Source organism: Haemaphysalis longicornis, unplaced genomic scaffold, assembly GCF_048455015.1.
Source record: "Haemaphysalis longicornis isolate Haplotype H1 unplaced genomic scaffold, Haemaphysalis longicornis Haplotype H1 scaffold_7, whole genome shotgun sequence".
Classification (NCBI taxonomy): Eukaryota; Metazoa; Arthropoda; class Arachnida; order Ixodida; family Ixodidae; genus Haemaphysalis; species Haemaphysalis longicornis.
The window spans coordinates 42162594-42305505 of NW_027526422.1; the positions used below are offsets into that span (position 1 = coordinate 42162594).

The window sequence follows — 142912 nt, forward strand, 5'->3', positions numbered from 1 at the left end:
TCTTGGGAATTGGAGAGGTCTTGATACAGTGTCTTTGAGCGGGTGTTCAATCGACCATACTATTAATGAAGCCACGAAATCCGATGCTCGTACCGTCCACTTGTTGTGTAGCTTAGACAACATATGTCCTGCCTCCCCTTTTTTCCTGTTGACTTGTCCATCTCTATGTATGGTGGTGGCCACAAAATATTCTTGAAACCAGTTTCACATAAAATCAAAGAACAATACTTTCTGGAATACGCTGGATTAAGGACAAGTCCCAAGCGGTGCAATCAAAATACAGAAAAAAATGGCAGGATCTGTACAGGCCAGAGCTGAAAGGAGGGATCGCCTAGCTCATCGGATCGTTGAGATCCTGTCGTGTTCTAGGGGAAATTTCTGCTTCCCCGTCACTTAGAAAATTTAAATTGATTTAAAGACAGACAAAATGGACGTTTAGAATAAGGCATTCTATTTCAGTAGTGGTAGTTATAATGACGATGTAAAAGACGACGTCATTTATAAAGGTGCCACTGTGTATATCTGCAACATAGTTCCCGCCGCGTTTTTTAAACGATAACTTGTACGACGAGCGAGCCAGCTGTTACGAGTCGACTCTGGTGTATGTGCTGACGCGGCGCTCAGGCTTTGACAGCGCACAAAGCGACTCCCCAATAGGGCTTCCCTGCTGATATTCAAAGATCTGTTGTGAAGACCACTTATAGGACTGAATGAGGCGCGACCACAACCATCTTGCGCATGCACGGGCTTGCCGCTGCGGCTGTTCTTGAGTCATCGCGTCTCCGACTCTACGACAGTGCTTTTGCTCGTGTGTGTTTGACTACTCTGCTTCGAACGGGTCGGCGCTTGTTTTGACCGTTGCAGTGGGTACTATTAATAGGCTCTGTCTCTCTTACTAGCCCTAGTACATACTGGGCCTCCACGTAGAACGTTACTCTGCCCGTTCGAGTTGTCATGTTTTAAGCACGCCATCGTGCGGCTTCCTGTATCATCGCTGCTATTTACTCGATATGCATTACACAAGTTAAGTTTGCCTCTTGGCTCTCCATCGTCGGAACGGCGGGGACTCCCCTGAAAGCCGCTCGCCCACCACACTACCGCTACATGACGGAGGTCCGTACTCGTATGCCTTCGCCCCTGTAACAACACACAGTGGAAGAAAAGGAGGATTTGTCTGCTTGCTTGTGGTGATATATAACGACGTAACAGGCGTCGGCTCTCCACTCACGGCCGTCTCCTGGTGACGCGGTCATAGTAGACGCCTCCATTTCGCCCGCGACCCCGGCGGGAATGGCGCTCCGGGGGATCGGCCTGGGGCAGGTCACCGGAGTGCTCGATCTGGTCCCTCTCGGAGACTTGGCGCATCGCTTCCTGTATCAGCTGCATGTCGAACACGTAGAAGATGGCGTCCGAGTAGGTGGATGTGTCGCTGATGCGGCTGTTGGCCCTTAGCGCCTGGCCCTTAGACACCATGCTGCGAACAGTCTGTGCCGGCGGGGGAGGACGCCGCGTATGGCACTCCTGTAGGTATTTGTACCGCAGAGCATGCACACTAGTACATTCAGTGCAGCCAAGCTGCTGTTGCGGGAAGCCCCACTGCGGGAACTGCCGTAAACATATGAATGCCATTCAGAACATATGGGCTTTATGGGATGCTATCTCGCATCAAAATAATTGGTTGTGCTTTTCGAAGGCTGGCGTTTCTGTAAGTAAGAGCGAAAATGCCTGAAATACATACGTTATGGGTATTCACGCTTTGCCTGCACTGCTTTCTGAAAACTTACAGCAGTGAATAATCGTGCAGTTTTTAAGAATTTTCTGGTTCGACACAGCCCAACTCTTCAAGGGCAAACTTGCGGCAATGTAGAGTGACAGTTAACAAAAAATTACAAATGTCGATGTCGACGCGACAGGGTGAATGTCACTTGTTTGGGCTGCTTGCGGATCTCTCAGCGGCACCTAATAAAAACTGTCCAGACCACAAGGTACATCTAGGCGGACGAAGAATGTATTTGAGCTTCTTCTCATCGGAATGATATCTTTGTGGTTGAATAATTTCATGGCTGTGAATAAAAAAAATATCGCTCTCTCATATAGTGGATGTTCTTAAATAGCTAATTTTTCTTCGATGTTTTGCTATACCGGTGTTCTAATGCGCATACATAAATGAAAGAAACATTCGTCATGCTTTGCGAAGGCACAAGCAACCCCGTTTTACCCTCTATGTTGCACACACCCCACAACTTCGTTTCTACTCGCTTCCTCTGTCGGTTGCTTCTACCAACCATTGGATATCGGCCTGAGGACATTCTTCAGCTGTAAGAAGACCCTCTCTTCAGATTGTCCGCAAAGTGGATATGGTGGACGTGTTCTTGTATAAGCTATGCTTCCGAAATTGTTATCAGTTACCCAAACCTCCCTCCCTAACCCTGACACGCCTCTTTCCTTCTTAATTGAAGTGGAAAAGCGAGGCTGGAAGCCAGTAAAAAACTGTGGTTGATTCCTCTGTCATAGGAATCGGTAAAACACGGAAGTGAAATGTGCAGCGAAATCTGCAGCTGAGCATGATTTGCCGGTCGGCGGCTGTCTCGTGGGCGTGCTTGGCTAGCGACGTCCTGCTGGCGGGTCGCTTCGGCAGAGGAGCACTGGCGTCATTTCCATGACGGATATGACATCACTGAAATATTCATGCGTCCCGGAATAAAACACTTTCGTGTTAAAATGTAAAACCCGAAAACGAACAACCCAAAGTATAACGTACTTTTTAGTACTAAAGGTTGCTTCCCCGCAAGAAGACCCTGTGTGCGGAGGTGCACCCTTTACAGGCCGCTTACTTCGTTATACTGGCGTCATTTCTGTGACGGATATGACGTCACTGAAATATTCGTGTATCCCGGAATAAAACCCTTTCGTGTTAAAATGTCCTGTTACTGTTTGCCGCTGAAGACCTCTGCGACGCGTGCATTAAATGTATACGCACGTCGTCGACCCTTTCGATCGCAGTGTCACCCAGGTCCTCTCTGTAGGGGAGCGCGAACTTGATGGCCTCGAGTAGCCGGTGGTAGGTGAGCGGTCCCTGGCGAAGCACGTCACCCCTGCTGGGCCGGAACATGTCCATGGTGGCCAGCGTGAAGGCCAGCAGCGCACCAGCCGCTGGAGGCGGCGGGGCGTACAGCCGCACCCCGCCCAGGGCCGCGCTTCGCAAGGGCGACTTCCACAGGGGCCGGTAGAACGTCATGTCCCCGCGGGACACCAGAGACCCTGCGTCGAACGGGAAAGGAGGAAACGATCAAATGAAGTCAGTTTCTTGAGCTGCGGTGTTGGCGTAACTGAGAGAAGGCTTGGAGCACAGGGAAGGGTGAGAGAGGACGAACGCGGAACTCGGCAGGGGACGAATGACGTTGATGGCGAAGAGAGCGCGAGGAGGAAAGCGGAGGAGGGTACAACAGAAGAATAAGGAGGAAAAGGGAAGAAATTGCGATTGAGTGAGGAAAAAAGAGGAGGAGGAGCGTACGGTTACTTGTAAATTCTGTCCTGCTCGTTATATAGCGGAGCTGATTCAAGGCTGTAACTATGGTTTCTAATAGAGCGCGGTCTGCCGAAGTAGGCTGTGGGGAGGGGGTTATCGTTCCAGTAGCGTAAACTGTGAAAGCGGCTCAGCGCCGCGAAGAAAGCATCGATGGTATGCGTGAGCGCCGTAGAACCATAGCCCCCCGGGGAAGCAGGAATTGGTGGGTTCAAAAGAGAGTTCGAGAAGCGGTGACAAGGCAATCGAAACAAGGCAAGGTTTCGATTTTTGTTCTGATTTTCTTTGGTTCCAGGTTTATTTGAAGCTTCGTATAATCGCCATACAAGGTAATATCATCGTAATAAAAAAATATTAACAGCTGCGCTCAAATTTTGCGTTACAGAGAGCGTAACCGTCGGCCAATTTTGCATGTTTTTACGATTATCGATAAAGCAGGACGTGTACGAGGACACGAATATCAGGTCAAGCTACTCATTATTCCTTCTGCTGAAGTTCTTGGGGTACCGGAAAACATTAGCGGTGTTAGACTAAATTTGAGGAGGCGTCGTTGCAGCTTCTGTTGCGGTTCATGACACTGTTGTCACCTGCGTTGAAAATTTTGGGGGACACTGATGGACGCGGGAACAGACTCAGATAACACGTGGCAGCACGTACAAAAATCACGGGGATCCTTTGTCATCCCTCAAGAGTGCTTGAAATTCGATTAGAATCACGCACGATTCTTGTTTCCTTTAATACAGCAAGTTTGCCGGCGGGAAAGAAAGTGCGAAAATGCAAACATTGCGACTCTTAAATCTTCCATTACAGATTATTCCCGTCGGTACCGCTTGCATGCAGCATCTATAGCCCTTATTTTGCCGGCGGGCGAAGTTCTCCCGCCTCCTTTAAGAATATGCCGAGCAGGCACGTACAGTAAAGAGCAAATGAAACGCGAACACGAAAATATGAACCGGAACACACACATAGCGCAATTTATTTCCGCACAAGTGCAATTGTCGCTTAGCGTTATGACAGTAACAAAGTTAGGAAAAGTGACTTTCCAAATATACCACAACTGCGCCTACAAAAGAGTTCCGCGAAATCTCTTCTTAGATTTTGTGCGTTCGCATTCATATTTACGTGTTCGCATTCATTTGTTCATGACTGTACGTGCCTTGTATTTTCGCGCAGTACAAGTCTATACCGAGCCAGAAGGTACAAGTGGCACGGGCGTTACAGCCCAAAAGCCACAAGTGACGTCATCACCAATAATAGCACGGGTGCTACGTAGCAAAGTATGGAATAACAGCCCTTGCATTTTTGTGGTCATCGGTGTCAAGAAAGCAAACGCGAAGATGCAGCCGTAGGAATATGCAGTCAGCGTTTAGTCTACAGTACATACTGGTCCCATATTCAGAAAAAAAAACAGATTACTATCGCCCATATGGTCATTGTTTTATAGTCGCCGATAAGATACGACGTAAACAAGGCAGCACTAGTCGTTCTCTACTGTCGTCCTTTCTACGTCCCTTTGTAAGGGATCATTGCATGAAAGAGTATCAGTGATCTCAAGTTGAGGCGAGTGACTAAGCGCGACCACGACGTTCACCTGCGTTCACTTTATCTCGGCAACGGCCCAAAAAATTAGCAGTGGATTAGCTCGCCTATGCCAGGATATACGTAGCGTGAGCTGAGGTTCAGCTGGTTATTCTTAGCTTTTCCGGTTGTCTAGGTTGATTATCATGCTTACTGCTGCTTCAATGACACACACACGGTATACGCATTATGTGACATGTATATTTATCAAGCGGCTCCGGCGCAGCGTCACCAATCGCCCCAGAGCTAAGCTGGTTCCACAGACGCACGCCGGTGTTGCTGCGACGCACGGGCCATCGGTTCCACACCCGGCCACCCCTCGCATGATCATCAAGTGGACCGTGCTGCCACGTGCGGAACGGAGGTCGGCGAAGACGCTGGGCGCGTGGGGTGTGTGAGAGACGCCGGGCAGCGAGCAACGTCCTGTGCGCCGTGTGACGTCACTGCTCTTCGCGCATGCGCAGCACGGCTCTCCAGGAGCCACGCAAAACTGCTCAACCTCGGCCAGTGTAGCTCACGCTACAAAATGCTGTAGGAACGCATGCTGTCACTCCCCCGGAAATGTTAGTGCATAACGGTTTCAGCTCGTTCCCGAACGTTCCCCGTATGGCCTACCGTGCTGTGAGAGATCGGCGAGAAACTGTGGTGCGAGGCTGCCCAGGCTGAGAGCCTTGGCCCCCTCGCGGGACACCGCGGTGAGCGTGCGGGCCAGCTCCGGCTGCCGCAGGGTCTCGTTCTCACGGTACACCGCTTTAGTGTCGCGGTTCCAGAAGATCTGCCTGCGCCCACCAACACAGCGAGTGACGTCATGAGTCAAATGCATGCATTACTTTCATGACTGGTTTCCTGCAGAATCCTCCATGCCGGCCAGTACGAAAGGCAAGAACTTGATTTGTTTTCAATGTCACATTTAGGTGATAGTTCTTCCAGGTTGCAGCCAGAGTAGCTGCTGCGCAACTCTATCGGTCGCAACTTTCGGCGGCTAAAAATACCAAAACCCTAGAAATCCCTGCAAAGTTGGGTTTCCGAGTCAACATAAAAATAACAGGGGTGCTGTACGCAAAATATAGCCTTTTCAGAGAACTCAATGTCCAGCAATGTTGATAATGGCACATGTAAAGAAGCATGGACTGTTACCACGCTCAGATCGAGCGAACTGGTTCGCTGGGTAATGCGTTACGCTGGTATCGAGGTCACGTATTTAATTTTTGGCCCGTGTGACTGCTTCTTTCATAGAGGTTCGCCGAATGTTGAGGATTTCTGGGTGTCAATTTGTGGCCCTACATTTCAACCCTTGACACGGGGTAGCTTCGGTGCGTGAAGCACAAGCTTCAGATTTTTATTTCCACGCTCGGAGAAACAGGGTCCGGAAAATAATGAATTGAAGCTGTGAGCTGCTGCCGATCGACGGCCTATGAAACCACAGTAGGCGAGGATGGTTGGGTTCGTACCTTGTTAGCTCACCTTACTAGCGTTATTAACGCGTACTCACGCGTGCGAAGCCAATTCAGAGATACCGTAGTTTTGGACAAGACAGAGTAGTGAGGCATTGCTTCTTATTCGTCAGGTGGTCAAAATTAATCCGTAGCCCTCCACTACGGCGCGCCTCATCGCCTGCGTTGCGTCGGCGCGTTAAACACTACAATCAATCAAGCTTCTTATTCGCCGTGAGACCAAAGGTACTCTTGCGGGGCCTCTTTGTAGGTGAATGATTAGTTTATTTATTTATTTATTTATTTATTTATTTATTTATTTATTTATTTATTTATTTATTTATTTATTTATTTATTTATTTATTTATTTATTTATTTATTTATTTATTTATTTATTTATTTATTTATTTATTTATTTATTTATTTATTTATTTATTTATTTATTTATTTATTTAACCCTCAGTGCCTACAAGCATTGTAGAGGGGAGGGGCTCACATAAAAGAGCAAAAAACGTGTCAAAAGCACGCAAGAAGTGTTCAATGGTTGTACACACAAAAATATGCAATAATGCTCTAAAAAAAACGTGGAAAAGCAAATGCCCAAAACGCGGCCATACACAGTGGTTGAAGGCAGCCGCTCATCTGTGTTTGACCTGCTCTCTGTCCTGGTTTCCTTAGCGCTGGCAGCATGTTTCGCAGCGCACGTTCTATGTTGGCGCTGCACACGTGAATGGAAATAAAATCAAGGCTTAATAATTTTGCCTTTACTGACTATTCCTCGCTGCGTGCTCTCCACAAACTTCCAAGGGCGCACTCCGGTACAGGAAGCCCTAGAACGCGAATATTCCACAAGTTCACACTCAAGCATTGCAGCTCCGCAGAGCTCTTGACAGGCGAAAACAATTCACTGAAACAATTCATTGGAATTCCGCACTAGAACAGCCTATGCTTTCCGTGGAGACGGGGTCACCCATATTTAACCCTGTAATGCCCAACGTATCATATAAGGTACGCCGTCTTTCGTATTTTTTTACTCGCACCTGGGCCTTTCGACCACCAAGAAATGCCCGCTGTATCATTTCTGATACCTCCTAACCGTGTTTTTTAAAAAAACTGTAGCTCGATAACTGGCCGCATTGAGTCCCAAATACCGTTCGAAAGATGGATTTCTCCATCGTGAGCGCGCCTGGCGGGTCTGCACCTACTTTCAATGGGTTTATGATACACTTTTTACCGGGTATATGATATTATATACCTACTTATGTAGGTATACATATATTTACATGTAAATGGGTATATGCTACATTACGTACCTGCATTGTATATTGCACTGCGTCGTCTTCGGCATCGTGACAATATGTAGGTTTATATATTTTTACTTTTTATGCATTTATGATCCATTATGTAATTTTATAACCCTGGGAGAAAAAAAAATTCTTCGCGTTTCTTTATTGTTTGAGTCACAAACTATAATGTAAAAAGCATTAGAATTTCCATCTATTGTCTTCATTGTTTGGGCATTACAGGGTTGAAGGCGGCTAAAATGATGTTTCATTTTTTTTCATCCAATCGGAGAAAATCGGGTAGGTGTAACTTTTCAGTGTTTGCACATACATACCAAAAAAAGAAAAACACGGAAACCTGTCACGAACTGCGGGCTGCGTGGCGGTTGCTACAGGGTTCTCCACAATCTTCCAACCAAACGCCTGTAACTCACCGGGATAAGATAAGAGACAATGAGGCGCTTGGACGCTTGCGGCTCCACCTGCATTCTGTGGGGCCAGAAACGTCCTTCCAAGCCCCAACACCTGTCGCCTCTTCTTCAGCCGGCACCATAGAATGCCGCGGTGAGTAGGCGCGTTCAGTGGGTGTATTGCAAATAAAACCGCGTGTAGCATCCACCGTGAGGCACGCAGCTTGTGAAGTGAACGTTTGTTGCACTGCGTGAGACGGAACCAATGCACCGGGCTCGTCCACTTTTGGAAAGGGTGCTTCACCGCAGGGACAGTAGCACTGAGGGGAAGCATTGTTCGAGCGTGCGCCCGTTAGGTTCAGCCGCATGACAAAAAAGGCGCTCACTTGAGAGATCGTCTGCGGCTGATAGCTGTGCGGAAGCGATCCAAGATGGCGGCCAGCTCGGCGTAGACAGGGAAGCCGGACCTGGCCAGCAAGATGGCGTCCTCGAAGAGGGACGACCACGGCAGCCGACCGAAGCGACCGTGGAGCTGTTCGAGTCCCGGCAGGTAGCCAGGAGTAGCCACCGATTTGCCGCCGAGGTGGAATGCTGCAGCGGCTGGAAAAATAAATCGACTAATATGAGGTGAACGATCCACGCACGCAGTTAGAATACACTATATTTTCGCTGTTGTGCTACCACGAGACAAAAAAGAAGCATTGACTACTTTCTGTGACATTTATCACAGCATAGCCATGTGTCGACCCAGTCGCGAACGGGGTCTAGCATTATGAACGCTGATTTTTGGCTCATCATTACTGAAGAAGTATCGAGTGTGAGGCACGGTTGCGCGAGTATGTTCGTTTCGAAGAAGAAGCTATTCCATGGACGAATCATGACATTCACAGAGTGGTTCGTTGCGATCACCTGTGTCTACGACTGATTCGTACGTGATTTGAAGGACATGGCGCATATTGTAGCGCGAGCTACACGGCCGAGGTTGAGAAGTTTCGCGTGGCTCCTGGAGAGCCGTGCTGCGCATGCGCGAGTAGCAGTGACGTCTCATGGTGCACAGCAACTTTCTAGGTGGCTTTGGCCGGAGCCGCCACCGCCGCTATTGGATTGTATTGAATTTGATTAAATTGTATTGTAATGGATTGGAAATCGTTTTAGCAGCAGTAAGCATGACAATCAGCTAATCCAACCAGGAAACCTAAGGATAACCAGCTGAACCTTAGCTCACGCTACGTATATCCTGGCATAACCGAGCTAAGCCACTGCTAATTTTTTAAAATTTTGTAGGCTTGCGCCACCTGACGAGAAATAAAAAAGGAAGCTGATTCTGTAGCTGTAAAGCGGTGTAATTGAGAGGAAAACATCTTAAAGTAAGAAGCTGGGTGTGCTTACAATCATTCCCGCATTTGCTTGTAATATGGTAAGGAATCGGGCTAGTTGGTTTTGCATGTTAAAAAACTGCGCTTGAGGTTACTAAGGGCACACGTTTTTAAGGAATACAAGCGAACGACGTGGACAGCACGAGTGCAAACTAACATCCCTTAAGGAATACTCTTGTGTTCCTTAAAAAAGTGTGTCCTTAGTAACCTCAAGCGCAGTTTTCGAACTTGCTTGTAGTAATTAAGCTTGCGCCGATATCTGAAATCCCTCGAGGACTCGCGGCAGTGTTTCATGTGCTCCAGATGGTACACGTGTTTTCAACAAACTGCATGGCTTCTGTCATCGTAAAATCGATACCCTGTCTCGACGTAACACTCCGGTTTTCTCACCGCTTGAGTCGTTGGAATCTGGGCCCTCTGAGCCGATGTCTGTCGGTGCCGACGGGTGTGCATCGAGAACAACAACCTGCTTGGACTCCCTGCGTATACACGACACGTACGCGCACGTGCTGTTGTGAAAAACTACAACATTACGCGACGATCAGCTTTCCTTATAACGATTACTTCATTTCAGTGAATTCATACGAACTAACTTGAGTATCCGTGCATTAATGAGCTGGTTGAGGACATAAAATTGTACAGCTAATGTTAAATTTGTGTGTACAGCGCCGTGCACTTGCATTCAAGATGACGATTCTCAACAGAGGGCCTCAAAGGCTAGGAGATGCCATCACCCCGCTACAAAGGGGAAACCAATAGCAATCATCAATCATCATCAATCATGTTTGGGAAATAACAAGAGTGCCGTATTTATTCTATCCTAAGCCGGTCACGATTATAAGGCGTGGTGCAGTTTGGGGAGTGATCAAATCGCCATATATATACAGTAGAATCTCGATAAACGGAAATCGCTTAAACGGAATTGCCGCTTAAACGGAACAATAGCCGGTAAGTTGGTTGGTTTTGTATTCAGATAACGTAAAAAAAAACTTCCAGTTATCGGAACTAAAATTTCTGCATCACCGTGTAAACGGAAATAGAATCGGAACTTTTTGTGATACCCCTCGGCATGAGAATCAGCTTTTTACGGTTCCGGCTGTTTCGTTTTTGTTTTTTCTTCCTCCGTGTTTTTTTTAGCCTCGTTGGCCTCGTAAGCCTCGTCTCGTAAGTGGTTAGCCGTGTTAGCGCAACGATTGCAACATCGCAGTTCTTGTTCCAGTCGTTCGGTCTCGATTCAAGACGCCGAGGTTACAGGGCTCAGCTCCTGCCGCCTCGTTCGTGCCATCGTGGTGCTATTCGCGCTTCATTACGACGTTGCCGTCTTCTAAATTCGGTGGCTCGTAAGCACTCGCGAAGTTCCGGCCTCTAGCCTTCGTGAAAATGCAGTTGCAAGGACTCAAACAAAAAATAATTGATGCATTTTTTAGTGCACAGTGACTCATTGTTGCCAAATCAACTTTGTGAATGCTCCGCCTAAGCCTCTAGTAGTTTTCTTGCTTTCTGAAAAACTACCAGCTACATTCACCTGCTAGTGCTTAGAGTTCCATGAAATGCCATTAAGAGTGCGTACGCACATAAATTTGCAACTTTGCACATGACTCTCAGTAAACGGAACTCCTGTTAAACGGAACTAATTTTTTCGGTCCCTTGAAGTTCCGTTTATCGAGAGTCTACTGTACTGAGCTTCGAATATAAGGCGGGATATGACTGTGAGACTATGGATTTTGGAAAGAAACCTCGCATTATACCCGAATAAATACGGTAACCAAGCACAGGGGTTCATGCGGGGCCTGTTTGATTTGCAAGACGAGGAGAATCAACTGAATCCATTCTACTTCGTCCCCTCAGCAACATTTCTATGACTCAGCTTCTAACATGCCGAAATGGCGATATGGATCATTTCAAAACCAATGAATGTTAGCCCCTTCTCTTGTCCGTCATTACTTGACCTATTGTTTGAATGGATGGTTTACCCTTTCTCTACATAACTATTCAGTTCAACCATTCATCCCTTTGTCGTGTTAGAGTAATGTATTGTACACATTGTTATGTGGCGCGGCAAGGCAAGTAAAAGAAACCATGAGTGACGGTGAAGCGATGTATTTACAAGATGTTGGCGACGAGAGCGCCCAACCAGGCTTCAGGCCATACAGCTTTGTTTCCCTCGGACATTGGGACACAGCACCACGTTTCCCTCCCACCATGGTCTTCTTGTGACAATACTGTCTCGTGTGCATCGGCGCCTTCGTGACATAGCCGCTATTCCCGTGTGGGCATGTGCATAGCCTGTGGCGCGCGGTGTAAAAACGGACCACCGAAGACGACGGCGAAGAAGCGCGTGTGCTTGTGCTTTGGTCGCCATATTGGACACGCCTTCGATTCTCGCTCGTCCTGACCTCACCATTTAGGCGTATCGCCCATTAAAGTACTCCTTTCTGTGGGCGGACAACGTTCGTCTCCATTTGGAAGGACGCTTGCGCATTGGCGCTTTCGCGACAATATACATAAATGCCAGCAGCCAAGAACGCCACGGAAGGCAAAGGGGAAGGAATTCATCCACTTTTTGTGTTGAAGTACGTTTATTTTTTGGAATGAAAGAGGAGAAAAACATGCTCCCCTTGTGAGTTCCGAACCCACGACCTTATGCCACGGTCTTATGCCATACCAGCTGGGTTAAGGGGTATACGCTGTGATCCTCTCCACTTTGTCTGATGTTTACGTGGATGTAATTGCACCGTATACGCGTACGCTTAGCTGACCCCGCTCCGACATATCGGAATGAAGGGGTTTTAGGTGTATCGCTGTGGCGTTTCGCGGCGCGGACACCACGACCTGTGCCGTGAGGGGCGTACGTCGTACTAGGCTTTATGCGTGCAGGCGGAATACCTGAGGTAGAGGGTAGCGAAGAATCCTCCCGCCAGCCCGACGCGGTGCGGAGCCACCACGGCCATGCAGAGAGCGAAGGCCACCGCGCAGTCGGCGGCCGTGCCACGCCGACGGTAGATCTTCCTGTGGGGCCACAAGAGTAAAGTGGGTCCGCGCGCACAATATAGTGCCGCACTTGTTCACTGGTCAGGGTGCTGCGCTCTTGAGGGCCTCTGGCACCTCTGAATCCCATTTTTGTTCCGTACTAGATACTACTGGCCCTCGCCTCTCATTAATGGCGTACGTCTGCCTTCAGAGGTGGGCAGAAATTCGGGCTTGTTGGTGTTCGACATGGTAAAGAGCGCAACAAGCCGGGGACACGAAGAGGGTCACTGGCACAGGACGAGCGCTAATCGGTTATCCCGACCCCGGGTAGCGCTCTTCCTGTGTCCCTCCTTGTTTACCCCTGTTGTCGCACTTTTTTACCATGCCGAAGTAATCGTTCCACAATGTTCGGTTTAATTCGTGCATGTTGTTGTCTCTATTTTTAATGAGTTGGGTTCGTGTTTGCAAAGGCGGGGTTGATTACCAATCGTTTCACGAGGGCCGTTAATCCGTGCGTGCTGTTTACTGCAAAAATTCAAGCGAACGATCCCTGATGTTTCCATTACTCAATATATCTGGACACTGAAAACGAAAACGCTGCTTCCAGGCTTCCTGCTCGAGCATGGAGCAACGTATAATTGTTGTGGGAAGGAGTTCCTGGAAGCCAGACTGAATCATCCAACAAATATTTCCGCTGGTCCACAGAGTGCGCTTAATGCTCATAACAAACTCTCCGCACAGACAGCAGTTACTTTTTTCGAAAACACCTGCGGTAGAATCAGTCACGTGTTCAGTTCCGTTCGACGCCCAAAATGCGACACTGTTGTACGCCGCTTTCTCGGTCTGTTTCACTCAGAGAATTTAAAACCAAATAAGAACTATGGTCGCGCAGAAGTTGTGTTAGCTTAAACCACAGTTAGTATGCTGCGTTTTACCGCATCGAGTAATGGAGGGAGAAAGCGAACTTTCAGTTCTAAATAACGAAGCAGAATTACAGTGGCTAGACACAACCTGCACATGTATCTGAAAAAAAAAAAAAGCACATTTCGAGGTTCTAGAATTTTTCGCTTCGCAGATAACCGTTAGGTGGGATCACATTGTAGTGGAATGGTAAGTTCGACCGCTGAGTACGACCCGTGCAAAATAAGCGGGAACATCATCTTCCACTGTTCTCACCGAAGGGGACATTCATGGTGAGCGCAACAGCGAATGTATGTCTACCCCAATCGAAGAACATTTTGCTGCGAACTGGCGACCACGCGTACTTCAAGTTTTGTTCTGTGAAAGTGCTCTCACAACTCGTAGGCTGTCTAAAAGTGATGGACATACAGATACGGGTAAGAGCCCTGCACATCGGCTCCGCATTCTCCGCTTACCTGGGTATACCAGCGCACAGGTCCGGCACGTCGGCCACCGTGGTGTGGTTGGTGTACGGCGCGGGCATGCAGGGTCTCCGAGGCATCCCGAAGGCGACGCCCTGACCGGCCGCGCCGTTGCCGAAACGTCGCACGTAGACCACGGCTAGGATGAGGCTCAGGTTGACCGCTCCGGCGGCGCCCAGCGACACGAGCACGAGCCATCTCCCGCAGCCGATCCCCGCGCAACGCTGCCTATGAACGTTACACTCCAGTTAGGCGCCTAACCCTGGCAGCCGCAAAGCTACCCCAAAATGCTTCACATTACGCAACTTCACGGTTTACAAAAAAAAAAAAAAAAGGCTCCAATCAACGCTGTGAAGGTGGTTGGAAAGCAAAGCTGTGAACGACCCCATGGTGCACAACAATTGGCCATGCGACGTCACTTGAATTCACACACGTGGCTCTACAAAGAGTGAAAGGAGAGATTCTGCCAGCCTTACCTGGGGTTCGCGAGAAAAAAGCGCCCTCCACCTCCCCAGCCGCTGAATCAAAAACACAACCGAATTGGTATTCACCAATTCAGAAAATGGAGTCCCATTCGTGGCAAGCAGCGCGCAAAAGGTAGCGTTTCTTTAGCGGACAGATGTCTGTATGTGGTCTCTACATTTTGTTTACCCGCCCTGCAAACAAATCCTTAACGTATCTTTGCCGTACGACCACTTAATTACGTTGGGTGCGGGTTACCCAGGAGGTGCTGTCGAATAAGTTAATCAAGCCATGCGAAGGAAGCGCGCAATGAACGCGAAGCTGCGCCAAAACAGGCCCAAAAACAACCGTCGCTAAAGCAGACGACAAAGCCGTTCCGCTGACGCCACTGGCCGACGCGCCCGCCGGCGAGCAGGCACTTCCGCGCGGGGAACGCTGGGTAAATTCGCCTCGCCATCTACAGTGTGCTCCCCCTCCCACGCCGCCTCCGCCACGTTGGGAGTTTATTGTCCCGCACGCCCCGAAAGAACCGTTGGCTGTTAGAGGTAGAAAGCTCGGCTTTAAAATTGGCGCATAGGTGGGAATTGACGTAACGCGAAGCTGTAATTCTGGCATGCACGGGTTGAAGTGAACTTGCCGCAAGCGTGGCATTGTTGAAAAGCGTTATTGTGCTGGGCGCAGTTGCTGATTTTTCCCGACGCTGTCAAGGCGTGCAAAAAGTCACTTGTGTTTGGCCCCTCAAAATGAGTAATTGTGATGCTGCTCTCCCCACTGGCTGAACAGCAAAATCGCATGCGGAACTACTTCTCAACTTTGTTTGAAAAAATCTTCTAGCTTGACACCCTGGTTTCGAGCTTCAACTCAGCACCTGTGGCTATTTCATGTATCAGTTCCAAATGTGACCTTAAAATGATAGCAATGACAAGGGCAGAGAAGAAGAAGAAAATGTTTAGTACAAAGTGCGTTTGCACTCCGTAATGTTTCTGAACCAAAGCACCAAAAACACCAAGACCGTTCCTTCCCATATACTGCATGCGCAAGGCTTGGCTGCTTTCTCGCATTCACTTCACTCCCGTGATGATATCGGCTGAGAAAAGCGGCGAATTGCACTCTTACCCTTCGTTGGCTGATTGACGCACTTGGTAGTCACCTTCACCCAACAGGCGTATCCTTCAACGTGCGGTGATGACGCAGCAGTGATGAAGCAGAGGTATGCGGTGCGTGAGAACGTAAGAATTGAGTAACTGTGCAACGTTGACGCAGTGAGAAGCGCTCGATGTATATAGCATGCTTTGCTCGCGTTCGACACAAATTCCAAACAATAGAAACAGATGAAATAGCACCCAAGTTGCATTACAAGACCTGTTTAAAGAGACCCTGCAACGCTTTAGATAATTGCTTTCACTCTTTCCTTCGCGTCTGTAACCGCTGCGATAGCTATCGCCAGCACGGAGCGGCACTGCATGATTTGCTCGTCGCAGCTGATACGCCTTCCGTTTCTGCTTTGTTTTTGTAGCTTTATTTTTAAAGTTGCCATCGAAAAGCGTTCATTGCTGAAACTGAAGGAAAACCGGCCAACAGCCGCTACATGACCTTAGTGACGTAATTCGAGCCGTCGAAGAACGTCAATACCGGGAAATAGTGAAAAATAGTTTGAGCGAGTTTACAAGTTATCTGAAGGGCATAGAGCAGTAATTTTTGGCTGACGTACTTTGTGACCCCCTAACTGGGTTTGTTGGGTGACTACGTTCTGCAAGCATTTGTTGAAAAAAGTGTTGCAGGGTCCCTTTAAGTGCCACGCAAATCTCCTTACAGTGCGCTGAGCATGCTGAAACGCATGCACCCGCCGCGGTGGCTCAGTGGCTAAGGCGTTGTTCTGCTGAGCCCAAGGACGCGGGTTCGATCCGGCCGCGGTGGTTGCTTTTCAGAAGGAGGCGAAAAGAGAGAAAAAAAAAACCGTGTGCCGAGATTTAGGCGTGCGTGAAAGATCCCCAGAGTGGTCAAAATTAATCCGGAGCTCTCCACTACGGCGCTCCCTATAGCCCGGGTGCACATAGCTTGGGCGCGTTAACCCCACAATCAATTGACGCGCATGCAATCGAGGTGCATGTCCCAGTAAATCGCGCCGTTAAACAAAATTCATTCTCAGGCAGTATAAAGGGCGTGCAGGGGCTGAAACGAGATAAGTTGGACTACTCACTCCGCCATCTCACTTCGCCGGCTGCTGTGGGTAACCGTTAAGAGGAGAGGTTTCACTTTGCCAAGGTGGCAAGCCTCGGCGAAGAGATGTTCTTCGTCTTCTTCATCCCTCGGCTTCCGCCTTAACAGAAATGTGGTGAAATTAACACAAGGCCTTAGCGGTGCGTTCGTGTTTTTCTTTGTTTTGGGGGAGTGGGATTGATGTTAGGGCCTCCAATCCGTGAGAGGCATCTTATTCCAAGATTCCTTGGTGCTGACTGGCCGTCCGGGCCCGTTCCCCCAGTAGTCGTTGGTCCGAGAGCTCGGAGCTGGTCAGCTGCTTCGCCCAGTGCTCATAGGTAGGGTTGGGATTAGTGGCAAGAGTAGGGGTCCGTTGGCAATCCCGTACCACGTGGTATAAGGTTACAGCAACAGGGTTGACGTGACAGGTGGCGAGGTATTGGGTGGGGTGCGTAGCGTGTAGTAGGGTGTTATGGGATACGAATTGGTTTGTAGGCGCCTGAAAGTGGTTCGGACGTCACGTGTCTGTTGTGGATGGGGTGGTGGGAAGCGACGGCGGTCGTTTTTGTAGTGGGCTAAAGTTTCGGTGGTTGTATGGGGTGTTGCCGGACTTGAAATGACCGGGCATGAAGTTGTTCTCAGAAGAAATTGAAATATATTGAAAGTACGTTATAGAAGCGGTCGGTTGATCCTGTCTTCTCGACCAACCGCACGTGGGAAGAGCAGATATGATTTTTCGCATGCTGCTCGGCTTTGCCATGAGCCCAACACAGAGTGTTTGCAATGAATTCCGAATGTTCAGCTCAATGTTTCGTGACGCTACGAGGGTTCAACGCCCTGGTCGACAGGGATATAGAGCTGCGCTTCCGCGGTTCCACCGTCCGAACTAACTTAGCCTGGCCAGGAATAAAACGCGTCTCTCTCTCTCTCTCTCTCTCTCTCTCTCTCTCTCTCTCTCTCTCTCTCTCTCTCTCTCTCTCTCTCTCTCTCTCTCTCTCTCTCTCTCTCTCTCTCTCTCTCTCTCTCTCTCTCTCTCTCTCTCTCTCTCGTGACGCTACCGCGTAGCCAGGGCATGTTACCATATCGAAAGGTGGCCCGAAAGCCTTCGTTGTTGTTTGTGTCTTACTCTGCTTCGCCCACCTAGCAAGTCAGGCAGCTAGCCTACCGGGCTGGCCTCGTCAGTACAATAAAACTCTCTCTCTCTCTCTCTCTCTCTCTCTCTCTCTCTCTTAGTTTGCTTTAGCGTCTGGGCGCTCGTTTGAAACTAATACCGCTGGTGGTACTCTAAATCCACTGAAATGTAAAAATGTCTTTTAGGCCACCCTTGCAAGGGCTGGCAATTACGGATTCCAGGTGCAGTGAAAATAGGGGCAGGGAAAAATGTTTCCTTTTATGAGTAGTGTCGTTAACAGAGAGAATAGGTTGAGCTTTGCGTGATGCGAAATGTAGGAGAACGGTACACTACGTGCATAAACATTACTGCACAGAAACGAAGTGCAGAGAATTTTTTTCTATGTACTACTTGGATTCAAGAAATGAAAATTGTCCGCTTGCTCACTCCGCAAGTAAAACACATACTTGGAACTGCGGTTTATTGAATTGTAAGAAATTGTTTTTAAAAAATGAAATTTCTTTACTGCATTTTTTATTCTATTCTTCATTTTAAAAGAAGAGGAAGAGGAAACAACTTTACTCAAACGCAACATTAGGCGTTGAGAATGTCCCGGGCCAAGTTCACCAACGCCTGCTGGTTCGTGAGCAGGTCCGAGGCTAACCAAGTCCGCCACGTTGAAGGAGGGGGTGGGGAAAATGTGGGGATTGAATTGCAATGGGGCAGGAAAAAAGAATTCCTTGCAATTTAATAATATGTAGCAGTGCATGTACAAGTCGTTAATAAGTATCTCCAGGCTTTCGCCTTCAATGCAACACCAAGTGCGAGACGTTGGTTCCGTGAAGTGGTCTTCGAGATTCTAGTTACTCATAAGGGTTACTTGAATTTTGTACAGTTGAGGCAAGTGCATAATAGCAGTCGTGATTGAAGGCAAACGTTCAATTTCGCTTGATAAACATCCGCCAAATCCAGCCGTAATTGATTCGATGAGATGGCGTTAAACGATCTGACAACGAAGACCTCCAACTCGAGGCCGTCCAGCGGGTCATCGTGGCGTTGGCCAGGCAGGAGTCTTCGCAGCCCGGTAACGGGCGAGGGGCCTCTAACCCTGGTGGCGACAGCGAGGACGACACTGGCCAAGTCTGAAGTCTTAACATGGACTTCAACTGCAGGCACAATAAATGTTTTTCCAATCGAATCGCAGCTGTAAGGACCTAACCCATGCCTCCTTTGGCAAGTGTAATGTACAGTCTAGCTGCGGGATTTCATGGAGGGACGAGACGTTTCACGCATACCACGTGTGAACAGTGAGTGTAATGTACAGTCTAGCTGCGGGGCTCATGGATGATAGGGACAAGACGTTTCAGGCATACCACGCGTGAACTGCAGATTGAAATACAAGGACCCGAGAAGGCGTAGGTGCTGTACGAACGCCTCAACAAACGAACCCGGCTCCCCAAGCTCGCTCCTTCTGACACGGAGTACGACCAAACGCGACCTCGCCCTTTTTCACGTGCGCCGCTACGGAACGGTGAGCGCGGCGTACGGCACAACTTCGGCGTCGCCCTGGCGTGTGCGTCGATCGTGTACCACGTCGACCATGCCCATACGGACGGACAGCCGCAGAGCGAGTCGGCATTCTCCGTGCCATTGTTGTCCCAGCGTGGCGGGCTGCGTCTTTGTCTGGCGTCTGCGATGCGCGCTGCCCTTTCGTCGTCGTCGTCGCAAGACGAGGCCCACCGCTGAGTGCCTGGGCTCCGAGGCACGTCTCGTCGGCCCAGCAGCGCCAGCCGCCTGTGACCGTGACGCCTCCAGAGGTCAGTGCACGGGCCGCATCGGACAGATGCCCCCTGCTGCTCCAGCGTGGTCCCCTCACCTCGTTGCCTCCGCCCACACGGTCGCCCACGAATCGCGTCCTCGCGCACGTGCTACACGGACTCTCGAGCGACGCGCAGAAATTGATAGCGTCCAGCTGCTCAGGAAGACGGATGGAAGGGACAGTGGGCACTACGAAGAAACCTGGTGAATCAGGAAAAAAGGTGTCATTTAGCGCGTTAGGAAGTTGAAGTTATGGCATCAATCTCTGGCACTTTGCTACCCGATCGAGACGTTTCGATGAACTGGCCGCGCGGTTGGACTTCGACGAGAAAGAATGAATGACGCCGCACCCGTGACTGCAGTATACTTCTCCGTGGATGTTTGAGCGAGGCACGTGTGGAGTTTCGGGGCATTGCAGGGCTTCGGTGGGAAGAACACTGCCTGCGCAAAGATGCTCAAGCGTCGTCTTCTGGGATAGCGATTGGCTGAGGTAAGCGAGTTTACAATTGTGAAGCCGCGTTTACACCGAGATCAGGTAAGATAACTGTTGGAGGACGTACACAGCGTTTCAGCTTCGCGCATGAAGCTAGATGGTGCACGCATATTTTATAGCGTTCCTTACTCGTCACGCCATAACACAAGGTGTTCCACAAGGCGGTGTCCTTAGTACCCACCTTGTTCGTCTCCTGAAAGTATTGCCTTCTGGAATCACCACCTAACAGTAAAGATTTGGATCTGGTACTTGAGAAGAAGCCGCCGAAACATTCGAGCAAATTTGCAAGTGGGCAATTCGAAAACTACTACAGCAGCTTGGCGACTGATTTATTTCTCTCACCTGAAAAGTGTGCCGCGATTGCATTTATAAGGCGCTTATATGCTCTGCGTTTTGTATGCCCCTATGCCTTCACTATAAAAGGTTGCAACGTCCAATTGCTGCGAAGTCATCATTTCATTTGTGCGGCGACATCGAGTCTCTAGCGTTATCTTCGACAGGTCAGTCTCGTGGACCCAACATATCCGGCGCCTGAAAAAAAGCTGCAGTCATTTGGGCTCATCCTACAACATGTTTTCAGACATCGATTGAGGTTTCCCAGTTCATTTGCTCTGCAACCAAAACTACTTCGTTCAACACTACAAGGCGGTATAGTTATAGCCCGGCTGCACTCGGCGCACTCTCAAATGTCAACCCCAAGCAGAGGCTTTGAAGGCTCAAGCACTTCGATTTTGCGTGGAACTCCCCAAGTACGTACACCTCGTTCGTTGGTGCGCTTTGTGAAGCGAGATGGCTCTTAGTCACTGTGATATAGGCTCGAGAAAGTGTTCTGGCTTGCCCTGACCCGTCACGTTAGCTGCTTGTTTGCCCATGCCCCGGTACCTCGCTCCTCTTGCCGAGTGTAAGTACAGGGGTTCCTGCCGTTACATTAAACGTCCATTTATATTTGAGGTACCGCCATTGCCGTTCCCTACAGGGTCGATAGTAATGACAATGATGGTAACTGGCAAAAAGTCAGCAATGGCTCTACCTGCCATGGCCCACTTCACTCTTCAGGCCATATCTCAGTGCTATGGCGAGTATTGGCGGTGAGATGTTTGAGTGGCGCCCCCTGGCTTCGACGTCAGCTTAGGGATTCGCGCCGCTGTCGTCTGCTACACTAAGCTTGTGAGTGCAGCAGTGCCTGTGCTAGAAATCGCCCGCTTTCATGAATTCGTGCATGAAAACCGCATTTCCAGTGATTCAGTTATTTTTGCCAGCTTCTGACACCTCTGAATAATTTCAAGCTGTATCCTACACAAGTTTAAAGCGGCTGTCTTCTATTTCTTTTGTTGTTGTTGACTTGTATCAGATAAATGTTTTTTTTTCTGTTGCATTAATTTCTTTGCACCGTCCCAAACGTCTTCCTAGGAGGTTCGGGGATGTTTGGGAGGCTCTCAAAGATAGTGTGGATATTTTCTTCGGGCAGTAAGGCATACATTCCTTTCTTCACAAAGTGGCTTTTATGGCTGTGACCAAGAAAGGGCTTATGCTCAGCGTGCGCTCTTTATTCACATGCAAATGCGATGAGAAGGTTTGTGCTACGCCCCCGCGATCGCGCCTCAGACAACGTAGTCCGAGTACTCGAAGGCGGCTTTTGTGCTCTGAATTTGTATCGTAACCATCGTTATCATAACGAACTGACTCTCAATTTGAACGGTTATGACATGATTATGGTGTTTAAGGTTTGATATACTCGGTAACTAACGAAATAAATAGTTTACGTGCCGGTTTCCAGTATAACAGGAATCGAAACCCACGAATATTTCTAAGCAGCTCTTTACTGTTTCCAACCCTTCCGATCCAGGCGTAAAGAGCAAATCCTGGTCTGTTCGGGATGGCGTTCTATGAATTGAAGAAAATTACTCTTATTACTGGGCCGGGCCTGCACTGAGGACCCGGCCCACTAATCAGCTCGATTTTACTGTTAAATAAAGTTTTCTCCTCCTCCTCCTCCTCCTGAGCGCTGTTTTACTATAACGCATATCTGAATATTGGGAAAATATGGCCGTGGGAAATCTACCAAAATATCTCCCCAGGTCTGCACGAACATAGTGTCACGGTATTTTCGCCGCAGACGTGACTCGTTCTGCCCAATAAACTTCCATACTGCTAAGAAGCCTGGTATAAAACCAGCACGCGCCTATACATACAGTAGGTTAGGTTATTTGGAATTTAACCTACAGTTTTTGCGGCCCATAGTGAATGTCGGCATACTTTCATGCCATGACAACGTAAAGTGATGTGATACAATACGTTCGAGCGTTCGGCAAGGTTGCAAAAACTGTTTTACCTTGCATACGATTACCAGGGATCGCGATGCCTTCTGCCAAAGCCGACAGCCCCGAGTGCCTGGAATTTGTTTTGGTCTTGCATTTTCGCTGTTGTCGGTTATAAGTAGCTGGCTGTTCCCTTTGTTCGAAAGACTGCTATATACAGAAGCTGACGCCTAGCTCCGACTCTTCGCGCTCCGCACAGGACGGGCTTCGCAATGAATGGGGCGACGCCGGCAATGTTTCTTCCGCAGCGGTGTACCCAAAACTATACTTTAAATCACACCTTGAGCTAGTGTATGCTATTGTAAGTCTATTATTATGATAAAAAGTCACGCCCACGCAAAATCTGGCGCGGACAAGCATCAGACATTAACCGAGCGCAAAAAAAAATATCAGGGAGAGCGAGCCTGAGTGAAGCAGACGACAAATGCGAGAATCCCTAAGCCGACGTCACGGAGGCGCACTCCGCAGCGCCGCCTGTGGTCGAGCTCACCGCCAATACCTACGTTTACGCTGCATAGTGAGCCAGTTGTTTCTTACATTTTACCATAAGTGTATGTGTTCTGCCAACTGAAATTTCTGTGAACCGGAGGTTCAGCTACAGAACGTAGACCACAACAACCAAGCTTGTGGAAAAGACAGCTGTCACGCAGTTCTTCAGCGACTGCTTCAAAGGCTATGGGTTGTTTTCCTACACGAGAAGCAAAGGTGTCACCAAGATTTATTTGTTCAATGAATTAACGTTCTGTCTAGTAAGGCAATGCGGGATTATTATGCTATTTCGTTGCAGTCATCGGAATGACATTGCTACGCAAGGAACAATGTGATCCTCGCCAACTCGTCCGTGAGCACCGGTCCGTGCGCTCCATTGAACAAATGATATTCTTCAAGGAAATCGTCAGTGGACTTGTCAGTATGGTGTGGTGCTCGAAGCAAAATCCGGACGTGCTTCATACTCCTTTTTATGCTGTCGACCACAATCCTTGCTCCGCATTCGGCGAGGTCTACCCGACACGTCCAGGGTATAATGTGCAGCCTGCGCATCAACGTTGCTTCCACAGAAGGTTTCTACTTGATATCAAACAGATGTAGTCCTCTTAGTGTCTTGTTTGAGGTGTTCGAAGGGCACTCATCTTGGTGTATCTGAGATTCTCGTCGGTAGTGAACGTTGCAGTGTGTCAGGTATGATTGTGCGAACAACTTTTACGCCCTGGGACGCAAATGGCTGTGCGATGCGGATACTACTAGAGTTCTGCTGGGTTTTATAAAATTCTCTTGTCCTGACGCCATCTTTCAAATTTCTTTTGTGCTCATACTCTTTTAACAGCGGAGCTGTTGTAGCTGGCCGTAATGTGGGGCGCCTAACGCGTAACGCGTTAAAAATACCAAGAAAATGCCGAGCGTTCTCGCGAGCGCGTGCCTCGCAGCGACCGCCGATCGTCTCCTGCTCGCGTAGTGACTTTAGCAAAAAAAAAAAAAAATCTGGCAAAATCCTCGAGAAGCCCCTTGCATTACCTAGCAGCTAAAAGTGCCACAGCTGGCGCAACAGCTGCTCCACGGAACCTCGACGTGACTGCAGGAACGCCGCGCATGCGTCGTGCGCGTATACGTGCCACCGCTGCGCTCCAGCTGTCGTCAAGCTCTACCGCGCATGTAATGCTTGGCATGAGGAACCCGACGATATCGATGCTGTGACGATGTCTATACTACTAGCACAGTGCAAAGCGACGACGGAACATGTAAATAAACAATTTCATACTTGTACAAATGCGGGGTATGTGCCCTTCGGTGCTCACGTAGAAAGAAATCTTGCAGCTTCGGAAAGGTTCAAGCCTTGCTCGACTTAGTGCATGCTTCGCCAGTTCTTTTTTTTAAGTACGTGTATGTGCAGTCTTTTCCTTTCTCATTTCGAATTTAATATGCACGCTTCTTTTAACAATCACCTGAAGTTTCCAACCGAGCATTGTGCAGGGCTGACCAGTTTAGTACAATTTAAAAATCCCCTCACGCTCTCTTAAGCTGCGAGTTGATAGTTTGCTTGACCTAAACTATGTTACAAAATAAACAGTTTGTTCCATAAAGCCCCTTAGTTCTTCCGACATAGCCTTTACTGAACCGCGCAGGCAATTTTACATGATCTCAATATATTTGCAGCAACTCTTTTTCAACCAGCAGAGCGATTAAAATTAAACTTGCACATTTGATTACGCATATGGATCAGATCAGTGACAGCGGCAAGCTATTTGAGTTCGCCTGTTGCGCAACGAAGTGTTCCCAAATCTCTGCAGAAGATTACACTTTATACGCGGCCCATAACTCCGCTTTTCACCAGCTAACGTGCGCAAAATACCATCTCGTGCGCTGCTGCGGGGGTGAAACAAGCCGGCATGTGCTTGGAGCAACTGTTCGTGAGCAACCCTAAGGAAAAAATTCCGCAGAAATTCAGAGAATTATCTACTATTGCGTAGCATTCTTATGCCGCCTGTCCTGACAGTGAGTTATCTCCACCCAAATCTTTTTTTTTTTAAATCCTGTCGGTCCAATTATGTACAATTACGCTATTATAACGATTGAAGGTGAACCTTTTGCGAAATCTTCATTATTGTGGAAATGCAGGGTGTTACACTGTTCGCCATTTTCCGTAATTATATTATATTTTTATTATTTCTGTAGTTTTTCAAAATTTAATTCGACCAATTATCGCCATTTACGTTACTAGAACGATTACACATGGAACTTTCGCGAAATCTGCGTTATTGTGAAAATGCAGGGCGTTACCCATTTCGCTATTTTCCGTTAGCAGGTTATATTTCTCTTATTTTTTTAGTTTTTCAAAATTTCGTTCGACCAATAATGCCAATTACGCTATTATAACGACTACAGGTGGGACTTTTGCAAAATCTGCATTATTGCGGAAATGGCATGCGGTATTCGTTTTGGCATTCTCCGTATTTCTAAAATATTTTTCTCATTTTTTAGTTTTTCAAAATTTCGTTCGGCCAAGTAACTCAATTTACGTTATTACAACGATTGCATTTGGAACATTCGCGAAATCTGCATTATTGTGATATGCAGGGCGTTGCACGGTTAGCCACTTTTCGTACGTATTTTATATTTCTCTTATTTTTTATTTTTTCAAAATTTTGTGCGACCGGTTATCTCCATTTACGCCATTATAGTGATTACAGGTGGAACTTCCGAGATTTCTGCATTTTTGTGGAAACGCAGGGTGTTACACCGTCCTGGCTGTGGGGGTACTCGGCAAAGAATGCTACGCCTGGCTCAGCTAACCCTGGGTATGCAAAGTGATAAACATGGCTTAGCCTGAATAAGTCTTGGTTCCACTTGTTTAATCTGTGATTATCTGTATTTATATGGCTTAGCCTGAATAAGTCTTGGTTCCACTTGTTTAATCTGTGATTATCTGTATTTATTATTCTATTTGTCCAAGTCCTAAATTTGTCTACGGTTGGAGTTCCACTTTCGGCGTTTCCGGAGCCGAACGGCTCGCCGGGCGATACGCGCGGGGTGGTCAGACGCCGCACGCCGACGACGGCTGAAAGTCTCCAGCTCCCGCGCAACGCTCAGAGGGGACAACTCAGCCTCGCTCTCATTCATGGCAAAGCTCGCATGCACGCGGCGAGTCACGTGGTCAGGCGCGAACCTGCTGCAGAGAGCGCATGCGCCAAGCCGGCAGCGGCGGCGGCGGCTGGTAACGCCACCGTCGGCGGATTCGGCCCGGCGATTCACGTGATGCGCTGCCAAGGGTACGGCGCAGCTGCGCTGAAATGAAGGTCAAACTTACCGCGAGAACGAAACCTAAAGCTTTATTTTAAAAGTGGCCATGATGGAATTCATCACCATGTCTCTCACTCCAGATGAGGTCATGTGAGGCGGGCTCTCGCTCCAGGTGAGGCGATAAGAGTAGCCGATACAGGCTTGCTCAACCCTCCTTCCAAGTAATATGTAGATGGTAAGAGTAGATGGCTAGCTAACTGCATTAATCCACCATGGTGATGGATTCTATTACGGTTACTTTACTGATAGGGTTTTGCCTTAACATGTCCCGCGACGCGAGCAGGATCGGCGAAGACTCGATACGAAACGACGATTTCAAGACGCCGGCAAGGGCAGCACGCTTCCCCGAGGCACGTGATGCACAGCTAACGTAACAATCCCAGGTAACCACTGACCACTGATTCGAAATGACCACGGATCATTATCGCTCTTTTCGACGGCAGACATGCTTCCAGTCATGATACCTTCTTACCAGTCAGGATATGATTTATTTATGTATTAGTACAGCTGCAACCTTCATTTGATGGTCACTGCATGAAATTAAGCCCATAACGTCTTGTCTCTGCAGAAAACCCGCTGCGGTGGCTTTGTGGCTGAAGCCCGTTCTACACGGTGCGCATTTTTTAGCGAATTCGCCGACTGCGGCGCCGCGCGTGCGGCAAAACGATCAATTTTTGTTGCTACAGTAGTAAATTGCCAAATGTTTAAAACGGCCGAACAACCCCTGTGAACGCCGCTTGGCATGTGAAAATTTGCCGCAACAAGAAAAATAATAGTTTTGCCACACGAGCGGCGCCGCAGCAACGAATTCGCAGTTAAATTTGCACCATGTAGAACAAGGTTAAAGTCCATTCTACATGGTGCTAATTAATCACCCGCGAATTCGCTGCTGCGGCACCGCTCGTGCGGCAGAACTGTCATTTTTGTTGCTGCGGCAATAGATCGTTTTGCCGCACGAACGGCGCCGCACCAGCGAATTCGCGGGTAAATTCGCACCACGTAGAACAGGCTTAAGGCGTTGTTCTGCTAAGCATAAAGCCACGGGTTCGATTTCCGGCCGCGGTGGCTGCTTTTCCGATGGAGGCGGAAAGCGAAAACCCCCGTGTGTCTAGATTTCTGCGCACCTTAAAGATACAAAGGTAGACAAATAAACCCGAGCCCTCCACTACGGCGCGCCTCTTAGCCCAGGTACAGCTTTGGTGCGTTGAACATAAAATTTTGTACAGTCGCTGCAGAAAGAAATAATTTATCGTGACTGCTGCTGTCCCTGGGCGACCGTGTGCCGTGGCCCCATCAAGATAACAACCATCACCGTTCCAAAGCTTCTTCAGTCGGCTTGCATACCGTTAATGAAAGTCACGGGGTGGTTCTCTTGGTCTTCGTTTGCTGCTCATGAAGTTCCTGTTGGGCAGGGACGATTTGCTCAAATGAGTCTCTTAAATTTTGCTCTCGTCTTGCTAGCAGGAATGGATTTGTTGCAAGACATAAGACGCACCAACTGCTACAGCGGTAGCTTAGAAAAACTTGCTGGTGGGCGAATTGGTGCATCTTGTTGAATAAACACGGGCTTTGCTCGTCCCGTCCTTCCTGTATGAGTTGTCTTTTTCGCATAAAGCTCGTGCTTATTCATCTACATTAGCACTTTTCGCATTTCGTGCAGAATCTCCTAGGTATTACGGATGTGAACTTCAAAAATGTGTGAACTTTTAAATAACATTATTGTTTAGTTCAGTGCAAGCCAAGGAGATGTAGTCAGCGTGCTTCGGCTGGCACCTGAGGGTGACGGCGTCGGTTTATCGCTGCTTTTGCGCATTAGGACGGACGTAAAGCTATTTTAGTACTTTGTTATGTTTTATCTTTAGAGCAAAGTGTTGCGCGAGCTTGTACTGATAAACGGTCAAGAGCAGCAATTACTTCGGTTTTCCTATCTGCTCGTAACGCTTCGCTGAGTGCGCATGAAGAAAACACGTGAAACCCGGACGGGTGCGACATGACATCCCGTGCCTTTTATAGGTTGCTTCTTCATACACTTTATCCTCCTTATCTCGCCGTGCTAGAGTTTGTCGTTTCGGTTCCTGAATGCTTCTTTTGACAGTGGCCAGGACACCCGTCCTTAGTAAGGTTCGGCTCAGCTTATCAAGGCAGCTTTCCTGAACATCAGTTACCGTATAGTCATTCGCTGACGCTGTCGCGGACCCGTCCCCAACTCTGAGGACGTGATCCTCTACTCTTGATTACTCAAAAGCCATTTTAGCAGCGGAGCTGTTGCAGATCAAGCCTTTTCGTAAGCTTGCTGTAGGCCTGCGTCACGCAGGAGGTTCCCAGACCTATACCGATAGTGGTCTCAGTGGCGGCGCCACTGGCGGCCTCACCAAAACCCGTTACCAGACCCATCGATAGACGGCGCAGTGGTCTCGCAAGGGCGGGTTCGCTTTCTGCGAAGGAAAGTTTGACACCCCCAAGCCGTACGGCTGCATTGAGGTGGATGTCAAACTTTCCTTCGCAGAAACTTACTCCCCCTTGGAGATTTCCCCTAAATCTGGTTGATTGGCACCTATCCATCACTTCTAATTGTTGATTAATTTGCTCTCGCGCTACCAACGACTAGCCTCCTGGTTAGCTCTGCTGGTAGAGCGACTGCTCCGGTTAAGCGGTGGTCCTGGGCTCGAATCCTGGGCCAGGACGACAATTTCTTCAACTGCGAAGTTTCTGAGAAAGTTGTACAGCTTTCTTTTGCAGCCGAAGGCCTGCATTGAGGTGGATGTCAAACTTTCCTTCGCAGAAACTTACTCCCCCTTGGGGATTTCCCTTAAATCTGGTCGATTAATCTCATAGTACGAAACATCTGTATTCAGCTCAAACGGCAGATTCAAGCCGGATAAGACGAGTACCGAAAGCAAAATAGGTGGTACATACCAGTTTATCTGTTGCGCAAGGTCACACTCATAGGACCAAGCAAACGGAACACTTCATTTGTCAGTTCCGCGAGACACTTTGTCTTTCTGGCGACATAGTTTGTGAAAGCACGGAAGTGGAAAGCCGGCCGTAGTGAGACACGAAGGGTGTGTGAGTCGTGTGGCTTTGTGACGTGAGATATTCTTGAAAGCGAAACAGGAAAGCCAACTTAACACAATGGGAGGGCACGTGATGATGATGATGAAGCGCGAAGCTTTGAAAAAAAAGAAAAGCGATTCCCGGTGGTCGGAATCCTTGGGTCCGTCGCGTCATGAGGCCGACGTCTCTTCGATTGCGCCATTCCGACACGGTCGAAGCAGTTCGGATTTCTGACTTCGACTTTGACTCAGCTTGCATCGGAGAAAGCTTCACATTTTAACCATCGTTCTTTAAAAAAATGGGCTTTGATTTTAGGGGCGAAGCCCCTTTAGGCTGAGGCTTGTCCGTCCGGCGTCCGGCGTCCGTGCTCACGGCACAGCACCGTGTAAATCGAAACATCTGTGAACAAAAGGTTTACAAAAGGTTAACCAGAACAAAATAAAAGGTTCACAAAATCTTAGAGAGAGAGAGAGAGAGAGAGAGAGAGAGAGAGAGAGAGAGTGCTCCTGGAGAGCCATGCCGCGCATGCGCGAGGAGCATTGGATTGGATTGGATTGAATTGTATTTGGATTGGATCTGATTGGATTTAAATGAATTGGATTGGATTGGATTGAAAATTGTTTTAGCAGCAGTAAGCACCCTCACGGGTGATTTACAGTAAGAACGATACCCAGTGCTTCGCCCACTCGTCATGATTCACTTCGTGGAGATGTGTGAATTTTTTTTAACTACGATCCCCAGTGCTTCGCCCACTCGTCATAATTACCTTTGTGGAGATGTGTGAATTTTTTTAACTACTCTTGTCTTCTGTTCTTTGGGGCTTCACCGAAAACATTTTCGAGGAAAACCACTACTTGCTGAAAAATCTCCATTTTCTTTAGTTGATCTTTAAAGAGGCTTTTGTCAAGGCCTGGAGTACTTTGTCTAAGAGTTCGGAGCGATCTTCTTCCGTCCTAGACTAAACAAGGATGTCACCTATGGAGACGGCGCAAAATACTCTCCAAAGAGCTCGTCATTGCACTTTCAACGCTGGGGACCCTTCTGCCAAGTGATTTTGAAGTGATTACTTTGCACACTGCAAAAACAGTTGAACTTTCTAACCACTTCATTCCACCCCGCCGATTTCGCGTAGAAGCCGGGTCAACCTACCAAGCGTTGTCGTCCGCTCAAGGGCTGAACGGGCGTCGCTTGTACCTACATTGCAGGTTTTTCTTTTTTTACCTTGCCTGACTCCAAGCGAACTTTAGTTACCCATTTCAGGGCTTCTCGTGCCCAATAAAAACATGACGGGTAAGCTATCGTGCCTGTAGGATGCGTCCACGGGCATGGTACCAGGCTCCCGACACACCCTGGAACCGTCGGGTCTCAGAGACAGTTCTTGATTAAAACAGGCGGCGAATTTCTTATAATCTGACCACGCCGTTTCTCTGAGGGATAAAATGAAGCACGCATGCGCAGTGGGCGGAGCGTCGAGGGATGCTCTCGGGCACGGACCAGTGCCTGCTGCTGCTCGGTCGTCCTGGCCGGCTGCAGTGGCTCGTGCTGTTCCTGCTGGCGGTGCTGCAGAGCCAGTGCGCCATGAACCTTCTGAGCGCCGCCCAGCTGGCTCGCTCGGTGAGGCACCGGTGCCGGGCCAGGCCCAACGCCACGCTCGGCAATAGCGACCTCTGGCCCGTGGTGCTCGAGGGAAACGAGAGGAAATACCACGCCTGCCTGCTCTACCGGTACTGCACAGTTCAGTTCACCTTCACGTACGCTTTTATCGTAGAATAATGCCATGCATGCTGATACCTTCAATGCCTCACGCACGCCTGTGTACGTTCGGCACGTCGAATCTTGTCCAATTCCGGTCAAATGTAGACGTCTTGAGGTTTATCGTTTGGGGCACTTCATAGCCAGATTTGCGGTTCCTGGCGGGCCGCTGTCCCTTTAAAGGGGCCATGAAGACAAAATGCAAGTTTGGTTCATTCAAAAGATTGCCTCTTTATAATCATGCTGACACCACTTTTAACCTAAACTTCGCTCAAATAAGCTGTATAACTAGGAAAAAAGGGAATGGCCATGCGACCCACTAGCTCATTTCCCGCAACAGAACCTATGATGTCATACAAGCCAGCTCTGCGATTGGCGGGAGCTGGAAAAAAGTAATCGCATAATCTATAAGCTTACCGAACGAGCTATTTGAGCTTAAATTTAGGGCACATTCTTTTTATGTCAGTAAGAATGGTGGGACAACCAGTGGAAGTTACGAAAGCACTTGTAAACATAGAAGTACCGATGCGTGCTGCTGTTGGTACTGCGCGCACTAAGCTTCGTTTAGATACACAGCACTGCGGGGCTTTGGGGTTGTTTCAGACGACACTCACCGACTGACGAAAGCGACGGGGCCTTACGTGACCATATTTGTCGAGCAAGCACCATGTTTCACGAAACCATTATTTTCTCCATGAACAAAAACAAGCCAGGTTTAAATAGCGTCACAAACAAACCAAACGCAGAAAATGGCTTGCCGCGGTGGGGTGGCGCCATCTAGGTTGACTAACAGTAAGCAAGTCTCCGCTTCACACCAAGTTTAGCGGAAAGACCAGTTCTTATGATGCCATTGCAAACATCGTTCACGGAGCAAGAAATACTTCTTTCTCAGTGGTTCAAACACTCGTTTTGGCGGGGAAACCAAAATTTTAGCTTAAATTGATGAATTTCGCATTGAATAAAGCATCGTTTACTCCCGGACAAGCGCTGGGGGTATTAGAGAACACGAAATTTTTCGAATAAAACAAACTTGTATTTTGTCTTCATGGCCCATTTAAAGACCAATCCCCCTGCGATAGAAGCATTGTTTTACGCTGAGCAAAATTATAGACGCCTATTGACTGCGCAGCCTTTCGAATAGGGCAACGTTGCACGTTGTGTTTATGGCTCTTTCAAGATTCTGCCAGGAGAAGAGCGGGAAATTTAAAACTTCAACTGGCACACGTGTTAATGAGGTGACATGCTCGACCATCTAACGCGCTGTCACCATGTGATTTGCTAAACGGTTTCCGTTTACGTTCCAGCGATCCCACCAATCACCGGGCGGGCACCAAGCCATGCACAGAGGGATACGAGTACCTGGCTGCCGACAGAACGGACAGCGTCATCAGCGAGGTATCCAGTCACAGGGATGCTGCGAATGGCTGCGACAGTGGCGTACGCAGAATATATGAAATTAGATAGAGGGGAAAGTAAGAAAGGACAGCGAAGACATGATAAGACTAAAATTGAGTGACGGTTTCGACGCTCCAGCCACGAAATATCGTGAGAAAGCAGCATTCATCTCTTCTCACTATTTTTTGGGCATAACGCTTTCCTTGCTCGACTAACAGCAGCAACTGTCGAGTATGTGCCGGAGTTTAGGTAGGAGCTTAGGCGTAACGTTACGCTTTGAGGCCTTGCGATTTCAACCGGCGGCCGCAGCTTGAAATACACTAAGCACAATCCGTACTGCTTCCAGTGAGTCTGGTTGGCGACGTTACACCTCAAATCATGACGTTAGGCACAGCATCCCATGTTAGGCCTAACTTCGGTTAGCCTTTAACGTGAGCTTTACGGCGTGCCAACCAATGTCACACTCAATGCACGTTGAGCAGGGGGTACCGGTTGACGACCTTAGAGCTCGAAGCGTGACGTTAGGCATAACGTAGGGCCATCGAAGACCCTCCTCGGATCCTCCTTCCCCTTGCATCAACGTTTGCGCAAGCGTGTTATACACAGGAAAATACGACATACTTCACGAATTAAGCTCCACGAATCTCCCCCGAAATCGGCAGAGGTAGTCTAATATTGGTTTTGCGCAAAAAAGGAAGGGTGATCAGTGGTCCATATGATGACTGGCAGTAAATGGCCCTGTACCGTTTACAGCTTGGCTCCGCGAACGAGAAAATTTCAGATTTCCGATTTCTTAATCTGTAGCATAACCTTCCCCAACTGCTTCCTACGTAGTGGGACCTGGTGTGCGATCGCTCTTGGCTGGCCGACCTCGTGAAGGTGTACTTGCGGCCGGCTTCGTGTGCCCTGGGAGCCCTTGTGTTCTGCGCGTGCGCAGACTGTGTGCCCGGAGGTCGCAGGACCACGCTGCTCGTGGCGCAAGCGATGCAGGTGGCGTCGGCGGTGTCGCTGCTGTTCGCGCCCTGCTTCTTGGCCTTCGCGCTGCTCTACGCTCTCCAGGCTGCCTGCTCCGTGGTGAGCAAAGGGCCAGTGCGAGCCTGCAGTATACAATAGAATGGGCCCAAATGCGAGTGCCGATGTGTCAGACGGCCCCTCGTATACCTAAGTCGGCATGCATGCAGGGCAGTCAGCTGGTGTCGTTCGTGCTGATGCTGGAGCTGCTTCCGACGCCGTTCCACGTGCAAGGCGCCTGCACGCTGTCCCTGGCCTCCGTGGCCAGCTACGTCCTGCTAGCGGCGCTGTCCTCCCTCATCACCGCCTGGCGCTACGTGCAACTGGCCCTGGCGGGGCCCCAGTTGGTCTCTCTAGCCTTCCTCTGGTAAGCTATATCGGCACCAACTGTGAGGAAGAAATGGAACGATATGTTAAGGCCGAAATTCAATTGCATTCCTTGTCCACTAGGGCACTGGATTACCACCCGGCCAACAACCACAAGCCAACTAACTTAGTGCAACCTTGTCCTCTTCGGATTCCACATTCCCTCGGGATTACCTCAAACTATGGGCTCACTCGAAGAAAATTTGGCCTCGCGTCCAGGGCGGCAACCCGTCCTGGGCATTCCTGTGAAGCTTCGTTGGCGTCACCAAGCTCCGCCCTTAAAGAGACCCTGAAACACTTTTTTTCAACTTTTTTCCAAATCTTAAATGCTTGTCCAACGTGGTCAACAAACACATCCAGTACCTAGATTAGGGGGCGGTTGAAAGTACATCAGCCAAAAATTACGGCTCTATGTCCATTAGATAACTTAGAAACATGCTCAAAGATTTTACCCTCTTTTCCGCTCTCGGCGTTCTTCGGCCGCTCGAATGACGCCATTACAACGATGCAGCGGCTATTGGCCGGCTTTTCTCCAATTGCAGCATTGAACGCATTTGATAGCCACTTTAAAAAGAAAGCCACAAAATCAGAGCAGAAACGGAAGGCGTATCTGCTGCGAAGAGCAAATCACGCAGTGCCGCTCCGTGAAGGCGATAATTATAGTCTTCGCAGTGCTGCCAGACGCAAACGAAAGAGTGAAAGCATTTATGGGAAGTGCTGCAGAGTCCCTTTAAAGTGCCCGTACATCACCGGGCCTGGTTGCCGAATTTTCCTGTACGCCGCGACGATAAGATGGCGTTAAAAAGACCGTTGCTGTTTGGCTACGACGAAAGCGAAAGCCAACAGGTTTTCAGGAAGACGGCGACGATCGAGTAAAATCTGGCTTGCCTCGCTCTGGGCTCTTCGTTCCATGCTCTGAAAAACCATGAACATAATATATAGAAGGTAACCGGCAGCAAGAAATGCCAGCTTTAATCCGCCTCTTTCACAACCCCACTGCGCATGCGCAATCCCCTAGCGGCCAAGTCCCTAAGCAGTCCAGTAGGGGCAGCAGACGACATTCCCCACAGCTCCCGCACAAGCGGGAAGGGGTCGTGGTTGTATTTACATCGTTTGATTTTTTGTGTGTGCTCGTTGTGCGCGTAACAATGCCCACAACTTGTGGTACGTTCCGCTGTAACTCGGAGTGCCGAAAAGGGAACGGTGTCGGCTTCTATCGCTTCCCGTCGGCCGCACGCGATCGGCTACGGCGGCTTGCGTCGCTCGCGTCGGCTCGGCATCCTGGCGGATATTTGATCGCTGCTATCTGTGCAACTGCGAATTACAATCCGCAACACAACTTTTCACTACACTATCATCCCCTTTCTCGCATGTGGAACTCTATTTAAGTTATAACTGCCGTTTGAGTGATCGGTGACCGAAACATCTGCGTAGCCTGTTTCGATGCTTCCGCGCAGGTATCGCCATCTCTCGGCCGCTCGGCGCACCGCGCGCCGCGGCGACCGGTCAGCGCCTCGAGCGCGGCCTGTAGGGGCGCCACTGAAATCCCCCTAGCGGCCCGTTTCGAAAGCAGGCGCGGGAGTCCCCGGCCCGCTCCCCCCTGTCGCCGTTGCTTTTGGGGCTCGTTCAAGACAGCGATTTACCGTTTGTCCGCGTTCGAAATACCGAATAACGTGGAGCAGGCACTCTGTTTGCAAGCGTGGTATGTTCACGAGAGTATAAACGTTTATGACGCGATATTAGTGAGATCTATATGAGCGCCAGGCGTGTGTCACAGGCCGGCGTCCCGAAGCCAGCATTTGCATGCAGCTGATTGCAATTCGGCTGCCCTGAAATTTAGTGACTGTGTCTCCGTAAGCAGTCTTTCCTCCGATGGTCATGTTGCGGCCATACACACTATGATGTAAATCGACTTTGTGCACTTACAAAATCTAGCGGAGCACTCATACCTGACAGCACGCAAGTTACGCCTGCCAATATCACATATCAGATATTGATCAGTACCATGAACAAGCTAATGCGGCATAAATTTCACAAACATTGTACCAAAGAAGTACGATGGATAATACAAAATTACACTCCGGAGTCAGCACACGACGACAAATTTATTGCTGGGTCGTCTTGTCCCGAGCGAGGTGAGCGCTCGCAAAGATTCATCTGTTACATTTATCCTCCACGAGAAGCGCGAAGATGGGTTTAAAGGGAAAGTGAAGCGGTTTTAGAATTAAAAGAAAAGTTGACTAGCAGCAAGTACACATTGAATAGTTCATGTGTACGAAATATTTTCGCAATACATGCAATAGAAGCTGCGCAATGAGCAAACAAAAGTGGCCCGATGCCCCGCCCCCATCTCGCCGCGCGATGCCGGAAGACCGAAGAACGCCGGCGAAAACCGGCTGAAAAACGTCATACCTGGACTTCCGGCCGGATCGGCCGCCTCGGCCATGCTCTTTTCGCCGTGTTTCCTTGTGAATGATACTTGTTGTTGTTGTGGTTGATAGCACTCATTTGTACAATTTTCGTGTTCAAAAAGTATGCACGAACGCCAAACGAGGCATACGTTATCATGCCGTATTCCTAAGCAGAATAATTCCACGCCGGGATGCTTGATAACATACGGAAGCGACAGCCGAGGTGGCTGTGCTTGATGACAGAGAATATACTACACTATGTTAAATACTTTGTAAACCGCTCCAATGCGGGTTTTTTTTTTTTTGATGCGACGGACGTGAATGTTCACATTAGATTCTAGATTTAGGAAGGATGGGAAATACTGCTGTACTTTGGCCGGGGATGTTTCGTTGCATTCCAGAAACCAAGTCACATTTGTTCAGGAAATACTTGTTTCGTTAAACGTGTCGGTTTTCTTTCCCTATGGGCTCAGGACAGTGTTCAAAAAAACAATTTTTTGGCGAAACTAAAACAAGGGGCCAATCCTGATAGAAGTTCTCTCCCGGCTAAGAGGTAAACAGTATTCCTACAAAGTAAAAGAACCAAGACAACCAGATTACTTATTTTGCAAGTGTACGTGTCACGATAAGGTGATGTTTGTCTGGAATTAAAAAAAAAAAACACCACTCCGAACCCTCACCGTGCCATAATTTGTGTTGACTGCGGGGGCCTAATTTGTTTGCCCAAGATTCCGTGTGGCTGCATATTATAACCTGGCAAGCACTTTTATCACTGAACCTCAAGTGTGCTCCAGTGATAGTTGGTGATATATATAATGATGATACTAAAAAAATTAGGAGCGAAGAGTAAATATACGGCCTCTGTCCGACTATCGCGGTAAATGCTTAAATCTAGAAATGCTGAAACAGGCCAACGATTCATTATCACAAACGTTTGGTGATTGTTACCTAAAGTAACGTAACTACAACGTAACTGCCTTGTCCGACTGGTCTGTTAATTATAACGAGGTGGCCGTAATATTGTAGCAGAATGCGCAACGCACAAGCGAAAATCAAGCCCTACTACAGCCAATAATGCTGAGCAGGCACTAGTATGCTGCAGCGTTTTCAGAATAAATGCATGTGAAGCAGTAAGACGCCACTCATCGAAGTGCAGCTATCAATCGCGGAGGCGCCGTAGCGCCGCTGCCGAAATTGCGCGCGCGTGTGGGTCTGTGTGCGGGGATGAGTAACAGGGCTGGGGTGGGCGACAACGAACAAAGGAAATGCGGAAGCAGAGTCTGCTTGTTGGTTTATGCGTGTACCGGCAAGATGTGTCTCGCATATACGTTTACAGCGCATGAACGCTATTTTTTCGCGCACTGCACGTACGTGCTTTTCGCTGGTAGATTGTTTATAAAACGCCCATTAATCTTCGGCATAAATGGTTTTGTGTATAATAAGAAACAGTTAAGGCAGTACCTAATATTAACATAAGGTATAAAATCCCCCTATGCTGGTTGCCTAATTCAAAAATATTTTGATGGAATCTACTAGTCGACGTCACAGTCACTGCTTTGGGGTTCTCTGTCGTGTAAAGAAAATTTAGGCTCCAAGATAATTGAACCAACAGCACGGGAAATTATAAAAGAAACTTCCAGTCATGTGCGAAAATTAAACTGCAAGCTAAATTGCCGCAAAGGCAACCGTGCGATCGTTCGCAATGCTTCCGACAACCCGCGCGGCCGAAGGATGTCCTCCTTTGACGTCATGACGGGCGCAACCAATCAGGGGCGTCAAAAGACGAAAAGCGCCCGTCTTTCAAACGGGGCCGCACTTTTTGCAAGATAAGTGCCTCTTGGACTCATGTACGATAAATTTCAATGTGATATTCGGAATCAGCGCGCAAGAAACTATAGAACTGTTAATCTAACTCAATTTTTTTGGAAAGCGCTTCAGCTTCCCTTTAAAGAGTAATCCGCGTCCGTGACCAAACTCTTCTTCGAAACACCGTCATATGAGTCATGACACAGGGAGACTGCAGAATCTAGCATAAACCGAAATCAGAGACCCTTATCAGATACGACACTCTTCCAACGAGCCCGGGTGTACGAGATTTCGGCGCGCGTTAAGGCTCTAGGTGGTCAAAATTAATCCGGAGCCCTCCACTACGGCGTGCCTCATCGTCTCCGTTGCGTCGGCGCGTTAAACCCTGCAATCAATCAATCAACTCTTCCAACGACACCTCGTATCGCTTGTGAACTGCCTACCCAGTATTCTTCAAAAAATGAGTCCGCCGAGTGATCAGCCGTTTTTCAAAGCGAAAAACAAACGAAAAGTGAACACGCAGCTTGTGTGTGTGATTACTAAAACGTTCATTCGTTGATTTCGCTCCGCATTTGTAAACAACGATAGTTGAGCGTCCTCCTCCTCATCCCCCCCACCCGCCCATGTCTAGCGAAATATCAGTGCATTTCGCATCTAGTTGGTGTGGTGAATACTACCTTGCTCAAACAAACGTCTTTAGCATTTCAGAAGCTGCACTCGTTTTTTTTTTATTCCCGTACTATTCTATTTATTCCTTACTTGCAGACCATTCATTTTCCCGTGGTTTCATTGGTTCTTACTATAAGGCATGAGTGGGCACATATCTGACTTAACATTTTCTTTTCCGTACTTAATATTTTCGCGTGGCTTATATTCCCATAAAAGGCACAAGTTTTTGTCAGCTATTGGGTTATCACATCCCCGAAATATATTTTTCTACGACGTACGTATTCGAAGCAAAGCCGCATTTGTTGTCCGCGCTGCAAAACGAACCAACCTTTTACAGTGCCAATATCAGGTCTAAACGAGGCGACAATAAATAGAATTCACTTGTGCTGACGTGTTCGAAGGTGACAGCGGTGATATGCTGCTGCCATCGCCGACGCCCGCAAGAGCGGCCAAGAAGCGCGCAGAACCGCCTCCCCGGGTAGCTCTTGTTGGCGTTAGAGCGCTCTACCAAGACGCAGCTGTTTTTTTTAAGTGCCCTAAACGTGCAGTTAGCTTACAGACGTCACCATAACAAGTTGTTTAGAGCACGGAAAGGCAAAGAGAAGCGAAAGAAAACCAAAACACTGCATGACCACCTATCAGCCACGCAGCGATAATCCCGCAAACGCCGCGGAGAAGCGGCGGCAGGCGGCGCAGCGATCGCGAATCTCGAGGCGTATAGGCTTGCATCGCGGCAGATATATCTGATCGCCGCTTTTAAAATAAGCCCTGGCAACAATCCCTAGCACAATTTTTCACCACACTAACACCTACTTTCTCGCATGTAGAACTTTTTAGCGATCAGATTGATTCAGAAGAGCAGCGACAAGCGCGGTTGCTACCGTTGCTACCGTGGTCTGCGCCGGTTCGAGCCGCTGAGTGTGCCGAGCTGCCAGGCGCGGCCGGCGTGTGCGCGGACTGTTTCCGAAGGCAGAAAACGCTTCACGATTGCTTGCTTTATCCATTTCTTGCGAACAAACGCGCAGAATCTACAAATTCAGCTCAGCGATCATCGTAGTTGACCATGGAGCAAAAACAGTGGGCGGAGCGACACCGACGACGCATCTCATGCGCGCATCGGGCCGTCTCAAATTCACGCGTACGACTAGTCGTGGCGACAGTCGTAACGATCAGTCGCATGCGAATCGCGTGTACCAATCGTACATGTGTCCAGCGAACTGCCGGCCTTTGTTGAGCTGGCGATCGCACTTCATGCCAAACGACTCCAAGTACTGCTCGCTCTGCTACTCGGACGGCACACGGATCTGTCCGAGATTTCTCTGCCAGCCCTCATTCAGTGATAAGAAGCCGCCTGGTATTATGTGATGACCAGGGGCTGTCGTCTTAAGGCGTTATAACACCAACACAGAAGAAAAACTTCGGCTGCTCCTCGCCGTAATGTGGGATTGCCGTGCATACAACGAGAACGCAGCCGGAGGAAACGCCGGCAAACCCTACAGCTTCAACTTCCGCTAGGCACGCTAGGTGGCAGCCCACCGCAATGAAAGAGGCGGATTACTTATTGGATGCGAAGCATCTCATGCTCGGGGCTGTGTCCCTCCCTCCCTCGTTGTCGTTGGCCGTCGTCCGCACTCTACTGCGCATGCGCGTCTCTTCAGCCCCATCAGCGTTTGGGCTGACGCCAGCGCTGTCCACTATAAAAAGAAATAGTTCGGCGGCGCCCGGTTTCGATCCCTTGACTCTCTGGCCGCAACGGGAGGTACGTGACGCTCTTCCCACAGCGCTACAAACTGAGACGGGAGCATGCGCTACGAACGCGCCTTATGTCCTTCACTCATTCAAACTACGTCAAGAAGCTACTGATACAACGAAGGCACGCGAAGCTGAACGTCAACGGAAACGACGAACTGAAAACTTCAGAGGAGGATGTCGAATTTCCCGTGGGAAAGCTGTGGCAGGAGCGCCACGCGCCTTGCAGCTCAACCAGAGAAGAGGACGAAGAGGGCGGGCAGCGGGGTAGGAGCGTGAGCACGCAATAAAAAAAGACGAGAACCAGGAGGTGTTCGATCAGGTAACGCGGGTGTCGGTCTCTTCGCTGTCTCTACATTTCTCTGTCTCTACATGGGGGTTCACACTACGTTCCCATTCGTGCTCCGATAAATGAAACAACATATAACGGCAACACAATGGAACCTACAAGAAACCCCCATGATGCTTCGCATCCTCCTCATGGTTCCCCACGGGGAGATGGTGTAATTTTTTTCAGTGTGATTATTTCTGGAATCGTCTAATTAGATCCCGAACACTGGCGATCAAGAACCAACGTTCTAGGCTAGTGACAACAGGGCGAAACGCTCTTCCTATCAAATAAGATAACCCGTGCGGCATATAGAAGAAAGAAAATGGAACATGCGCTTCGCTTCGAAAAAAAAATAAGAGAGCCGAGCGTGGCCAGACGCTTACGACAAAACACAAAAGAAAACAAAACAAGACATGGTTCACGACAATATGAAGCAGTGCATTGTTGGCTGCCAAAAAAAAAAAAAAAGCCAAGGAGATACAAGAATCGTAGTCTTTTCATCATCATCAGCCTGGTTTTGTTCACTGCAGGACGAAGGCCTCTCTAACAGATTTCCAGCGACGTCTAACGAGTGCTAGCTGTCCACCCTTTTCCCACGAATTTTCCTAGTTCATCCCTCCATCGAGTCCTTCGCGGAGGACCTCCTGCGCATGGCGTCACCCGCCATGCCCATTTTCTTTGTGCGTGATCTTCTCGTTAAATCAAAAAGTTAACCGGCCTTGAGTGTCCATTTTATGCTTTCTTTCTCCTTGGAGCACCTGTTTATATGCTTCTCATAAAAAATGCTGTAATGTAGAAGTAAAGTTCGGTTCGTTGGTGAGGTTGGGTAATGTCTGCCGTGGATGGGCGTGACGAAGACATACGCAGTCGGAGAGATAGAGGAGTAGGTGCAACAAAAGACGATCAAGCATGAACAAGACGAACACGAAAACTGGGTCACGATAAAATGCGCTATAGTGAGCGCGGGTATCGCGGTACGAACCCCGGGGCGAAGCCCGTAAGCTCAAAAGGTGCCAAGCCGCCGCGCTGTTGGCGAACAAATGCGCGGGGTTCTGGTCAGAAAGTGCCAAGGGAGCGAGTCAGCTAGCAGTCGTAACTCCCGACAAACTCGTTGAATTTCGAGATTTCAGTCGCCGGTTTGTCTCCCTCGACCATTCCGTCACCCCGACCAGCGCGCATAGCTTTGACTTCCTCCCCCTCCGTCTTTGACAGTCAGGGGGAAAGGGAAGCTTTCCCCAGGCGCCGCGCTGGCGCCGGCCACCACATTCTTCCCTGCCGATGGGGTGACAAAAGAACAAATAAAGGTGAACAATAACGAGGGGAAGGGGAGACAACATTCCGTCGGGGCTCATCCGCGCTGACTTCACTACAGTAGGAAATGTATAAAGCACATTCTTTCACCAGTCATGCTTATTCGTTTCGCACCTCCCACCATTTTAACAGACGAGAATTAAGCCGGCCTGCAAAACTCCTGGGGCTCAGATGAGGCGCGGCTTTGTGCGCGCAGGCTGGTTCCTCACTCCATACACCAGCAGCTCCTGGGCGGCCACCTGAGCGCCGCCGACTCCACACTACGGAGGATGGCGCAGCTTGGCCGAGTCGGCCTGCCGCCGGGCTCGACCAAGCTGCTGCTGCAGCACGCGTCCCGGTCTCTGCATGCCTCCCCGTACTCGTCCGGTCTGAGCCAGCTGTTCCTGTATAAGCAGATACGGAGGTACCTGCTCACCCACCTCTACCTCTGGTGAGAACGCTTCTCCAACCTCCGTAGTGCATTGCGAAGGAGAATTTGACACCTGAAGTGCAGCCGTATGGCTTCAAAGGAAAGCTATACAGCTTTCGAAAGAACTTCCGAGATGAAACAAAAAAAAAAAAATCTGCAGAAATTCAGGGAATTATCTACTAATGCGTAGCATTATTATGCCGCTTGTCTGGAGTGTGAGTCCTTAACAACCAAATTTTTGGGTTAATCTAAATTCTTGATTGATTGATTGTAGGGTTTAACGCGCCGACGCAACGTAGGCGATGAGGCGCGCCGTAGTGGAGGGCTCTGGATTAATTTCGACCACCTGGGGATTTTTAACGTGCGCCGAAATCTCGTACACACGAGCGTTTTTGCCTATCGCCTCCATCAGAAAAGCGGCCGCCGCGGCAGGGAATCGAACCCGCGACCTCGAGCTCAGCAGCTCAACGCCTTAGCCACTGAGCACCGCGGCGGATTTTTCTAAATTCTGTCCGGCCAATTATCCCCATATACGCTATTGTAACGATTACAAGTATTGCTTTCGCTAAATCTGCATTTTTGTGGAAATGCAGGCCGTTACACGCTTCGAAATTTTCGGCAATTCTTTTATAATTTTCTTCTTGCTTTGTTTTTTTAATTCTGTCCGAACAAATGATCTCCATTTACGCTATTATAACGATTACATGCGTTACGTCCGCCAATCTGCGTTTTTGTGAAAATGCAGAGCGTTACGCGGTCCTGGCTATGGGCGTACTCGGAAAAGAATGCTATGCATTAAAAATTCGCCCTGGGCCGGGATTTGAACCCGGGCCCACTGCCTAGCTATGGTCATTGCTCTACCAACTAGTAGGCCAGCCGTTTGTAGTGCGAGAGCGAATTGATCAACAACTGGAATCGATCAGATTTCATTTTAGAATTAGGATGTCCCCCAAATCGTATCTATTAACACTGTAATGAATTGCCGTGGCATACAGCGAGGCTGAACATGTAAGGTACGCTGCCGTGCACGCACGCAGGAACGTGCGGCGAATGAGAAAAAGATAGATGGATAGATAGATAGATAGATAGATAGATAGATAGATAGATAGATAGATAGATAGATAGATAGATAGAGAGAGAGAGAGAGAGAGAGAGAGAGAGAGAGAGAGAGAGAGAGAGAGAGAGAGAGAGAGAGAACGTTTATTGAGCGACTAATGTGGGTCCTGTGGCCCGTTGGGAGCGGTTCGTTGTTCACTGGAGCCCATATGACGTCATGGCTGCCTGCGCCCTGTCGTCCAGCGAAAGCTGGGTCGCCAGTGAGGAGCTGGAAGCTAAAGTCGCCTTCTCCAGTTATGCGGCGGAGTGTTCCTGGTTTTTTAGATGCGACTGCATCTCATTCACTCGCCTTGTCCCTCCATACGGCGTTGTTGTTGTCCGTCCACACCCCTCCCCCATTCCCCTCGCCGCGCGAGCTGCGCTCTCCGCCGCTCACCCCCTCTCCTCTCCGATAGCGAACACTCTCTCGCGAGGGGCATTGGATTGGATTCGATTGGCTTGGCTTGGCTTGGCTTGGATTGGATTGGATTTGGATTAGATTGGATTAAAGCGGATTGTGTTGGATTGTGTTGCGTCATAGCCGCGCCACGTTGCGTCATAGCCGCGGTCGTTCCAGCACCGGTGTTCCGATTTCGGGCATGTGGATAGACTTGATCTTCGCTGCAAATTGCACGGTGGCCCCGTTATTTCACCATCCACTACCCGTACACTTCAGCGACCACAAGGCCGTCATCGTTAACGTTACGCCGCGTGTTAAATAAAGAATACATCATACGCGTTCCTCACACGTTTCACGCAATTAGAGAATCAACCCAACGGAAACACCAAGTGAACCCCCAAAATGCGTCGCATCTCCACAGGGTTCCCCTCGCGGGAAGGTGGGGTAATTTTTTTGCAAAATTTGCATTCGGTAGAGTATTGCTCCGGGAACATGAGATGTAGCCTTTGCACATACATCCGTGTGGCGACGGGGACAGTTTTATTGCACGCATTCCTTGCCGAGTATCCTACAGCACCAACCGTGAAACGCCCTCTGCCAGAACGAAAATGCACTATTTGGAAGTTAATGCATTTAAACAATACTATAACGTAAATGCAGACCATTGGTTGAATGAACAAAACAAAAACAAGAATGAAAAAGCCAGAAAAGAAATAAAAAGGGGCTCACGAAATCACGAATGTCAGTAGCTCCTAAAAAACAACGCGGGTTCGATTCCTGGCTGCGGCGGCAGCTTTTCTGATGGAGTCGAAAAGCAAAAACACCCGAGTATTCGAGATTTCGGGGCACATTAAAGATCTTCAGGTTGTCAGAATTATTCCCGAGCCCTCCACTACGGCGCGCCTCGCCGCCGGCGCTGCGTCGGTGCGTTAAACCCCACAATCATTCAACCCTGAAAAAAAAAAAAAAAAAAAAAAAAACGAACCAACGGATGAATAAAAAAATCATGAAAAAGAAACAACCGCGAAACGTCTTGCACATGGAAAAAATGAGTCATCGGTGAAGTTGACACATTTCATCATTATAATAGTGTGAATAAATGCACATTACATGTCGCTTTCTTAAAAGGCATTGTCTTACAAATAAGGACTCAGAAATAGAAAGGGCGAATGTGTATCTCTCAGATTTTTACCTGGAGCATGGACATACGTCGGCATTTGGTTGTTCAAGAGCAGTTTCGATTTTTAATTGCAGGTTATAGCTTAGTGTGTACGTTTCATCCTCTCTTCTTTGTGTTTACGTCTCATTTCTTGCTGGTACGTATGCATAAACCAAGTGGCCAAGCAAGCAGCTCTTTTACGGTAAGCTTTGTTCCAGTGACGCGTTGGGACAAAAAATGTGTCAGGTTAAACTCTTCTAAACGTACAGTTATCCCGAACGAAAGGACTGTTTGACTTGGTTTTGCGAAGACTATACACACAGTTTCATGAAAGTTAGGTTACCGGATGAATGGATTCAGCTTGTATCTCGCACGCCCACTGTCTACGCCCATCTGGGCTGTCTACGCCTACGCGTAAGCAGCCCAGCCAGTGCTTTATCCAAGGCAAGAATGAGCGTCCAAGCGCCGTCGAAGTAGCATGACGTCACACCTGTCACACATTCGCTCCGTTGGCTCAAGGTCATTGCGACGCGATGGACGACATTGCGGAACATGTCGTAGTGGAGCTTTCGCTCTAAAAAATAATGTGTAAAAACACCGTTTCAACGGCGAGCCCACACAACCAAAGTTTTCGCCCTTTCTCCCATTGCACAGGGTCGTGGTGTCCCTGTTCCTTTCCATCCGTGTGTCGGAGATCGCCACGCTGACCGGAAATCAGGCGGCGGACTTCTTCACGAGAGGATTCCTCGCCGTCGGCGTCCTCCTCCTCGTCTTCGTGCTGGCGGGCCGGTACGGCTTTCCCTCTTCCCCTCGACCTCCCACTGTTCTTTTCTTTTCCGCTTTGTGCTGCAAAGTGGCGTTAGTTTACTAGGGTGCCCCTGCGTGTTTTTTACAGGGCCCTACGTTTAGCTGACGTGCGTCATTTGAGTACTCACACTGAGATATTTGTCTACCCACTGTCTCGTCCATGAACTAACTGAAATTCAAAACAACACGCACCAGTATGCACCAACTACCCCAAACCACCGTTCTAACGCAGTCTCTTCCATGCCGGTGTTGAATGGGGAAATGCAGAACGGACTTAGTCATTGCGTCGCATTGGAAGCAACGGAAGCCTAATATACGCGCACATACTTTTACTTAAAAAAATCAGCCCCGTGTTTTCAACATAACCCTTAGGTTAGTACAAAACCGCTCACATGCGCCACCCTGAAAAAAACATACGAGCTCCCGAACAGGAATTGTCAGATCGTGCGTAAGCGTGCTTTCAAGGGGCTCATCTCCGCACACACACCTCTAAGTGTTCACTTGCCTTGTGCCTTTTAGGCGCATCGTGTTACGCGTTACGGATGGACGGACAGATTTCGCACCTAATGATGTTTGCGAAATAAAGGTGCAAGCCCTCCCAAATCTGATTCTGCCCTTCTGGACAGGTTTGTAGCAAATGTATAAATAGCTTTATGATATGGAAAGCCGCAATTTTCGCGGGCTGTTCTGATTATACTCTATTTTGGTTCTTAGAAGGAAGCTGATAAGCTAGTCAATACTCGCAATCTCTTTTTGTGAAAACAGCTCCCTTTGTGTCAGGAACAGAGTCGATTGAAATATAAAGGCTAGTGTTTTTTTTGTTTCGTTTCAAATGATGTAAATATGTATGTTGCCCTCATGGGCCCTCTGATGCCCGGGTTGCAGGCTGGGAATCGTGCGCACCCAGACGCTCCTGCTGGCTCTTGGCGGAAGCCTGTTCGTCATCGCTGCCTTCTTCGAACACAGGCGAGCCTCGCAACAGAACGGTGCGTGCGCCGTTGCTCTTTTGTGGTTGGTGAATTGTACGTGCATTGCGCGCGTGGCTATAGGAAGATTACGTTGCCTTAACTATTGTTTTTTTTTTTAGAGGGCATCCAGTTAAGACGAGCGTTGTTCCTAACTATCCCCCCACCCTTTTCCTCAAAGGAGTAATTGATCGATTGTTACGTCGGTTTGCCTGGCGTTTGTCGCGTTGAGGCCGACCACAGATTTCTTACGAAAGCATAGGGAATCACGTTAGTTTGGCTGTGAGGACGGAGAATTCCTCGGGGCAGTAAAGTATGCGTACGGGCTTTGATGCGCTAGCATTATGACAATGGGAGTTGCTGAATTCGCAGTGAGCTTCTGACGGCAGCTGTCATCGTCATTGACCAATACCCTTGAGTGGGTATGTGAGATTGGACCCATTGAGTCTATTGACGCCGCAGCCAAATGGGAAGTGATGAATTGGCCGTGAGCTTCTGACGGCAGCTGCCATTGGCATTGGTTGATGTCCTTAAGTGGGTAGGGAGAACGTTGTTAGGCTTCATCTCAGCTCAACGTTAGCTAAACTTATCGTTCAGCCTATGGCGTGCAACGCAATGTCGAACCCATTGTACGACCAGCTGCGGACACCGGTCGACGTGCTTAGTCTTCGAAGTTTAACGTTAGGCCTAACGTGGGGCCGTCGCATACGTAATGGCGATGTTTTCTTCGCTTCCTTTCTTCTTTTTCGCCAGGCCGATGGCCATGCAAATCTCCGCACTGAGGAGCTACGATTTGAGTACTGTAGCTTCATGGAACTATCGTGACACACAAGCGATGTAGCGCTAAAGTATACCAGGGAAAGCCATACTGCTTTTGCATTCGAAGCACGTAACCAGACTTATGCCTTGTTCGGTGTACTCTAAGTGTAACGTAGCGGTTAAGGCACTTACCTGTAACCACGCGTTACGTACACGGCTCAGTTCCTATTCTTGGCACGTTTTTTTTTCTCTTTTAGTTGAAGGTGCACCAAATTTGGTGACCATCCGTACCTCACAGGGGCGCATTTCTTGCCTCATGTTCATTATAAAAAAGTGAAGGGGGAGCGGATGACGTGTGAAGACGACCGCACGGGGACCTATACCTGGTATCAGTCACCCATATGGTTACAGTGGGGAAATTTCTCAGGACAAAATTCCTTGACCATTCTGGAGGACAGGGACCATAGAAGGGTAAAAAGATAAATAAGTTGAGTGTTCATATGAGGAAGGCAAGGTCGGCTTAGCGAGGGTTGCAAAGCGAGGCCTAGTTGAAGAGGTATGGACGGGATTTAGGCCTGGTAATCTGGGCCATGACGGCTGTCGTCCATCTTACGTGAATGGTGAATTCGACTATGGTTGTAAACGATGGTTGTGCGCGGATACGATGGCAGTGGCAACCGGCAGGCTGGTGACTTATGTTGGACTGAGGGCAGTACACCTCGATATGACAGGCCTGCTGGGAAACGTGTCTTCCATGTCGAAGCGGCGTGTTGGAGCTCGATACGTGGATTCATCTGTAGATCGAAGGGTGGTGTTTCTGGAACCAGATAAGTTTGCAACTCATCTTGCATCTTCCGGTGACCGGAGCATTGCCCCTCGTGGGCCTTTTTAACACGAAAGTGTTTTATGCCCGGGTACACCAAGATCTCAGTGACGTAACATCCATCACGGAAGTGACGTCGCCAGGAAAAGTGCCATTGACGCGGTGGCGCCCGGATTCGAGCCCACGAGCTCTCTCGTCTCTCGCCACAACGGGATGTACGTGGCGCTCTGCCCACTGCGCTATGAACAGAGACGTGAGCAGCTCTCCGAACGCGCCTTATGTCCTTCCCTATAACTCACTCAGATGGTGCTGCCGTCTAGAAGAGGCGAAGCGAAGTAGCGCATCATGACGCTAATGAGCGCCGACAGTTAGCGTCTCCGTGTCAGCGCCTTCGTGTACGGGGGACGCGCCTGAATTGAGGCACCGACCGCTGTCGCGTTGTTCCCATGACCGATATGTGTTTCAAGCTGCTGTTTCTGCGCATTTCATTTTTGGTTTTGTTGTCCCGGAATAAACCGGTTATTTTTTTTGTTTCTTGCGTGTCGGCGTCACTTCGTGTAGGGAGGTCAGGCTCGCGAACACTTCGCACATGGTGGTTCCTTTAACATTCAACTGCTCCTGCGAAGGCCCCTTTCACCTTCGTGTTTTACCAATTCCCTGAAAAAGGGATCAACCACAATTTGTTCTTTTTTTTTCTGACCAGAACTGACAACGGATCTCTTCTTCTCCGGCTTGTGCTCCCTGTTTGGATGGACCGCGGTGGTAGTGGCGAAGTCGACAATGCTGTTCGACGTCGCGAAATCCATGCCAACGGGAACGAGGTGCGTGCTTTTTTGGGAACCTTCGTTGAGTAATGTGTCCTTTGCTCACTAATTACCTACAATAGTACATATGAAAAAGACTTTACCCATCCTTTACGTACCCTTATAGGGCTCCAGCCCCATTCCACCTCGAAGCCATGCGTTGGCTCGAAGAAGGGAGTCTTGGTCAGTTTTGATATCTTATCCTGACAGACTGCTCGGCGAGCCTGACGGCAAACCACCGTAAACAGCAACCAAAATTTTCGTCTGATACTGTTCGCACTTCAATTCGAACAAATGTATCACACGTAACAAACCCAAAACCTTCTCTTAATGATCATTGCGTTTAAAATTAGCATATTTTGTTCCTGTCATTTGAAATGCGTTTGTGTATACGTTGACGTGACAGTAAGCGCTCTTTTAGGTTCCTGGTGGTTCGTGTTCGCAGCGAAAGCAAACATTTCGACCACACTTCTTGGAATAATGCTGCGCAAGCACGAAAAACCTTTGCTCTTGCACAGGACTGAAATATATTAAGTCGTTACATGCCAAACGTCACAGCCGTAAAGTCGACCATCACGAATTTCTTCAGTAAAATCTTGGCTCATCCTTGGTTGGGCCACAATGCTCGCTCAAAGCATTTTTGTTCAAAATTTTTTTTTTGTAGCCGCCCTTTTGTCTACGAATTAAAGCAAAGTTTGGTTCATAAAAAATGACAAAAAGATACTTCTTTTTCAATCGGGACCATTTTTTCGTGGGCACCATGTTGAGTCCCTGGACTGCCCTATGCCCCATTTTAAAAAGATTTTTGCTTTTTTTTTGCTCTCGGTACACCATTCAGACAATACACGATTTTACGCATCTTCAAACTATTTTCGCAAATACAAGCACACTCTCTCAGTCAATAAAGCATTTTTTTCTAAAATTATTCATTAAGGACAATTTGTAAAAATATACTGCCACTGAAAAAGGAAGAAATGTGTGAGAAATCATTTGTAAAATTTGGAAAAATCTCCTTTCCGGCCCATATTCACCCCTAAACTGCGCATTGTTGTGTTCGTCGTAAAAATATCAAATACAAGGCATTCAGTAGTACAAATCACCACAGTTTATGTCAGAAAGTTTAATTGCAACAGTTTTTGTTTAGCCGAAAAATATATATTTTTTTTGAATTTGAGTCTATAGACGTGCTCGTAGAATGGGCGCACCACCGCTGGCTCCATGTTGTACTTTTCCCACAAACACGTGAACTATCCCTTTTTCCCGCATTGACGCTACGTAATACCATTGCAGGGAAAAGTATTCTTAGCGCATGAAGCCCCTGGTCTTTCATGAAGGCAGCTAGGCGCATGCCGTGCAGAGAAGACGCTCTCTGGAATAACGTGGTGAAGTGTCGGTGTACAAACTCAAAACTTTTTTTTTTCTCTGCTAAGAGAGAAACTGTTCTGATTAAACTTTCTGAAATAAACTGCGATGATTTGTACTAGTGAATGGCTTGTATTTGATATTTTTACTACGGGTACAACAATGCGCAATTTAGGGGCATATTTGGGCGGGAAAGGAGATTTTTCCAAATTTGACACATGTTTTCTCCCACATTTCTCTTTTTGTCAGTGTCAATATATTTTTTACATGTTGTAAACAATGTTGAAATTCATGAAAAAATGTTTTGTTGGCTGAGAGAGTGTGCTTGTGTTTGCTAAAATGGTTTGAAAATGAGCAACATCGTGTATTTTCTGAATGGTGTAACGAGAGCAAAAAAAAAAAAAGCGCAAATATTTTTAAAATGCGGCATAGTGCAGTCCAGGGCCTCAATATGGTGTGCATGAAGAAATGGTGGCGATTGAAAGAGAAGTGACTTTTTAATGAATTTTTCGATAGACCTAACTTTGCTTTAAACCGTGGAGATTAAAGGGTGGCTACAAAAAAAAATTGAACAAAAATATTTTGAGGGAGCATTGTGGGGCATGCAAGGATGAGCCACAATTTTTCTTGAAGAAATCCGTGATGGTCGATATTGCGGCTGGGACGTTTGTCATGGGACGACCCTATAATTACAGGTATTCGGCGAGATGCAACGCTACGTAACATGGCTAGAGTTGCCTCTTTACATGCAGATGGTTTGTAAGTGAACCACGGAGGTCTTGATTTATTTAATGAGTAGATCGTTCAATTTGACATGCGGTACGTCGTCTGCAACGGCACCTGGTGTTCCAAGTCCATTCATTGCGAGCATTGGAGTAATCAAAATGGCATATCAATTGGAATGCTTCACGCACCGGTGTGTAACCGAGGTAACGGCCACATTGTACGAAAGCTATGATTATTTAAGTATCGTCACATAGTTAATGTGGTACCGAACGAGAGGTTCCTGTCAAAGCGTATAGGTGCACAGGGGAAAATACCCAACACTGATTAGTGCTTGCTACGACTATATGCAATGGAAGTTGCCGCTGTGCTTCATCACCGCGGCTGGACGTTACTCCGCGCGGCGCAAGTACTGTTTTAGTGGGAATACTTCAAACATGGCACTAGCTGTTTCCGTGATTTTTCGGACTTAAAATGCTTATTAAGTACTTCACCGACGACAAACTACGTGAGGAAAGGCAGACGACATCACGCGTTCATAGCAATCTGATTTCATACCGCGTGCGCTCCTTAACATCCGGGTCCGTTGCTGAGGCGGAGTGATACCGTACATGAGCTATTGCCGTTCTTAACTTGTTCCCGAGTATACGCCTCGAGCGCGGCCTGTAGGGGCGCCACTGAAATCCCCCTAGCGGCCCGTTTCGAAAGCAGGCGCGGGAGTCGCCGCCCCGCTCCCCACTGTCGCCGCTGCTTTTGCGGCATGTTCACGACTGAGATTTAGCGTTTGCGAGCGTTGGAAATCCATGTTTATGTGGAGCAGTCACTCTGTTCGCAAATGGGGTGTCTTTACGAGAGTGTAAATGTTTCTGACGCGCTCTTAGTGTGGTATATTTGGTCTGTATAAACGCCAGGTGTGTGTCACAGGCCAGCGTCGCGGAACCGGCGTATGCATGGACCTGATTGTAGTTACACTGCCCTGAATTTAGTAGCAGTGTCTCCGTAACTACCAGTTCCTCAGATGTTCATGCTACGGGTATACACTACGACATAAATCAATTTCGTGCACTTACATATTCAGCGGAACACTCATAACTGACAGCACGCCAGTCATTTTTGCCAATAACATACCTCGCATATTGATCCCCACCATTTAAAATCCAGTGTGTTAATTTCGGGAATATTCAACGTAAGTACGAGGGATAATGCAGAATTATACTCGGAGATCAGTGCACGACAAAGAGTCGTCTCGTCGTGAGGTGAGAGCCCGCAGACATTCATCTGCTACATATATATCGTCTGCGAGCAGCGTGCAGACGGGCTTAGAATATAATCGGCTTATGCGACTAAACGCCTTTTCGAAATACCGTCACATGGCACAAGGAGCTTGCAGAATGAAGGAGAAACTGAAATCAGAGGGCCTTATCACGTACCACAGTCTTCCAACGACACCTTTTATCGCTTGTGAACTGCCTACCCTGTATACTTCCAAAAATGCGTCCGCCGAACGATCAGCTGTTCTTTAAAGTAGATAAACAAAACGACAGTGAACGCGAGATTTGTGTGTGTGATTACTAAAACGTTCATTGCTTGATTGCACCCCGCATTTGTACACAGCGTCCCCTCCCCCTGTACTAACGCTGTACTAAAACGCTCTATTAGCAGCAAAATAGCGTGCGTACGTGATGCCGCTTGCGTTTACAAAGCTGCACGCCGAGCGCTTACGTTTCAAACTTGGTGACATCGTTTAAATACACTCGCAAGCACAGTGTAACATAGTCAAATATGAACCGTATGCTCAGGCGACAAGCAAGAGCTAATTTTATGTGGGACGGAGATTGTGCATAAAGGCCCGTTCGCACCTGCGACGAAAGCGATCGAAAGCGACGGGAATTCCGTCGCTTTGTCGCGCGACGATCGTTTTTGTCGAATGGTCGGGACAAATTTTAGTCACGCGACAGAATTCCCGTCGCTTTCGCCCGATTTCGTCGCAAGCGGGAATGGAAGGTTCTGCCGCTGCCGTCTGCTACGCAGCGCAGAGGTAACCGCGCGATCTGCTCGGGCCGGACGAACGCGCACACTCCCGCACGGCAGCGCCCCAAGCGGCAGCCGCCCGCGTACATCGCTCCCGGCGCCCGCCTGGAGCCCGCCCTCGGCACACTAGCCAGTATATTCCAGGCACTATAATGGAGGAAAGATTTTTGGCTTCCGATGAACCAAGTTCTTTGCCCCTGTGTTGTTTTAAATGCAGAGCATTTCAGTAACTCACGATGTCACCCGCGTTGGCATCCGTAGTCCGCGTCCGCATCGCTCCCCCTACACTATATAAAGAAATAATACTTGCCGGCGCCAGGTTTCGATCCTACGACTCTGCGGGCGGAACGCAAGGTGCACGGTACTCTACCAACTGAGCCACAAAGCCGACACAGAACGGAAGGTTACGAACGTGCCTTATATCCTTGACTCATTCAACCGTCGGCCAGAGGTGCGCCCTCTCCCCCGCGTCCTCCTCGCCTTCTCTCCGCTCGCAACGCCCTCTCTCGCCGCGTTAGGTTCGCGCGCAAGAACAGGTGGGGCGCTCGCATCGCGCTCTCTCGCCGCGGTCGGTTCGCGCTTAAACCACATATGTCGTTCGCGCGCGCTGCGGCCGCTAACATCTGTGGCGTGATCGTGACGTCAGCATCACGCGTTCGCGTGGTGGCGATTTCGGCGCTATAACACTCTCTCGCGAGGGGCATTGGATTGGATTCGATTGGATTGGCTTGGGTTTGGATTGGATTGGATTAAAGTGGATTGTGTTGGATTGTGTTGCGTCATAGCCGCGCCACGTTGCGTCATAGCCGCGGCAGGGGGTTCACGGCACGTTTCACCATCGACTTCATCGACAATGTCTACGCTGGAAGACAACAATTACAACAACAACAACCAATACGTAATCCATACGACTTGCAGGCGCGCCCCCCCCGCAGAAATGCTCTGCATTTGATCGTGCCCCTCGCGAGGGGGATGTTTTTCCTTTATTTTTCTTTAAATACGTGAAGTGGTTAGCACGTCGCCCTCACGCAGCTCTGTATCGTCGTTACATCGCTGACTGTCCGAACGAAGCTTGCAGCTAAGCCAATGCAGCGACCGAAGCTGTGCGTGTGTGTGTGCATCGCCTCCTGTGTGTTGTGGACGCGTTCGTTTCGCAATGAAATGCGACGTTGTACTTCTGCGGGTGGATAGTGCTTCCCATGCTCTGGATTATCTTTCTCGAGCGGCGTACGACTCAACCTTGCATGGGGTATGTGCAGTGTGCCTGGCTAAAGCCTTCTCGGCTTGGGCGCCAGAGTTAAGTGACTTGCTGTTCGTCCCCGTAAACCGGGCGCGAGGTGAGTGCCGAATTTACGACGGGCGGGAGGAGGCAACCCATCGTCTGTCAGGCAACGCATGATGTGACGCTGTGTTCGTTCGAAACGTATCTCTGGATTGTTTTGAAGTTGAATAAAATGTATGCGTCAAACCCGGGCATTCGGCTCAGGGCGTTCTCTGGGATTGCACGAAAGAAGTGCCACGGGGCACTTTATGGTACGTACTCAAGTAAGATAATATCCATGTCGTGTTATGGCCGTGTTGCATTCAATACAAACGATTAAGCGTTTGTTTACACTTGTTTCGTTTGTCGTAAAATGTCAAAGCACTCCATCACTCCGCTGGCAGATCAGCCGGCGAGCCGACGCTGAGCAGACGACAGATCTCTTTGCCGGAAGTGCGTGCAAAAGCCGCCCAATAGCAGGAGTTCTACCTCATGACGAACATATGGGAATCGATGACGTAGACATGTGAAAATGGCGGCGTCCAAAAACACGCAGGGAAGGGTGAGAAAAGGGCGACAAACTTTGCAACAAAAGTGTGAGCTTTCCGCTGCACGTAAACGAGTAATACTTGGCACAGTTGACGTTGACGACCCAATCTAACGATTGGGCTAGTTCATTTAGTGTGCTCAAAATGCCTTTCAGGGCCCCTTTAAGGGGCAGTGGTGCAAACATTTAACGGCAGACATTAAAACACCAACAGAAAATGGTGTCAACGGGGGTGACGTCATTGGAAGTAACGCAACCAAAAGATAGGTCAACGAAATCGCACGAGGACATCACTTCCGATGTCGTTACTGTTTATGACGTCAGTGCAGTGCGGTGAAGCAGCAGCTGGGTGCGGATCTTGTGGACCCCGTTGCTGACGACGGACGAAGCGCAGCAAGGAAGGCACTTACACTGCATAAGCATTTAACAAGCAGGTGTAGGTAGACCACCTAAATAACGACCTTGGAAACCTCCGTTTACGATATTTTTACGTTTGTCTGCTTATTTTCGGCAGGGCCCTGGGTTTAGGTCTGTGCGTGGTCCTGGGTAGCCTGGCGGAGATGGTGGCACCTACGCTGTCAACCTTGGTGAGCATAAATCCTGCACGTGTTCAAGCTTCCTTGAGCCTAAGCTAAAACTCGAAACAACTTTTCCAGTGCGAGAGATCTAGATGCTGCGTGTCTGAAAAAGCCGTTATTCGGAGGCGTCTCGAGGGATAGATTGTCTTAAGAAAGAAGGCCAAATTTACTGTTGGGTGACTAGCTGCGCTGACGTTGTGGCTCCGAGACCTTCTCGCAAACCAGCATGTACGCGATTTGTGCAGAGTCCTGTGACCTCAGTTGCAACCATGGGCAGACCCGTTCTATCAGGAGTCTGTCCTGCGGCAGACTGCCAAGCTAAAAAGAAGCGGAGTCCAGCTGCAATGGCAGCAGAAGCAGTGGGAATCTACCGGTCCGTGATGCCATGTCCGTAATAGCTATCGATTGCAACGGCAATTCCGTAACTAGCGGCACGATACTGACGTCGTCGCCGCATGCGGCAGAAGAGGCGGCCATTGCGATGGCGATGGCTTCCACGAAAGCTAAATTTATTGTCAGCGACTGTAAAACTGCGATTCGGAATCTCGCAAAGGGACGGATCTCGTCCGAGGCACTGAGAATTCTGGTCCGCTTCCGGAGACAGGTCCAAGTCCGGAGACAGGTCCAAATTGCGTGGACGCCGGCACACTCTTCTCTTCCCGGTAACGAGAACGCTCACGACACGGCTCGAGGTTTGGCTAACCGAGCCGATCACGTCGAGGAAACATCTGAGCACTTCTCGCGCGCTGGGATGGGGAGGGACCGCAGGGTCTCGTACAGAGACATAATTAATCATTACAGAGTGGAACGGGTTAAGTATCCTCCCCCTCACTGCACTATCAACAAATGGCAGCCTGTAGCATGGCGCCTCTTACAGGCAAATACATTCCCCAATCCGGTCATGTACGGCCATTGTTACCCGGGGCTCTACACGAGCGAATGTAAGCTATGTACGGGCAGGGCAGACCTGCGCCATATTATTTGGGAAATGTCCCCAGAAGAAGAATTCGTTAGGGCTTTGCTATTAATTAAGACCGAGGAGCAGTGGGAGACCGTTCTGCGCAGCTCCGATACGGACGTACAGATCCGGGTTGTCCAAATGGCCGAAGACGCCGCCGGAGCCCAAGGACTTCTGGCCGCCGTCTGAGGGGGGTGAAGAGGCTCCGCCTCCTTTGCTTCAAAACCATGTTGGACAAATAAATGTTGTTTCTCTCTCTCTACCGGTCCCGCCGTTGAAGAGAAGCGGGAAGCGAATAAGCACGCCGATGGCTTGGTTAACCTTGCCACAGACATACTCAACGACGCTAAACGGGCAGCAGCCGCGGGCACATCTACTGCTCTAGCCCTTACACCGCATTCACCGGTGGAACGGCTCTCAATGTTTAGATTTTAGAAATTGCGTGCAACGTCAGATCATATTGTGGATTGACATTTTGCCAGCTTCTCGGCTGGTTTTCTTACAGCATGTAAGTTTTAGGGGCAAAGGCCTTTAGGGGCTGGGGTTGTTGGCGTCTCCTGTCGTCGTCTTCGTAATTGTCGTTCGTCTCATGTAGTCACGGGGTGGGTGGGTTGTGGTTTGCGGGAAAAGGAAAGTAACTGGGGATATTTTTGAGCTACCCGCCGCGGTGGCTCAGTGGCTAAGGCGTTGCGCTGCTGAGCACGAGGTCGCGGGTTCGATTCCCGGCCGCGGCGGCCGCTTTTCTGATGGAGGCGAAAAGCAAAAACGCCCGTGTGTGCGAGATTTCGGCGCACGTTAAAGATCCCCAGGTGGTCAAAATTAATCCAGAGCCCTCCACTCATCGCCTGCGTTGCGTCGGCGCGTTAAACCCCACAATCAATCAATATTTTTGAGCTCGGCAGGGAGCTCACCTGCATACAACCTAGTGTGGGGGAAGGAAAGCAAATCGTGAGTGAAAGGATAAAGTAGTGAGAGAGACAGAGGAAGGTATAAAGAGAGGATAAAGAATAATAGATAGTCACGGTACTAAAACACCGGGAAAATCGTTTACGCTTCGCGCTAGAGAGCTCCGTGCTTCAAGGACAAGAGACTTTTGTAGCAAAGCTGTATACCCCTACCCCCCTACGGTTTCATCTCAGTTGGCAGAAATGTCAAGGCGCCAAGAATACGTTTATACACTGGGTGCTTCGCCCTTCCCCAGGTTTCACGTTAGTGGAGATGGCCCGGTATTTTTTCCATGTACTTTCGCGGTGCATTGAGGCTGGGGACTTCAACAAGAACATATCATTTGAAGGGGAATGCTCGAAGCTGGTGTCGTCACCGTCTTCAGTCGTTTGCAGGATGTCGTGGTCGCTGGATTTCTCTGTCAAACTTCTGTAGAGGTAAAACAGTGGCTGCCCCATTGCGCTGTACCATGCGCCGACAATGCGACACTTATTGAGCGGTGGCCTTCTGCCAGCAAGCTCTCGCCGCTGCTCCTCTGGCTGCGCCTCGCCTCCGACTATCGATGTTGACTGCGCATCTTTCTTCTTTCAGTGCACTCATTTTTAAAACAGCGCAAGCACAATTTGTACAAACTACCTACCGTACTTCTCGTAGCACAAGCTTCATGCCATAATTACTTAGGTTCAGGGACAAGTACTCGAAATAGTGAACGATTGAGCATTTTAGTAAACCCAAAATATTATTTGGGATACGGCCAGTGACGCAAAACAAAAACCTTTAAAGTTGTGTCCTACATCTATCTGCACATTCTTGAAGTACAAAGCATTGCGCGCTTTGTGACTCTCTCGGGGCCCGAGACAGGGCGGCTATTGTAAAGCAGAGCTTTATAAAGCTTGAGCACCGGGCATTTTTCCCGTGTGCGTGCAGAAAGGCCTTGAGGAAATGCCAACTTTATCGCGAATGTTCAGCAGGAAATGGCTGTAACTCTTGTTTTATTGCAACTTTGCCAACAGAAAAAATATTTGACAACTGCCCACTAAGGCGACTATATCATTACTTCAAGTTTGATTTCCTTCATATTAAGTTAATCCACAGTGAAGTTCCGAACTTTAGTAGATGGGCATCTACACTTGAAGGCAATAGCGCGTTTCACCTTCACCGCAATACACTTGAATGAGCCAACAATGAAATTGTTCATAATTAAGATGCGATGCGTACGATTTGGCTTGGTATCACGCAATGCATGCGTGAAGTTCTGAAAAAAAAAAAGAAAGTTGCCTTTTTGCAGCCGCTCTATTCCATTGGGGGCGATTTCCCGTACAAGCCGGGTGAACTTCCCAAGCGTTCGAACAAGGGTCGAGCACCAGGACGGGGAGTCGCTTGTACCTATTTTACCTATAGGTGCCCGGCGCCGCCAAGGCACAAGAGTGCACATGGTGACTTCCACAACCACAGTGGACTCCCAACTCGTAACCGCCTGTGGCATGCCATGCCGCCCGACTCTTTCACCCCGGCAATGCGGCAACCCGGCATGATGGCTGGGAGCCTCGCCAAGTGGACAAGGGTCAAGGGCCCCTCGCAAGAATAAAGCCAGCTTTCCAGGCGTGAATTTCCCTTTCAAGGGTCCGCACTCAAACAGGGACACCTGTACCCATTAAGTCAAGTGGTACGCCCGTTGCTGTTATTCGCCGAATTCTCTTTTTTGGCGGGACGAATTGTCCACTGGAAAGCATATTGGTGAAGCTGAACCACGGTATTGCCTGAGTGCGGTTACAGAAAACGGCTTAAAATTGTCTTATAGTAACTTTCTCAACAAAATTATGTGACGATTAGCCGATGCGGTTACTATCACTACGCCGAGTTTTATTTACTTGTCATAATTAGTTATCTCGCAATAAATGGATAGATTTATACCTTTGTTTAACATTCTCTGTCACCTCCGTGTCGTGTGCATAACAGATTCGCTGGTCATCCAACTTCACAGAGTGGAATGGGCCATGGCTAATGATTTTTTCTTACTTTCTTATCATGTCGGGTGACAAACGCCAGGCCATATTGAACGAAGCGCTGGCTTCGTCATGTACAAAATCCTCAACCAACTGCCGTACGCAGTATTCGGAGACGTGTGCCACTATGCGCGTTCCCAGGCCGGTCTGCTGCCCTTCTACCTGCCGATGGCCGGCTGCGGCGTGCTGGTGCTTACGGCGGCCGGCCTGAGCCTCGTGTTCGCTGACCCGTGCCATCGTCCCCTGCCGGCCACGGCCGAAGCCGCTGACGACGCCAAACAGCCGGGCAAGGCGCGCCGTAGCGGCTCGTACTCGCCGCCTGGAAGCCGGCTGGGCACGGCGCCGGGGGCCTCGGCGCTGGCAGTCGGCGATGAGGGCGCGCCCGCCCTCACGGCCGCCAAGATCGTGCGTGCTAAACAGACTAGCATTAGGGTTCGTCTGCATCACTATCTTTCTCGCCCTCTTCCGGACAGCTACTGAGCTATTTGGTTTGGTGCTGCCGTATAAGCTACTGTCGGTATTTGAGGAGCCGTGCTAGAAGGTTCTAGTCGTCCACTGAGCTGAGCCAGAGTTGAGTGGACAACGACTTCATTGCCACCTGAAGGCGAAGCTTGAGGAATGGCTGTAGCTAGTTGGAGCGGCCTAAATGGGGCTACGTAACACTCCAGTATTTGGCACGTGGTCGGTTGGTTTTAAGCAACTATTCACGCATGAGCATAGACGGAGGCAGTTTCTATCGAAATGCTCATTACATGTCATTCTTCAACTGTTTGGCAGTCCGAATTCACTGTGTTGAAAAATATTATGCTGTACGTCAGTGAGGAGTTCCATTGGTGGCATTTATCGCGGCGCAAACATCTGCCGCAAACCCTTGTCCGTTAAGGCAGCAGGGCTGATGAAAGTTGTGTAATGGAGTTGTGAAGTTATACAACATGTAGTATGCATGGTCCCCTGTTTGAGAGACCTTTTAGCATGTTTTTTTATTCCAGTATTTAGAACTATTGTTAGTTTTAGGTTACCCGTGTAGTATTTAACTACAGCAGGTCTTTGTACCAGTTATTATAAAATTTTCTTTTCGAGCCTCCAAGGCGGGGCTTGGGCATTGCACTGCGCTCGCGTTAGCCCCTGCACACTACCCCAAACTGGGGCAGGTGGGGCATGCAAATTTCTTAAATCAGGTTCAACGCAATAGAGGGCGCCACCATCTCAGCAAGCGTGCGATTGCTCCTCTCATCGGCGCTTCTCCGGCGCCCAATCAGCACGCGCTGTGTGTCAAGAGAGAGCTTTACAATCTTTGAATACACTGATACGCTGCATGCTTCACCCCTCCCCAGGTTTCGCGTCAGTGGAGATGGCCCGGGATTTTTTAAAGACGATAATCTTTCTTGGGCTACTTAAACCCAGAAATTTCAGTTGTCTGTCTGTCCGTGACCCGATTCAGCCACCCGGCCAAAGTGAAACGAAAGCTGCGCAATAGTCTTATATACTCACAGCCAAATCTAAACGTCTAATCCTGGTTTATATGTTCATAGTTGTAAACATTGTGGAACAAGAACAAGACATTACGCAAATATAAGGCAGCAAACCAATACATAAGGGATATTTGCAATGTTCCTCTATTAAAAAAATTATGGATGCTTGGTTTTTGCGATAGTAAATGAAATACTAGATCAACGGCAGAAACCTGTCGCCTGCTGTTGACAGCGCTACCTCCTGGCGGCATCTAAGAAATCAAACGGCAATAGCAACGAAAGGTGCCAGTAGATTAGGTCCACGTTCCGCTTGGAACGCTCGTGGATTAGGGCAGCGTGCTTCTATAAACGTTGCAGTAGGGTGCTTCAATGCACGCGCGTCTCCGCCGTACGGCAGCGCTGGCATCAGACACCCTATTTGGAGCAGTGGAACGAGGTAAATTTAAACTGACTAGAGGAAACCTCTAGAGTGTTATCGTGGGAGGAACGAGACGGGAAAGGAACAACATGAGAGGGGAGCGGGAAAGAGAAGGGAGACCTTTATTTGGCGGGGGCGCCAGTCGACTATCGTCTTTCGGCGACATTTGCAACGAAAGGAGCAGATACGCGGCCATTTTTTTTCGTCATCTTGTGCAGTACTCACGGTGTCGGCTTCTTGATTCGCAGAGCACAAGGAGCACTTGCGAAACGTCCTGCAAACGTCCGCTCGACTCGATGGATTCGAGCGCCACCCCTCGGGGTACTTTCGTCGCCCACATGGTCTACCCAGAGAAGGGAAGCGTCTACTTCCAGTCCTGCCGGCTGCGGGACATGCCCGTGTCCGGGGCGACGACGCAGGCTGATTCGGCGTCTTCTGGAGACGCCAATGAGTCGGACGGCGAGTCGAGGCTGACTGACCTCGAGGATGAGCTGACCCGAGCCTGGGAGATGGGCGTCCTTAGTTTTAGGACGCCGCAGCAAGGGTCGCAGTCGCAGTCGCATGATATGCAGTGCTTCGGCGTGACTCAGAAGAGGCCCTCTCAGGGAACCTTCATCAACGAAACTGCCTTCTGACGAACACATTCCGCCAACACGTGCGCACAGCCGCGCCTGTGGCGGAATGGCAGAAGTTTCAGGTTGGGCGAGATGCTGCCTTCTGTGCGGAATGTAAGCAGCTAAAATACCACAGTAGCGCTCTTGGGTGGTCTCAGTTGTTTTCGATGTTTTCTTTGGCTCCCCTTTCTTTCGCGTTGAACTCTTTCACTTCGCGTAGAATAAAAAGTTTCCCCTCTTGGTGCTGTAGTTGACCGCAATTTGGTGCTTGTCTTTGGTCGGCATGCGAGACCGCGAACGAAAGGAATGCCCAGGAAAACAACACAATGTTTGCCCCCTTCTTTCCCCTCCCTGCCCGATCGTGCTACCGGAAAAATGCAGCTAAAGGTGGCTGTGGGATGTTGCTTCGCCAATTGGGAGTTTTCATTGTGAAAACAACAAGAACAACAACGATAAAAACAATTGGTGAAGCTTGCATTAAGTCGCGGAAGGCTTGAACCATAGCGAAGCTAGAGGATTTCTTCCTATGTAAGCACTGAAGGACACGCACCCACGCATTGAATTAGGTTGGAAATCGTTTATTTATATGTTCCGTCGTCGGTTTTCACTGTGGTAGTGGTAGACATAGTCATATCCCTCTATATCGTCGTCTTCCTCATGCGTGACTGGCGGGCCCGGATCGTCTTGTCCACAGGCTTTCACGTTTATCCCAAAGTGAAACAGGTGAGCACGCGCTATAACCGGCGGCAACCGGCTTCGCGAACAGCTAGGGCGTCTGTAGCGCGTGTTGTATTCTGCTCCCCCTTGAAACACGCGCACAAGCGCGCGGTAAATGAAAAGAGTAACTATAACCCACTATTTTGACGAGGACGCGCACATTAAGGCCAGCAACAACAGCTTCGCTGCTAAAATTGAAGTTGTCGTGGATCGGAAGCTGCGCACTTTCATTTTCGGTCTGGACTTAACTGCTCAGTGACCAACCGAATAAGTGGGTATTGAAACGAAGCGCATACATGGCACCCCTTATCCACGGCTTATTTGTTTCTAAAAATCCCTTATCTAGATATACACCTTTTTTATAAAGGTTGCCGTGCTGTTGCTGGGGTACGCATGCGTAATTGAAAAAAAAAAAGACTTCTTACAGGGTTAGTTGTGCTACTCTGTAAGCTTATTGACCTTACATTATGGCTCAGTCGTTTATGAAGCAGTCATCAGTGGTCACAAACACAACTATGCCATAAAAGTCTGGACGTTTTCCTGGCCGATAAGATTTCATGCTTAAATGGAGTGGACCGATTAACGGTTTCCAAATACCCTGACGAAGGAGGGCTCTTGTAGTGATATACAAATATACACTAAATGGGGCGTTTGAATTTTTTATGGCATAATTTCTTGTTTTTTGCAATGAGGGCCAACATGTCAATTTCGAGTGGAGCCAGATCTTTTCAGGAAGGTACGCATCTGGGAGTGTCTTCTCGCCTGTGCATTATACAAAAAAAAAAAAATGACTCCAATCCACGTTGTGAAGGTGGTTGGAAAGCAAAGCTTTAAACGACACCTACAACAATTGCCCATGCGACGTCACTTCAATTCGCACACGTGGCTCTACAAAGAGTGAAACCAGAGATTCTGCCAGCCGTTACCAGGAATTCGCGGGGGCGGCGTCCCCAATGCAGCAGCAGCGTCGGCCACGGCCGGGCTAGACTGGCGGACGCCGCCTCTGTAGCCCGCCCGTGAGTCGGGAGAGAGAAAACGGAGAGGAGCGACTTTTGAAGGGTGAGACAGCAGAACCTAGCCACCCTGATGAGCTAGCTTGGGACTACATCACCGCTCTACACAAGCGCAGACATCGAAACAATTCGGCATGTGAGCTTTGTGATTCCCATTTATACCGATTTAAACTAGTTAGTTTAGTAAGTTTGAGAATTGCGAGAAAGCTGAGGGAACTTTATAATTGCTATTCATTAGAACCAGTTTCTACTTTCGCCTTTTGTAATACCTCTTAAAACACAACCAATTTAAACACAAACTTAAAACATTCACCAATTTAGAAATCGGAGTCCCATTCGGGGCAAACAGTGCGCAAAAGGTAGTGTTTCTCTAGCGGCCAGATGTCTGTATGTGGTTTGTACATTTTGTTTTTCCGCCCTGCAAACCAATCCTTAACGTATGTTTGTCGTACGACCACTTAGTTCCATCGGGTGCGGGTTACGCTGGTGGTGCTGTCGAACAAGTTAATTAAGCCGTGCGAAGGCACCACTCAATGGACGCAAAGCTGCACCAAAACAGGCCCAAAACAACCGTCGCTAATGCAGACGACAAAGCGGTGCCGCCGATGCCGCAGCCGGCGATCAGGCACTTCCGCGCGGGGAACGTTGACTAAAAAATTACACCATCTTCACGTAGGGGAACCCTGAGTAGTATGCGAAGCAGGCATGGGGTCGATTCGAAGTCTGCGGAAAAACGAGAACTTGCTGTTAAGTTTTCTGAGCAGGCACCAGTTTAGCTTCGATGTTGTTGCTTTATCCGAAACATGGTTGAAGAACGGGGAGCATATTTCTTTCCATGGGTATAATTTCCTGTCATCTTGTAGGGATACATCATCGCGTGGTGGTGGTGTAGCACTTCTTATCAAGTCTTCCGTGCTGTATAATGTTAGACAAGATGTATCGGCTATTGACGATGTCTCAGAAACCCTATTCGTAACACTAACATCTGGAACAGTTGTAGGCGTCGTCTATCGACCTCCTAGTTCTAGCGTACCGCTCTTCCTTGACAGAATGGATAATATTCTAAACGTTTTGAGCTTCGGCAATAAGCATCCTGTACTAATTACAGGTGACTTTAACATTGACACCTCAGCTGGACAAAACATTGATTATACATTACTTCTGCAGTCATATAGTTTTTATAACCTGATTAATGTGCCTACCAGAATCACAAAAAATACCGCCACGACCATTGACCATATTTTGTGTAACATGGCCTCAGTCTTTGCTGGCGTTTACGATGAATGCGTGAGCGACCATGCCCCTGTGTTTGCTTTGCTTCGCACTGATAACGCCGCTCCCGATAAAAAGAAACCTACAACGTATGCGAGGATCAATTATGCCCAGCTGCGCACTAAGCTTCAAAACACGCACTACCATGACATCTTCTCTGAAGACGTGCATACAGAGTTTTTCAACTTTGTTAGTTCTTTATCGTCCATAATTTCCAGCTGCACAACCCACCATAGCTGTAAGTACGAGCAACCACTCTGCCCGTGGATGACAAAGCCAATACTGAACGCCATAAAAGAACGAAACGCGTGGTATCGTAAATGGAAGCTACATAAACAGAACGACTTCTTTGCGCAGCAATTCCGACTCGTTAGGAATAAAGTGGTCGATATGATAAGAAAAAGGAAGAAAGAATACTATACTTCACAGGTGCAGCAAGCGCAAGGCAATGCTAAAAAAATGTGGGATGTTATCAACAACGTCGTAGGCAAACCCACTAAAACATCTGTCATTCCAGACTCAGTTGATACTAGTACCGTAGAAAATTTTAATTCATACTTTACTACCATAGGGTCGCACTTAGCTAGCCAGGTTCCTTCGACGCAATGGGATGCAAGCGGCAATGCGAAGTTATGCTCCTTTACAATTGACGAAATTGACTATCCTGAAATTGTGAACGTGATATCAAGGCTGGCAGACAGGAAAGCCGCCGGTCATGATGGTATAACCGTTCGTGTACTGAAGGACAATATTGATGTACTTGGGCCCCAATTACTTCGTCTGTTTAATTATGCCATAATTAAAGGGGTATACCCTGACAACCTAAAAGTAGCAAGAGTGTCACCAGTTTTCAAAAGCGGTGACCGTAATGAACCAGGCAGTTATCGGCCAATATCCGTCTTGAGCGTTATAAACACTGTGTTTGAAAAGCTTATCTCTGTTCGTCTACGAAAATACATAGAACATAATAAAATTATAACGTCAGCCCAACATGGACTTACTACAAATAGGTCCACGTCCTCTGCTGTAATGGCGTTAACTCAAGAAGTGTACTCCTCCTTACATAACAGCGAAATAGCGGGTGTGGTTTTTCTTGACCTCAAAAAGGCGTTTGACTCCGTAACGCACTCGATTCTCTTAGAAATCTTAGAAAACTATGGGTTTCAGGGACGCACCCTACAATTCTTCTCCAGCTACTTGTCCAATCACAAACAGTATGTTTCTGTTGCCGATGTTTCATCATCACAATTAGAAATATCAACAGGTATCCCTCAGGGCTCGGTCCTCGGTCCGGTGCTATTTTCCCTGTACGTTAACGACCTTTCTACCTATTTGACATCATCCAAGGTTATAATGTATGCGGACGATACCGCAATTATAGTGAGTGGTAAATCAGCTGAACATGTAGTAAGTGCGATAAATCATGAGTTGTTGCGATTGTCAAATTGGCTTAACGGTCATAAATTAACTCTAAACAGTTCGAAAACGAAGTATATGCTTTGCCGTTCCCCGCATAGACAATTTGATGGAGACTCCATGAAAGTATATTTTAATAGTTGTTTGCTGGAGCAAGTTGATTCCATCAAATATCTAGGCGTGACTCTGGACTGCCATATGAACTGGAAAGGGCATATAGAAATGATCTCCTCTAAACTTGCATCGTCCTGTTTCGCCCTTTTAAGAAGTAGAACGTACTTCAGTATCTCCATTATGAAGGTTATTTACTACTCACTGTTTCATTGTCACTTGACGTATTGTTGCGAATCTTGGGCATTTACATATCAAACGTATTTAGATCCCATCGTGCGCCTTCAAAAACGAGCATTACGCATTATGACATTTTCTAACTCTTGTGTTCGCAGCCGTTCGTTATTCTCTGAGCTTCAAATACTTCCATTCTTGCATGTCCGTGAAATGAAGGTCTGTATAGTTGTCAACAAAATTATTCTCCATTGTCATCCTTTTTCAATAAATTTGTTTGTGTTACCTACAAGGAACACTAGGAATGCAAGTAACGTGAATTTTAACTTGCCTGTAACCCGTAATACCTACGGTCAACGGCTACTACAATATTACGGAGCAAAGGTTTGGAACACTTTACCTGTAGAAATAAAAACAGCTAATAACTTTGTATTTACACTAAAAAGGTACTACCTATCCAACATCGCATGAACCCAGGTTCCTTTTGTTATGTTCAATTTTTTTTATTTGGTTTTCCTGCAGTGTTTTTGTAATCAGTATCTTTTCACTCACCTGTTTGTTTGCTGCTGTATTGTGTATTTATGTAATGGGCCTAAACTAGCTTCGGCTATTGGCCCAACAGTTTGTGTTATGTATTTCGTACAACTTGTTGGTGAATAAAAAAAAAGTGCCCATTAGTTTTCAGTTCGTCGTTTCCGTTAGGTTGAGGTACGTAGCTACCGTTATATTTACCGTTTGGTTTCCATGGTAACTACCACACTTTTTACTTACCGGAACTACGAAATGGGAAATTGCGTTGACCCCATGGCTGTTTCGCATACTACTCAGGGTTCCCCTACGGAAAGATGTTGTAATTTTATTATCGGGGGGTGGGGGTGTTAGAGTGGAGAGACATTAAAGAGAGAGAGAGAGACGTTGTACGTGGTATGAGTTCGTCTTTATTTAAGCATTATCATTATCATGTTCAACGTAGGTGACGTCGAGCTGTGGTTGGCGTTCTGCTTTGATTATGACCGCCTTATGGTCTGTGAAATGTAAAGTCAAGGGCTGTTGTAGTGGATGAATCCTAAAGTTGCTGAAGATGAGGTCGATGCACGTTCCCCGGATGGTTGTGGGCTGCTTGTAATCACGGCCCGCCGAGACTCGCCGACGCACGCCGCTGCCGACGACGATGAAACGTCGAAGGCGCGTGAAGCGTGCTCGTCTCGTGCTGGCCCAGGAAGACACCGGCAACATTGTCGCTCCAGGAGCCATTAAAGGGTAAGACACCACCGGCCGTTCAGCAAGCCGAGCATGCGCAGTGGGGGTGTGGATGGCGCAACAACGACAACGACAAGGGAGGGACATAGCCCCGACCATGAGATGCTTCGCATCTAATTTGCCGCGCCATCTCTAGTGTACTCCGTGAGTGAAAACCTCCGCCCCACCTCCCTCCCCGCGCCGCCACCTATGCCGCGTTGGGAGTTTGTTGTTTCGCACGCCGCGAAAGTAGCGTTGGCTGGTAGAGCTAGAAAGCTTTGCTATAAAAAATCCCTAGCCATCTCAACTATTGTGAAACCTGGGGAGGGGCGAAGCATGCAGTGTATTAAGTGAATTCTTGGCGTTTCTGCCAACGGAGATGAAACCGTTCCGGGGTAGAGGTATACAGCTTTGTTCTAAATGTCGTGTCTTTAAGCACGAAGCTCTCTAGCGCGAGGCGTAAACGAGTGTCCCGGTGTTTTTTTAGTACGCGTTACGTTCTAGAACGAGGCGAAAGCTAGTTTTCCGGTGTTTTAGTACCGTGACTACATGAGACGATGATTACGACGACGACGAAAGCAGATGCCAACAGCCCCAGCTACTAAGGGGCTTCCCCCCCAGAAGGCCAACAATCAATAAAAATGAAGCGAAGAAGTTGTATATTTTTACGTCAAAACAACACGTGAAAGGCTTTTTACTTTGCTTCAGTGGATGCTCAAGTTATTTCGAAGGCGAATAGCGCCCACTCGCTTCTACATTTTATCTAAACTTCACAGGCAGGGACGTACCCAGAGGAGGGGCCCGGGAGGCCCGACCCCACCCCCCCCCCCCCTCCAGAAATTTTGGACCATACCCCCTTCCCCGCGCCACATCTCCTCTCCCCTCACACACATTCTAAAGCGCTGCCATATGAATCCTGGGCTTGATTCATATTGATTTGAGGCGTTTGAGGGGAATTTGAGGAAAAAAAACGATATTTTGGAACCGGACCTCAATGCAGTGCTGTCAAAACTATTAAATGTCATGTTTCACGTGTCAGCTAGGGTAAATCTTTAGCGACAAGTAATTAGGAATTATGCGGAGAATTGGAGCAATATTAGGATAAGTTCAGATTTGGCTCGTACTCAGTTCAAACAGACAAGTTGGTGCCGCATTCTTATGAAAACTTTATTGCAATCGACTTTCAAGAATGGTACGATAGAGTTTTAAGCAAAAAAGGCAATAAACATGCAACAGAGCTTCAAGAACAGTAAAACTATACATGAAGAGCCGGTGAGTCCTCTTGGCAGCATTAGCAGCTCTTTTCGAATGGTTCCTTAGGGTAATTTTTTGGGCACGCCTGAAAACACTCATGAAGCTCTTCATTGCCTTGCCATAAATGTCCAAAACGCTTCACAAGAAGCCTGTTCATATCATCTTCCATGGCTTGCCATGGCCTGTAAGCGGCAGCTAATTTGTTAGGTACGTAAATGGGAAATATGGGAGTAATAACAATAATAATAACCAGATTTACTCCGTAAGGACGAGATAAAATGTTAGTATCACACCTCTCAGTTTCATTCACTTCTGTTCACGTTATCGTAGACGTGTTGCGGAAGATCATTTGCCGATATCCTCATTGATCTCTGAGCTGATGATAAGCCAACTCTCAAAAGCAAAAAGAGTGATGCAAAAACGCAGAAAACAGCCCGAAACGTCACACCAAACGCGAAATCCCATTGGACAAATGAATTTGGCTCATTTTGATCCGTGCCCCAGCAGGGTCTGGCTTATTTTCCATACGAAGTAAGATCTGCGTACACGTTTGCAGGGAATTGTCTCAACTATTTATCTGCCACATTTTTTAGGGGAAAGTTGCCGGGATTTTCTTGGCAGTGCAGTTTTATCTGACTTAGTTTTGGTTTGTGGATTAGGTTCATTTCGAAAAAAAAGACGGCTCATTTGGTGGTCAACGTGGGATCTAAAAAAACAGGCGAGGTTTGTTTGCTCCGTTTACCTAGAAGCCAGTACCCCTGCACACTGGCTTCGTGGTCTGCTGCCGGCCTGCCACTTACAATTCGCTGCACCCCCTTTACCTTGTCCGTCTGCAATCGGTGCTTCCGTTCTCTCGGACAGCAGTAACTTATCGCTTGTTTCGCCAGGGTGGCGGTTTCAGCGGCTCGGGTCGCATATGCTTTGGTGGGGAAGAAAATGTTTGTCTTTACACATTCAACAAATCCCTCCATCCTAGCGCGCCGTGGTGTCGGCGGATACTGTCGCCCATGCCTGGTGTTTGTGGCTCAACGGTTTCCTTCCCTGAGCCGAACTCACAGCGCGCTTTTCACTAGTTTTCGTGGAAATGCTGCTTTTGCGGTTGTCGGTAGGAAGAGTAAGAAGTCTGCTTGCCCTAGAGAAACCAGCTGTAAGGTTTCTCTACGCAATGCCTTCCAACGTCCGGCTCGCGCACGTGTGCAGCGTCCGCCGAACAAGCCGAGGCGACAGAAAGGCTTGGAACTGGATGGCGACGAGCGGAGTGGCGCGAGGGGATGCTTGACCCCATCGCCCGGCGCCTCTAACATTGCGCCCGCTTAGGGAAAGCTGCCGTGGAAGTACAAAAGGCCTGCTACACAAACCGCGCGTCCGTCTGGACAAGAAGGATCCCTCAAAAAGGAAGCGCAAGAAAGTTACCAAGCCCGACGACGGCAGGGTGACAAAGTGAAGGCGCACATCGCAGTTGTACGGCGGCAAGAGACACCGGCGTCATTCCTCTGGACAACTAAAGGCAGTGACAGCGGCACTGTTGATTGACAGCCATTGTGGTTAATGGCTGCTATGCACAACGGCGGTGTAGTGATGCCAGCGCCGGTGGACCCCGTCGGGGAGATGGCCCTCCTTTCTCGTCGCTTTGCCGTGTCCCCCAAGCCGTCGGCGGAGTGGTAGCTCTTTGGGATGGCCTTGCCGGCGACCTTCCACGCGGATTTTGCGAAGACTCGTTTCCTCCCGACCTTCGGGTTCGGCGGACAGGAGGGAGCGGGGGTCAAAATCCTAATTGGTACGTGTGTTGCTGTGCGGGGGCGGCTTCGCTTGCCACTGCATGCGCAATTTGAATGAGTTTGTCCGGAGCTGCGGCCAAGAGCGGTAGTATAAACACTTGCTCTCGTGGCGGTTGCTGGGCGCCAGAGCCCCAGGAATTTCTCGCCAACCGCGCGGTGGTTCGGCACCCTTTTTGGGCCCGGACCCCCATCAGGGATCATACCGCGATACCCTTCTTGTGCGCTGCAGCACCTTTTAATTGTAATCCAGTTTTCATTGTCTTGTGTTATCTTATGTTCATGCTTCGTACTCCTGTAAATAGGTGTAAATAAACTTTTTCTTCTTCACCTATTTGCCTCGTATCATCATCGGGTCCTTCACCATCCTCCACGACGACACCACCCACCTCAACAACGAACCAAACTTTACTGGCGGGTTTACGGACCCCGAGCTGCATTCCAATGAACAGACCTCGAGAACACCGGGCTTCAGCGGGGAAGGGCACGGAGTGAAGGTGGCCAATGGTCAACATGAGAGAGACGGGTGTTCAGGGGGTGATCAGTGAAAATGAACCCGAGCCGGACATATCAACGCACACCAACCAGACTTTTGGCCGAGAGGAATTTCGGCTTCAAAATTTGGACTGCGAACTGTCTTTGTATTAGAGAGGTTATAAAACCCCGGGTACATATGATGAAAATACGATGCGCATTAAACGTAGCTTAGTCTCGCGATGTAGGAGTATCGTCAAGTTGTCTGCAGGCAGCAACGAGTTTACTTCACCAACGGGCCGAACGGGAGGACAGAGGAGAAGCTCATTCCCGCCTTGCAGGACAAGCCACGCCGCGACGTCGAGGAAGCGACAAGGCGCATCCCTGGAAATAACAAGGTTCTTTACAAAACTCCCATAGGTAAGCGCTGACGCGCTCGCGCTTGCCACCGTTTTTTATCTACATCTACTGCAGTCCAGTGCGTCTCGATACTGCAATTTCCCAGGCCTGAATCATTGGTGCTTTGAATGGCAAACCATTAAACGTCGAACTCTGAGGGTGTTTAGGGTAATAACACACGGAATTAGGCGTATGAAATCTCCGATTTACCTAGCATTTTATTTCCTTCCTTCATAACTAGTAGCCACAGGTTTTGTTTGGAAAAAAATATGGAAGCGCAAGAGTTTTGCCACAGAGATCTGAACTCTCGAGTGCCTACATGCACTTCCGTTTCTGCCGACTTCGATTGCGTATAACGTGTGGGATGCTCCGGAAATATGCCTCAACATTAGCAGAGGGTATGTATAGTTACTGCTCATTACGCGTATTTATTCCTCGAAATATTTGAATTATTGCCGTTCTTTTTTTATTTTGCAAACTTCGCGTAGAGATCTTTAACGTGCGCAGAAATCTCGAACATACGAGGGTTTTCACTTTTCGCCTCCATCACAAGGGCGGATACACTTAATTTCATTTCTCTATGCAGGTTTACGCGCATTTATGGTAAACGCTGGGCGTTCACCGTGTTTGTACTAGTAACGCCGGGTACCCTCGCCCTCTCCCCTAATTTGCATAGAAAAGTTACTTTGGGTTGGGCCCCCCTCGAAAAAAAAATTCTGGGTACGTGCCTGTTCACAGGCATACTTGCTCTTCCGCTGACATGAAATCCTCCAGGACACCAAGTGAAGTATCAGTGGAATGCATCCATTCATGATCCGTGACGGAGATCCACCTTTGCTGCACACTTACAGCATCAAAGCTTCTACTCAGCCACGACGCAACGCAGACCCGGGCGTAGACGCAGGAGTATGTGTGTATCTCGGTATCTCCGTCTGGGCCCGCGGCGCATAAGTTTATGATGCTGTTTTTAAAGACGATAGTCTTTCTTGGGATACTTAAACGCAAAAATTTTGATCTGTCTGTCTGTCTGTCTGCGACTCGATTCGGCCACCCGGCCAAAGTGCAACTTAAAGTCCGCAATAGTCTTAGATAGTCACAGCCACACCTAAACGCCTAAGTCGGGTGGCAATCTTCATACTTGTCAACATTGTTGAATAAGAACAAAACATTACGCAAATATGAGGCAGAAGATCAATATATAAGAGATATTTGCAGTGCTCCTTCCTAACAAATTTATAGGTGCTTGTTTTTTGCGATATCAAATGAAATACTACATCAACTGCAGAAAATCGTGGCCTGCTGCGGCCCGCGCCACTATAGCTCCTGGCAGAAGTTTAAGAAATCAAACGGCAACAGTAACAAAAGGCTCCACTAGATAGGTTCCACGTTCCGCTTGAAATACATGTGCAGCAGGGCAACATGGTTCTATAAACATTGTAGTATGCCTCGAATCACGCGCGTCTCCGCCGTGCTGCAGCGCTGGCATCGAGGCACCCGTCCTGGAGCAGTATAACGCGGCAAATTTAGACTGATTTTGAGCAAACCTTTAACGTGTTATCTTGGGAAAAACGAGACGGGAGAGGAACGGCATGAGAGGTGAGGAAGAAAGAGAAAGGAGGCGTTTACATGGCAGGGGCGCCAGTCGACTATCGTCTTTCGTCGGGATTTGCAACGAAGGGAGCACACACGCGGCCATTTTGTTGCTCCTGCATCGCCACCAGCCTCCCTATGCTCCTGCGCGTCCCGCTGGTTTGATGATGCCTTTGCACTTGAACACAAGCTGAAGCAAAGTCGCTAGGCATGAGCGTTACCCACAATAGCTCACACGTAAACGAAATCCTGACCACAAATTTTTAAGTGCAGAGCACTTGAGGGGCTCGCCATGTCGTCGTAGCTCGTTAGCTGTCACAATGTCGAGCCGCTGCCGGAATCAGGCGGCGCCACGAGATAACGGACCCAAGTAGAGCCCCACTGCGTTACGGCGTAACGAACCCAAACAGAGGCTTCGAAAAACAAGCGGTTTATATATATTCTTAACCATTCGACACTTCTGCAGTAGGCAGGAGCAGGGTTACAGCTCCGCCTCGACGTGGCCCGGCGTCGCGCCTTCTTCTGCGACCCTACTCGTCACAAGCCCGTTTTACGGAGCAAGTACTTTCCAGTCCGACACTTCTGCAACGCTGGCCGCGGTGGCTCAGTGGCTAAGGCGTCGCGCTACTGAGCACGAGGTCGCGGGTTCGATCCCCGGCTGCGGCGGCCGCTTTTCTGATGGAAGCGAAAAGCAAAAACGCCCGTGTGTACGAGATTTCGGTGCACGTTAAAGATCCCCAGGTGGTCAATATTAATCCGGAGCCCTCCACTACGGCGCGCCTCATCGCCTGCACTGCGTCGGGGCGTTAAACCCTACAATCAAACAAATCAATCACTTCTGCAACGCTGGCGCTTGCCATTCATCTCCCCGCGGTTTGGCGCGAAGAAAACTGCAGGTACATTTGAGGCAAAATCTGTGTATACAGTGTGTTGCGACGATAACTGGAACACTTTAAAAATTTTTCCTGAGCGATCCGCCGCTCTGTTCACGCTCAAACTTCACACAAAGGTCGCATTTTGTGGTCTATTTTGTTTGACACCGGGAACAACAACGGTAGTTACCTGTTTATTCTGAAAATAAATAAAAACGATTTTCGCCTATGGGAAAATGGCGGCGATTTGGACGTGCGAGCCCGAAAACCGGGTTTTCTGATCGTCTGTTAGCTCATTTCTAGGTGCATTTTCTGATCGTCTGCTGCACCATTTGGCTCCGTACGTGAATCCCAAACATGCGTTTCACTCTGCAGGTGGTTCCGTCGTTCCAACATCAACTTGCGCTGGCTCGCACGTCCAAATCAGCGGCCATTTTCCCATAGGCGAAAATCGTTTTTATTTATTTTCAGAATAAACAGGTAAGTACCGTTGTTGTTCCCGGTGTCAAACAAAATAGACCACAAAATGCGACCTTTGTGTGAAGTTTGAGCGCGAACAGAGCGGCGGATCGCTCAGGAAAAATTTTTTAAAGTGTTCCAGTTATCGTCGCAACACCCTGTATAACCGGCTGCCCCCGCGTCCTTTTAGTCAGGAACGCCAGCTGGGTTTTGTTTTTACGATATAAGTGGGAAACGTGACCGTCAAAAACAAGGCGTTTCAAACTGCGCAGTAAGGCTCCGGCACGTGCGAGAGGCAAAAAGCACAAAAATAACAGAACTCCCGCTGGCGGCGTTTCAGGCAGGGGGCGCGCGAGCACTGCGAAGGCGGGAAATTTGAAGTGCATTGGGTGGTAGCAGTGAGCGGACAACAGCGCCACAACCAATTATGGTGAATCACTGCTCTGCACTTCTGGAAGCTTTCACGTTGAGTGGAAAGGGTTTAATTTTTTGATAAGTGGCTGAGCAATAATGGCAGAATTTGAACAGGAAAGAAACTAATATTTAACAGCATTTGCAGACATCCGTTCCAATTTTGATTCGACGGCATTGGATCTGCCCAATGTACTACGATACGCGCTGGAAATCGAAGGTACGGCACCTCGTCTAGTTAGTTAACCTGTACCGTTGTATAGAATACGCAGGTGCGTTTCCCTATTACACTCATACATAAAGACTCGCGGCCGACAACAGAAGCTGCTACACAGTGTCCAGCTGTGCAAAGCCGCAGTGCCAGTGCGCCAACACGGTGAGTTGGCTGGCTTTCGGGCAATGCACGTTCCCCTTCCAGGTATCTCGTTGTTTGGGAAACACGGAATTATTAGCGAGACCGCCACGTCGGTAATCATGCACCGCGCGCTCCGGGTGAGTCGGCGCTATCCGGCCATGACCTGCGCAGGAAACGCACCACCCTTCGGGAACGTTGCCCTTGACGAACCAATCATGAACGTTTTCTGCTGAAAGGGGAAAGAAATAAAAAATTCTGCGGATTGAAGTTCCAGTGAGTTGAAGCATTTACTAGAAAATGGCGCAGTCGGCTGCCTTCCATTGGGACTTTGCAAGTGGAGTCGGGTGGCACACCGCGTATGTACAGCATTTGTGAAATATTTCAAGACTACACCGAAAGTTTCAGCGCCTCAAAGAATTCAAAGCGAAAGATTACCCTTCAGGTGAGATCGAATTATTTGATTTCAGTAAGAAAAAGTAGGCTTTGTGCAAGATTGTTCCCGTAAAGCAGTTCAGGCTTGCTTGTATGTTGGATATCTGCGGCCTATTAACTTTGGCAATGGCAAGAAACTTTTGAAAAAAGCTGTACAATCGTGGTTCAGCGCAGTTAAAGAACTCCGGAGTGTTTTTTTATGCAGCGCAGGCCTTTTCAGTGCCCAATTTAGTCATGCTGAGCTTACTGGGCCACGACCGCATGGCTTCGCAAGTATGAGCGACGTGTCTTTGCCGTTCAGAGCAAGTGTTGCCACGATTAGGGCGAACGTTGGAGTCTTTCTCGTGACCTGGTGGCTTGATCTGGCGACTAGCACGGTAGTGCCACCACCGTCCGGCTCCCTCATCCACCTCGCTCCGCCAACCACCGCACGTGCACTCCCTCTTTGCCACTTCTGTGCACCGACCCTTGTGCTGTGAGCAGCGCCTCCTCACAATAATTGATTGATTGATTGATTGATTGTAGGGTTTAACGCGCCGACGCAACGCAGGCGATGAGGCGCGCCGTAGTGGAGGGCTCCGGATTAATTTTGACCACCTGGGGATCTTTATCGTGCGCCGAAATCTCGTACACACGGGCGTTTTTGCTTTTCGCCTCCATCAGAAAAGCGGCCGCCGCGGCTGGGAATCGAACCCGCGACCTCGTGCTCAGCAGCGCAACGCCTTAGCCACTGAGCCACCGCGGCGGGTGCCTCCTCACAATAACCTTACACTCTAAGTTGACTACGTTATGGCCCAGCAATGAGAGTCGTCCTGACTCTGTTTGGAAAAGAGTCTTGTGACTCTGTTAGACCCAGTCAAAAAAAGGTATGCAGGACTCTGTAAGGGAAGTCACCTCGACTCCTAATTTTCAAACGAAGAGAGTCATCATGACTACTTTGCGACTAGTAAAAGTAGTCACACAGACTCTCCGTTTGGCTAGAGAGAGCCCGCTTGGCTACTACATGACCCCAGCCAAGTCGCCCTGACCTGCTGAAAGGGAATCCCGTGACCCCTGAGATAGAGCATGCAGGACTCTGCAACACCGTCACCGACACTGAAAATCTGCAAAGAAAAAGTCCAGTCGACTATTTTCCGACTCGAGCAAACAGAATCCCTTCAGAGTCGATAGGGTAAAAAAATACCATACAGATACTATTATGACCCTATAAGGACAGCCATGCATACATGCAAGAAACATCAATTCAAAGTACCAAAACAACTATTTTATTGAAATAAAGCCTACAACCGTTTTAAATTATGCATTGGCTCAAAGACTAGAAAACAATTTATACAAAATAAAAATCACGAGTTTTTTTCTTAGACAACATATAATCGACTATAAGAAACGTGAGAAATACAAGATTTGAAATTATCACCTTAGACGACATTTGTGTCTTACATAACAAAAACTTGTTACATTGAACGGGACAAGCAACACTGAGTTCACATATACAAAACACAACCCTATAACAGTGATCAGCCATCAGCTGCTGGCTCAACAACTTAACAAAATGATAAGTGAATATGAAAACACAAATTTTCTTAAAACCACATTATAACAAATATTTGAAAATGTCACTTTAGACAACTGAACTGAAAAAATTCTAGAACAATACAACTCGCAAATTGAAAACAGGACAATAAAATACACAAAACAGAGTTCGGGAAAGTGTTATTGCTTAATAAAATTGTAATCTTGAACACATTCATATTTAATGCGTACAGCTAGGTTCGGCTTTATGATAAGGCCACTTTGACCACTCATACGTACGCAATGCAAATGAACATTAAAAAAAGGGTGTTAAAGAATTATTAATTGATGATTGTTATAATTTTCCTGAGAATATTTTGTTCATTTTAGAACACAGAAATATACTCGGAGGCTATATGTTGCAACACCCACCACTTGATCTGCTGGCACTGTACAATGTATTTATTCCCTGGCTGCCCCTGCACGAGCTCTCAAGGTAGTGACTACCCTTTTTTTTTTAATTCCAAAGTTTGCCCTGCGGCATAGCGGTGCACGATTCACAGGTACACGAACAAGTTTGCTTCTCGTATATAGTCCAGAAGGTGCCGATGAAATGGTCCATGAACCCAGCGCTGCAGGTCTGGAGGGCGGCCAGGGTGGAGGCCGGTTGCACGAAGGTGCCGTAATCGGATCTGATGCAGTCCGGGGCAGGTCCACAGGAGATGCTGCACATTCACATTCTGTACGGCGGAGTCGCAGAATGGGCAGGTAGATTCGTATGGGCCGCGGTACTGCGATGGCCAAGAGGCAGTCACAGACGGCGTAAGGGCCATCCCAACGCGTATCCTCCGCAGCGCAACCTCCTCTCGGCGAGTTAAGTCACCAGGGAGATTTGAACCACACGGGGGTATGAGGGCTCGCGTGGTGCGCCGGAGAATTTCCTTCTGTTGTGCCAGGTTTCCACTTGGATCTTCGGGGAAAAGTGCCAGTGGTCGCATCAAGGTATGCGGGCGACTAGCCGTGTCTGCCTCCCTACTGCCGGGTACAGCTGAACGGGGCACCCATTCTATGCGGATCTGCAGTAGAGTGCTTCGTGCTAAGAGGTGAATGGCATCTGCGAACGCTGTAGCTTGTGTTACGCGGCGTATGTCGTGGATGGCTTGCGTAGAGTCTGTGCGTATTATGAGTCGACAGTATGGCCCTGCCTGGACAATAGGCCATCCCATCGTGTACCGCTGCTAGTTCAGCAAGATACGCTGGTGGCATCGGGTTAGCTTCATAACAGCAACATTGGGTACCTCTGGTAGCTGGGGGCAGATGAGTGCAGTGTGCACCATGCCGTTTTTGACGCTGGCGTCTACATACGCAATTGCCGTTTCCGCGTCTGGGCTATGTAGGCGAGAGACTTGGGCCGTGGTCTGGCGAGGTACCGGGTGACGGAGGCGACCGATTGGTTTGTTGTCTGTTAACTGTGCTCGCTGCCACGGAGGAATGTTTGAACCTTTCACAGTGGTACTTGGTACAACGTACCCCATGTACCGGGCTAGCGCAGCGGCGGCACCGGTCATCGAGATTTTACAGGCCCGGGCAGAGCGGCGTTGGTGCACCAGCTCATCAATCGTATTGAGTTGGGCCTCCCCCTGCAGAGTCGGTATTGGGGTCATTCGGGGTAGTCCAGTAATGGCCCGCATGGCATCCCGGTTGATGGCTTCGAGGCGATCCCAGTCCCTCATCGTGAGATGGTGGAATTGAGCCTGGTACACGAGTCTTGGTTGCAACACTGACCGCACAAGGAGGCGAGCAACGCTGGTGCGCGACCCGCCAGCCTTCGTCGCCATTCGACGTATCAAGTGTATTGTCCGTGCGGCACGATCCTTCGCACTCTTCACCCATGAAGCCGCGGACCCAGACGAGGCAACATCAAGGCCCAGCACACGAATAGTTTGGACCTCCTGTAGAGGTTGTTGATGAATAAACAACTGGACAGGCCGTTTCTCAAGCCGGCGTCGCCCATGTTTGTTAGTCACTGACATGTATGACGTTTTTTCTTCCGATAGTTCAAGTCCTACTTGGGCGCACCAGGAATCAGTCATATTTAACGCCGTTTGTAGCGCGTTTTCTTGGACAGAGATGTCAGGATGCACGGACCACACAGTAATGTCGTCAGCATATATGATGTAATACGCGTCAGGTATCTCCGCCAACCGCCAAGCTAGGGGAAGCAAGGCGATATTGAACAATACCGGCGCCAACACAGAGCCCTGTGGAACACCGCGGTGCGATGTGAAGTGTCCTGTATTCTTCCCGGCCAAACGAAGGGTGAAGGTGCGGTCCCGAAGAAAGGCGTTCACAAATGCGCAGACACGGCTGGGCAGTTTAATCCACTCTAGGATCCGAACAATGGCTTCGCGGCTGACATTGTCGTAGGCCTTCTTAATATCCATTGCAAGGACGGTTCGAATCCAGCTTTGTCGCCGGCATTAAGGTGCTCAAGCATGCGCCCTTTCGCACCACCATCAGTTCCTCCAAAACTGTAAATGTCTGCTTTCCAGACTTCACGTACTGCAGGTTGTATGCCCAGTACATGGCACATACAAGAGCGATTCTTGACGTGAAGTCAAAGACGCCAACGGATACATGTTCGCACACCACCTTAATTGAGTCGGACCCGAGTGGGCTGCTCTCCGAGTACAGCAGAGATGGGTGCGAGTATGCAGTATCTGGGTCCTGTCAAAAAAAGACAAATAATGCTGAAATTTAGTTGCTGTAAAAAAAGTACTTTATGTGGACAGACATCAATATGTATAAATTATTACTCTGACTGTCTTTACTATGCCACGTGGACTGAAAAAGAAAATACCTGCGATGATAAGTTACAGGGAAAGCTCAGTTACAGTACATCCCCTGGTTATGCGAAGACCCGCTTCTTATGATTGGTTATGCGAAGACCCGCTTCTTATGATTAATCATTGGGGTCGCAGCAACCTGCCCTTAGAACCTACGCATTAAATACACCGGTTGTATAACGCACAAGTACATGCAGCTAGCTTCATGTGATACATTACTCGCAACCTGACACCCCTATTGTGGTTAAAAAACCTGCATACTTCCCACCTTTCAGGCCGCTTTTTTTGCCACATTTTCCTTTAACATTGCACTATCTCCCGGCTTGTCTCTTTGTGGCACCACTCTTTTTATACTCGTTTCTTTACTACCCCGGTATGCTCAAGGCATTATCTCAAGCAATCGCGACTGCAGCCGCTCGTGTCTGCTTTAGATGCGACTGCATCTCATTCACTCGCCTTGTCCCTCCATACGGCGTCGTTGTCCGTCCACACCCCTCCCCCATTCTCCTCGCCGCGCGAGCTGCGCTCTCCGCCGCTCACCCCCTCTCCTATCTGATAGCGAACACTCTCTCGTGAGGGGCATTGGATTGGATTCGATTGGATTGGCTTGGATTTGGATTGGATTAAAGTGGATTGTGTTGGATTTTGTTGCGTCATAACCGCGCCACGTTGCGTCATAGCCACGGCAGGGGGTTCACGGCACGTTTCACGCGATGGGAGAATCAACCGAACGGAAACAACAACGGAACCCCCTATGCGTCGCATCTACACAGGGGTTCCCGCGAGGGGAGGTGGGAGTAATTTTTCTGCTAGTTCACAATCGGTGAAGGGTGCTCAGAGCCACAAGGTCCATTTTTATTTTTTCTGGCTGAGCACAACAAACAAATGCTTCAAATGCCACTCACGCTTGGTGATAAGATCAAAATAACCGAAGAGACCGAAAAAACGCTGCGCTACCGCCGACCCTTCCATCTACATTCGTTGCTTCTTTGTTCACGAATAACAGCAGGCAGTCCCATTTAGCAAGTGTCCTGCTTCAGAAAATGACCTGCTTCACCCATTGCATTTGCATTCGTCTCGCACTTTTGCTATGTTCAGCTTTATCCCATGGCACACAGCTAACACAGCAAAACGTTTTAGGAGCGCACATATTGTGGAAGTAAATTTTTTTTTTCAGGAATAGGTGCTTAGGTCACGCACTCACAAATTACATGAGGACAAGTTACACAATAAATACCATGTTGCGCCGAACCATTTACAAAGCGCTGTTGTCTGTCCATTTTCGACTTCTCGTGTCTGTATGTAGTCTGTGCAACTTCAAGATGTTAAAGAAGCACTAGCAACTACCCCACTGTGGATCTTTGCAAAGCTTGACTTTGCTGGCTGATCTCTTAAACACACTGGTTCCTTCCCAGGGTCTGGAGGTCCCCTTAAGGCTTCTCTTTATGGTAAGTTACAAAATTGAGGTTATCAAGAAACCGAAATTTTGAGGGCAATTCACATTTAGGAAAGCAAAAAAGTACAGGGTCGGGGCTATTTCGCTACCTGGGGTCAAAGTAACCATAAACGTTAAGCCTAAACACGTCAGCCAGCCTTTCTAAAGAGCAACAATTTTTTCCCAGTTGCTCTCTCTTACATGTAGATCATTTCTTTTAGTTTAAGATTGGGTACACCCTAATATTTTTAATGCCGAGGGCAACTCAAGTCAAGACCCCATTGCCAATGTTGCCATCTAATTCGCAAATTAAGCTCACTGTTCTCACCAGTATCGTGAAGATGTCATCCTCTCTTTCCTTCACCAAATAGGGCAGCAAAACAGGAGCGCTGACACCTTTTGCATCTGTAAAGAGAACAAACTAAAGTTGTACAGCCGAACCCAACTGATGGAAACCATTTGCATCGACTTATCCAGTATGTCGAACTCCTTCCGGTAACAGTATAGTTGCAGTGAAAAATATAGCAAAAATTACGTCTATATCGAATAAAAATACAAGCGAAACCCGCTATATCGAACGGCAAATGACGCAGGAATGCCCCCCCCCCCCCTCCCCAAGTTGGCTTTTCCTCAAGGTGAAAGAGAAATACCGCCGGCTCATTTATCCCAGCCGCTCATCGGCAGTTGGCGGCTCCTTCCCTCCTTCTCGCTCTCCCTCCCTATCGTAACGCACCTGCGACGTCTAAGGCGAGTTGTCGCACCCCCATGCAAAAAAGGATCGTGGCCTGTCCACCAGGTTTTTTTTAAAGTGTGAATACACTTTATAAGCGACCCCAAACCATCCACCGCCGGCGTCGGCGGCGGCGGCGGCGTCCGCAGCGCTCTTTAAAGAAGAAACAGCGTCCGGCGCCAGGTTTCGATCCGAGGACTTTGCGGGCCGCAGCCCGACGCTCTACCGAATAAGCTACGGACTTTTTTTTTTTTTTTTTTTATTTATTGCCTGCTTTGACATTTGTACAGCACATCACACATCATGCCATGTAATGATATGTCAACCCTACTTGGCTGACTACTTGGCTTTAAAACTTTCTAAGACACACTAAATCGTCAAGCACAGGCAACCACTCAGGGGGATCATCCTCAGCACGAAACACTTCCCGTATATACTGTACGCTTTCAATGAAATTTTCCCTGACAGGCCGGGCATTTATATCCGCATTCCTCACCGCCATTCTCGTCCTCCATATACTATGAAGGCTGAGGAGCATGATCAAATCGTACGGCACCCCGCCCTCATTTTTTTCAGGTAAGAACCGAATTCCACGCGGCGTTATGGGTAAGTCTTTCTTTAACGTACGTTGGAGGACGTCCCAGTGGAACACTGGGTCCCAACAGTCGATGAAGACGTGATTAATAGTTTCCGGCTTTTTGCACAGTCTGCAGTCGGTTGTCCACGGCACAAAAATACCTCTTTCTGCCAACCAAGTATCTACTGGAAGGGTTTCACTGTGTAGTTTAAAAAAAAAGGACTTCATTGCAGGCTTCACAGGCATACTTTTAACCCTCCTCAAAACATCAAGCCCTGTGCCCTCACCGTATAACGACCTATACAGTGGCACAGGTAAACAAACATCAACTAAATCTTTGTACAGGCGCTTCCTGGAAACACTACACAGGTAGTCGAAAGAAAAACGTACCTTCAAAAATTCAACAGACAGAGCCACTTCACGCAAATATCCTTTCACCCCCTTGCACACAATATCACTTGAAGACACAACAAAGTCAGGCAGCACATTTTTCAACCGCACTTGAATTACAGTGCGCAAGAAGGCGTCTTTTTGATCCCGGACAAAACAAAACCTTGCGACAACTTGTCGTAAAAATAAATGACAAAGACCAAGACCCCCCTTTTTGACTGGGCGAAAAATGTTAGACCGACTGGTTCTTTCCCAGCTGGAAGACCAAATAAAGACCGCAAATACTCTGTGGATTTTTTGGACATTAGCACGTGGCATACACAACACTTGCAGCACGTACCACACTTTGGCTAACAAAAAAAGGTTGCAGATAGTGGCACGTGCAAACATAGAAAAATTGCGTCCTTGCCAGTTTCTGGTTTTGTCTCTCAACTTTTCGGTCTCGTTAGTCCAGTAGTCTCGGCTATCCCTATAATGCTCCAGAGGCACCCCTAGATATTTTGTTGGTGCCGTGGTCCATTGTATACATTCAAAAACGGCGGGTGTTGAGCACCAGTTCCCGTGCCACAATCCCGAACATTTATCCCAGTTAATTACAGCCCCAGATTTTTCACAAAAGGACTTAACCACCTTAACTGCTTCGCTTATGCTCTTTTGATCGCGACAGAAAACCGCTATATCATCTGCGTATGCGAGCAGTTTTACTTCAGTGTTCTGTAATGCAAACCCCTGTATTCGTTCATGCTTGATTATTTTTAAACAGAAAGGCTCGAGATACAGCGCAAAAAGAAGAGGCGATAACGGACAACCTTGCCTGACCGAACAACCAACATTTATACTTTCACTTAAATTTTTGTTAACGATTATGCTCGCCTTGCATCCGGCATACGCCATTTTTATACCATCCAAGATAACAGACCCAACATTCGTGTATTCTAAGATTCTGAAAAGTATGTCATGGGACACCCGGTCAAAAGCCTTCTCAAGGTCGAGCTGCACCATCGCCACACGACCTGAGAAGGCATCACAGCACTCTAACACACTTCTGGCGACGTGCACATTGGTACTTATCGTGCGATGCTTAATACCGCAAGTTTGATGCGGTCCTACCAAAAACTGAATTACGTTTTGCAACCGTCTAGCTAAGACTTTCATGTAAATTTTGTAGTCAACGTTGGCTAGACTAATTGGCCTATACGCCTTTACGGACAGCAGTTTTACTGCATCTTCACACTTCGGTATCAAGATGATGTGTGTCTCCTTAAAAGACTGCGGGAGAACATGTAGTTTGTAAGCCTCTAACAATACTTCATATAAAGATACCGCTACTTCCCTTTTGAAAGCCTTGTAAAATTCCGCGCTTAACCCGTCTGGCCCGGGTGATTTACAGGTATTGAGATCATCTATTGCATTTTCTAATTCCCACACACTAATTGGTGCTTCCATTATTTCACAAAGCTCTGGTTCTAATTTGGGCATAAGCGATAAAAATTCATCAGCAAAGCCATCGTTCATTGGAATGTGCCTGTCTAACAGCTCAGTGTAATACTCGACGAACGCCCGCTCAATCGTTTCTTTTTGGGCCGTAACACTATTTTTGTACCGTATTTCCTTGATTTCGTTTTTCTGCGCGTAACGTTTTTCATCAGACAACGCACGCTTTGTAGGCATTTCACCGAACCACATCTTATCTGCTCGTGCTCGCACGATAGCTCCCCTATAACGCTCAATGTCGATGACTTCTAGTTTATTTTTTGTGTCTCTTATTTCTTGCTTAAACTCGCCCGCGTTTGCGCTTTCTTCTAACAATAGAGTCCTTAACTGTTGGCGGAGTTCTTGTTCCTTCTCTCTTTTCTGTTTATTGAGAATTGTGCTTCTTTCGACTGCACCTATTTTAACTTGTTCTTTAAAAAGGTCCCACTTGACTCCCCAGCTCGTCTGTGCATCTCTGTGCATATTAGTAAACAGTTCACTGACCCTAGCTGTAAAAGGTTCATCTTTAAGTACCCGGCTATTTAATTTCCACAACTTCCAATTCCATTTCGTGGCTTTCTGTTTGTTTCCCAGACAGAACGCCACAAGACAATGATCGCTGTAGGACAAGGCCTCGACCTTATAACTGTCACACAGTGGCACAAGTTCACTTGATATGTACACTCTATCCAGCCTCGCGTGACTGGCGCCTTGAAAATGTGTAAACCAGATTGGATCTCTAGTCGTACAGAGAGCTACGTCATCCAAACAATATTTTGAAGTTATGTCCATTAAGCATTCGGCACTTTTATCTCTAACCCGCTCGTGGGCTGTTCTGTCCTGTGTCATGCACACACAGTTGAAATCCCCAAGCAAGATAACAACCCTTTCGCACTCAAGGTGCTTACTAATAGTTTGGAAAAAAGTATCCCGCTCACCCTGTCTGTTCGGTGCATAAATACATATAACTCTCCATTCAATATCGCAAAATGAAAAGTCGCAATACACATAGCGGCCACTCGAATCAGCTACAACGGTCTGTTCAACAATCCCTATTGATCGCCTGATAAAAAGGGCACACCCAGCCGATGTTCCCACGGCGTGCGAGACACACACATTAAAATTTGCTCTAAAAGGTTGCAACATGCGGTCTGTCATTTCCTGGCTTTCCACTTTAGTTTCTTGCACCGCAATTATATCCAGTTCTCGGTCCGCGAACAGCCTACCAAGCTGGCATTGCTTCCGTCTCGCTGCCAGGCCTCGCACATTAACCGTGGCAACGTTAATTGCAGCTTCTAAACGTACAGCCATTTGGAAAAACTAGACCGCATGCCGCTCACCTCGGACATATGACAAATGCGCGGGTGTGCGTCCGCTAGCGTAGGTCAGTGCGGCATGAGGCGTTCGCCCCGCGTTCTTGGGCACACATAAATCTCGTCACGAGGGGGGCTTTGGCGGCCTCCTCTCTACGACTTGAATGTTCGTCTTAGGTTCAGGGCGCTTTTTCCTCGCTGTGGGCCCAGTCGAGGCACTACCCACCAGGTTCTTCGCGTCAGCGTCCGCAGCACTGTCCTCCCGTGGCCGCTTGGCCGCGAGCTCATTGAATGCACCATCCTTCCCACGAGTGGCGGCGTCCTCGGCGTCCATGGAGGCGTCGCTTGGGTAGCCGTCGTCAATACTTGGCAGCAGGGTATCTTGCGTCTGCACCTCCGGCGCCTGAGCTGCCGCTGTTTCTTCCGTGCCCGTCGTCCCCTCAATAGCACTACCTTCGTCAATGTCCCCTTCTTCTGCTGGCGTGTCCGCCGGAATCGGTGTATGTTCCTCATCCAGGCCCTTGACGACCTCCTCCGCCTCCGCTTCATCCATTATGTGCTTCCAACGCTCTTCTGTTGCTCCGGGTCCGGTGGCCGCCGCATACGTTTTCACGCAATTGGCGCCATCATGTCCGAAACGCCGGCAGACGTTGCACTTGGGAACGCGACACTCCCTCCGAATGTGCCCAGTCTGTTGACACCGAAGGCACAGCGGTGGTCTTCCCGGCACAGCGACGAGAGCAAGCTCGGTTCCGATACGCAGCTGGTGCGGCAAATCGTCCCTTGCAACTCCCCCTTTCAGCCGGAGAACAACGATGCGTGTCATGGTGCTGAAATTCGCACACCCTGTCGCACGCCACTTTTCTTTCGTCACTTCAACCACAGTTCCGTACGGCGCGAACGCTTCCTTTATCTGATCGTCGGGAACATTGTGCAGGACCCAGTGAAGCTTGACGCGGACGTCTTGCTGGCACGGGTCAATTACCAGGCACCTGTGGCCCTTGACGGTGATTTCTTTCTTCGCGAGCACTTTCTTCTTTCCTTCTTCGCTCGTAAAGGTGACTGCCCAGATATGATTCATCTGGTAGGTGCCGAGGGCAGCAATGTCGGCGAGCACAGCGTCTTGCGCTAACGCGTCTCGAAAGTCTTCAACTCGGTACGGTCGAGCCCTTACGTCTCCATGCAGAAAAATGGTGTTAAAAACAACAGACCCGGTTGGCAGGGGAGGCAGAACAACAGAGTAATCCTGGGCATCTTCAGCATTCCTGTTTCCGCGGCGAGACTGGGCCGGACGCGACGCTGATATTGTCAGTAACGCGCCTTATATCTTTAACGCATTCAAACTACGTCGTCAGCGGCGTGCGTTGGCGACTCAGCGGCGTTATAGCGGCTTGATAACCATGGTGTACACGTGATACTACAAACCCGATGGAAGAGATGGAAGAGAAGGCGGCGAGGCGGTGGGCTGCGGGGGCCGAGCGCAAGCGCCGCAAGCGGGCCGACAACCGTGCATTCGCACTTTCACATTCTCCCCCTCGGGGAAATGCGGGGGAATTTTTTTCGTTCTTTGAGTTTGTACCGCTCGCGCTTCATAGGCTTTTTTCCCGAAGTGTAGCTGTGGTGGCTAGCGCTAGAAACGTTTATTTGACGGCTCAGCTAGGGCGAAGTGGCCGAATTTGCATTTCGCCGTGAAGCTGGCAATTATAAATCGAGTCAAAAGCGGTGTGGAGCTATAGTACTACAAAGGAATTGTCATCTAGTGCAAGATAACGCTGAGTATACATAGGTATAGCCGGACATGGCGTGCACACAAATTTCCTTGCCTGCTTCCTTGTGTCTGATTTCCACGTACGTGTGCTCGTTAAGGAGGATATTCCCCGCCTTTTGCTCACGAATGTTCACTCCAAAGCCCACACAATGCTAATATACCTTTTGTTAGACCGGCGGCGTATGAACAAAACGCTTACGGTGCGCAAGCTGCAGCAGGATGGTGCGCAATTTCATGTTTATACAAAAAACAAAACATCTACGCGTTGCTGGAGCAGGCGAGACCAGGTTTGCGAGCAAAACATAGAAATGGTCTCATAACGAGCACAGTCTGTGCGCAAGAATCAGCCGCAGGAGAAGCATTAAAAGCGGTCTGCGCACCGCCTATATTCCTCTAGCACCAGCCACCGTAAGCTTACCGACGCGGTATTCAGACATGATAACCTGAAAAAGCTGAAAAATAAAAACCGCATTTCACTATGCCTCGCCGTACCATTTAACCACAAAGCTACTCCAGCTTCCTCGAGGTCCGTGGGTACGGGATTTCGGCGCACGTTGAAGATCCCCACATGGTCAAAATTAATCCGGAACCCTCCACTACAGCGTTCCTCATTGCCTGCGTTGCGTCGGTGCGTTAAACCCTTCAATCAATCAAGCTTCTTCGAGGTACCCGGCGTTTCCTTTGGTTGATGGGCACTGCAATGGAACAGTTGATACACTTTCAACCGTTATCAAAGGGAACTTATTTAACACTAGTTTACCTTCGCAAACATTATAGTGAGAGTCAGGGTTGGGGGAGGGGAGGAGGGCAGGCCATTAGTGCTAGGAAAATCTGCGAAGCGGGCAGTACCTCTGATCTCCACTTGGCAGTACTGAGCATGGTTTGGGCGCGACCCAGGTGTCCACCGTTATTCGCTCAAGTTACTGCACCCTACATGCAAAGCTATGTCGGCAATGTGACGCCAGCACACAGGGGGAGCAGGCGCTCGTGTGAGCCGAGCACACAGTGGCCGTAGATACCATACTATCTCGCGCCGGATCACTAACAGTTGTTGTCAGCGCTCTTGCGGCATGGCGACAAAGCAAGCATGCGAGCGAGCAGACAGAAACATATCGCAGTGGGACACGCAGCCTCGCTCCCGACATCTCAACTACGCAGGTCCGTGCGTTTTCCTCGGCCGCTGCCAGGTGACGGCACCGGGATCTTCGGCCGTGCGCTCCGCGGTTCGTATTTGAATTGTCCATGACTGTACGCGCAAAATTATATTCTACCAATACATACGCGTCCCGCATTTGTACGAAGTGACTGCTGCTCGGGCGCTGAAATAAGCCGCTGTCGAACACCTACTCGTTTCTTTTCATGTTGACATTTCGCCCCTCTGTCAGCCTTAGCCAAATTCATCAAAGCGCACTCAGCATTCCGTGTTCAGGGTCAAATAAAAGCGCCAGAGGAAGTAAAACAAACTTTCACTGCGCCTTGGCCGGGGAACCATAGAGAAATAAACCAGTATTTCTTTCTCTATGGTGGAGCGGCCATCGTGTTCAAGGTCGCCGTTTCGTCGGCGGTTATCCATCGGCGGCGGCTCGCGCCAAGGTCATGCTGCCCTGTTCGCATACTCAGGCCGTCTAAAAACCTGCCACTCACGCAGAAATGCGGTTGGACGTTTCTGCCACGACTGTCCGCATAGTATTCAAGCAGCATATCTTACACAAGCGTTATTCGCAAAGTGCACGAAGTTTTTTCACGAGGGAAAATCTCTCGCCGCGGTGAATACTTCACTTACCCCTATCAGATGCGGTTGCTGTGTTGCCGCAGCTCCGTCCGTATATCTTCCCTTATCATGGACGCTGTCCTCACGTGGAGCACGGCAAAAGCACTGTAAAATTGTCGCGACACTGAGCAGCGAGACCACGTAGTTACGAAAACCACCCTAACGGCCACAACACAAAGAACGCCCCTCCGGCGGAGCACGCAGGCAGTTCAAACACTTCCACTCCGCCTGCATGTCAATGACCCGAAGCCTGCTCGTGGGAAACGCCTGACGTCACACCTGCGGCGACCAATAAGAGCGGCATCTCTTTTTTTTTTGTTTTCAATGCTCCTCGTATCAGTTCCCCTCTCCCGCAAAGTTGCGCCCCGAACCGAGTCGAAAAATGGTCGCCAAAATTATGACTATGTTCTGTGACTCCGTTTTGACTCACCAAGCGTAAAAGGTAGTCGCGGCGCCGGGGACTCTCTTTTGAGCACCTTTTTTCTTAGAGTGTAGACGATCGTCTGTACGCAGGCGCAAGCACTATCTGTCTATGGCAATCCAGATGTTATATGCAAGCACGTGGAACCATTGCAGAAACTGGAGGCTGCCCAGTTTGTGTCTGTCTTGCGCAGGAACCGCTCCGCGTTCCTGTCTCACATATGCCGCAGCATCAGCTTAATCCGCTGTCAGGTATTTTCAAGACTCAATCCAGTTCGTCCTGAGGGAATGTCTCAGCCCAACAACTTTCGATGCCTTCCAGACTTGGAGGCTTTTACTCTTTGAAAATGGGTGATGGAAAATGTCATTTAGTACACTGCGAAAAGGGCACGTAACTCGACTTTTGAGTGCAAAACTAAAGACGAAGTTTTGTTTGCAAATCGGAAATGTTCGGGCGTTGTTAATAATTCTGGAGCAGAAAAGAAAGGTTGATTTTGTGACCGCTATTGTTACCCTTGTATTACCTGAAAAAAAAAAGAACAACTGCATCACTGGCAAAACGCCTGTCGAGTAAGTGAAATAGAAGAGTCGTGCAATATTCATTGGTGGCTCCATTGCAATGCGTTAGCATCACATTAACTGTACCTCGCCAACTTTAAGGGTCCATGCATGAAGACAAATTACAACCTCGTTGAATGTAAAAAAAATTAGCCTTTGATAACTCATTAAGCTCTATTAACAGCGAAGCTATTTAGAAAATCGTTATTTCGCATGCCCGCAGTCAAAAATACAAAGAAAATACCGAGCGCCCGGCAGTAAACAAAACCAAGGAAATGCCGAGCGGTCGTGTGTGCGTGCCTCGCGGCGACCGCCAAACGACCCTGGCGCACGTTTGTCAAGCCAAGCATACCCACTTAGGGAGATTGGTCAAAATTCTCCGCCCCCCCCAAAAAAAAAAAAAAAAAAAATTCCCCGCATTTCCCCGAGGGGAAGAATGTGAAAGTGCGAATGCACGAGTTGAATTTGCGCGGTTCGGTAATGTTCGCGAAAGAGAGATCACACACACACACACACACAACTACAAAGAAAGAAAGATGCATTTATTCACAGACACCTATTTGTGTTGTCGTTGTACTTCATTGCTAGAACGGATCTCAGCTTTGAAATTTCGTGTCAGTACTCCTTTAAGCAGGTGCATTAGCCCTTCTCACGCCCGATTCTTGGCCAATCCCCCACGTGGGTATGTGCCATGTCAGCGGCCAGGCAGCGCGCGCCCACCTCCCCCCCGTTGCCAAGGAAGACGAGGAGATTCCTGGCCAATCCCCCACGTGGGTATGTGCCATGTCAGCGGCCAGGCTGCGCGCGCCCATCTCCACGTGCGCGGACATCGCCGGTGGACGCAGGTTCAGGGTCGCTTAAGAAGTGCATTGCACTTAAAAAAAAAAAATCTCCAGCTTTTGCTGTAATCGTGAACGCTTGCTCGAATCAGAAAGAGACGTCATTGCGTATGCCCCTCTGAGGCGATGTCCACTGATTATCACTTCTAAAAAAATGAAGGAAGCTCACACTTGTACCAACATTGATGGAGTAAAGGTCGTTGCGGCAGGGAAGAAGAAGCAAATCTGCTGCAGTCGTGGACTTAAACCGTCGTAATGGTCGTGAAGGTTGCGTACAGCTTCGCTACCTTCAAGTCTTACGCGTTAGTGTGAGCTTCCTTCATCACTTTTTAGCCACGAAAGACATTTTAAATGCAGAGAATTTCAGTAACTCACGATGTCACCCGCGTTGACGTCCGTCGTAGTCCGCACCGTCGTTGTCCGCACCCATCCTACACTATATATATAAAAAATACTATCCGGCGCCTGGTTTCGATCCCTCGACCCTGCGGGCGGAACGCAATGTACATGGTGCTCTACCCACTGCGCCACAAAGCCGACACAGAATGGGAGGCTACGAACGCGCCTTATATCCTTGACTCATTCAAACTACGTCAAGAAGCTGCTGATACAACGCATTCACTACCACCAACTCCCCAAACACTAAACGTTAACGCAATACACCCACCCCCTATGCGACGCATTTACTCGAGTCCCCCTGGCGGGGAGATGGGCCCAATTTTTTTTTTCAAGCGAAAAAGCACAAGAAATGCAAATAAACTCAAATTTCCCGCTACGCGACGTCAGCAGCGGCGCGATTGCTGCAGAAGGGATGACATAGAAAGAAGCACACGTAGCTTTCAAGTGATATGATCTAATGGAACTAGAGGCCTCATTACAATCGCACAGACGTAATTCTTGGTGGAGGCATTAGTTGGCGGGCGCCAATCGCACAAACGAGATTGTCTGACGTCATAGAGACCTCTCCAGAAAGTGGCGGGGGAGTCGCCACTGCTTCATCTATCTGTTTTCGTAATTATGCCCATTATTTGCTTGATTTTACAGACGATAGTCTTTCTTGGGCTACTTAAACGCAAGAAATTTTGGTCTGTCTGTCTGTCTGTCTGTCTGTCTGTCTGTCCGTGACTCGATTCAGCCGCCCGGCCAAAGTAAAACAATAACTGCGGAATAGTCTTATATACCCACAGCTAAATTTAAACGTCAAAGTCCGGTGTTAATGTTCATACTTGTCAACAATGTTGAACAAGAACAAGACATTACGTACGCAAATATAAGGCGGAAAATCAATACATGAGTGCTGTTTGCAGTGTTCTCTTGTTAAAAAATTCATGGGTGCTTGGTTTTCGCGATTGCAAATGAAATACTACATCAACGGCAGAAAACCGCCGCCTGCTGTTGACCGCGCTACCTGGCGGCATTTTAAAAAAATATACTATCTTCCCGAGGGGAATCCTGAGGTGATGCGAAGCATCGCGGAGTTCCCTTTATTTTCACTTGCGTTGGTTACCCACATCGCGTGAACGTTGTTGGAAACCCCGCGATGCTTCGCATCACCTCAGGGTTCCCCTCTTACAAACGGCTCTGTTAACTAGTTGGCTGATGCTGGCTGAACTTGTGTCAGCCAATCCGCTAGCAGGACTGTCGGTACTCATCAGACGCCGGAGCGAGACTCATCCGACGAAGCAACTGAGGCAGCGGCGCGTGCGCGGTTATATATAGTGCTGGCGTGGAGAGGAGGACGGAGGGAGTAGCGCGCTGTCGCGCAGCTGGCGTGGAGAGGATGACGGAGTGAGACGCGCATTATCGCACACCAGGCGTGGAGAGGGGGATGAGGAGGAGAGGTGCGGACGCCAACGGACAATGGACAACGGACATAGCCCCCAGCAAAAGATGCTTCGCATCTAAAAATCAAACAGCAACAGCAATGAAAGGTTCATCTAGATAGGCTCCACGTTCCGTTTGGAACGCTCGTGGAGTAGGGCAACGTGGTTCTATATAAACGCTGTAGTAGGGTGCCTCAATTCACGCGCGCCTCCGCCGTACGGCAGCGCTGGCATCGAGGCACCCGACTTTGAGAAGTGGAACGCGGTAAATTTAAATTGACTTGAGCAAAGTCCTAGCGGGTTATATTGGGAAGAACGAGACGTGTGAGGAACAGCATCAGAGGTGAGCGGGAAAAAGAAGGGAGGCATTTATTTGCCAGGGGCGCCAGTCGACTATCGTCTTTCGTCTACATTTGCTGCGAAGGGAGCAGATACGCGGCCATTTTGTTGTGATAAAATTGGTGCTATTGTTATAGGGGCAAAATAGTCTTTTTAGTCAACGAAACTTGGGTCTTGTCCGTTTTTGTACTTCGGCCCAATACGCACGCTTGAAGCCGGCTCCATAACTCCACAGCTCGGTTTTCCGCGCGAGCTGGTTGCGAGCCGCATTCGTGCCCCGGGCCGACCATGCTTAGCGCTTAACCGTATCAAGATTGACCTTTGTTCATTTAGCCGCCGCATTGTCTGCCTGTGGCTCATTTTGTTTTTCTGCAGTTTTGGCATTCGATCGCCGTCGTTACCACTCCGTCTTCGTTTGCCGCCTACTTGGCCCTGCTATCACCTCACACTTCATTTTAAACTAAGCATCAACGCGTCCAAACCTGCCCCAGCGACTGGGCCTGCAGCGGTGCGGTGGCATCGCTGCCTCGGCTTGACGTCATCCCTCGGCGTGCGCGGCTGACTGGCTCTTGCTGTTTTGCGTAATTGGTTGCTGCATCAATAGCACCCCGCTTACTGTCTCCCCTCTCCCACTCCTTTAGCCTTCTCCCACTGTGTTCACAGAACGGCGACGTCACCTTTTTTGACATGAGCTTTCTGTTGCTGACGCAACACTCAAGAAGAATAAAAATTCATAAAGATAACCAAGTACCAAAGATAACCCGCATGCCATTATGACCCACAGGGTATCTCTGGGGTCATTGCCATCGGGTGTTAATCCTTGGCACTGCCTTAATATTGCTCACTTGACGGGAGCTCGCGAGATTACCCGAAACGGGAAATAATGGATATGTTTCATATACAATCTTGTGGCCATAGGGCACTCTGGATTGCTGTGAGTAATGCGCAATTATAATTGCCTTATGAATAAACGCGTTGATCCCATCACGCGCGAGAACAGATGGAGAATAGATGATTGCGTCGAAGGAGTTATTGTCAGACTTTCCCTTCGGGGAACATTTCCGTTGCGATTTGGCTATTCACCTCGCCGCGTGCTTCTTTCGCTTGCAGCTGCAGAAAGACGGAGAATAAATAGACCAGTACTCAGTGTCGCTAAAGCGTGTACGTGTCCTAGTGTTGTAGCTTTTCGCCAACCCAAGCAGTCCTCAACGGTGGGCGGAGTGCCAATTCGACCAGCTTGAAATCACAACTAACTTCTTTTCGTTTGGTGTAATGGCCAAAAACGATAGACATGTCGGGATGCCAACACCGCTGAAGTTTACTCATTTCAGTTCGCTTTAAACGACGGAAGTAATAATTGGTAAGTGCGGTCTTTGCAGCTTTATGTGTTCACAGAATTTCCTATTTATGTAACGCTTATAACCTAACAGGCTAAAAGGAGAAATAAGTGAAGTGTGGTTGAGGACGTATGTGAAGAACGCTTATACTTGACGAGACATTCGTCTCGACGACATAATGCGCGAAAGAGGCAGAAAAAAAAATCTATGGCGTTATCTAAAGAAGATACGACCTATATCGCAGCTATCGGCATATGGTTGTGCGATTTTTATGATTTTTCAAGGTAGTCCTAAAGTTGTCGCTTTCAAACAAAAAAAAAAGCAAAACAATCCCGAGCATGGACACGATGCCCTGACGCAAATGGACTTCCAGATATTCCATTAAGGTATATAATCCTTTGGTTGATCTCCCGTCTTTAGTCTATTTCCCTTGTGGATATGGCTTTGGGTGTGCGAACATGGGCCTCGATCAGCAACATCATGTAGTCCTCGTGTTGATACTTCTATAGTTGCGGCCACAACCACAGGGCTTCATTATTTTACAGCGAAGCTATTGACGGCTTGGTTTTGGTGTTGGGCTAGTTGGTGCATGGTGCAAAGAGGGGAACACAGCCAATTTTTACGAGACACAAGACGAAGAAAACGGTGACCACTGCCTGAAGAAAGCAAGAGCCACGGCTCTGCAATGGTCGTTTTGCTCGTATCGTATTTCATAAAAAAATGCTTCCCCTGTTTTGCAGTATGGGTAGGGTTCCGCGCGTTTTTGGTCTGTGTGTGCAAAACTTCAGTCCAAATTTGATGCAAAATAGTTTGATTCTAGAAATATGCGCATGCAACTTACCGCTTGGGTATAGAATTTGAGCAGATTAGTTATCAATAGGCCCCATTTTCTATATCACCAGACTCTCAGGTATGCGTAATAAGGTTTCCAGAAAACTTACTGCAGTGCGACCGGCCGCATTGGCTGTGTCTACGTAAGCACCGCTTTCTCCTTGTCGGCGTTCCGAACGCTTTGTCGTTTGGTTTCCTCCGCCGTACCGTCGTCAAGACGAGTTGCCGTGCCACATTTTGAATTTCACGTCTGTGCGGCCATCGTAATGGATGGGGAAACCGCGTGTAGTACGAACTCGAGCTTCGCTGGTCATCTGTCGTCACCGAGTGGAATGGTTTGTATTTTTTTTAAAATTCCGCCTCTTAGGCTTTACAACCAGCTACAAAATCTACATAAAAATCGCTCGTACGAGTAACTGCTCATCGTGGAGGATCTTAATTCGAAAGCTCATAATTGTTGCTTCAGAAGTACACATGCCTAGAGTTGACACCCCCCCCCAAAAAAAAAACAAAAAAACAAAAAACAAAAAACACAAACAAACAAAAAAATAAAACAAAAAAACTTCGAAATTGGCGAAAGCATTTTTTTCGTCATTTTATTGCTCGGCTGTGCCCACGGCCTAATTGTGGGGACGCACAGATGAGGACAGAGGCATGCTGAAGAAAATACCCCTATAATACACGACTGACAGCTACGCCCGCCATAGTAGAGATACAGTGAAACTTCACTTGAATGAACTTCAAGGGACCTCATGGAAATAATGTTTGGTAAAGTGAAATTTAAAACCATTTATTCACCATTCTGCTCATCTGCAAGCGGATATTCACTATTTAGCACCTTTTGTAGGACGCAGTAATCTTTTGCTGCACCTGTGCCCTCAGTACTGCAGCGGTCATGAATTCAGTCACTGCGTCCAAGCTCTCATGAACCTTCTACGGCACAGTAGTCTGTTGTTCAGCAAATGACTTCAGTTTCTCCAAGTACATCAGTGCTTCTCTAGATGAAATTTTTGATGCTTGCTCTTCAAGGGTTCATTCTTCCTCTACTTTTTTTCCCTTGGGTAGTACGCTCGCTACAGTCTCCTCTGTAGTCAGCGTGGCGCATGCCTCAACCTGAGGGTCACAGGTGGCATAATCCTTAAAAGGCAAAGGGGCATCTGTGCCCATACTTTCCGAAAATTCCTTCCAGCCGTCCTATGTCTCACCACTGGACACATATGCTATGACATGGAATAAATTCGTAGAACTGAAATGCTCACTGCACTGAATTTCGTTAAACTGAAGGGCGCTTGCATTGGGTTCAATAACGGTTCAGTGGGGGATTTAAAAAAGTTTGAATAACTGAATAGTTCGTTCAAATGACATTCGTTCAAATGGTATTTTAGTGTATAAAGCGATGTAAGTAGACAGGCCGGTAGGTCGGTGGGTGCATAGACAGGTTTGCAGACAGAGAAAAACATGGGCAGGCAGACGGATATACTGATATACGAAAAAGAAGGCAAATAGAAATATTTCACCGCTTCAGCACCCCTGTTTCTACAGGGACATACAGTAAATAAATGCTGAAAGAAGGAGATATAAACGTGGCAAGCCTTTGTCTCTTTCGCAACGACAAGGCCAGACATTACGAAAATAATTACTCGAGGGATTCCTTCCTTCCTTCCTTCCTTCCTTCCTTCCTTCCTTCCTTCCTTGCTTCCTTCATCAGCCGATCTGTGTTCACTTCACTGCAGGATGAAAGCCCATGACGGTTTGGAAGGACTGGCCGAATCGGGGCCTATCATAATCTAGTGAACTATTAGAGCAACTCTCAGATCACCTTGATGTACCTTAAAGGGGCCCTGAAAGGCATTTTGAGCACACTAAATGAACTAGCGCAATCGCTAGATTGGGTCGCCAACGTCACCTGTGCCAAGTATTACTCTTTTACGCGCAGCGGAAAGCTCACACTTTTGTTGCAAAGTTTGTCGCTTTTTTCTCACCCTTTCCTTCGTGTTTTTGGACGCCGCCATCTTCACATGTCTACATCATCGATTCCCAGATGTTCGTCATGAGCTAGACATCCTGCTATTGGGCGGCTTTTTCACGCACTTCCGGCAAAGAGATGAGTCGTCTGCTCAGCGTCGGCTCGCCGGCTGATCTGCCAGCGGAGTGCCGGAGTGCTTTGACATTTTACGACAAACGAAACAAGTGTAAACAAACGCTTAACCGTTTGTATTGAATGCAACACGGCCATAACACGACGTGGATTTTATCTTACGTGAGTACGTACCATAAAGAAAGTCCCGTGGCACTTCTTTGGTGCAGTCGCAGAGAACGCCCTGAGCCGAATGCCCGGGTTTGACGCGTACATTTTATTCAACTTCAAAACAATCCAGAGATGCGTTTCGAACGAACGCAACGTCACAACATGCGTTGCAAGTCTGAACCGCGATTGACAGACGATGAGTTGCCTCCTCCTGCCCGTCGTAAATACGGCACTCACCTCACACCCGGTTTGCGGGGACGAGCAGCAAGTCACAACTCTGGCGCGCAAGCGAGAAGGCTTTTAGCCAGGCACACTACACATACCCCATGCGAGGTTGAGTGGTACGTCGTTCGAGAAAGATAATCCAGACCATGGGAAGCACTATCCACCCGCAGAAGTACAATGTCGCATTTCATCGCGAAACGAACGCGTCCACAACACACAGGAGGCGATGCACACAGACACACACAGCTTCGGTCGCTGCATTGGCTTAGCTGCAAGCTTCGTTCGGACAATCAGCGATGCTACGACGATACAGAGCTGCGTGAGGACGACGTGCTAACCACTTCACGTATTTAAAAACACAGGGGCAAAGAACTAGGTTCATCGGAAGCAAAAAATCTTTCCTCCATTATAGTGCCTGAAATTTACTGGCTAGTGTGCCGAGCAGCGTTGCCAGATCGGAAAGGGGCTTCGGCACCAAATCCTGGCCAAAATTTCACCAGATTTCACCAGCAATAAATATGGCTCCTATGACGTATTTCTTGCTTTTTTACCTTTTTACAGCGAAAAATGGAAGCAGTATACCTTTCGTTGCTCGGAAAATTTCGTGGCGTAGCTATACTAGGGACCTTAGGCGTAAACACTCTGAGGCTACATTTTCTAGTTTCGTTTTCTAATGTGGTGATCCTAGCGGCCCGGAGCCGCTGCGGGGCGTGGGTTTCATTTTCCCTCATTCCTTCCTCTCTCCACCTACGGGGCCGGCACATATGGGCCAGCGCGCTAGCGTCTGACTTCCCGCAAAACTGCGCATGCGCAACGGCCCATCGGGAGATTTTTTTTTTTACAGCAATTCAGTTCACCATGGAAAGAGAGACAAACACAATTCCTCCTTGTTTTGATGAAGAGACAGGCAAATCAATTCAGTCTTCAAGTGTTAAACGTATACCCATACCCATACCACCTAAATTCACACGTCATCTGTATTTTCGGCTCTCGACGAACGTAAAAGAAAAAGCCGTCATCGCGAACCCGAACAGAAACGGCTACACCAGCAACTTTATTCGCCGCGTCAAACGCCGTTTTCACCGATCGAGAAAGTGATTCATGACAAGAGGATGGGAGAGGTGCACTAAGGGCGGCCACCAGCCAAGAAATTTCCTCTCCGTCAACGCCGCCAGTCAACAACCCCACACAACCCTCCCCCTGCCCCTGCCCCCGCCCCCTCCACCCCCTCCGCCGACGACAAATCCGTGCAACAACAAAGACCAAGAAGCGCTACCCCCTTTCCTCTATGGCCACCACAAAAGTGCCACAAGCATGGAGTGCCTAGAATAACAATACTTTTCTCTTCTTTCCTCTCTATGCCTCAATGTCGAGAAAGTGGCGCCACCTATGAACTGCAGATGAAAGACTAACAAAGACTAACAAAACGGTGTAAATTTGATTAATTCAAGTGACAAGCCATTTCTCAACATTTTTCACCAGTTTTCACCAGATAATGTCTGGTGTAGCCGTTTCGGTAAATCAACACCAGTAGCCCCCAAATTTCCCCAGATTTTTCCAATCTGGTGCCGAATTTCACCATCTGGCAACGCTGGTGCCGAGTGCGGGCTCCAGGCGGGCGCCGGGAGCGATGTACGCGGCCGTCTGCCGCTTGGAGCGCTGCCGTGCGGGAGTGTGCGCGTTCATCCGGCCCGAGCAGATCGCGCGGTTACCTCCGAGCTGCGTAGCAGACGGCAGCGGCAGAACTTTCCATTCCCGTTTGCGACGAAAGCGAGCGAAAGCGACGGGAATTCTGTCGCGCAACCAAAATTTGTCCCGACCATTCGACAAAAACGATCGTCGCGCGACAAAGCGACGGAATTCCTGCCGCTCTCACTCGCTTTCGTCGCAAGTGCGAACGGGCCTTTATGCGCAATCTCCGCCCCACATAAAACAAGCTCTTGCTTGTCGCCTGAGCATACGGTTGATATCTGACTACGTTACACCGTGCTTGCCAGTGTATTTAAACGATGTCACTAGGTTTGAAACGTACGCGCTCGGCGTGTAGCTTTGTAAACGCAAGCGGTTTCACATACGCACGCTATTTTGCTGCTAATAGAGTTTTAGTACAGCGTTTGTGGCCTTTGCATACGCTAAACGCTAAATTTTTGCGTCCCGCTACGTGACACCGCGATGGGAGTTTTAGTAGAAAGTCTCATCAGTTTTGCGTAGCGACACCTAATGCATACGGCGCCATCTGTCAAATGTTTTCCGAAATGTCTCGCCGGCTGATCTGCTAGCGGAGTGCCGGAGTGTTTGGACATTTTACGACTATCCAAACAAGTGCAAACAAACGCTTTCCCGTCAGTGTTGAATGCAACACATGGGTGCAGCTTGTCAGAACACGGGTTCTCGCTGATCGAGTGCAGCGTTGGTTTGCTCTTCGCCTTCACGTTCATCGCCGCTGATAAAGCGATCCGATCCGGCGCGTTTTGTGCACGGGTTCTGTGTCGGTTGAAAATGTCTTTTTTCACATGCCGCCGGTAGTAGGAATTACAACCACCGCAAAATAACACCCGGCACCAGCGGGGCCACATCTGAGACCGCGCTTTGTGGATAAACAGTGCGCGGTGCACCAAAGGGAACGAGCGCACGATTCTCCCCACGCGGCTGCGAGTTCGCCGCCGATACCAACTGCAGCCCTGCAGCTACGTACACCGCGAAAGGGCAAGGCCAGGCCGCACACATGCGGCCAGGTCATTCGTTCGCTTTTCCAGCCTGTCTCCATGGTGTCTACAGAGATGAAAAAGCCGAAAGAGCTGGCCCGTAGCAGACGGCAGTCTGTGGGAGCGCAATAGCGGAAGTACGTCACCGCTAAGGAGCGGAGCATCATGGGAGGGGAGGCCAACAGCGAAGAAACAGTTGAAAGGAGGAGGAAATACGGCGCGACGATAATTCGCGGTTTTTGATTTACGATTTCTCAGCTAATACTCATCGCTTTAACAAAATTCTTGCAGGAGGAGATTGCTAATACATTGCTTTATTTGGTTACATGTACATCCATGCATCGGCGGAAGGCATTTCAGGACCCCTTTAAGAGTGATATAAAATCAGTAAGCTTTCAAATGTTTCTAGTGAATTTACGCGTTCTTAATTGACAAATGGTCACACATCGGAACTTCAGACATAAATTTACATACACGTAAAGTGACTTGCCCCGCCAGGCGTATTGGTGCCATTTAACCATGTGAAAGGTACCATGATAAACATATGCAAAAACGGAAGGCACTAGCTACGCTACCCAGACATATAATTGTCTGCATGGAGGTTCTCCAGAAGGTTTATAGACACTGCGCGCATATTTTCTTCCTCTTTTTTCAGATAGCAGACCCCGGCGGGTCATTCTCGACTTTGCCTTGGCGTTAACGTACCAAGATGGCGTCAAAAAGACTCTTTTTGTACTGGATTTCAATCTTCGCCACAAAAGTACTGGCCAATCGGAACAGGCTTTCCAGACGCTGCCGACGTTCGAGTAAAGTCCACAAAACGGCTCCGGATCGCTATACACGTGTTCTTTGCGACGTGCTGTTTGACGCCACGAAAAAAATAAAGATAAACGGGAAGGAGGAATACCAGGAGGGGGAGGAGTAAGCAATATTAAAATCAACAGTTAGTTAATTTATTTCTTGGAGACTTTACGGCCGCTACAGTCTACCTACCATTGGTTTGGCCTCCACCACTGGGGACAGTAATGACAGACTGTCCAGTGGGCTGCCGCAACTTCTCGCTAGGCTGCATATCTTGCGCGGCCATCAACATACTGAAAAGTGTGCGCCAACTCCCGGATGTGCACATCATCCGGACCCCCGAACACAAGAACTTCCAGGGAAACGAGGGGGCACACGCCGCTGCTCGCATTCGTACCCACCGGCCGTTTCTCATGAGGGCGAAGACACGCAGTCCCTTCCCTTTTGCTATCCCAATCTCATTCCTGTTACATCAAGAACGGAAAGCCTAGCCCAATAGGCCTCCTGCGCTGCCCAGGTGGCGCTGCGCAAGCGGCTTCCGGGCAGTACTTCCGGGTAGTACAAAGCGGCGCGGGTCCCATAGGATCCCGTGTTAACAGAAGCAAGATGTGCTCGATTTTCCCGATTGTTTTGCGACATGGTCACCAGCCCATACCCGACGAGTCCGGTCTCTTCCAGCGATCAACTTGGCATTAGGGGAAAAAGCTTTGCAGCGCTAGGCACGTTCACAGCGCCGACGAAAGTGCCGCGACCGTGACGGCGTCTGCTACTCGCAGGTTCACCGATCGATGGTCGTACGAAGTGAAATTTTAAGTGAAATTTCTAGTTTAAACTAATACTATAGGTGACAAAGACTTCTCAAAAACAGCCGATCAAAAAAGAAGAGCGACGCAATCAGCGATGATCGCGCTTTAAAAAGCCAGCGAGTCCGGCGGACCGCAGGCTCGCCTGCTGCGGTGCGCCGCTCTTTTGCGTACCTGCGCACTATGCGTGAACTTTCATTAAACAGTGCTCGTTTGCGTCGCCGTTACGAATACATGGTGCAGCGTTAGCTTGACGTATTGTTGCGTGTCTCAGTGACAAAATGCCGCGACCGTCAGAAGCGTGAAATCTGTTTCCGATTCCGAAATTAGTGGCCGTAAAACAAAGTGGTCCGGCGAACTAAGAGGCCGCTCGTTTTCCTTGTTTGCTCTCACTTTACTTAATTACGCTCTTGCAGCATACATTCCCTGTTCGCACTTAAAGGGGTCCTGAAGTACCTTCCGCCGATGCATGGATGTATATGTAACCAAATAAAGCAATGTATTAGCAATCTCCTCCCGCAAGAATTTTGTTAAAGCGATGAGTATTAGCTGAGAAATCGGAAGTCAAAAACCGCGCATTATCGCCGCGCCGCGTTTCCTCCTCCTTTCAACTTACTCTCCGCTGTTGACGGCGCGAGAGCAGTCCCTCTCATGATGCTGTGCTCCTCAGCGGTGACGTACTTCCGCTATTACGCTCCTCCGACTGTCGTCTGCTACGGGCAAGCTTTGTTGACACCATGAATCCCGCACTCCGCTCAAGGCTGGAAAAGTGAACGAAAAATCTGGCCGCATGTGTGCGGCGGCCTGGCCTTGCCCTTTCGCGGTGTACGTTGGTGCAGTTTCTATCGGCGGCACGTGACTTTTTATCGGCGGCGAACTCGCAGCCGCACTGGGAGGATCGCGCGCTCGTTCTCTGATGCACTGCGCACTGTTAATCCAAAAAGCGCCGTATCAGATGTGGCCCCGCTGGTGCCGGGTCTTATTTTGCGGCGGTGGTAATTCCTGCCGGCGGCATGTGAAAAATACATTTTAAACCGATACAGAACCCGTGCACAAAACGCTTCAATCAGTTCAGCTTGGGGCGACGCGTGGTGGAGAGCGGCAACGTTGGCAAAACATACTCCGCCGCGGCTCTGAGCTTTCTAGCGCTGGAGCTGGCGCCATTTCTTTGACAATCTCAAACATCGGTTGCCTTGGCAACAAGGCACAAACCACTCTAAAGTCAGTTACGGTTTCGTGATCCCGGTTCAGCTCGGGGCCCCACCTCGCGACATGTGGGTACTGCAGGCGTACCACTCACTCCTATTGGGAAGTGCGAGATGCGTTTGGCATTACAGGAGGCGATGGTGTGTGTGTTGTGGACGCCTTTGTTTCGCGATTAAATGCGACGTTGTGCTTCTACGGGTGGATAGTGCTTCCCATGGTCTGGATTATCTTTCTCGAGCGACGTACAACTCAACCTCGCATGAGGTATGTGCAGTGTGCGTGGCTAAAAGCCATCTCGGCTTGTGCGCCAGAGTTGAGTGATTTGTTGTTCGTCCCCGCAAACCGCGCCCGAGGTGAGTGCCGAATTTACGACAGGTGGAGTCTGTCAATCGCGGTTGAGACTTGCAACGCATGTCGTGACGTTGTGTTCGTTCGAAACGCATATCTGGATTGTTTTGAAGTTGAATAAAATGTGTGCGTCAAACCCGGGCATTCGGCTCAGGGCGTTCTCTGCGATTGCACGAAAGAAGTGCCACGGGGCTTCAACGCTTTCTTTATGGAACGTACTCAGGTAAGAGAATATCCATGTCGTGTTATGGCCGTGTAGCATTTAGTACCAACCGTTAAGCGTTTGTTTATACTTGTTTCGTTTGTCGTAAAATGTCCAAGCACTCCGGCACTATGCTGGCAGATCAGTCGGCGAGCCGACGCTGAGCAGACGATTCATCTCTTTGCCGGAAGTGCGTGAGTCGCCCAATAGCAGGATGTCCAGCTCATGACGAACATCTGGGAATCGTTGACGTAGACATGTGAAGATGGCGGCGTCCAAGAACACGAAGGAAAGGGTTAGAAAAAAGCGACAAACTTTGCAACAAAAGTGTGAGCTTTCCGCTGCGCTTAAAAGAGTAATACTTAGCACAGATGACGCTGACGACCCAATCTAACTATTGCGCTGGTTCATTTAGTGTGCTCAAAACGCCTTTCAGGGCCCCTTTAAGAGCCTAGAATGAGGGTCAGCAACGGCCGAGTTCCATGCAGCCGACACGGCGGAGGGCTGGACGGCAAATCGGGTGGGAGGAGGAGGGAGGCTTTGAATGCAAAGAGAAAAAATTCAGCGAATTTCTAATAATATTTTCAATAATCTGGCGAAGTGTGAAGATGGGGGGGAGGACGCCAATTCTCTGTTCTTGTCTCGCTGTCTAACTCCATTTGAAGTCAAAACTGGCGTGTCGGCGTTCAGTTTCGACGACCCCTGCACTAGAAAACCAACACAGTCAGTGATGATCGTATGTAAATATGCGGGGCCCCGCGCCGTGTATGCGGCTGTGTTATGTGATGTTATAGAAGTACACATCTCTGCAGGCAGCGGGCGTGTGATTTGATGCATGTTTCGCGTCCTTTAATAGCGCTTAATTTGTTTATTTGGCGCTATTGCCCCACCTACTAGCTAGTGTACATGTACCCTGCCGTTCGTAAATCGTGCGGCGTAAAATGTTACGCAAGAATCATTTAGTTTGCGAAAATACGAAACAAAATCTTCACTCGTTTCAAAGGCGGTGCCAGGCCAGCAGTGTCAGCTGAGTCGGCTGCGCAATTCTTGCGTTCGCTTGCATGCTCCCGCTGAAGCAACCTCTTGCAGTTACCTCAGGATATAGGATGAGCAGCGTTCCGTGTTTATGCTACTCGTGAACTTTCCTTTGTCGACCGCACGCAAGAAGAAAACACTGTAACTGTGGTCAAACAGTTAAACCATCCGACCTGGCGATACTGTCCCACGCCGCGACCACCGCGACAGCTCGCTCAAAAGAAAGCCGACAAACCGGCTTCTTTTAGCGGATATTATTTTGTTTAGGCTCTGCAACTACTTTAAGGGCTATTTCATACAGTATGCAGTAATTTTAACACGCCACAAAGAGCCACAACCAACTTTCACTCTAGCTTGTAATTGAAAACACATGGAGGGCGGCGAGGGTCGTCTGCTTTTGTACTACCCAGAGGCGTCAGCCGCTAGGGGCGCTGCATGTCGCCAAAACTCCAGCGCAGGAGGCCTATCGAGCTTCGAGATCGCTGCGCCACCTGCCGCCGCTTCTCCGCGGCGTTGGCGGGATGTGCGCTGCGTGGCTGATATAGGGGCTCGTGCAGTGTTTTGGTTCTGTTTCGTTTCTTTTCGGTTTTCCGCGCCCTAAAAAACTTGTTATGGTGACGTCTATAAGTAAAGAGTACGTTCAGGTCACTTAAAAAGCAGCTGCGTCTTAGTGGAGTACGCGATCGCCTGCAAGAGCTGCCCGGTGACGCGGTTCTGCGCGCTTCGTCGCCGCTTTTCCGGGCGTCGGCGACGGTAGAGCATATCACCCCTGTCACCTCCAAATACGTCAGGCACAAATGAATTTTACTGTCGCCTCCTTAGGCCTGATACTGGCACAGTGAGAGGTTGGCTTCGTTTCGCAGCGTAGACAACGAATGCGGCTGCATTTCGAATATATACGTCGCAGAAAAAAAAATGTTTTGGGGGTGTGATTACCCAATCCCGGACAACAACTTATGCCTGTTATAAGAATATAAAACCATGTGAAAATGTTAAGTATATTCCATGGCTGTGCGTCGTTAAATATGGGCCCGCACACGCCTTATAGCAAGAACCAAGTGAAGTTAATGAAACCACGGAAAAATAAATGCTGTGCATGTCCGGAAGAAACAGAATAGCTCTAGAGGAAATGCAAAAAAAAATCCAGTGCAGCTTCTGACATGCTAAAGACGTTCGTCGAAACTTAAGCCAGGAAGGGCTCACCAGACCAACTATACGCGAAATGCACCGTTATTTCGCAAGACATAGGCAGGGGTAGGGGAGGAGGACGCTGTGTACAAATGCGGAGCGAAATGAAGCAATGAACGTTTTAGTAATCACACACACAAATCTCTCGTTCACTTTCCTTTTGTTTTTTAACTTCAACGAACAGCTGATCGTTCGGCGGACGCATTTTTTGGAAGTATACAGGGTAGACAGTTCACAAGCGATGAAAGGTGTCGTTGGAAGAGTGTGGTATGTGATAAGGCTCTCTGATTTCAGTTTCTGCTTTATTCTTCACGCTCCCTGTGCCATATGACAATATTTCGAAGAGGTGTTTAGTCGCGGGCGCCGATTATATTCTAAACCAGTCTGCGCGCTGCTCGCATAGGATATATGTAGCAGATGAACTTTTTTGCGCACGCTCACCTCACAAGACGACTCTTTGTCGTGCGCTGATCCCCGAGTATAATTCTGCATTATCCATCGTACTTTCGTTGAATATTCCCGAAATTAACAGACACTGGCTTGTATATGGTGGTGATCAATATCTGAGGTATGATATTGGCAAACGTAACTGGCGTACTGTCAGGTATGAGTGCTCCGCTGATTATGTAATCGCACAAAACCGATTTACATCGTAGTGTATAGCCGTAGCATGAACATCTGAGGAAACGGTGGTTGCGGAGACACTGCTAATAAATTTTAGGGCTGTGTAACTACAATCAGCTCCATGCATACACCATTTCCGCGACGCTGGCCTGTGACCCGCACCTGGCGGTTATACAAACCGAATATACCAAACTAAGATCGTGTCAGCAACATTTACACTCTTGTAAACACACCCCATTTGTGAACAGAGTGACTGCTCCACATAAACTTGGATTTCCAACGCCCGCAAACGGTAAATCTCAGTCGTGAACGTGCCGCAAACGCAACGGCGTCAATGGGGAGCGAGACGGAGACTCCCGCGGCTGCTTTCGAAACGGGCCGCTAGGGGGATTTTAGTGGCGCCCCTACAGGCCGCGCTCGAGGCGTATTGGCGGTGAGATGTTTGAGTGGCGCCCCCTGGCTCTGACGTCAGCTTAGGGATTCGCGCCGCTGTCGTCTGCTACACTTGCGCCGCTGATACACTCGCTCCGCTGAGGTCCGCTTGTGACGGGCAGCAAAACCTAAGCTAAAAATCGCCCGCTTTAATCTTTTAGGGCATCGAATAGCGTATTTCCAGTAATTAAGTTATTTTTCCAGCTTCTGACAGCTCTTAATAACTGCAAGCTGTATACCGAAAAAGTTTGCAACAAATGAGGAGAGAGAGACCAACTTTCTTCAGAGCATCGGCCAGATAATCGTGTGTAACTCCTCCTTTCTAGCTTATTTGCCAAGTTCAGGGCTCAGAGCTCCTCGATAAGTATGCAAAATGCGTAGGCTCCCCTAAAGTATTTTCGATATGTTCATATAAATACTCAATAGTCTAATGGTACGCACCAAGCAGCGCGTCCCTACACGCGCATCGCAAAGCAGGAAACAAAGCGGTTGTCTTCCATTTCTTTCGTTGTTGTTGAGTTGTATCAGGTGAATGTTTTTTCCAAGGCACTAAATTTTCTCCGCCGCCACGCACGTCTTATTAGGAGGTTTGGGGATGCTTGAGAGGCGCAAATAGTTCGTGTGTACATGTTCTTCAGGCTGTGAGGCATACATTACAATCTTCGGAAATTGGCTTTCGGTATGGCTGCGTACAAGAAGGTGCATATTCGCAGCGTGAGTTTATTCACATGCAAATGCAATGAGAAGGTTTGTGCTACGCCACCACGAAACGGCGCAGACGACGTTGTCCAGAGTACTCGAAGGCGACTTTTCCGCCCCCAATTTCTATCGTAACTAACGAACTGAATCTCAACATGAACAGCTATGACATGATTACGGTGTTGAAGGCTTATTATACTCGCTGAGAAATGCAAGAAATGGTGTACGTGCCGGTTTACAGTATTATGAAGAATCATAACCGATGAGAACCTCCAAGCAGCTATTTATTTTTTTCCAACCCCTTCAGGCGCAAAGAACAAATCCTTGCCTACTCGGGATGACATTCGATGAATTGAAGAAAATTATTCTTACTCTCTGTCCTGGACTGAGGAACCCGCCGAGCGCGATTTTACTGGTAAAGTTTTTCCTCCTCCCTCTCCTCCTGGTACTCTTGAGTGCAGTGTTATTAATCTGAATATTGGGAAGGCATGGTTGTCGGAAATGTACCGAAATGTCCCTCAGGGGTCTGAAGAAACATACTCTTACTGTATTTTTACCGTACACGTTTCCCGTTTTCCTCTATAAGCCTCCATACTGGTCAAAAGTCTGCACCAGCACGCGCCTATACACACGTAGGTTATTTGGAACTCAACTTACATTTTTTGCGCCCCATAATGCATGTCGGCACACTTTCATGCTATGACAATGTAAAGTGATGTGATACAATACTTTCGAGGGTTCGGCAAGGTTGCAAAAACTGTTTTACCTTACATACGATTACCAGGAATAGTAGTGCCTTCTGCCAAAGCCGAGAGCCCCGAAGGCGTGGATTTTGTTTTGGTCTTGCATTTTCGCTGCTGTCGGTTTTTAGACTCAGGATGTTTCCTTGTACGAAAGATTTCTGAATACAGAAGCTGACGCCTAGCTCCGACTCTCCGCGCAGGACCGGCTTCGCAGGAAAGGGGCCACGCCGGCAATGTTTCTTCCGAAGCAGTGCCGAAAACTAAACTGTAAATCACCCCCTCAGCTAGTGTATGCGATTTTAAGTCTTTTCTTATAATAAAAAGTTGCGCATATGCAAAATCTGGTGCGGATAAACATCAAAAGTTACCCGAGTGCAAAGAAACAGCATATAGAGCGAGCCCGAGTGAAGCAGACGACAAATGCGAGAATCCCTAAGCCGACGTCATAAAGACGCCCTTCGCAGCGCCACCCGTGGTCGCGCTCACCGCCAATACCGCCACGAACGAACGCAGCTCCGGTCACCCCCCCCCCTCTTCCGCATCCCCTCTCCCCTTCTTTCTAGGGCCGACGCGACCGCCTTTCGCCGGCTTCACACAAACTCCTATCCCCACAGCACTTTCCTACAGGTCACATACCCCACTTTCTACTTCTGTAATTTCTGTCCCCAACCTGGCACCCTTTACCACATGGTAAGGAAGTGGGGGTGTCAGAAAACCCTATCTCTCACCCTTAATCCTCCCCCAACCCACAAGCAGTGGGCGGGCCAGCTGGCCAGCACCGACCTCTCAAAGCAGCGCAGCCTGGTGGAGAGGACTTGGACAGCCAGCGCAAACCAGTGCTTCCCGGACTAGACAAGGCACTCACTCCCTCACTCACTCGGCAAAGGAGGCATTGCTTACTGTCGAGCAAAAGCTCAGGTAGCTACGAAACGTGTGGCCTTTCAGTTACAATGAAAAGTTATTTCGCCTTTAGCGTCCCTTTAAATCCGGAAAGATACATCATACCAGAGTCCCTCGAGAGTCACTCAAAAGCATTGAGGGACTCTGATTATACCGAAGGCACTTTTCTTCATCAGTTTTGACAAAACAGTATAAATCGCACCCCCTCCAACCTTTGTCTCAGCTGCTGGTTACAGGAGGGCTAGTCGAGATACCGAGTTTTACAAAGGTTGGAATATAGGGACATTCGAAACTTGTTTTCTATTTTTCTGAGGGTCGTGTGAAAGTGTGTACCAACGCGTCGGGACTGTTTTGTAAGATGTGGGGTATGTGGTCTCCCTAACATCTGCCGTGCAGAGAATACAGAAGCCTAAGTTACATCGGTACTAATATTTTTGTTGGAAGACACATGAAGTTTCGTCGTATACATAGACCCGAGCTGCGGTACCAGTTTTGTGTGAGACGCGACATCTTGCATAAAACAAAATCGCTTCTTGATGGGGCATTTCTCACGGTCCCACCGAAAACTCTTTGAAACTTCCATAACATGCTCGCTCGCCCCCAAGGTGCAGCATTTTCTCGGCGCAATACCTATGAAAGTAGAGAAGCTTTAATAAATTTTGCAGAACTATGGGTCTTGATGCGCTTGCTGTGCGAGAATAATGGAAAAGAACGAAGAATAAAGACAGAGATGGCAGATGTGCTGAAGTGCCTGCAACGCAGCTTATGGAGCCCCGCAAATCCGCTTACTCAATCGCAGCATGATTGAAAAAAAAAAAAAAAAAGAAACTGCTGAAAGTGACGGTTGGGGACTTTTCTGGCCGCGCTCCAGTTTCCGGCACCTGCGCGATAAGCCTCATTGTGACGGGACCAGCTGTACGTATAACCATAAGATGGATAGCGATTAAAACATGCCAGAAAGTCACGAGACGTGCGAAGCTCTTTTCAGGCAAACGTTCATAAATTACTTCAACGGTTTACGCACAACGCCAAAACTGCACGTAAATTAACCCCAACCAATTACACGTGGAGGCTCATGCCACGTGTCCCAACGTCGGATTTCTGCTGCGCATCGAGGCTATGGTCCAACGATGCCTCCATGACAATTCGTCCTTCACCGGCTTTCACTTTCTCCAACTGCTGCTGCGGGGCTAGGTTCCCTGTGCCCGATACGATAAAAATGACATAACTGGTATGTCTTGTGGGCTCGTAATTAGTAAGTCATGGTTTTAAAATATTCCCTAGAGATTATTTACGTCTAATACATGTTTGAATGTGTCGAGCTTTACAGTAAACGCTCGTTAATCCGAACTCCAAGGGCACCATCAAATTGTTCGAATTAAGCGGAGTTCGAATTAGCGGTCGGGCGCTAGAATGATTAGAAATCGCGCCACACTGCGCAGGCAGAACACAAAGAAGTCCCACGGTACCTCTGGACTCGTTATCGTAAATTAGGCGCTATACGTTTGTGGCAGGTGATTTCGTAAATAATGTTACGTAAATAACGGCATGCGAAGGAACACTGGCATCGGTGGCGCGGCGCCCTGTGTAGAAGCGAAATAAGCAGTTGCATTAGCGAAGTGCGCGCGCCACGCCGTTGTTTTTCTGTTTCGTTGTTTTGCATCTCTATAAATTTGGTTTGGTTTCCATTTGCAACACATCGCAATCATGCTGGGCCGACTCCTGCGAGGAGCGATGGAAACCAGGGGATCATAGTTCGAATTAACCGTTCTGGATATCGACGCGTTCGAATTATCGGGAGTTTTCCCGCATTGAAATATTCAGGGCTGTGCCGGGACAAGGCAGTGAGTTCGAATTAACCGGAAGTTCGAATGAACCGAGTTCGAATTAGCCAGCTTTTACTGTATTTGGAATTCACAGCCTCTTGCGCTCTTTGCCTCAACGAGCCAACGCACCGGAACAATGTGAGAGAAAAGAGAGAGAGAGAGAGAGAGAGAGAGAGAGAGAGAGAGAGAGAGAGAGAGAGAGAGAGAGAGAGAGAGAGAGAGAGAGAGAGAGAGAGAGAGAGAGAGAATAAAAAAGAAGCCTTTAAGGCGGAAAACCCCTAAGTGGGCGAAGTCTTAAGTCAGGAATCTGTTGGAACTGGCTACCACCTTCACGCGCCCAATCAGCCGAAGCTGGTTCCCGCGATCGAATCTGGTCAGTGCCTCCGCTCAACCGACGGTTTAGGAATCGGATCTAAGGCCGGGTTTGTCTTGGCAGGCCCATCCATTTGTGAGAAAGGGAGCAATGCGAGCCACGCTGTGCCGGAGGCGTCAACGTTTATTTATGTTTTACCCAGGCCTGTTGTCTCTGAGAGCAGCAAAGAGCGGGTGTCCCACGTAATGCCTTGCCAACGGCAGGTATATCCTGAAACCAAATAGGACTTCTATGCGGCACGTTCCACAACAAACATTTACACGGTGTAGAACACGTGCGTCCTCTGGGAGGTCGTTCAACGCCTCCCCTTATTTTACGGCCCACGCTGTGCCTGCTTCTTTATCGCAGGGTTATTTCGTTGTGTTGCGTGCTGAAACCAGCAGCTATAAGCCACGATCCTTCGCGCGGTGGAGTTAACATAACGTCCCTTGTGTATGCTTCGCAGGACTACGTGAGTCCATCATTGTATACTAGGGTCTCGTGCGGCCGGCCGGAGCCCCAGGTCAGGATGACTTGGAAACAGAGTTTGCTGCAGGCACTCGGACTCTGGAGGAGGATTCTCATGATCGCGATTCCTTTGTTGCTGCTTCCCTTGCTCTACTGTGAGGACTTCCTGGTAAGTCTCTCCGCAATATTGAAGTTCATATTCTAGTGGGGCTTTGCATATGTGGACGGGGTCAGGGTGTACTTCCAGACAATTAAAAATATACACATGCGGAATTTCCCAGTTTTACCAGTTATCACGTACCTTGCACCACAAATTGCCTCACGCGCTCTGTATTTATCTTTCACATGTGGTTTTATCGGTAAGGCCTTGGTAGACGTCCACCCGGGCGGAAATGCGCGTGATAACCGCAACTTAACAGAAAGAACAGAAAATATCAAACGTCAAACTAGCATCTCTGCCAGTTTGACGTTAGCCCAAAGCCGTAAGTTGGGAGAGGGTAGGGGGGGGGGGGTTGCTTAGAGCTTTATAAAAGAGTGAGGAAGGTCCAAACCCCGGTTGGACCTTCTGTTGATCTACTTCGGAGCTTTCTGTGGACATTTGCGACCACGCACGTCATCACTTTACCCGAACGCTGGAGGGCACCCTCCGAAGTTCGTGCCGCTCGCTCGCCATCACGAGGAGCCTCTCGTCCGTCCCCGTGGGCGTTTTCCCCTGTAAAGGCGACTAGTAGTAAGGCCTAGGCAAGTAATGACCCATCAAACGCAAAAAGCAGCCGTGCTAATTTGACACTAACATTCACGGATAGTACCAAAATTATATGAATTATTGAACATAACTACAGCACTCTTCCCACTCCAAATCACGATTAAAAGTTTTTTACAAATCCGCATGCTGACTTGTATATGCTCACATTATAATGCGTAATTCCAAATTATCGCTGAAATATTTGATTTTTGCATCAAGCCCACCGACTCTATGAGAGGTCTTTCCGCTGCTGGGTACAAAAGAAAGAACAGTATATGCACTTCTAAGGTAACTAAGTTATACTCGCCCTCCCCGTGCATCTCGTTGGTTTTCTTGATCAATTTGTTTATTGTCCAAGTGTGCTATGTGCCTGTTGAATGTGTCTATGTCGGGCTGTGCGCTCAGCCGATTCACATTGTCACGCGTCATTTTTTACTAGGTTATGCATGTAAAAGCACTAAGCACCTAGTTTATACTGGGACAAATAACTGGTTAGTGTTCTGTTAGTAAGTGCCTCGACCTTTTTTAAAGAGTGAATGGTACCAAAATGGCCACCACTCGAAAGGAAACAAGCAAATAAAACACTTTTGAGTTTGTGAGGAACTTGAGCCCGCTTTGCTGGAGTAGCAGCCAAGTGCCCTAACCGTTGCGATAATCTGGCAGAATGCCAGGATGGAACAAAAATGAGCCCGGTGCGTGTCCCGTGACAGGTGAACGTGGTGGCACGTGCGTAGAACAGGAGCCCGCGGAGGAGAGCTCTGACTTTGGGGAAGCTGTCGCGTGAATTACGGCCAGTCTGCCTGTCCGAGTGATTCGCACCAACATAGGAAGACACGAAAGCGAAGAAAGAGACGCAAATACAATGTAGCAGTGGAAGAATCTTTGATTATAGCCAGGTTTTCGTCTTCAAACCACATAAGCACCTTCAGTGTGCAAGGAATTTCGCTCGTGCCACGGCGGCCTACCCTCATTTGGCGCCGTTTTTACTCGTCGCGCGCTCATCGCCATTCTTAGAGATTACTCCAGCAGCCCTCCTGCACTGCCATTTCCCTTTCCCAGGGCGTGATCGCTGGCTCGCGCTTGTTCCGACCGAAAGTTCAACCTTTCTTGTACGCCTACTTTTCTGCGCCTCAGAACGCGCGTGCTTGAAAAGACTATTAATGCGTAGCATTCTTTGCCGAGTACCCACACAGCCAGGACAGCGTAACGCCCTGCATTTCCACAAAAATGCATATATCGCGGAAGTTCCACCTGTAATCGTTATAATAGCGTAAATGGAGATAACTGGTCGCGCGAAATTGTTGAAAAACTAGAAATAACAAAAATGTAAAAGAATTACGGAAAACGGGGAAACGTGTAACGCCCTGCATTTCCACAACAATTAAAACATTTCGCAAAAGTTTCTCCTGCAATCGTTATAATAGCGTAATTGGAGATAATTGGTCGGACGGGATTTACAAAAAACAAAAAATTGGATGAAGAAAACTCCCACTCAAGACAGGCGTCATAAGAATGCTACGCATTAGTAGATAATTCTCTGAATTTCTGCAGAATGTTTTCTAACTTTTTCGCCTCAAACATAAAAATGCTATTTCCTTGCCAGGTTTTAACGCGCACCTGTGGGTGCATGTACAGTCACGGACTAAGGAAATACGAGCACGAAAATATGAAGCAGAGCACACAAATTGCCACCACATTGCCACCACATTGCCATTATATCTAACCCAGAAACATTTCGCCGTCTGCTACTCGCGCTTTACACTATTTGATGCTGTTAAAAATATTTTTGTGTAACGCCCATTACCAGGATTTGCATCTACGTTGTGTTTTTTTTTCTCACAAATTGTAGGCTTGTCCGCACCGTTAACGACCACAAGTTTTGATGTACCGTGATAAAAGTGGTCACTTAGTTCTTTCAAAATATGTATAATGCGTTTACATTTTGTTGTTACGATGTTCCTGTCTTCAATTTATTATTTGTGTTGTTATTACGTTTTCAAACACCCCCCTTACTCTATGCCCTCCAATAGGGCGTGTAAGGTTTCTATGAATAAATAAATAGAGCGATTTATTTCCGTACAGGTTAAGTTGACGCGTGGCTTAATCACAGAAACAAAGGTGGGAAATCTGGCTTTCCAAATATATCAACAGCACGCCATTATTGGACTTATTCCACGAAGAAGTATTTCTCAATTTTACGTGTTCCGGTTGGCATATTCGTGTTGGCATTTCATTTTACCATGACTGTACGTGCGTGCCTTTCACGTCCGACCACTCCGAACCGCTTAGCACCATTTGGGGTGCTGCTTGCACGGGACGCCTGTTGTTTGGCCTAATGAGTTAACAGGTCCTTTCTTGAACAACAACTACAAAAAAAAAAAAAGGCACGTAGCACGTTTTTTCCATCCCTTTCTTTTGGAGATATTCTCCGTCGGTGTCGCGTCATGTTATTTTCGAAGTATCGTCGTGGATATCATTAAACGTTATGGGCTGTATTTTTTTTTCTTACGATGACCTCTTATGACCAGCAAAAAAAAAAAAAAACATTAAAAGTGTGTTCCTCAAAGTGCCTGTCGTACGGTAGGTTTTCTGATGGGCGTAACTGTTTGGATATATTGAACTTTCTAGAGCATAGTTTTCTGGGTGCTCTCATAAAAAAACAAACAAAAAAACAGTAAGACAGTGGAGCCCCTGTGCTCGGGGCTTCTTACTCCAGAAAGACAAGTGCACGTGGACGGGTTGTAAACCTGTTTATTTGTTCCTGGCGCCGTTGGGAAGCGCCGGGGACGTAAAAAGAGTAGGGCGCCACCAAGTTGCAGTTCTTCACGTGGCGCTCGGCGGATCCGTTATCTGGTCTCTGAAACGGAAAGTCAGCTCGCACGCATGGTTATTCGGCTAAGTACGTGACTCTGGGAACTACCAAATGAGTAACTACCCACTTGTGGCTCTAATCCCCACTTTGTGAGGGCCATGTAGCGTAGGTTTTGACCTCAACGAGCGATTTAATAAGCTCTCGAAGTTATTGTGAACCATATTAAAAATTCGGTGCGTATAAATTTAGCTCTTGTAGAAGCACGCTAGATATTTACGACCGAAAAGGCAGGGCAAAGCAATTGACAGCCAAAAAACATCACACAGGTGCTGCCTGTTTCTGCGTGCGTCGTTTTACGCTGGGGGTTTGTTCGGGGCGCGTTCTTCTAAGACACCCAAGAGTAAACGTACGTGAGGCTAAAGCTCCTTCATTGCGAGGACTTCGCAATGCGAGCTTGCCGCGTATTTTAGTTAAAAGAAAACACCGCTTTAATTACACACTTACGGCTTTTGTCAGCCTGCGTGCTTGTTTTTAGCGCCAATTTTCTTTGCACCTTAGAAGACTGCTTGAGATCTCGGCGAGGAAGGGGAAAATGACAGAGGCGCTTGTTTGCATTTCACACTACGCGACTTAACCAAACTAGTGGTGGCTCCACGCGGGCTCATAAGATTTGACATTCCCAATAATCCCGATAGTATAGGTCTTGCGTGTGCGGAATCTGCCAAAGAATATCTTCCATGTGCCCTGAATAATCGGCGGACGTAAAGCTAAAGACGGAGAAGATAAGTTGTCGGCAACCACTACGTAGCCTTCTGATAAACTTGCTATAGTTACATTAAGGTGTAAGAGCATAGTCGGTTAGACAAATTCTCAGTTATGCCCTCAGTTGTGTTCATGCAAAAGTTGCAAACCCTCAAAAAATTGCTGTTTTTAATTTGGCAACGATGTTCGGCCGGAAAGACAGGTTTGCTACTGATGTGTATTAAGTCTACGGGCAATAAAAAGCGAACAGCAGAGGGGATTATACTGCTCTTCTGTTTCTTCTTACAGGGTTCGGAATATAACGAACTAAGAAGTACCATCTATAGTCAAGCAGTTACGCTACTAATAAAACCTTAAAGACGAAATAAAAAACCCTTATCATAGACGCTTTGGGGAACAAACCTTTAATTTTTTATAGAGTGCGGCTTTGGAATAGTTAATGCCAGTGATACATAGCTTCGTTTAGCGTAAAAAGTCGACGAACAGGACAGAGTTTAGCAAGCACAATTGCGCTTGTCCTCGTTCGTCCCTCTCCTGCTTGACTACATTTTTGGGTTAACTACTAAAGGTTTTACGGGTCATAACAGCTTCTCATAGTCTGGAATACAGACACTTGTGTTTAACTAGCTCCGCATCGTTAACACTAAAAACGACGAAACGCGACACCAAAGAAGATAGAGAAGAAGAAAATAGGAACCATTCCACTTTGTAAATGTGGATGACCAGCGATGCTGTATAAAATACACATCACACAAGGTTAGAAAAGGTACTCGTATTTATTTGTCTTATCATTTGGTAATGGTAGTGACTATGTATTTGTTATTAGTTATTGAAATTTGGAAGAACTGGAGTTTTACCTTAGCAGACAAACATGGGGTTGTCGAGCCTATGCATTGAAAGCAGACGGAAATTCTGTAGCGTTTACAACTTCAATGTTGCATGCATAAATTTGCCAGGTAAATGAAACTCAACATTCTGATACCGTAGGCTCAGCAGCCCATTTTCATGGGGTTGCTTTTGGTAAAGCTTTGACACGAGAGGTACAGGGGGGGGGGGGAGGGGGGGGGAGGGGGGTTAAAAGAAATGCGAACAACGGAGCGCATAGTATGTGATGCATGCTGCACCATCTGGCTGCGAAGTCAGTAAACTGCGCGCATGCGCACTTCTTTGAGAGCGTTTGAGAGTGTGGCCTACATTTATGGAAAATGCTTGATCAAGAAGCGACGCCGGTCGTTTATTTTGCGGCGCCTTGTCACGCTGTGTTGCCACTGGGCAGGATGATCGTTGAAGGGAATCATGCTAGCTGTAATCAACCTGGTGCGCGCTTGGATCCCGAACGTAGTAGATAACAGGATGCTCAGTGGCGACATTACATAAAGAGGCGCCTCAAAATAAATGACCGACGTCTCTTCTTTATCAAACATTTCCTATAACAGTAGGACACACGCTCAAGAGCTCTGAAAGAACTACGCATGTGCGCAGTTTACTGACAGTGAAACCAGGCGGTGCGGAATGCGTCGGGGGCTGTGTGCTCCGTTGTTCGTATTTCTTTAATGTCCCCTGTACGGTGGTCTTCTGCTTAGCGTTCGTGATAAAATTGGCTTTGCCGCAATGCGTTTCTGTACACGCCTCGAAAAAATGCCCAGGTCCCTAGCCATAAAGATTCGATTTACATCCGACCTCGAACTGCAAACATCAATGCATTTACGGCGTCTCATGTCTTTCCCGCAGAAATCTCGGTGTTCCTACGTCGTTGGCATCGTGGGCCTCTATTGGATCGTGGAGCCGATTCCTCTGGGAGCCACGTCACTTATCCCGATCGTGCTCTTCCCCGTGCTCGGCGTCTTGACGACGGAGCGAACTTGTCAGCTGTACATGAACGTGCGCCAACATTTGCTCTACAAACGGGTCTCGCGAATCATGTTTATAAGCGGACATAATTTTCAAATTTGTAATTCTCAAAAGTGGTGGTTCTATCTAATTCCGCGTCGCGCTAGCATGATATGTGCATTTTTCCTTGCCCAGAATTTTTTTCCTGCTCTAAAATTTCGCGCTCACTATGGAAAGCTGCAGACTTGTGTTTGGGAAAGGCGATGGACTTAGAGCTTGTCACACCCCTCCCTTAATTCTCACGTTTTTTGTTAAAGCATGCTAGCTTTGTCACACTTTATTTATTTTTAATGGTTGTCGTATTTTCGCCCTTGTTGGTATTTTTGCCCAAACACCCTTTATCGCCGGTATACTCTACTCGTTAGGAAAGAAGGAAGTGTAAGGTAAGAGAGAAATAACAAGAAAACAAGAGCTGAAGTTTCGCTCCCTGTGGAATACCATTGTGAGTTGGATGTGTGGTGGCGGTTACCTCCTGCTACGCAGTGCTTAATGCGCCAGGATGCCCTTGAATCTTCTAAATATTCCGATTAGTGCGTGGTTACCGGGCGGTACTGCCAGGAGAGGGTAACCTCTTGCCATTATGTCCGCCGCCGCATTCCCTCCTGATGAGCGCGAGCCAATATAAATAGGGTAAAAGATGCTACAGCGCGAAATAAAACACGGACACAGAAAGATAACGGGACGAGCGCTCGTCCCGAGCGCTCGTTCTGTGTATATATATATATATATATATATATATATATATATATATATATATATATATATATATATATATATATATATATATATATAGTAAGGAAATGAGGGGCTCGTTGAGGAAATACAGAAATAGGGGTGTGGTTAGGCTCTTTTCTTTTTCACTACGGTTAATGAAGTAAACATTTTTTTAAAAATATACAGAAGAAAGAAAGAAAGAAAAACACGCGCCCAGAGTGGGGGCCGAACCCACGCCTTTCGATTACATGTCGAATGCCTTACCAATTCGGCTATCTGGGCGACTGTGTTCTCCTTTTACTTTCTGGGCTATTGTGGCGCTGGCCACCACCCTCAAGCGTCAGATACAATTCTAGTAAATATAAATAGCCCAGAAAGTAAAAGGAGAACACAGTCGCCCAGATAGCCGAATTGGTAAGGCATTCGACATGTAATCGAAAGGCGTGGGTTCGGTCCCCACTCTGGGCGCGTGTTTTTCTTTCTTTCTTTCTTCTGTATATTAAAAAAAAATGTTTACTTCATTAACCGTAGTGAAAAAGAAAAGAGCCTAACCACACCCCTATGCCTCCTTTGGCGTTGTAGACTGCCGACCTATCTTTATATATATATATATATATATATATATATATATATATATATATATATATATATATATATATATATATATATATATATATATATATATATATATATATATATATATATATATATATATATATATATATATATATATATATATATATATATATATATATATATATATACAGAAATAAGGGTTGGCAGTCAAAAATGGCTCGGAAAGCAGCAAAGGGGAGAATGCGGTAGCTTGAAGAATTTTGAAAGATAGAAAGAAAGTGGAGAAAAATTGTCCGAACTCACGACCTCCAGAATACGCATTTGGTGCGATGACCACTACGCTAACGGCGGGCCTGTTTCCCCTCCACTTTCTCGGGTATGTATGTTAAGGTATTTGTGTTTCCTGTGCTTGGGGTGGTAGCCAGCGTGGCGCTGGCTACCACAGGCTTCAGATATGTCGACGCTTTATCCATGTCGTGGCATTATCCATGTCGAGGCGCTCGCTTCATCCATGTCGACAGCAACACTCCTACACAGACACGCAACACAGCATATACGGCTGGGTAGCTGAGACAGAGACAGCCGTACGAGGGGTCTCAAAGACCATATACGCCAGAAGAGGGAGAAAGAGCGCCGATCGGCTTCTTTTGCTCAGCTGGCGACGCGCTCCGCACGCGCAAACGCCTGGTCGTAGCCTAGCAGCGGAGACGTCCACTGCTACTTCTTACTCTCGAGGCGTTATTTCCTTCAAACGGGTTTACAGTATAGACAATTTTTTCGTTCATGGTGCAGCTAGTCATGTGATGAGCGCTTGTGACACGTATATAATCATGCACCTTGATTCTTAATGCATTGTGGCAGTGTCCCTTTTGTTTGCCGCGATAATCACGTGACGCCAGCATACATTTGTCGTCATTTTTTGCAGGATACAAACATAATGTTCGTAGGCACTTTGATCATGGCCATAGCAATCGAGCATTCACAGCTGCACCAAAGAATTGCCCTCAAGACGTTGTGTCTGCTTGGCACTGGCCTAAAAATGTGAGTCGGTATTTTGCCATGTATACTCGCCAGTACGGGGTTGTGTGGCGGTGTATTTAGTCACACAACACAAAGCTTTCTGTGCATCTGTAAAAGAAAGCAGGCTGAACTTTTGTGATATCATAAGAACGGAAAAATAGATTATCAGTAGGCGTTGTTCTCAGCCAACCACGTATATCCGCACTCACACCAATAGAGTTCCGCAACAAAAATAAAAAGCGGCGCCGCCACTTACAAAAATTCTGCAGAAATTCCAAAAATTATCTATTAATGCATAGCATTCTTATCCCGCTTGTCTTGAGTGTGAGTTTTTTACAACCAAATTTTTTGGCTATTCTAAATACTGTCCGATCAATCATCTCCATTTACGTTATTAAAACGATTTCATTTGGAACTTTTCCGAAATCAGCAGCATCGTGGAAATGCAGGGCGGTACACTGTTCGGCAGTTTCCGAAATTATTTTATATTTTTCTTATTTTTTAGCTTCTCAAAACTTTGTTCGGCCAATAATTTTCATTTACGCTATTACAACGATTACAGGTGGAACTTTCGCAAAATCGGTATTATTGTGGAAATGCATGGTGTTACACGTTTCGCCATTTTCCGTAATTTTCTTTTAGTTTTTAGTTTTTCAAAATTTCGTGCGACCAGTTATTTCCGTTTACGCTATTATAGCGATTACAGGTGTAACTTCCGCGATAGCTGCAATTTTGTGGAAATGCCGGGCGTTACACGGTCCTGGCTGTGGGGGTACTCGGCAAAGAATGCTACGCATTATAATGCTTTGTAGACTCACGCAGGAAGCTAGAGTTAAGGAAGTGGAACGCCGTCCCCTCTTCATAAAATATGACTGTTCGGGGATCTGCTCACGCTAGTGCTCAGCGTGGCTGAGCGTGTTGATGTTTATTTGCACAGAGGGATGGACTGAAAGTCTAAACAGTACGTATGGACATAGAGTCTGTTTCCCCAGACACTCCCACAGTTCATAAGTTTGAGTTGGAATGTGAGGCTAATGGCGGGGACGATAATTTCAGAGACTACCTAAAGGGAACCTTCATAAGAACATCCTAGTTTGACATAAAAAAATACAGGACTCGCCAGAAAAAAAGAGCCCCGTTCTAGTTCCCGAAGTTTGGCATGTAGAGCTCGTCATTGTTATGAATACATAATATTCATGTTTGTGGACACCAGACCTTGTTCGGAGTTTATGCATACCAATTTGTTTATCGCTGATAGACGCAAATATTATGGCAGACAATAAGCAGTTTCAAAGAAAGCTTGTAAGGATACTCTCTTAGATGACGCAGAGTGAAAATATTTTTTGACAAATAATGGAGGGTGAGGCAAATTACGTTATTGGAGCCTATTATTTTTTATCTCCAGACCCCTTCCTGAATGTCCTGAAGTGGGCGGCTTACATTGATGCATTACCGACGTTTCTCATTACATGCAATTATCGCCAAATTGATAGCATAGGAATGCTCGCATTTTGGGATTTTTGCTAGAGTGTTGATTAAAGCACCAATCAATTCGTTTGCAATGATGCAGGTCTGGAACCTGTTATGCAAATACACCTCTAATCCTGAAAAGCGGAAACCTCAACTCGTTTTTATTTGTGGAAAAGAATGTAGGACTACAAGAAATGCTAGCCTCTAAGGAGGAGATTCTAAAAATCATGACACATCTAACGGCAGTAAGAAATCACAAATGTTTAGTTATTTGTCATAATGAGCACATTTCTGGATATGAGATTTCCGGGGAAATGATTGTATGTAGTTATTTTCTACGTAATGTGCCTCACCCTGCATTATTTGTCAAAAAATATTTTTACTCTGCGTGTATTCCATTGAGTAATGGAGGTCCTCCGCGCGAACTGACGAAGCAGCCTGTGCACCCGCGCCTCCACAACCAGGACCCTCTACTCCAGCGTCGTATTCCGTGTGGGCTGACTCGATCACAGTAGGCCTTCACGAAAGCCTACTCCTTCCTCATCGGGATGGCCAGTAGTGCCCACTGCGACGCCTGCGAGGTTGAAGAGACAATTGACCATGTGCTTTGTTGTTGCCCCGAGTATTCATCGGAAAGACGCGTTTTGGCAGCCGAGCTCAGAAGATTGGACAATCAACAGTTCAAGCTAGAGACTATTCTAGGACAAAGACCCCTACAATCGACTTCGCAGAAGGCAACAAAAGCCCTTCTGCGTTTTATGAAGGACACAGGTTTAGCTGAGAGATTCTAGTGCCCACGAAGGGACTAAAGTGTGTGCGCGACCCCGCTCCTATCCCCCCTTTTTCGCCTGCCATCTCTTTTATCCCCTGAACACCCCTTCCCCAGTGCCGAGTAGCAATCCGGGCTCTAAGCCTGGATAACCTCTCGGCCTTTCCTTTCGCTTTTCTCCTCCTCCTCCTTACTCTGAGTATTCTAAGAGAGTATCCGTACAGGCTTTCTTTGAACATGTTTTTTGCCTGTCATCATCTTTACGGCCATCAGCGATAAACAAATTGGTATGCATATTTTTCACCCCAAAAATATTTTGCCTGTTAGAAAACATTAGGTTCTACCCATTAAACACTGTGAACGTTTCGTGATACCAAATGATGCAGGCTGGTGTTCGGGCTGATGTTCATCTCCATGTTCCTCTCCATCTGGATCAACAACGTGGCCATCACGGCCATGATGATGCCGGTGGTGGACTCGCTCTCCAGGGAACTGCTGCAGGAGCGGAAAGGAGCTGTCTCCAAAGACAATGGCGAAGCAGAAGAAGCCTTCTGTATGTTTGCACCCGCCGTACATAGCTCTGGATTATTTCGTGCGAGACCATGCTGCGAGAAAGACATCTGCGTCAAATCGTGGGCAAGCTCGAGACGGCGCATCTCGTATGGAGACTGGAGTCGTATGGAGTCGTATGGTGACTGGTCCTGCAGACCGGTGGTTAGGCTTTATTACTACTGGTGACAGTGACATTTAATAAGGTTACGAAACAGATTCCAAAAGTCTTCAAATCCAGACACGCTTTACCCCATCGTCGTATTGCAGCCGCCTGTCAAACAAGCATTACATGGTTTTCTCAGTAAATGCGTGAAAGCAAATTCTAGATTTTTGATATTGTGGTTTGTGGAATCCGATGCAGTAATATGGACTTGTAAACATTCGCGGTTGGCTGTAAAGGTAGTGGAAGAGTAAGAAGCCTCTGAAAAATCCCAGCATAATGAAAAACTGTCGCCTCTACGATGATTAAATCTTTGATTGCCTGGTTACACCTGAAAAAAAAAAAGGCTGACGGTTTACATTGTTCAGCACATTGCTGAATCACTGTCATGGCCTAATTGTGCTTGGTGGCGCTATAATTTCGCCACAATATATTAAGAGTGAAGTTTGTTAGGTTATTTTTTTACAGTTTATTGCAATTTCATGCGGTTTTACTCATTTAGTTATCGTTTCTCAACATTCGTTTTCCCGGAAGGTCTGACAGGGCCCGATGAAAAAGCGACGGTCGTCAATGGGAGTCGCCTATTGCTCCCTATTAAAAACAGGTGCGTCTAATTCACTGTTTTATGTGAAGCACATGTGGTATACTGTAAAATCGAGCAGATATATCAGAAGGCTCGTACATGCACTCAGTTTTACTTCTGATGCAGGCTGTGTAAAAAGAAAAAAAAACTAGTAAACAAAACCCAAAACCAGACATGAAGTACACCTGAAGCAAGTGCGACTGTACTCCATTAACTCGGGTGCACTGAACTTTACAGTAATTGCTGGTAAGACGGCGCAGGAACAAAAAATATGAGCAGTTGGAAGAAAAGAAAATACTGCGCTTTTCCTGCGTAGACGTGTAGCAAACCACAGAAGTGGGAGGAAAAGTGGTTAGAAATGTTTTTCTATGCATTATTTCACACTTTACGTTATCGTAGAACAGTAAAATCGAGCCTATCATTATGGTTCATGCAGCAGTGATTAAATGTGAGGAATTTAAGGCGATTTCTAATAACCTATTTCCCAAGAGTGCATGTTACTGAGTGTGCAGTTTTGTTGACCTTTGCGAATATAGATTACAACGCCGTAGTAGGTTACAGAAGAACTATGGGAGAGAAGACGTTACATTGAGCTGTATTTAAAGGATAAAGTGGAGCAGTCATCCAGCTGAAGAACGAGTGCCAAGGTGCACCGTTCGTTTCGGACACTGTCTTCTGCAAGGTTCTCCAGTTTCTGACATTACACGTGAAGGCTTTTTTATACTCGAAATAGCTGATGTATCAAGACACCGGATCTTGCTTTCCCCTCACAGATTTTCACCTCACGGTGGCACGTGAGTGAAATCGAATCAGCTGCGCCGAAAACTGGGAAATAAGGGGAGGGGGGAGACGGCTTCAGAAACTTGTCGGTTGAATAGAGCGCTTGAGGAGTGGTGACTCGACAGACCGATTATTGTTGTGGTGCCTTTGGCGCCGGATTGACTCGGAGCTTTATACCATCGCAACAAAATGTGTTATCATCGCAATAAATATATCTCAAATAGCTGCGCTCGAAATTGGCATCACAAAGAGGTGCAGCCATCTGCCAACGTTTTTAAAAGCATTTGTACGCTATCAATCAGATCACTGTGCTTGATGACCTTCGTTTGCTTTCTTTTTCAGGGACGAAGGCTCGGTGTTTGTTCTTCCTCCGAGAAAGCGGACCGAACCCAAACTCGGAGATAAATCGGGAAAACGGCGCATACAGGTGCTGTTGTACCTGAGCGTCATCTACGGGGCAAACACAGGCGCCATCGCCACAATCACGAGTGCTGCATCTAACGTAGTCTTCAAGTTTGTGATTGAGGAGTAAGTAGACTACTGATTTTACTCCTGTAGTTAATACAAAACGTATTCACCTCTCGAGGAGTCTGCAGAATGCGGAAATCACATAACATCAATAAGACAACAAATTGCATATCCACAACTGGGTCCTCATTAGGCTTAGAATGGTTACCATAAGAGTTCCGGCTAAGATTATGTGTCCAAAGAGGACAACTGATACGCCAGTACGTGACAGCACAAGGCCATGCAAAAGTGTGAAATGATAAACCGTAACATCATGACATTACACTACGACATGAATATTCAAAGCGAAACAAGAGAACACAACACAATGCAAACGTCACAATGTTACACAGCCACATATAATAACCAGGCCTTACAAACAATACAACAGGATCCTTCGAGGTCGAGAAACCTTTTGTGAAAATCCTTATTGTTGTAGAATCACCTTTATTTCTACCAGTCTTTATTCATCAGCTAACAGTAATCCCATTTGATTTACTTTTCCCATCCGGAAAGAATCTTCACGTGGCATTTAAACCTACGCAGTTTCTTGCTTCTATATGCCGCTTTCCTAGTACGAACGCGTGAGCTATCAAAAAATGTGGAAATAAACAAACAGAGTGTAAACATCGAAAGAGAAAAAAAAAGCACAATGAAGTTTTTGTTCTGGATATGGTTATAAGTCTACGTGCAAGTGAAAGGATGTCTTGTTCTGATGAACAAGGCGCTAGCAATCACTGGTGTTCAGTGCACGGCAGTCAAATAATTATACTGCAGGCAATTTTCCACCCCGAGACTATAGCTAATGCTTCGACTGATTCAATTTTATGCAAAAACAATAATTTCAAATGAGTGAGCATTTCCCTGTCTGTTCTCGTTGGGGAATTACTTCTCGGTGTTTTTCATGTGGTTTTCAGTTAAAAGTTTAGGTTGTTTATTTATGTGTAAGATGAAGGTTTTATATTGGTAAATGCAAACAAGAAGTGTGGAGCAGCCTCATATTACAATAAATAACCTGAAAAATTGTTAAAGCCCACAGTGAAATACAGTGGAGCTGAAATGCTCACCGAGAAATTTTGGTGCTGTGGATAAGTCAGGCACACCAATGTCACGTACGTTGTCACGTACGTTGCAGGCACGCATGACGCTACAACTTCTCATACCGCAAATTCATACCTTATAAAGAATGTAATTGAATGTGACAAGCAACGACTGGGCCCGCCTTCGGACTGTCTGGAGCTAGCGAACATACACGTGAGGTTTCTCCAATTTAATTACTTTAGGGTTTACATATGCGCGCACGAAATTCTTTGAGTCGTACCTTATCCGGAACATCGAATTCTTGACACGAGAGGCAGCAGTCATTTAGGTAGATACCTCTTGAAATCAGACATTACATCTTGATATCAGCGCTACCCTGCTCAAATACAGCGCACTAACAAAATAATGGCGGACTTATATAGCGTCCATCATGCGCCTCATGGCCTGCCATGTAACAAAACAATCGGGCGCATATTTTAGGGCTGTGCGGGTAGAGAACTCGGGCTGCCAAGCTACCAACGGCAAACAAATCTGCATCACTATAACGGTCCACAAGAGCAGCAGCCTACTAACAATCATAATGCCGGTTTACATGCCTTGCCTGTGCACGTGTGCAATCGCTCAAAACTTGCTTTCCCGCTTGCTAACATCGCTATAGCTTGTTCAACCAACAACTTCCCGACTTCGAACTAACATTCCTGGTTTAAATGCACGCTGCGTAGCCTGATTTCAGATTGGCTGAGTTGCGATGATCGTGCTACGATTGATTTTTATTTGTTTGATTATGGGGTCTAACGCGTCGACGCAGGCGATGAGGCACGCCGTAGTGGAGGGCTCCAGATTAATATTGACCACCTGGGGATGATTAACGTGCGCGGAAATCTCGTACAAACGGGCGTTTTTGCTTTTCGCCTCCATCAGAAAAGCGGCCGCCCCGGCCGGGAATCGAACACGCATCCTTAGGCTAAGCAGCACAACGCCTTGGCCACTAAGCCACCGCGGCGGGTTGATCGTGTTCTTCATTGCAGCTTGTACGCTGAGCGGGCTCCAGTGGACTACGCGCTGTGGCTCTTCTTCGCCTTGCCAGTCGCCGTGATCAGCACGGCGCTCATCTTTCTCGCGGTGTGGCCGGTCTTCTTCCGCTGCAAGAGGTAAATCTTACGCCGCACTCAGCCTCTTTTTCTCCACTGAGGCATTGCGCCTTAATTCGGCGAGAATTGGTTGCGATACCACGCAAAAATACGCAATTATGTGAGCTGCAATACCATCTCCGCTAATGGTATGCTTGAGGGACCTACATCGGAATAAATAGTCCGGTAGAACTAAGGAAATGGTGCGCTGGGTTAGATCGGGGTGAGCTCTGCGTAACGGGGGTGGTAGCTCTGATTCAAGTTCACGAAGACTCCATCTTATTAACACGAAAGTGTTTTATGCTCGGGTACACCAAGATATCACTCACGTCATATCCATCACGAAAGTGCAATTGATGCTGCGGCACCCGGGTTCGAGCCCATGCCCTCTCGGGCCCTCTCGCCGCAACGGGAGGTACGCGGCGCTCTACCGACTGCGCTATGAGCAGAGACGTGAGCAGCTCTACAAACGCGCCTGATGTCCTTCCCTATGACTCATTCAGATGATGCTGCAATCTAGGAGAGGCGAAGTGAAGTAGCGCATCATGACACTAATGAGCGCCGACAGTTGGCGTCTCGATGCCAGCGCCTTCGTGTACGGGTAGGCGCGTGAATTGACGCAAGGCTATAGTGAACTAGAATACTAGGCTCCGCTGTGGCGTTGTTCACATGACCATTTTGTTTCAAGCTGCTGTTTCTGTGCATGTCATTTTTTATTTTGTTGTCCCGGAATAAACCTGTTATTTTTTTTTTTGTTTCTTGCGTGTCGGCGCCACTTCGTCTGGCGGGTCAGGCTCGCGAACCCTCCGCACATGAAGGAGACTCCATTAACATTCAACTGCTCCTGTGAAGGCACCTTTCACTTTCGTGTTTTACCGGTTCCTATGAAAGAGGGATCAACCACAATTTTTTTAGAATAGTTAGGGTACGTTACTTTTGAACCTGCAAAAAGGGGGATAACTTAAAAAAAAGAAACAATTACGGCGAAAATGACGAAGAGTACGCTCATGCGAACACGGGGTGAGTTTGTAAAACCATGCATCCTCCAACCTTTCAGAATTCTATCATGATTCAACGCTCTTACCGGTGGCCACCTTTACATGTAATTATTTATCAACCAGTTTTAGCAAACAAGTTCTATAGAAGTAGTGATTTTCACTCATATTTTACTGCGAGTCAGTACACCTCTACTCGCCAAGGGTTCTGTCACGACCGTCGGTGTCAACAGAAAACTCGTTCGAACAAATAAAATAATCTACTGACCCCGCCAGGAATCGAACTTGGACCCAAATAGAGTAACGGAGCAACAGCTCGTCGTCTTACCGACTCAGCTACGCCCCCACAAGTAGGGAGGGAAACAGATGGTGCACTCAACGAGCACAGCGGCGGGTCTACCACATACACTCATTCAAAGCCCTCGTGTCACTGCAAACCCCATGATGTATGATACGTGGTTTGGATGAACGGCGAACTGAACAGCGCCTGGAGAGCGGAAGGCGCTACTTGGCGGCGACGCACGAAAGAAGAGTCAGGGGAAGGCAGCGAGGGAGATGATGACGTAGCCACTCGTGCCGCCCTCTTTCTCACCCTTCGCCAGACGCTCCTCTCCGCTTTTTTTCTGCCGTCGCTGCTGCGTTCTGTCTCCTCTGGTTTTGCTATTTGTAGAGCCAAGTGTGTGAATTCAAGTGACGTCGCATGGTTAGTCGTTGTGGATGTCGTTTGCAGGTTCGCAGTCAACCCCCTTCACAGCGTGGATGGCAACCAATTTTAGATGCGAAGGATCTCATGCTTGGGGCTGTGTCCCTCCCTTTCTCGTTGTCGTTGTCGCTGTCCGCCGTCCGCACTGTACTGCGCATGCGCGTCTCTTCAGCACCGTAAGCGTTCGGGCTGACGTCAGCGCAGTCCACTATAAAAAGAAATAGTTAAGCGGCGCCCGGTTTCGATCCCACGACTCTCCGGCCGCAACGGGAGGTACGCGGTGCTCTTCCCACTGCGCTACAAACCGAGACGGGAGCATGTGCTACGAAGGCGCCTGATGTCCTTCGCTTATTCAAACTACGTGAACAAGCTACTGATACAACTAAGGCCGGCGAAGCTGAACGTCAACGGAAACGACGAACTGAAAACTAATGGCAACTTCAGTCGACCCCCATGGCTGCTTCGCATACTACTCAGGGTTCCCCTACGGGAAGATGGTGTAATTTTTTTCTACTTAGCTTTCTTCGAGCAGTTAAGAAGAGATTCTTTCCTTTATCCTTACAGCACTTACGAGTAGTTACGGCAGACATGATGTGACCCTTACAGGTACTGTCATGTGGCTGTTGAACCCAGCGGCAACAGGATCTGGAATGCTTTGTATCGATAATCTCCACAAACTTGAAAATTTTGAGGGCTCAACGGAACCAAAAGTCCTCAACTGTATGGCATTGTGTTTTGTTTGAGGCTGGAAGTCGGCTTGCTTGACATGCGGCCTTATATTTCTTCATTTATTCCAGTTATGATGATGATAATTCCAGTTCTCGGGGGATATTTCGGCCTACATTTTCTAAGGGAACAAGATGCGAATTACACATGTTAATTTTCGATTCTTGTAGGCCAAAGCTGGGAAAAGAAAGTGGATGTTCTGCCATGGAATCTATACGTCGGAACTACGCGGCGCTAGGACCCATAAGGTACGTAACTTCGCCGAAGGTTGTCAAAATAAGACTTGCGTTAGCTACATGTTTCAAGGATAGATACCACCCATGCCTCACATACAGCGTAGCCACTGAGCTTCAAAAAAACATTTTTACGTGCTCAGGGGAATTGGAAAGGAATTATGAAAGAACGGGCTAAACGACTTGCCCGCGAAAAAAAGGGTTGATTTGCTTGAGATAGCGACATCCATTACTCGATCACATTCGAACGAGAGCAATGTCCAGTTTTTGCATAACAGATTGACAACCCTGTCACACGGCAAATATAATGTCATTCAAAGTGAATGAAATTAGTTGTTAATGACATTCGGTTTGGCCGTGCGGGTATACACGGCAGAATAAATGCCATTTGGTAGTGGTAGCGGGGACAAGTAGCAAGCTCGAAAAATTGCAAAATTATTGTTCATGTACCTCTAGAATATTTTCATACGTAACAGTTTTTTTAAACAGAACAAATAGCTCTTAAAAAAAACAAAGAGAAGAAAATTCCCGTTTTAGATGCCATAAGTAGACATCACAAGCCGAGACAAGTTCGCCAGAAATTTTTTTTTCGTGAGTACATGTTTGTATTCCTTTATTTGAAAAAAAAAAACAATACGAGGGCCAAAATATAAGTTAAATGACAGTTTTTCGAAACAGGATTCTTTAGTTTATTACTGAACATTTTGGTCTCGTGACGCGCCACTGCTGTCAAGGCTACTTATTTGGCCACTGAATGAGCTCCCCAACCTCAATTTGCCGCAAAATGACATTCGCCTCGAATTTCATTCGTCATTCTTGTGTAGCGCCCAACAAATGACATTTAGAGCAAATGACATTTGCTGTAAATTCATTAGGTCTGCTGTGTGACAGGGGCATGAAAAAACGGCCAATTACGAATCGTGCTGCGGTGCTCGGATTACAGACAGAAATAAAGACTCCCGTGGCCCTGATTTCTCCATTACAGGTCATACTCTGAAGTACGTTACGTCCAACAGTTTCCTCTCCAGCACTGAGCTATGCACTATTTCCGTCTTACCTGTTTTGTATTACCTCGTAAGAGGCCGCCTTTCCTAAACCGTGCGGCCCTGCATATTTCGTCGCAGGGAAGAAGTGCATGGGCTCGTCGTTCCTCTCCCCATCAATTTTCTGTGCGCGCCCCTCGTCACAGTTACTGTCGCGCTTCATGCGCCACTCCATGTGGACATACTACCACGTCAAAAATTTCTCTACCATATTTGCCGATTTTTTTTTTCTGCACCCTCTACGGTCCTTCTCGCGGCATGCATCCTCGCTATTCTTGTGAACAGTAAAAAAACAAAACAAAGCAAAACAAAAACTTTGTCGAAAGTTTAGGACTACATTGGGGCTCAAGAAAAGACTGCCATGTTTGAATTTTGTTTTCTTTTGAAATTTTCCGCGCATGCGCAGATTTCACGAGGTCGCCGTCCTCCTCCTGTTCACGCTGCTGGTGTTCCTGTGGCTTTTCCGAGATCCCATGTTCGCCAAAGGATGGGCAACCCTTTTCGCACCTGTGTGAGTATCTGTGTTCCGTCCGATTCCCCTTTTTACCAAGTCCTGGCCTGCCTTCACAAAAACGGTTTTCCAGTCACGCTAAATAAGTGAAAATGGAAAGAATAAAAAAAAAAGAACTGAAAAAAAATTAACGAAAAACTGATACGGTTCGGTGATTGTGTTGCGATCGAAAAACAGTAGTACTTTGTAACAGTTGATTTATAGTAGGGTTTAACGCGCCTACGCAACGCAGGTGATGAGGCGCTCCGTAGTGGAGGGCTCCGGATTAATTTAGACCACCTGCGGATCTTTAACGTGCGCCGAAATCTCGTACACACGGGCGTTTTTGCTTTTCGCCTCCATCAGAAAAGCGGCCGCTGCGGCCGGGAATCGAACCCGCGACCTCGTGCGACTTTGTAACAGTTAACCAAACTCTTACCATATTTGTAGTTGGTGAAATAAGCAGGTGTCTTTTTATTTAACTGTGATTGCAATCTATTCTCATTAACGGGAAGCCTTGTATTGACCCTACGGCCTTTCCCCTTCTCTACCAACTGACCAGCACAGGGGGTTTTGGTCTAGCCTATCTGTAGTCTTGCTCGCGCCGTTCCTCCTCGGTTTGATTAGAACAAGTCATGTGACCCTCGCCTAACCTGTACTGGAATCGCGCGACGCCCTGATAGGCCTGATCTCCACGCACCGGTCAGTGGAATCACAGCCGTGACCCGCCAACTGTTTGTGAAATGGACAGACGACCGTTTTTTGTGGAGTGCATGTCCTCTAGCTCGCATGAAAGGCAGCGCTTTATACACTGGGCTAACAGCACAGTATTTCTAAATAAACTGACGAATATAATTTTAATTTCGCGCTAACATTTCTGAAGTCTGGAAGGTGGTGCCATCTAGTGTCTAAGCGTGGCACTAGCTTACGTGTCCAAGCAGGTCCAGTGGCTTCAACGCGTGATTCAAAAACCGCATAAAGGAATAGGAAAGGTCCCACATTATTGCTGTTTTAGCCGGGGACAAGGTCTTAAATACCTCTTTTTATCTCACAGGCAGTTAAAAGTATTCTGCCGCCCTGAGCACTGTCATGGTTCCCGGCATTGCTTCTGGCGGGCTACGTATGGCTTGTAGGTATGCAAATTCTGATTCCAAAGGTTCTAGGGCGCTATCAGCGAAACCGTTTCGCGTTAAGGTGCATCAAGTTATGCCCTTTCATTTGGCGCAGAGAAAATATACTCGACAGAAATCGGTTCTCTGTCTCTTTAAACTAAAGAATAGCGAAGGAAGCAGGAGGTGTATCGCTCTCGCTTCTCCCTGCTTGGCCCTCTCCACCGCTACCAAAACTTTATTTCCTTGAAACGCACAGGGCGAGGGGCTTGGGGGGAGAGGTGGTGTTGTTTTTCAGTTGGGAACATAAGATTGCGCGTACTCACGCGATGAGGACGAGGCTTCAGACAACGCTGGCACCCAGAAATGATCGACTACTTGCCTAGAACTTTTCACGTTAACATCTTTAGGGGTGAACACTTCCCGGCAGCAGTGGATCGAACTGTAACGTCACAAAGCGACACGTAACAAAGTAGCACAGCGAAATGCTCAAACGTGGTAACACATAGAACGTTGAAACGGAGTTAACAGTCATAGTGTGTACCCCTCATACATATCAGGCGAAGCTTGTATGGCTAGGGTTCCGCATATTTTTCGCGTCGGCGAACAAAAACTCCCGGGGCTGCACGTGCCTACGAAGCGCGAGCCGTTTTAAAGCGCGAGCCGTTCTATAGCCCGGGGTGTTCAAAAACGAACGCATTTTGCCCGTCTACCCTCATGCTTCAAATGGCCTATTACGTCGATGGTGACCGCGCAGTTACAGAAAGAGTCGAGAAGACATCTCTTTATTTCATTCTAGTTAACTTGCAAGATGAAGTGGTCTGAGAGAGAGAGAGAGAACTTTATTACGCAATAATGCGAGAGGGATTCCTCAGTCCAGGAGCCATATGTGCTGTCCAGGCTGCCGTAGCCCTGGTCACAAGCAGGAGCTGGTCCTCAGGTCGACAGCTGGACAGCAGTATCTCCCACTGCTCAAGGGAAGGGGACGGGTTCAGGGCGGAAAGTCGAATAAGCTTCGGGGCAGTCGAATAATATGTATGTCAGAGTTCCTGGCCGAATTTACACTTATCAGGGTACTGTGTAAGAAAGAGTGAATGCATACGTACGGGGTTGGGACAAGTGCCTCTTTGAATTTGTCTGAGTGTGATTTCTTGGCTTTTGTTCGAAGATGTGTGAGGACTTCGAAAGGTCTGTCTCGTGGTTCGGTAGTACTGGATGGTTTCTTGGTAGGTGAGGACTCGGAGGTGCGGAAACAGCCCCGGTCTCAGCGGCTCGGAGTGCAGGACGGATACAGGCTAGGGTTCCGTGCCTTTTTGTTCTGCGGGTGCAAGAACGCCTTGCGGCGAAGCCAATTTTATCGCGAATGCTGGCCAACGATCAAGTGAAATAAAAATTGCTCGTACCTTTCAACTAAATTCTGTGTTTGCTCTAAGCTGTGCGCCAAAAAGCATGTATAATGGCTCATGATTTTAATGGATAAACTATTTTCTGCCGTGTACACGTAGAATTTCGGTTTCTGCTTTCCCGCCTTGCAGAAAGCCGAAGGACGCAACAGCGGTCATGATTCCTGTGGTTCTGCTGTTCATGATACCTGCTCGACCTTGTGAAGGAGCGAATAGTCCTGGCCTGGTCACCTGGAAGGTGGTGCAGGCAAAACTCCAGTGGAGCGTAATCTTGCTCATTGGCAGTGGCTTCGCCATTGCCGAGGCAATGCGGGTAAGGCGAACCTGTAGTTGGCTCGACAAAACGGGTTCAACGTTGAAAAAATCCCGGGTCATCTCCGCTAACGTGAAACCTGGGAATGGGCGAAGCATGCTGTGTATAAGTGTATTCTTGGTGCCTTGGCGTTTTTGACAACGGAGATGAAACCATTGGGGTGTAGAGGCATACAGCTTTGCTGTAAAAGTCTCTTGTCTTTGAAGCATGGAGCTCTCTAGCGCGAGGCGTAAACGAGTGTCCCGGTGTTTTTTTAGTACGCGTTACGTTCTAGCGCGAGGCGTAAACGAGTTTCCCTAAAGTTTTAGTACCGTGACTACATGAAACGACGATTACGACGACGATTACGATGACGACGACGACCGGAGATGCCAACAGCCCCAGTCCTTAAGCGGCTTCGCCCCTAAAAAAACGATGCTTTTTACACATATTTGAGGCCTAGATCTCTGACAGTACCTGGCTTACCAAGAGTGAGCAAGTGGAACATTTTATTAAAACAAGACACTGTTAAGGCCCTGGAGGGAAGTAAGGTTGAAGGAAAAAGAACGGTCACAATTCACACAATGAGCACAGTTCCAGTCCAGTGGTCCTGTTTACAAAGTGTCCACAGTTTAGCCAGTCACTGTCGCTAAATATATACAGTTCACACTGTAAAAATTGAGACTGGATAAGTATGATCAGTCCAAAAAAGTCGGTCAGACCACTACACCAATTTGCAAAGACTTTTTCAAAAACATACTTATGTCCGGAGGAAGTATTTTCCAACAAAGTCTATGCGAATGCGTCTTACACCCAACACGCTATACATAAGTGAACGACCCCGGCACGTTCTGAATTGCGCCGATGACACCACTGCGGTGGTGACGTCATACCAAATCTGTCCCACTTAATTTGGTTTTGTTGTGTATTCGGACGTACCCGCACTAGGGTCCGCACCCGCAACTGAACTAGACCATATTGGCCGTGTCCATGTCTATCCCGCTGGTCTATAGAATTAATCCCTCGCCTAGATGTTCCCTTGTTTTTGTATTGAGGCGTCGCATACACTTCTTTTCCGACATAACAACATGCGCTACTCCAAGGAGTTCCCCTGAAGCGCATAGAAAGACCCAGCAAATGTTTTGTGTTATAAGATATATGGTTCATTCTGGAAAGAGATGAATTTACATTGTCCATTTGGACTCTTTAAAAAGGTATGCGTGATGAAACTTCAACGATGACAAATGACAATGGTGGTCATCACAGCAAAAGTGTTAAGCATCTCGCACGATTGTGCCGCAATATAAGCAGAAGCTGCCTTACCGAAATGCGGACGTTTTGGCACAGGTGGATAAATCGACAATTGATTGATTTGATTGATTGCGGGGTTTAACGCTCCGACGCAACGTAAGTGATGAGGCGCGCCGTAGTAGAGGGCTCCGGATTAATTTTGACCACCTGGGGATCTTAAACGCGTGCCGAAATCTCGAACTCACGGCCGTTTTCGCTTTTCGCCTCCATCAGAAAAGCGGCCGCCACGGCCGGTAATCGAACCCGCGTCCTTGGGCTAAGCAGCATAACGCCATAGCCACGAAGCCAGCGCGGTGATTGCATAAAATGTTGCTCATCCGTAAGAAAGCCTTGCTTGAAGAGAAATCTGGCCGTGACTCGGACTTCTGCGTACACAGGTTTCCGGGTTATCTCTGCTCCTCGGTCAGCAGCTCGCAAACTTGGGACATCTGTCACCCGGCGTACTCATGATGTGCCTCATCATCATGTGCTCGTTCATGTCGGAGCTGATCAGCAACGCTGGAACCGTCACAGTTCTTCTGCCCGTGTTTGCGGCCCTGGTACGTGCCACTCATTCGCCTGCGATGTCAGTACGGAGAGTGTTTATAACTAAAAATAGGCGTTACTGCTGAAATGTGCCTTGTAGATGTCGCTGCCTCAGTACACCCACCACGAATTGGCCGCTTAACGTTCTCCACCTAATGTCGCCGTCTAGCCAAATGGGAGACAAAAAGATTCAAACGGTAACTGTGTAAGTAGGGGTTCTTAGAAGAAATTCCCTCGGGCGAGCCCAAGGTTGGCAGCCCGGTTCAGAAGCATCCCTTTAGGGCTCCTAATCACACCTCAATTTTAGGAGATCATCGAAGAACTCCTCATTCATTCACTGAGTCAGTCAATGTTTCTATTCGGAAAAGAAAAACACGTTTACGGAGCAGTAATTCCAATATTTTGTCAGTAGTAGTAGATCTGAACATCAGAAAAAGCATGACCTCAATTAGGATTCTTCACCAGGGGCCCAGTCATTATTATCATTTATGGTTATTTGCATTTATAAGTTGTCGCGCCAATTGGTTTCAAGTGCTTGCCACGTTGTTGGGTGCATGAGTTTAGCAGGGCTCGATACCTCCCCCACGTAAACAAGTAAGTATACGTGACGTCTTCTTGAAAATTGAGGTGTTAGTTTTTATCCGAAAGTACTGGTTCATGCCCAAAATTTGTAGTAACAGTCGTTAATATGATCGTAATTTTACCTGCGGAGTATAAATAGGCGACATCTCTAGTGCTGTTGCTAGAGAGACACTGCGCCATGCTAAAAACTGCGCGTCCCGGTTGGTCACGTAATCGTAACATAATTTCTGATATATTATCAGTGGCATTACTGATATGACGTCACTCGTCATCATGAGTATTGCCATACCAATTGAGCGATAATTTGCTTCCCGATATTGGTTTCAATAAGAGTGGATGTGAACGCAAAGGGTGCTTTCCTCTTCCGCTTATTATATTTGTTTCGCTGTTGTGACTAAGAGGCTATTCCAGTACTAATAGCAGTGTTTGCAATGAACTCTTTTTTCCATAATGAGTTTCGACGATGCCAATTTTTAGATTTCGGACATAAAAGCGCATTTTAGCCGCAAAGTTAAAACGACGCCTCGTCTTTTTCTCGCTTGCGAAGGCCGAAGACCTGCAGATGAATCCGCTCCTATTCATGATACCGGCAACACTGGCCAGCAATTTCGCCTTCTTGTTGCCGGTTGGAACGCCAGCAAATGCCATTGTTTACGAGCACGCCAGCCTCAAGGTGTCAGACATGGTAAGTCGTCCTTCGGAAGGGCCAGCCGGCAATTATGATGCGTTTAAGGGACCCTGCCGCACTTACCATCGACTACTCGGAATGTATTTTGGGGCAAAGTCTATTGTCCCAGCAATCTCCTCCCGCAAGAATTATGAAAATCCCTTCACTATCAGCGAACCCACGCGCGATGAGAAATCGCGCATAATTGTTCCCTCTCAAATCGACCGCGGACAACGCGACGAAAGCTGCACACTCTCTCCCGGAGAAGGAAGGGGGGAGGGGAGGGGGGAGGGGGGAGGCGGCTGGCGGCGTCTTCATCGGCGGCCTTCGATATATGAAAGGCCGGGGAGTTTTCTCATTTTCTCCGAAACCTGGAGGGGTCCATTTCCGATTTGGTGCCAAAAAAAAAAAAAAAAAAAAAAGAGACATGGCTGTTTGCTCGCAAGTGCGTGCTCAGGCTGGTAGGGCGTTTTTGAAGCTATAAACGTTTGTGGTGGAGTGGTCTGGTTGAAAGCGGAGTATTGAGTTCATAACTCAAACTCCGCGTGCACTTAAAACCCAAAAGAAACGTCAAAACTGTGCGTACACGTTGAGGCATAGAGAGGTTGGTACACAGCGCCGACGACGGGGGATCGTCACAGGAAATGCGAGAAATACACCGCGAAGCTGACCAGCGACAGCCAATAGGACAGCCATTGCCTCCATGACGTCGTTTAGGCCATGCTAGGGGCGCATAATCAGGAGAACTGAAGAGGGCGCGGTTGGTTTTTCCGCGTCTTACACAGCGATTTGCGCGCTTACCTCTTTACGCGCACGTGTAATATTTGACTCAAGTATTCCTGGCAGTGTTATCTAAACGTCACGCAGGTTTACTAGCACTACTCAAAGAGTGTTGCAGGGTCCCTTTAAGACGTGAAGGTTGAATGAAGAAATATTTAGGCTATGCACCCTTTCGGCATGACCACGCTGGTCCGCCGAAAGCTGGAGAGTATTGAGGCAAACACATGCTTACCTGGGAACGTTTAAATAATTAGGCGATAGGGCCTTTTATTGACATAAACGCATCACGTTACTGTAGTGACGTACGCATGAGTTCCCGGAAAAGTAGTTCTAGAAGGCTTGCCCATTGAAAGAGAGCACATATGAACAACATAAACATGTAGCCGTCCAAGATGTCAGACTGAATACAGCCGTGAGCATCTTAATGCGCACCACCTCAGCCACTGAAAAGCAGTACGCTTACCCTCGATATTGCATACGCAGGTTCTGCCCGGACTGCTGATAAAGACCATTACCCTCTTCACCACCGTGGTCGTGACATTTGTACTTGGTGACCCCATCTTCGGCATGTTCTCTGAAGCGGACTGGGTGTCGCCGGGCGCTGCGGCCAACCTGACGTTTTCTGCCACTGAAGAACTGCGATAGACGCCTTCGCGTTACTGGCATTGGTGGTGTTTTTCCACAAAAAAACCCGGCAAAGACTGTTGTTGACAGCGGTTTGAAGCCCCTGCGTGAGTGGACTGAAGAACTGTGTCGATAAGGGTGGAGGGAGTGGAGGGAAGGGGAGATGAGAGAGAGGCGGAAGAGGTGGAATGAAGAGGATACAAACGTGTCCCAGTGGTTGTGTAGACTCCACCTCATAGATCAAAATTATCGCCTGGAATATTTTGTTCGTGTCTTTTGCACTGGTTGGAAGAGACATGCGAAGGACCCAAACGGCGTGATCCCTTATATATGTGATATCTCCTACAAAATAGAGAATAGGAATGTCCTGTGGAGTGTCTTTTTTGGTTATTGTCGTTCACGTAATCTTCAGGCGTGAGTTAAGGTTGCACCGTTTGGTGTTAGGCGAGTTTACGGCGTGAGAAATTAGGAGTGACGTGACTACTGGCGACGTAACCGCGGGAGCTCCGGTAATGTGCAAACACCTTGTACGAACTTCCTTTGGTCCGCCCGATCATGCCTGAAAGCTTACTGTAACTGCATCCAAAATGGGCACTGCGCACAACGCTGTTTACAGCACTGGGACCAAAATGTTAGTTCCCGACGTATGGCAGTTCATCGAGAAACGAATTGTAGCCCATTTGCGCTAGTCTGAGGGGGACCAAAATCATTTCCAGTTTCCAGACCAACTTTTTGTGGCCAATTAACCAACTGTGCTAAAGTTCGTTACCAGAACAAGCCAAATAAATGTTCCATTCGGTCATTGCAATCACTTTTTTGCAGGACTAACACTTACTTATTGTATGTGCGAAGCATCACCCCAAAAAACTGGTCATCAACTAAATGCTAAGTGACGTAGATGCGCGAGCATTAACTGCTAATGCTTTCGATCTAAGTAGAATAAAATAAACCTGAATAAACCATATTCAATCGCATCTAAACAGTTCGCTTGTGAGTCACGCATTTGGGGGAAGCTAGCTTTAAAAAGCAGTAAGCAGATGCCAAGGAACGATAGAATAAATGTGACAGCCGGGGCGACGTTGGCTTGTGGCTGCTGCAAACCTGCCATAGTCAATAAACCAGACACTGCTAAAAAAAAAAAAGACCGCGCTGAATGGTTTAGGTTATGATGCAGCGCCTGAACTGTTATCCCAAGTGCAGTTGAATAAAGCATTGCATAAGTTGTCAAGGCTGTCTTTGATAAATGGCGCCATGAGAAAGCTTACGGAATGCACCATATGTGCAGTTGGTTTAACGTCACTTATGCTATGTTCAAACTACCGACGTAACAGCCATATCGTGGGCTATGGACCCAAAAAACGGCGTTTTTCGCAGTTCGGTTGGCTGAGACGTAAAATGACGTCATTATTTAAAGATATTACGACAGTTGCGATATCAGTCTCAACCTCCATGGCGTTGCGTTCTGTGCCGCTCTACCACACTTCCTAACAGCAAAGCTGTTTAGGAAATCGTAATTTTTCGTGAGTGAGTGTAAAACTTTATTAGACGAGAGGCCATGGGGCCCTGGGGGGAGCAAGGATCCGCAGCTAAAAATACCAAAAAATTGCCGAGCGCGCGCATGGGAGCGCGGGCCTCCGCCCAGCGGTTAACAAAACATTGAAAATGCCTAGCGCTCGTGTGTGCGAACCTCGCGGGGACCTCCCAGCGTCCTCCGCGCACGTTTTTCAAGCCAAGCATACCCACTCAGGGAGATTGGCCACTATTTCACCCTTTTCCCCTTTTCAAAAATGAGGAAAGCTCGTACTAACGCTTAAGAATTGAAGGTGGCGAAGCTATATGCAACCTTCACGACAATCACGCAAGTTTAAGTCCACGATTGCAGCCGATTTGCTTCTTCTTCGCTGCCGCAACGACCTTTACTCCATCATTGTTGCTATAAGTGTGAGCTTCTTTCGTTTTTTTTTTGTAAGTGATGATCGTTAGACATCACATTGGAGGGGCGTGCGCTATGGCGTTTCTTTCTCGTTCCGGGCAAGTGTTGCCACGATTACGGCGAACCCTGGAGTTCTTTTTGGCCAATCTTGGCCAATCTCCTTAAATGGGGTGCTTGGCTTGACAAACGTGCGCAGAGGACGCTGGTCAGCCGTCGCGATGCCCGCACACACGACCGATAGGCATTTTCTTGGTTTTGTTAACTGCCGGGCGGTCGCCGCGAAGCCCGCGCTCATGTGCGTGCGCTCGGCGATTTCTTCGTATTTTTAACTGCGGACAAGAAAAATTACGAATTTCTCAACAGCTTCGCTCTTACAAAACTCCAGCGTTCGCCGTAATCGTGGCAACACTTGCTCGGAACAAGAAGGACACGTCATGGCGTACGCCCCTGCAAGTGGATGTCCAATGATTATCACGTCAGAAAAAATGATAGAATCTCACACTTACAGCAACAATGATGGAATAAAGGTCATTGCGGCAGCGAAGAAGAAGCAAATTGGCTGTAATCGTGGACTTGAACCGTCGTGATGGTCGTGAAGGTTGCGTATTGCTTCGCTAGCTTCCATCATTTTTTCCTTGTACGCACAAAGGTAAGATGACTCAAACAGGGCTAACGGTAAGTTTAGAACCGGAACAGGGCTGCAAGTAGCTGCTGAGATAAACTGTGCTGGGAGTTATGCTTGACCTCGGCATCTTTGGGACATACTCGGCCGAAAGCTGCGCGACCTCGACGAGGTTACTTTAACAGCACGCTGTTTTTCTACACGATGCTTTCGAAATGCGAATAAGTCGTTCACTTTGCCATTTATGGCACATTTTCTTTCAGAAATGAACTGTTTCAACCATTATTAAGCTGAGGAGGAAGGGGCCACTACTCGATTGTCTGAACCTCAGATTTACGGCAATACCCAACAGAAAGACATTCTGAGTTAAAAACCAGAGAAACGCCAATCACGTGAAGCTCTCACTGAAAAGTGGTTAAAAAGTTTTTGTATTCGTATTGTTAAAATATCCATTTAAGAATAAAAAAAACAGAACAGCTCCTCCGAGGG

At 48.0% G+C, this 142912-nt stretch overlaps 4 protein-coding genes across 4 annotated transcripts; 2 read left to right on the top strand and 2 right to left on the bottom strand.

Annotated features, from left to right (window-relative positions):
- Positions 1–19934: 19934 nt before the first annotated feature.
- On the top strand, positions 19935–62371 carry LOC144147414 (organic cation transporter protein-like). Its single transcript, XM_077679543.1, has 12 exons — positions 19935–20038; positions 30667–30932; positions 32265–32355; positions 33190–33429; positions 33537–33733; positions 42206–42439; positions 45727–45861; positions 46765–46865; positions 49130–49247; positions 55668–55740; positions 59782–60072; positions 61779–62371. Exons 2-12 carry the CDS (start codon positions 30685–30687, stop codon positions 62163–62165), a joined length of 2115 nt encoding a protein of 704 aa, XP_077535669.1. The 5' UTR covers positions 19935–20038; positions 30667–30684; the 3' UTR covers positions 62166–62371.
- A 20534-nt stretch (positions 62372–82905) lies between these two features.
- On the bottom strand, positions 82906–84491 carry LOC144146268 (uncharacterized). Its single transcript, XM_077678230.1, has one exon. The coding sequence runs from the start codon at positions 84489–84491 to the stop codon at positions 82980–82982; it is 1512 nt and encodes a 503-aa protein (XP_077534356.1). The 3' UTR covers positions 82906–82979.
- A 2016-nt stretch (positions 84492–86507) lies between these two features.
- LOC144146269 (uncharacterized) lies at positions 86508–87611 on the bottom strand. The gene has a single exon (XM_077678231.1). The coding sequence runs from the start codon at positions 87462–87464 to the stop codon at positions 86508–86510; it is 957 nt and encodes a 318-aa protein (XP_077534357.1). The 5' UTR covers positions 87465–87611.
- Positions 87612–112828: 25217 nt separating this feature from the next.
- On the top strand, positions 112829–141009 carry LOC144145340 (Na(+)/citrate cotransporter-like). Its single transcript, XM_077676912.1, has 13 exons — positions 112829–113043; positions 118925–119074; positions 121299–121414; positions 124019–124185; positions 124879–124948; positions 126050–126235; positions 128284–128406; positions 130980–131057; positions 132492–132596; positions 135220–135400; positions 137068–137229; positions 138345–138482; positions 139728–141009. The coding sequence occupies exons 1-13, from the start codon at positions 112936–112938 to the stop codon at positions 139887–139889; spliced, it is 1746 nt and encodes a 581-aa protein (XP_077533038.1). The 5' UTR covers positions 112829–112935; the 3' UTR covers positions 139890–141009.
- Positions 141010–142912: the final 1903 nt, after the last annotated feature.

Excerpts from the sequence above, each read along its gene's own strand:
- LOC144147414 (XM_077679543.1), top strand. The coding sequence starts at position 30,685 with ATGCTCTCGGGCACGGACCAGTGCCTGCTGCTGCTCGGTCGTCCTGGC. Across the intron at positions 30,933-32,264 it reads CACGCCTGCCTGCTCTACCG|CGATCCCACCAATCACCGGG; the intron begins GTACTGCACAGT and ends TTTACGTTCCAG. Across the intron at positions 33,430-33,536 it reads TCCAGGCTGCCTGCTCCGTG|GGCAGTCAGCTGGTGTCGTT; the intron begins GTGAGCAAAGGG and ends GCATGCATGCAG.
- LOC144146268 (XM_077678230.1), bottom strand. The coding sequence starts at position 84,491 with ATGGCGTATGCCGGATGCAAGGCGAGCATAATCGTTAACAAAAATTTA.
- LOC144146269 (XM_077678231.1), bottom strand. The coding sequence starts at position 87,464 with ATGAATCATATCTGGGCAGTCACCTTTACGAGCGAAGAAGGAAAGAAG.
- LOC144145340 (XM_077676912.1), top strand. The coding sequence starts at position 112,936 with ATGACTTGGAAACAGAGTTTGCTGCAGGCACTCGGACTCTGGAGGAGG. Across the intron at positions 113,044-118,924 it reads TCTACTGTGAGGACTTCCTG|AAATCTCGGTGTTCCTACGT; the intron begins GTAAGTCTCTCC and ends TCTTTCCCGCAG. Across the intron at positions 138,483-139,727 it reads GCCTCAAGGTGTCAGACATG|GTTCTGCCCGGACTGCTGAT; the intron begins GTAAGTCGTCCT and ends TTGCATACGCAG.